Source organism: Mizuhopecten yessoensis, unplaced genomic scaffold (assembly GCF_002113885.1).
Source record: "Mizuhopecten yessoensis strain PY_sf001 unplaced genomic scaffold, ASM211388v2 scaffold9875, whole genome shotgun sequence".
In the NCBI taxonomy this organism is placed as follows: domain Eukaryota; kingdom Metazoa; phylum Mollusca; class Bivalvia; order Pectinida; family Pectinidae; genus Mizuhopecten; species Mizuhopecten yessoensis.
This window is the reverse complement of record NW_018408266.1, coordinates 24,753-155,639: the sequence shown is the minus strand read 5'-3', so window position 1 is coordinate 155,639 and position 130,887 is coordinate 24,753. Positions and strand designations below refer to the sequence as shown.

Here is a 130,887-nt window from a genome sequence, read left to right as displayed (position 1 = left end):
GGGGGGGTATTTTACGTGAACCATTTTCGTGACTTTTCCCACGAAATCTGAAGTAATTTTTTTTTTTATCTTAAAAAACAATTCAATATCATTCGCATTTTAAAATGTCCTAAAAATGGGGGGGAAAGAGGTAGACATTCTACGAAAGGAGGAGTGAAAAAGCAGTGTATATTCCAAAATGAGGATTTTTTCGTCCCGGGATATTACTAGTACTTAACATTTACAAATGATATTGATATTGGGATTACACACTCTTTATGACGAGAACATTTTGTATGTTCTTATGTAAGGAAATAAATGTTACCATATTGATGGTATTAGATAAGTTATGGGTTTACTAATATGTTGTTCTGTTACGTTACAATTTACATATGACGTCATGATTATATGTGATGTAAGAAGTAAATGGACCTAGTGTTATTGTGATGTTAAGTTGTTAGCGGATATGACGTCATTGTTATGTTTTATGTTTGCATGTTAACAGATATGACGCCATTATTATGTTTACGTGTTAACGGATATGACGTCAGTGTTATTTTAATTCGGTCAGCTGTCCACTTAATTTCGTCTCGCATCAACGACATATCTTACACGACTTTCTGTATCGTCCCTAGGTAATTCACACTAACTTTTAAAAAATCCCGGACTATGTTTTCCAAAATGCGATTAATGTGAGATTATTTTTTTGACGAAATACAGAGATCGATTCTGTAATAAATATGATTATACTTCTGTTATCATGGGTACACAGGTATTTTTTTCTATATGTAGTTATGTCCCTTTTGTCTTAACTGAACAATAACATATTGTGTGCACGTGGTGCAACGGTCGGTGCATAATATATAAGTGTTTTATTTCTTCCTTACATATATACCTACTGTTTATTAGAGGTATCTGATCAATGTGTTTTTACAATAGGGTTGACATATATCTATATTTTGTACTAATTATTCCAGATTTGTTTAACAAATTAAAAATCCACATCAAGTGTTATATTTGCTATTTTTTTATTTTTTTTTATCAAAGACATGGGTTGCCGATTCAATAGTTTCTCTAATATAATAATAATCATTTTGACTGTCATATAAACAAGAAACTCCACGGGAATATGCAAGAAATTTAGAATATGAAAAAGACAGGAAATGTAAAAAAGCCGAAAAGAAAAGGAGACATAAAGATTAGAAAAAGGGAAATAATATAGAATATAGCAGGGAAGAAGAGCGAAGTCACAATAGAGTAAAGAATGAAACTAAACATACAAGGGATAGTGAAGTCACATCAGTACTACAGAACAGGGAAGAAATACACGTACAGCTATAAATAGGAAAAACTGGAAACTATAAAACTGAAGAATAGAAGAGGAAAGCTGTAAAGATTAGTAGAAACACGAAAGAAGTTATAAAACATTAGAACGGAAATGGGCAACTGAAATACAAAGTTAAAATAAAGAGTGAAATACTAATTTAGTAAAATAAGAAAGAAGAGAGGATGTAAAATAAATAAAACAGGGAGCTAGCAAAATGTAGAAACCAAGTGATTAGTTGGAAAGTAGCTTAATAAAGGAGGATACTGTCAAATACAGTTGAAAATGTAGGAAGCTGTATTATCATTTGCTGCAATAGTTTTGTTAACATGATATTCAAAGACAACATATCATTATATCTGAATGTGAAATGATGTGTTCGAACAAATATCTGGAATAAGTTCGAGATATATTTAAATACTATAGCATTAATACATACGACAACATATGAAAAGCCACCGACAGGAACTGAGGTTTCACTAAGACAATTAATAAGATATGATTCTTCAAAGAAAACTGGAGGTAAAAGCACCAGTAGTGCTGTGGAAATCGAAACATTTAGAGAACAACATGTGTAGCCTGTCGTCATATCTCCTGTCCCCACATGGAGCACCTGCCATGATATCTCCTGTCCCCACATGGGGCACCTGCCATGATGTCTCCTGTCCCCACATGTGGCACCTTTCATGATATCTACCATCACCACATGTGGCACCCATCATGATGTCTCTCATCACCATGTGTGGCACCTGTTATGATATCTCCTGGCACCAAGTGTGGCACCTGTCATGATATATCCTATCCCCAAATGTGGCACCTGTCATAATTTATTCTGTCCCTACATGTGGAACCTGTTATGATATCTCCTGTCACCACATGTGACACCTGTCATGATGTCTCCTGTCCCCACATGTGGCACTTGTCATGATATCTCCTGTCACTACCTGCGGCACCTGTCATGATGTTTCCTGTCCCCACATGGAGCACCTGTCATGATGTATCCTGTCCTCTCATGTGGCACCGCTCATGATGTCTCATGTCCCCACATGGGGCACCTGTCATGATGTCTCCTGTCCCCTCATATGGCACCTGTCATGATGTCTCCTGTCCCCACATGTGGCACTTGTCATGATATCTCCTGTCACTACCTGCGGCACCTGTCATGATGTTTCCTGTCCCCACATGGAGCACCTGTCATGATGTATCCTGTCCTCTCATGTGGCACCGCTCATGATGTCTCATGTCCCCACATGGGGCACCTGTCATGATGTCTCCTGTCTCCACATGTGGCACTTGTCATGACTGTCCCTACATGTGGAACCTGTTATGATATCTCCTGTCACCACATGTGACACCTGTCATGATGTCTCCTGTCCCCATATGTGGCACTTGTCATGATGTCTCCTGTCCCCAAATGTGGCACCGGTCATGATGTCTCCTGTCCCCACATGTGGCACCCGTCATGCTTTCTCCTGTCCCCACAAAGGGCACCTGTCATGATATCTCCTGTCCCTACATGTAGCATCCTTCATGATATCTTCTGTCCCCATATGTGGAACATGTCATGATATCTCCTGTTTCCAACTGTGGCACCCGTCATGCTATCCCTTGTCCCAAAATGTGGCACCGGCCATTATATCTCCTGTCCCAACATGGGGCACCTGTCATGATGTCCCCTGTCCCCACATGGGTCACTTGTCATGGTGTCTCCTGTACCCACATGTGGCACCTGTCATGATATCTCCTGTCCCTACATGTGGCACCTGGCATTATATCTCCTGTCACCACATGTGGCACCTGACATGATGGCTCACATCACTATGTGTGGCACCTGTCAAGATGTCTCCCGTCACCAAGTGTGGCACCTTTTCATGATATCTCCTCCCCCCAAATGTGGCACCTGTCATAATTTATTCTGTCCCTACATGGGGAACCTGTTATGATATCTCCTGTCACCACATGTGACACCTGTCATGATGTCTCCTGTCCCCATATGTGGCACTTGTCATGATGTCTCCTGTCCCCACATGTGGCACCTGTCATGATGTCTCCTGTCCCCAAATGTGGCACCGGTCATGATGTCTCCTGTCCCCACATGTGGCACCCGTCATGCTTTCTCCTGTCCCCACAAAGGGCACCTGTCATGATATCTCCTGTCCCTACATGTGGCACCTGGCATTATATCTCCTGTCACCACATGTGGCACCTGACATGATGGCTCACATCACTATGTGTGGCACCTGTCAAGATGTCTCCCGTCACCAAGTGTGGCACCTTTTCATGATATCTCCTACCCCCAAATGTGGCACCTGTCATAATTTATTCTGTCCCTACATGTGGAACTTGTCATGATATCTCCTGTTACTACATGCGGCACCTGTCATGATGTTTCCTGTCCCCACATGGAGCACCTGTCATGATGTATCCTGTCCTCTCATGTGGCACCGCTCATGATGTCTCATGTCCCCACATGGTGCACCTGTCATGATGTCTCCTGTCTCCACATGTGGCACTTGTCATGATGTCTCCTGTCGCCACATGGGGCACCTGTCATGATGTCTCCTGTCCCCACATGTGGCACTTGTCATGCTTTCTCCTGTCCCCACATGGGGCACCTGTCATGATGTCTCCTGTCCCCTCATATGGCACCTATCATGATGTCTCCTGTCCCCACATGGGGCACCTGTCACGATGTCTCTTGTCCCCTCATGTGGCACCTGTCATGATGTCTCCTGTCCCCACATGTGGCAATTGTCATGATATCTCCTGTTCCCACATGGGGCACCTGTCATGATGTCTCCTGTCCCCTCATGTGGCACCTGTCATAATGTCTCCTGTCCCCACATGTGGCAATTGTCATGATGTCTCCTGTCCCCACATATGGCACCTGTCATGATGTCTCCCGTCCCCTCATGTGGCACCTGTCATGAAATCTCCTGTCCCTACATGTGGCACCTGTAATGCCTTTTCCTATCCCCAAATGTGGCACCTGTCATTATTTAATCTGTCCTTACATGCGGAGTCTGTAATGATATCTCCTGTCCCCATATGTGGCATTTGTCATGATGTTTCCTGTCCCCACATGGGTCCCCTTTCATGGTGTCTCCTGTCCCCACATGTGGCACCTGTCATGATATCTACTGACCCTACATATGGCACCTGTCATGATGTCTCCTGTCACCACATGTGACACCTGGCATGATATCCCCGTCACCAAATGTGGCAGTCATCCTGATGTCTCTCATCACCATGTGTGGCACCTGTCATTATTACTCCAGGCACCAAGTGTGGCACCTGTCATGATATCTCCTGTCACCACATGTTGCACCTGTCATGATGTCTCCTGTCAACTCATGTGGCACTTGTCATGCTTTCTCCTGTCTTCACGTGGGACACCTGCCATGATATATTCTGTCCCTACATGAAGCACCTGTCATGCTTTCTCCTGCCTTCACATGGGACACCTGCCATGATATATCCTGTCCCTACATGAAGCACCTGTCAGGATATCTTCTGACCCCATATGTGGCACCCGTCATGTTATCCTTTGTCACCACATGTGGCACCTGTCATGATATCTCCTGTCCCCACATGGGGCACCTGTCATGATGTCTCCTGTCCCCACATGTGGCACCTGTCATGCTGTCTCCTGTCCCCTCATGTGGCACCTGACATGATGTCTCCTGTCCCCACATGTGGCACTTGTCATGATATCTCCTGTCCCCACATGTGGCACCTATCATGATGTCTCCTGTCCCCTCATATGGCACCTATCATGATGTCTCCTGTCCCCTCATGCGGCACTTGTCATGATGTCTCCTCTCCCAACATGGGGCACTTGTCATGATGTCTCCTGTCCCCTCATGTGGCAGCTGTCATGATGTCTCCTGTCCCCTCATGTGGCTCCTGTCATGATGTCTCCTGTCCCCTCATGTGGCACCTGTCATGATATCTCCTGTCCCTACATGTGGCACCCGTAATGCTTTCTCCTATCCCCAAATATGGCACCGGTCATAATTTAATCTGTCCCTACATGTGGAGCCTGTAATGATATCTCCTGTCCCCTCATGTGGCACCTGTCATGATGTCTCCTGTCCCCACATGGGGCACTTGTCATGATGTCTCCTGTCCCCACATATGGCACCTGTCATGATGTCTCCGGTCACCTCATGTGGCACCTGTCATGATATCTCCTGTCCCCACATGTGGCACCCGTCATGTTATCCTCTGTCACCACATGTGGCACCTGTCATGATGTCTCCTGTCACCGCATGTGGCACCTGTCATTCTAACTCTTCTCCCCACATGTGGCACCTGTCATGATTCCTCCCATCACCACATGTAGCACCTGTCATGATATATCATTTGTCCCCAAATGTGGCACCTGTCATGATTCCTCCCATCACCACATGGGGCACCTTACATGATATTCCCGTCACCACATGTGGCACCCATCATGATGTCTCCTGGCACCATGTGTGGCACCTGTCATGATGTCTCCCGGTACCAAGTGTTGCATTTGTCATGATATCTCCTATCCTCAAATGTTGCACCTATCATAATTTATTCTGTCCTTACATGTGGAACCTGTCATGATATCTCCTGTCACCACATATGGCACCTGTCATGATGATTCCTGTCACCTCATGTGGCACCTGTCATGATATCTCCTGTCCCCACATGTGGCATCTGTCATGATTCCTCCCATCACGACATGGGGTACCTGGCATGATATCCCCGTCACCCCATGTGGCACCCATCATGATGTCTCCCTGCACCATGTGTGGCACCTGTCATGATGTTTCCCGGCACCAAGTGTGACACCTCTAATGATATATCCTATCCCTAAATGTGGCACCTGTCATAATTCATTCTGTCCCTACATGTGGAACCTGTCATGATATCTCCTGTCCCCACATTGGGCACCTGTCATGATGTCTCCTGTCACCTCATGTGGCACCTGTCATTATATCTCCTGTCCCCACATGTGGCACCCGTTATGCTATCCTCTGTCAATACATGTGGCACCTGTCATGCTATCTTCTGTCCCAGAATGTGGCACCTGTCATTATATCTCCTGTCCCCACATGTGGCACCTGTCATGATTCGTCCCATCACCAAATGTAGCACCTGTCATGATATCTTCTGTCCCCATATGTGGCACTTGTCATGATGTCTCCTGTCCCCACATGTGGCACCTGGCATGATATCCCCGTCACCACATGTGGCACCCGTCATGATGTCTCCCGGCACCATGTGTTGAACCTGCCATGATGTATCTCGGCACCAAGTTTGGCACCTGTCATGATATCTCCTATCCCAAAATGTGGCACCTGTCAAAATTTATTCTGTCCCTACATGTGGAACCTGTCATGATATCTCTTGTCACCACATGTAGCACCTGTCATGATGTCTTCTGGCTTCACATGTTGCACCTGTCATGGTGTCTTCTGTCCCTACATGTAACCCCTGTCATGATGTCTTCTGGCTTCACATGTAACACCTGTCATGATATCTCCTGTCCCTACTGTAGCACCTAACATGATATCTCCTGTCCCCACATGGGACACCTGTCATGATATCTCCTGTCCCTACAGTAGCACCTAACAGGATATCTCCTGTCCCCACATGGGACACCTGTCATGATATCTCCTGTCCCTACAGTAGCACCTAACAGGATATCTCCTGTCCCCACATGGGACACCTGTCATGATATCTCCTGTCCCTACATGTAGCACCTAACATGATATCTCCTGTCCCCATTTGTGGCACCTGTCACGATTCCTCCCATCACCGAATGTTGAACCTGTCATGATATCTACCATCACCCCATGTGGAACCTGTCATGATATCTCCTGTTCCCACATGTGGCACCCGTCATGCTATCCTCTATCCCAAAATGTGGCACCTGTCATTATATCTCCTGTCCCCACATGTGGCACCTGTCATGATTCCTCCCATTAACACGTGTGACACTTGTTATGATATCTCCAACTACCAAATGTGGCATCTGTAATGATTTATTCTGTCCCCACATGTGGCACCTGTCATATTATCTAATTTCTGACAAACTTTGTATATTGGCTACCAAGTCTTATGAGATGAACGTAAAACACACACAAATGTGATTGCACATATACAATTTGGTACTAGATAATCATTCCGAAATGAATAACACTGCAACGTGCAGCTGTTTCGTACTTCTAGGGCTCATTGGTGATGCTAGAGGCCAAAACGATGGAAATATGAAATGGTCTAAATTCAAAAATTAGAAGTGTACGCTGTCTTCAAGATGAAAAAGTAAACTGAACTCGAATTGCAAGTCTAAAGTCCCATAATTGTGACAGCTGAGATAATATGCTGGCGATGTGTCTAGTAAAGAAAAAATAATTACAGCGCAAATATGAGAAATAAGACAATATCGCGTTCCCAAATGTGACAATAGGGCAAGCTGATCTTAAGAAATTGCGACGTGGGCAGCAGGCATCAGGTGTAACATCTTTGATAATTGATCAGAAGTGTTACGATTGACACAGCAGACAGCCATATTTATAATGGGAATAGCAGATCTCCAGTGTACAATGGGAATAGCAGATCTCAAGTGTTACAATGGGAATAGCAGATATCCAATGTTATAATGGGAATAGCAGATATCCAGTGTACAATGGGAATAGCAGATACCCAGTGTTACAATGGGAATAGCAGATCTCCAATGTTATAATGGGAATAGCAGATCTCCAGTGTTACAATGGGAATAGCAGATATCCAGTGTTACAATGGGAATAGCAGATATCCAGTGTTACAATGAGAATAGCAGATCCCCAGTGCTACAATGGGAATAGCAGATATCCAGTGTTACAATGGGAATAGTAGATATCCAGTGTTACAATGGGAATAGCAGATATCCAGTGTTACTATGGGAATAGCAGATATCCAGTGTTACAATGGGAATAGCAGATATCCAGTGTTACAATGGGAATAGTAGATATCCAGTGTTACAATGGGAATAGAAGATATCCATTGTTACAATGGGAATAGCAGATATCCAGTACTACAATGGGAATAGAAGGTCTCCAGTTACAATGGGAATAACATATCACAAGTATTAACAATGAGAATATCCTATCTCCAGTGTTACAATGGGAATAGCATATATCTAGTGTAAGAATTGGAATAGCAGACCACAAGTGAAACAATGGGAATAGCAAAACAAGTGTTTCAATCGCGTCGTCAGATTCATTTTGGTCTCCCTGGTATCATTAAAAATGATATCGCAGACATGTTATTCTTGACAATATCGGATATCATACTAATTTGTTTTTTATCGCTTTATTTCCACTCTTTAGATACAGCAAATGGCTGCTCCTGTGGAGCGATCACTGAAATAACCAGCATATGTCAGGAGCAGAGCCAAGGCATTAAAGCTACGCTAAATATTCACTGCGGGGGTTTAAATAGTATTATAACTGACTCTAGCTCTCCAGATTCTTTTTTCAAAAGCTACAAACATCACAAGCCTTATCTTTGTAGAAATCTGTTCAGAATTTAACCAGACTTAAAACAGATACTCGAACTGACATGCGACTCATCAACACTAAAAGTGAACTCGGCATGGTAGGCATTGATGTAAGATGTCTGAAATTAAATTCTACTGTATAACCATGTATTTACGTTAACAGAGCATAACACGTGCACGGCTCATTTCTAATGAATCTCACAGCGCTGTCCAAAGTCATCGCACCATTGGACGTTCAGTACTAAACACGGATTGACCGTTAGTTTTCCATAAACTATAGATGGTGACCATGGGTGGTCAGCAATGTTTGTGACATATTTGTGATCTGTGTGCTTGTTTATAGGTGGTAAAAGGTAAGACTGAGTTCCGTCTTCTATCTGTCCGATGGTCGTAATTGTCCTAGATTAAATATACAGGCGTGTACAGATCACTGCCTGGGAATCGATACCATTGAGATCTAATCACCAGAGAAGTACCAGGATAAAACATTGCCAGGCAACTACGGCCGTCCAGATTTACTGAAGTGGCGCACACGGGAACGTATTAAGCTCTTGTGTGTGCTTCGATACGACCTGAACTTAAAACACATAAATGGAAGCATCCAGATACGAGTGTGTTGACGGAAGCAAAAACATTGATGAATGATCAATATCATCTTTAATATGAAACTTCGTTCCAAAATCACAACGTGACGTGGAGCTGAGAGGTTTTGATCACTAACTATTCCTGGAGTATACGCTATTATCACATTTGGTATCAGCCCAGTCGAGTTTGCTGATAACTCGTAGGCAGATTGGTGTCGAGGATATGCAGTGTCCGGATCTGTTTCCATTTCCACGTGAGTAACATTTTTCATGTGTATCAAAGTTAGAAAAAAGTAGTTGTAGTAAAACAAGAAATAGAAGTAACGGTGGTGGTGGCGATGGCGGCAGTTTTTGTAGTAGTAGTAGTAGTAGTAAAACGGCGCTAGTAGTAATATTATTGGTGTTGGTGATGATGGAGGTGGTTTTTGTAGTAGTAGTAGTATTATAAGTTATAGTAGTAACGGTACTAGTAGTGTTAGTATTGGTGGTGGTGTGATGGAGGTGGTTTTTGTAGTGTTAGTAGTATTATAAGTTATAGTAGTAACGGCGCTAGTAGTGTTAGTATTCGTGGTGATGGTGGTGTTGGTGGTGATGGTGTTGGTGGTTTTTGTAGTGGTAGTAGTATTATAAGTTATAGTAGTAACGGCGCTAGTAGTGTTAGTATTAGTGGTGATGATGGAGGTGGTTTTTGTAGTAGTAGTAGTAGTAGTAGTAGTAGTAGTAGTAGTAGTAGTAGTAGTAGTAGTAGTAGTAGTAGTAGTAGTAGTAGTAGTAGTATAGTAGTAGTAGTAGTAGTAGTAGTAGTAGTAGTAGTATAAGTTATAGTAGTAACGGCGCTAGTAGTGTTAGTATTCGTGGTGATGGTGGTGTTGGTGGTGATGGTGTTGGTGGTGATGGTGTTGGTGTTTTTTTGTAGTAGTAGTACTAGTAGTTATAGTTATAGCGATATAATTGGTGATTGTGGTGGCTGCGGTGATGGTTGTAGTGGTGGTGGTGGTTTTGTAGTAGTATAACAGTATCAGTAGTAGTAATAGTAACGACGTTGGTTTAGTGATAGAATTGGTGATTGTGGTGGCGGCGGTGATGGTACCTTTAGTAATAGTAACGGTGGTTGTGATTGTGGTTACGGTAATTTTGCAATCAATTTTCACTTTCCTTAAAAGAAAAACTGATCATGTTTTATGAAAACTCTCAAATGAACATGTTTTAATGCGACTAGGAAGGTTTTTGTGTAATGATAGATTCTTTTTTTCATTACAAAAAATAACGTCAAAGTGACGATAAGTTCAAATAAATCCAATTACGAGTTGTGTTGTGCTTAGATAGTTGAATAAGAATTGAATTGCCCCCACTGATATATGTGAGTCAATTAAAAGGAATTTGTTCACAATCTTCAGAGGTCGGTCAAGTGACGTCATTGTAATTTCTCTCCAAATCACGCTTGGTGTATTTGTTACAAAAGCAAAATGGTTTGATATACAACTTTTCTAATTTGTTTGTACATTTTTAAAGCTGTCAGCTCTAATTGATTACATGTTATTGTGAGCTAACGTTCATTCCAAGATTTCTTTTAAATACAATTATAGTTTGCGTCTAATGAAGGAATTGGTAATACTATCTGATGTTACTGAAATCGTGCCAGTAAACAAGGTCAGATAAGTTTGTACGTTACCCCGAAGCACACACAGTTTCCCCCGCATTTTGATGATAGTTATCAAATGTTTCTCCGGATAACGATTTCCGCTTGTTAGTCTGTATCTGACATTTTGAACAGAAGGGCTGTCTAAATTCCTTTGTTAACTATTCAGAGACTAGCGAGTGTAAAGCGAATCAGATAAAGTGGAAACAATTTGGAGTTATAAATAGATATATTTCCTCTGAGGTTAATGTATCTTGATTTCCTTGTCTTCTTTTGTCCCTTTGTCGTGACTTTGAGTTTTGATTTTGTTCCTATGTTAACGGTCTGGTATATTTTGTCCCTATGTTAACGGTCTGGTATATTTTGTCACTATGTTAACGGTCTGATATATTTTGTTCCTATGTTAACGCTCTGGTATATTTTGTCCCTATGTTAACGGTCTGGTATATTTTGTTCCTATGTTAACGGTCTGGTATATTTTGTCCCTATGTTAACGCTTTGATATATTTTGTCCCTATTTTAACGCTCTGATATATTTTGTTCCTATGTTAACTGTCTGGTATATTTTGTCATTATGTTGACGCTCTGATATATTTTGTTCCTATGTTAACGCTCTGATGTATTTTGTTCCTATGTTAACGGTCTGGAATATTTTGTCCCTATGTTAACGCTTTGATATATTTTGTCCCTATGTTAACGCTCTGATATATTTTGTTCCTATGTTAACGCTCTGGTATATTTTGTCCCTATGTTAACGGTCTGGTATATTTTGTTCCTATGTTAACGGTCTGGTATATTTTGTCCCTATGTTAACGCTTTGATATATTTTGTCCCTATGTTAACGCTCTGATATATTTTGTTCCTATGTTAACTGTCTGGTATATTTTGTCCTTATGTTGACGCTCTGATATATTTTGTTCCTATGTTAACGCTCTGATATATTTTGTTCCTATGTTGACTGTCTGGTATATTTTGTCCTTATGTTGACGCTCTGGTATATTTTGTTCCTATGTTAACGCTCTGGTATATTTTGTTCCTATTTTAACGCTCTGGTATATTTTGTTCCTACGTTAACGCTCTGGTATATTTTGTTCCTATGTTAACGGTCTGGTATATTTTGTCCCTATGTTAACGGTCTGGTATATTTTGTTCCTATGTTAACGGTCTGGTATATTTTGTCCCTACATGTATGTTGACGCTCTGGTATATTTTGTCCCTATGTTAACGGTCTGGTATATTTTGTCCCTATGTTAACGGGCTGGTATATTTTGTCCCTACATTTATGTTGACGCTCTGGTATATTTTGTCCCTATGTTAACGGTCTGGTATATTTTGTCCCTATGTTAACGCTTTGATATATTTTGTCCCTATGTTAAAGCTCTGATATATTTTGTTCCTATGTTAATGCTCTGATATATTTTGTTCCTATGTTAACACTCTGATATATTTTGTTCCTATGTTAATGCTCTGATATATTTTGTTCCTATGTTAACACTCTTGTATATTTTGTTCCTATGTTAACGCTCTGGTATATTTTGTTCCTATGTTCACGCTCTGGTATATTTTGTTCCTACGTTAACGCTCTGGTATATTTTGTTCCTATGTTAACGGTCTGGTATATTTTGTCCCTACATGTATGTTGACGCTCTGGTATATTTTGTCCCTATGTTAACGGTCTGGTATATTTTGTCCCTATGTTAACGGTCTGGTATATTTTGTCCCTACATGTATGTTGACGCTCTGGTATATTTTGTCCCTATGTTAACGGTCTGGTATATTTTGTCACTATGTTAACGGTCTGATATATTTTGTTCCTATGTTAACGCTCTGGTATATTTTGTTCCTAGGTTAACGCTCTGATATATTTTGTTCCTATGTTAACTGTCTGGAATATTTTGTCCTTATGTTGACGCTCTGATATATTTTGTTCCTATGTTAACGCTCTAATATATATTTTGTTCCTATGTTAATGCTCTGATATATTTTGTTCCTATGTTAACGCTCTAATATATATTTTGTTCCTATGTTAACGCTCTGATATGTTTTGTTCCTATGTTAACGATCTGATATATTTTGTCCCTATATTAACGCTCTGATATATTTTGTCCCTATGTTAACGCTCTGAGATAATTTCTCCCCATGTTGACGCTCTGGTATATTTTGTTTCTATGTTGACGCTCTGATATTTTTTGTTCCTATGTTAACGCTCTGATATATTTTGTTTCTGTGTTAACACTATATATATTTTGTTCCTATGTTAATGCTCTGATATATTTTGTTCCTATGTTAACGCTCTAATATATATTTTGTTCCTATGTTAATGCTCTGATATATTTTGTTCCTATGTTAACACTCTTGTATATTTTGTTCCTATGTTAACGCTCTGGTATATTTTGTTCCTAGGTTAACGCTCTGATATATTTTGTTCCTATGTTAACGCTCTAATATATATTTTGTTCCTATGTTAATGCTCTGATATATTTTGTTCCTATGTTAACGCTCTTATATATTTTGTTCCTATGTTAACGGTCTGGTATATTTTGTCATTATGTTGACGCTCTGATATATTTTGTTCCTATGTTAACGCTCTAATATATATTTTGTTCCTATGTTAATGCTCTGATATATTTTGTTCCTATGTTAACGCTCTAATATATATTTTGTTCCTATGTTAATGCTCTGATATATTTTGTCCCTATGTTAACGCTCTGATATATTTTGTCCCTATGTTAACGCTTTGATATATTTTGTCCCTATGTTAAAGCTCTGATATATTTTGTTCCTATGTTAACTGTCTGGTATATTTTGTCCTTATGTTGACGCTCTGGTATATTTTGTTCCTATGTTAACGCTCTGATATATTTTGTCCCTATGTTAACGCTCTGGTATATTTTGTCCCTATGTTAACGCTCCGATATATTTTGTTCCTATGTTAACGCTCCGATATATTTTGTTCCTATGTTAACGCTCCGATATATTTTGTTCCTATGTTAACGCTCTGATATATTTTGTTTCTGTGTTAACACTATATATATTTTGTTCCTATGTTAATGCTCTGATATATTTTGTTCCTATGTTAACACTCTGATATATTTTGTTCCTATGTTAATGCTCTGATATATTTTGTTCCTATGTTAACACTCTTGTATATTTTGTTCCTATGTTAACGCTCTGATATATTTTGTTTCTGTGTTAACACTATATATATTTTGTTCCTATGTTAATGCTCTGATATATTTTGTTCCTATGTTAACACTCTTGTATATTTTGTTCCTATGTTAACGCTCTGGTATATTTTGTTCCTAGGTTAACGCTCTGATATATTTTGTTCCTATGTTAATGCTCTGATATATTTTGTCCCTATGTTAACGCTCTGAGATAATTTCTCCCTATGTTGACGCTCTGGTATATTTTGTTTCTATGTTGACGCTCTGATATTTTTTGTTCCTATGTTAACGCTCTGATATATTTTGTTTCTATGTTAACGCTCTGGTATATTTTGTTCCTATGTTCACGCTCTGGTATATTTTGTTCCTACGTTAACGCTCTGATATATTTTGTTCCTATGTTAACTGTCTGGAATATTTTGTCCTTATGTTGACGCTCTGATATATTTTGTTCCTATGTTAACGCTCTAATATATATTTTGTTCCTATGTTAATGCTCTGATATATTTTGTTCCTATGTTAACACTCTTGTATATTTTGTTCCTATGTTAACGCTCTGGTATATTTTGTTCCTATGTTAACGCTCTGATATATTTTGTTTCTGTGTTAACGCTCTTGTATATTTTGTTCCTATGTTAACGCTTGGCTATATTTTGTTCCTATGTTAATGCTCTGATATATTTTGTTCCTATGTTAACACTCTGATATATTTTGTTCCTATGTTAAGGCTCTAATATATATTTTGTTCCTATGTTAACGCTCTGATATATTTTGTCCCTATGTTCCCCCCTCGATATATTTTGTCCCTATGTTAACGCTTGGATATATTTTGTCCCTATGTTAACGCTTGGATATATTTTGTCCCTATGTTAACGCTTCGATATATTTTGTCCCTATGTTAACGCTTGGATATATTTTGTCCCTATGTTAACGCTTGGATATATTTTGTCCCTATGTTAACGCTTCGATATATTTTGTCCCTATGTTAACGCTTGGATATATTTTGTCCCTATGTTAACGCTTGGATATATTTTGTCCCTATGTTAACGCTCTGATATATTTTGTTTCTTTGTTAACTCTCTTGTATATTTTGTTCCTATGTTAATGCTCTGATATTTTTTGTTCCTATGTTAACGCTCTGATATATTTTGTTCCTAAGTTAACTCTCTGAGATATTTTGTCCCTATGTAAACGCTCTGATATATTTTGTCCCTATGTTCCCCCCTCGATATATTTTGTCCCTATGTTAACGCTCTAATATATTTTGTTTCTGTGTTAACACTCCTGTATATTTTGTTCCTATGTTAACGCTTGGGTATATTTTGTTCCTATGTTAATGCTCTGATATATTTTGTTCCTATGTTAACACTCTGATATATTTTGTTCCTATGTTAACACTCTGATATATTTTGTTCCTATGTTAAGGCTCTAATATATATTTTGTTCCTATGTTAACGCTCTAATATATATTTTGTTCCTATGTTAATGCTCTGATATTTTTTGTTCCTATGTTAATGCTCTGATATTTTTTGTTCCTATGTTAATGCTCTGATATTTTTTGTTCCTATGTTAACGCTCTGATATGTTTTGTTCCTATGTTAACGATCTGATATATTTTGTCCCTATGTTAACGCTCTGATATATTTTGTCCCTATGTTAACGCTTTGATATATTTTGTCCCTATGTTAACGCTCTGGTTTATTTTGTTCCTATGTTAACGCGCTGATATAATTTCTCCTTTTGTTGACGCTCTGATATATTTTGTTCCTATGTTAAAGCTCTGATATATTTTGTCCCTATGTTAACGCTCTGGTATATTTTGTCCCTATGTTAACGCTCCGATATATTTTGTTCCTATGTTAACGCTCCGATATATTTTGTTCCTATGTTAACGCTCTGATATATTTTGTTCCTTAGTTAACTCTCTGATATATTTTGTTCCTATGTTAACGCTCTGGTATATTTTGTTTCTATGTTAACGCTCTGATATATTTTGTTCATGGTTAACGCTCTTGTATATTTTGTTCCTATGTTAATGCTCTGATATTTTTTGTTCCTATGTTAACGCTCTGATATATTTTGTTTCTGTGTTAACACTCTTGTATATTTTGTTCCTATGTTAACGCTCTGATATATTTTGTTCCTGTGTTAACGCTCTGGTATATTTTGTTCCTATGAAAACGCTCTGATATATTTTATTCCTGTGTTATCGCTCTTGTATATTTTGTTCCTATGTTAACGCTTGGGTATATTTTGTTCCTATGTTAATGCTCTGATATTTTTTGTTCCTATGTTGACGCTATGGGATATCTTGTCGCTGTTTTGACGCTATGGTATATTTCTTGTCATTGTGTGTTTACCCTGTAGTATATATTCTGCTACAGAAAAGGTGTTTCGTCCTCCTGCATCGACACATTTGTCCTTTTTATACGCCCGTCGAAGACGGGGACGTATTATGTTATCACGTGAGCGGGCGGGCGGTCGGGCGGGCGGGCGATGTCCGCTCGATATCTCGAGTAATTATTAACGGATTAACTTCAAACTTCACAACAAGGTTAATTACCATGAAACCTCGGACAAGTTCGATAACCGCCATTATCCGACCATAATTTCTGGAGTTATGCCCCTTTACTTGCCGAAACAGTGTCCGCTCGATATCTCGAGTAATTATTAACGGATTAACTTCAAACTTCACAACAAGGTTAATTACCATGAAACCTCGGACAAGTTCGATAACCGCCATTATCCGACCATAATTTGTGGAGTTATGCCCCTTTATGGACTTGCCGAAACAGTGTCCGCTCGATATCTCGAGTAATTATTAACGGATTAACTTCAAACTTCACAACAAGGTTAATTACCATGAAACCTCGGACAAGTTCGATAACCGCCATTATCCGACCATAATTTGTGGAGTTATGCCCCTTTATGGACTTGCCGAAACAGTGTCCGCTCGATATCTCGAGTAATTATTAACGGATTAACTTCAAACTTCACAACAAGGTTAATTACCATGAAACCTCGGACAAGTTCGATAACCGCCATTATCCGACCATAATTTGTGGAGTTATGCCCCTTTATGGACTTGCCGAAACAGTGTCCGCTCGATATCTCGAGTAATTATTAACGGATTAACTTCAAACTTCACAACAAGGTTAATTACCATGAAACCTCGGACAAGTTCGATAACCGCCATTATCCGACCATAATTTGTGGAGTTATGCCCCTTTATGGACTTGCCGAAACAGTGTCCGCTCGATATCTCGAGTAATTATTAACGGATTAACTTCAAACTTCACAACAAGGTTAATTACCATGAAACCTCGGACAAGTTCGATAACCGCCATTATCCGACCATAATTTGTGGAGTTATGCCCCTTTATGGACTTGCCGAAACAGTGTCCGCTCGATATCTCGAGTAATTATTAACGGATTAACTTCAAACTTCACAACAAGGTTAATTACCATGAAACCTCGGACAAGTTCGATAACCGCCATTATCCGACCATAATTTGTGGAGTTATGCCCCTTTATGGACTTGCCGAAACAGTGTCCGCTCGATATCTCGAGTAATTATTAACGGATTAACTTCAAACTTCACAACAAGGTTAATTACCATGAAACCTCGGACAAGTTCGATAACCGCCATTATCCGACCATAATTTGTGGAGTTATGCCCCTTTATGGACTTGCCGAAACAGTGTCCGCTCGATATCTCGAGTAATTATTAACGGATTAACTTCAAACTTCACAACAAGGTTAATTACCATGAAACCTCGGACAAGTTCGATAACCGCCATTATCCGACCATAATTTGTGGAGTTATGCCCCTTTATGGACTTGCCGAAACAGTGTCCGCTCGATATCTCGAGTAATTATTAACGGATTAACTTCAAACTTCACAACAAGGTTAATTACCATGAAACCTCGGACAAGTTCGATAACCGCCATTATCCGACCATAATTTGTGGAGTTATGCCCCTTTATGGACTTGCCGAAACAGTGTCCGCTCGATATCTCGAGTAATTATTAACGGATTAACTTCAAACTTCACAACAAGGTTAATTACCATGAAACCACGGACAAGTTTGATAACCGCCATTATCCGACCGTAATTACTGGAGTTATTACCCTTGGTTTCATTAATGCGATGCATGCGTTCCATGATGTTGTATTGCACTCATTGATCTACCAGTTATGTTGAATGATTTCTCTTTTAATATCAATTACTCACCAATACTTCATATATTTCAATCATACAAACAACTGCTCATTCAATGTGTGACGGGCGTATTATATACCGCTCGCGGTAACCTTGTGTGTTATACTATGGCATAGTTTGTTTTCTTATGTTGACGCTTGATTCCGATTTGTTCTTTGGTGTTGAGGCTATTTTTTTCATTAATGTTGGATGCACAAGTTTTTTTTTCATTAAATAATGACGCTAGCATGTGTTTTGGTCTTTTGTGTTATCACCATAATTATCTTTGTCCTTGTGTGGTGAAGCTAGGACGTATTTTGTCAATATGTGTGCTGATAGTATATGGTGTCCTTGTGTGTTTACGATGTAGGATATCCTGTCTGTGTGCTGAAGCTATGGCATACTTCGTTTCGGCTCTATTAGGCTGGCTATAACGTTGTCAATTCAACTCGTTGATCAGATCGCTGTAACATATCAATTTTGTGAAGCACCATCTTTACTAGGCAAGGCGATGTACAGTTTCGCTGTTATTCCAATATCTGAATCAATTTCCTGTTGACAACTGCTTTCATTTATTTTCTTGAAAGGACCATTGCACGTGCGTTTCTGACAGACACATATAGCTGTTGCGTGTTAATTAGCCCTCTTCTGCTATTTGCCATGCATGAGAGCAATTTAGGCGTTAAGACTTGCACTCGTCCATTAGGGATCAGGAACAAATATTGATTTTTGATATTTGAGTTCATGAACTGGAGCTAATTTACTAAAACCATCATTATTCCATCCCAATTTCCAACATGTTTTGTACAAAAAACTTGCGATGTTTGGTGGAAGTAAAGTAGGAATTCAATTTTCATGTGAATGTGAAACTATTAGCTAATGTTTTTAACACGTCTCATCGAAAACGACCGAAGTTATCCATTGCTAATGTGTCAATGGCGTGTTGAAAGCAAAAAAACTTAACATTAACAACATTTGTATGCTGAAACACATTATCACAGTTTTCAGGGTTTTTTTGTTTTTTTTTATTATATGTTTGACATGTGCCGATTTATTAAATTCTACAAGGAAACAACGACATGAAATCCATCGAAACAAAACGAGAATTTAACAAAAATGTTGAAACGATCAATCATCATTTGTATTGTAATGATGCTATCACAACCATACGTCATCATATGGGGTGATCAACTTTTATTTTGCGGATTTTTCTGGTAAAATGTCCGTAATACATATTGCAATGGTACAGATGAATTAGTGAAAATTCCTTAGCCTTTTGCAAGATGTATTTTCCGATGTAAAATCGCGAAAAAATACCTACGAAAAAACCTTCGTGGAATGTCTGGAAATATATTGGCTATTTATATTAATGTTTTCTTTACTACGCTTTCGTTAACACGCATTAAAGTCAACAGACAACTATTTGCTTATATAAATGGATGTTGCAACATTTTCATTCCTTATCGATAATTCAAGTTGTTATGACTGCACATTTGAATACGCATTCTTTCAAAATTACAGTTTTATTCAAAATGAAATCTGGAATCTATTAGTTTCAACCTTGTTATCGATTAAGCGATAAGACCCATGAAATCTTTATTCCAACGCAAAAGGTAAACCATTAGAAATAATCCGTTCTTTTAGCTGATTCGTGTTCACGTGATAGCCTTATCACATCTTTGATTATTCTGTATTGAAAAAATCTTTAATTGTCAATATTATTTGTTTTTTGCTCAGACTTTCGACAGTATTTTTTACAAACATGATGATATATACACATAAACCTCCCATGAAAGAACAAATATATAGACGCCGCTTAGATGTCATTCTATAGCAAAGGATGCAAATGTGAAAACTCATTTATTGCCCGTCAATAAATGGTGTAATTTGAAATTATTTTTCATTTTGGGCGGTCGGGAGGGGCGGTCGGGAGGGACAGTTGATAACGCAATCCTCTTTTAACAAGATGACCGGGACGCATTCCATCATCTGTCGTGAAACGACAAAAGGTTTCCTGGCCGACTACGTAGTATTTTTCCTGGCACTCTAGATACCCCCGGTGAGATTTAATCATGGAAAACATGAGTGATTAACATTAGTTGATAAAACTTGTTTATCAATTGTTGCAAAATAAACAAGTATATCTTTATGATTTTCTGTAAACAATTAAAAAGAGATAAAATACTTTGTGGATTATTTTATTTTTCCCGAATATCTTTCAAGCACTATATATAGAACATATTTTCTAGAATGTTTCTGTTCCAAATTCCAAAATTAATTAACCAAAATAAGATTTTGCTTATTTTTATTTCACGGTAATGTTTGCCCCTTGATTATATACTTACAATGCCAAGCGTAAAACCCATAGCCTCAATATCTTTAAAGATTTCCGCCTCTCGCAAGCAAAAGTTACGTCCGACATGAAAACACTGCCAAAAGTCTTGATTAACTTAATTAAAAAATAAATAGCAATACAAGAACAAGTGATTATGTACGAATTAAAAAACAACAACAACATATTTTGACCATTGTACGTTAAGGTGCAGTGTTCAAAACAAGCATACATTTCACCACATGATAACGACTCAAACGTCATCCAAATCGAACTCATTTTATTTTGAGACATTCATCAATCATTTAAGTTGAAATTGCATTCTTACTGTTTAATTAGGTCTCTGGAGTGTTTATCAAAATATTTGACAATTTGTTATCAAATTTGGGACGCTTATTCAATCTTCCATTTTTATTGATTTACAACAAAGAGTGGCTGTCCAAATATTCGCCAATTTGGGTGTTTCGGGGCTTCATCAAATATTCGTTCATCTTAATTTTATAAACGTGCCATAGCAATCATGAAACTCCTGGAATGTTTGAAGTTTTTACTTTATTGATTTAGAATTTGTGGAAAACGAAGAAACTAGAACATATCTCGGTGCGTGTCACCTAAAGCGAAAGTGAAGTAGAAAGCGTAAATAAATACAGAAAAATCTACAGTGTTATTTACAGTATTTCAACCGACCGATTTTACTAAGTTTACTTTACACCAGGGATAATAAAACGGAACGATGATCCAATTCCTTTCATTTTAAATTAAGATATATATACATTGTATATGTGTGTATAAGTGTTTTGACCTGGATAAACGAGATTGTGAAAACTACTTAATTTCCATTATCTTCCCAAACGAGAAGTACAATTTACCATATACTTCTCCTCTTAAGCCCCATTTCAAGCCATTAGCCTTCAATTTAATGATAAGGGTTACCTCACTTTCAATCTATATGACAATTTCCCAATTTTAAATATTCCTTTAGTGTTAAACTTCATTTCTTTATATTCACACAAAGAGCTTTTTCACGTTGTCACCATAGCAACAACATCCTCAACAATAATATCTTTCTTGCTTACAACCTGTAAACAATAGAGCTTGATAATGCCCATGGACGTAATATTGTCTCGGGATATTTGAAGCAAGTTTTTTTTTCAAGTGTAATCATGTCAGTCGAGATTGTACGAGTTCCAAAGAATGTAGAAAACGACCAAAAAGATACGAAACCTCAACATATGTCGATTCCTGTTTAACAATGTATTGGTTTGACATGAAATTATTATTGACAATTTTGCACTAGAGGATGCTGAACCTGCATTGCCGTAACCTATTGGCCGTTATATAGTTTTTATTTTATTTTTCCCGAACATCTGTAAAGCACTATATAGAGAACATTTTTTCTACAATGGTTCTGTTCCAAATACCAAAATTAATTAACCAAAATAACTCTACATATTTAAGGTTTTGCTTCTTTTTTATTTCACGGTAATGTTTGCCCCTTGATTTTATACTAACTATGCCAAGCGTGAAACCCATAGCCTCAATATTTAAAATATAAGAGACAGCTGGGACAGCTACCAAATACCTCACATGAGCGCCAAAGTATCTTTAAAGATTTCCGCCTCTCGCTAGCAAAAGTTACGTCCGACATGAAGGCACTGCCAAAAGTCTTGATCATCTTAATCAAGAAATAAATAGCAATACAAGAAAAAGTGATTATGTACGAATTGAAAAAAACCCACACATATTTTGACCATTGTACGTTAAGGTGCAGTGTTCAAAACAAGCATACATTTCACCACATGATAACGACTCAAACGTCATCCAAATCGAACTCATTTTATTTTGAGGCATTCATCAATCATTTAAGTTGAAATTGCATAACATTTTCCAAAGAGATGTTCATCTCTCTTTTTTTAATTTTTGCTGTTCAATTAGGTCTCTGGAGTGTTTATCAAAATAGTTGACAATTTGTTATCAAATTAGGGACGCTAATCCAATCTTCCATTTTTATTGATTTACAACAAAGAGTGGCTGTCCAAATATTAACCAATTTGGGTGTTTCGGGGCTTCATCAAATATTTGTTCATTACTCCTTCGTCTTAATTTTATAAACGTGCCATAGCAATCATGAAACCCCTGGAATTTTTGACGTTTTTACTTTATTGATTTAGAATTTGTGGAAAACGAAGAAACTAGAACATATCTCGGTGCGTGTCACCTAAAGCGAAAGTGAAGTAGAAAGCGTAAATAAATACAGAAAAATCTACAGTGTTATTTACAGTATTTCAACCGACCGATTTTTACTAAGTTTACTTTACACCAGGGATAATAAAACGGAACGATGATCCAATTCCTTTCATTTTAAATTAAGATATATATACATTGTATATGTGTGTATAAGTGTTTAGACCTTGATAAACGAGATTGTGAAAACTACTTAATTTCCATTATCTTCCCAAACGAGAAGTACAATTTACCATATACTTCTCCTCTTAAGCCCCATTTCAAGCCATTAACCTTCAATCTAATGACAATTTCCCCATATTTAAAATTCCTTTAGGGTTAAACTTCATTTCTTCATACACACACAAAGAGCTTTTACATGTCATACGATAATAAAAAGGATTCGGGGACCCGTGTCAAACACGTCTGAAACTGTAAACTTATAGTACTCATATAATATTTATGTCCTCATTTTGGTTGTGATCTCGCTATTTTATTAAACCAAACATGCCTGATCGTGGTAATGATACTTTATCTAAGTATGATGTGACGATTTAAAGACCGTTTTCGCGTTGTCACCATAGCAACAGCATCCTCAACAATACTATTATTCTTGCTTCTCAAAACTCCTATTACAACCAGTAAACAATTGAGCTTGATAATACCCATGGACGTAATATTGTCTCGGGATATTTGAAGCAACGTTATTTTTCAAGTGTAATCATGTCAGTCGAGATTGTGCGAGGTCCAAAGAATGTAGAAAACGACCAAAAAGATACGAAACCTCAACAAATGTCGATTCCTGTTTAACAACGTATTGGTTTGACATGGAATTATTATTGACAATTTTGTACTTCAGGATACTGAACCTGCATTGCCGTAACTATTGGCCGTTAAATAGTCCCAGAACAGTAATGAATATACATCTGTTACCCCGAACAATAAAAGCTTGCTGACATTAATGTCAACGTTAAACCGTCAAACCAATCAAAACCAATCATTTTGCTAACATATACGGCGAAAATTGTCTTTGGCCTAATTACCACAATTTGAAAATGTCCCCGAATAGTTGTTAATGCAAATAAACAAGGGCAATATTCAATCACAGGGTAGTAAAACTCGTTTTTGAGCACACAACGCATGTGTATTTATGATAATGTATCTTGTTTATATATAAATCATGATCACCTAATTTCATATGTTCTTGATTGCTGATAGATATACGAGCTCGGTATTGTTTTGATAAATGCTATTTATATGCTTCCAACTGTCAAATACTGTAAAGGTCCATTAACGTTGTAACGAATTTGTTGTGTTGGAATTAAGGATAATGTGTACAAATATATGCACTATGGTGTTTATCTGATAAGTTCTCTGAAATGTAGTTACAGTAAAAACTGCTTGAGAGACCATCTCTAATTAAAGACCACATATGCATGTGTTAAAGAACCACTTTTTAAACACATACAACCACATGCAATAAGATAAATATAGATATGGATCTGGACCACTCTTTGATAGTTGTTCACTTCGTATGGGGTAAATTACAGGGTGCAACCTTTTTTTACTTAAATTTTCTTTGATGAAGACGTCATCTCTTTTGCTCAAAATTACCATTTGGAATGCGAATTTCCATTATCTAACAGGAGCAGTGCGATGGTGGAATGGTATATGTATGATAGGCCATTCTCATATGTGGAATGCCCTTTGTATTACCCAGAAATATTTTCCCATTCGAGACTTATTTTGAGGAAAATGCTTTTTTTTTCAATTAAATTATCAAAACCATGCATGTGAAAGGCAGTTAATATTGCCTACGTGGTATCTCAAGGATGATTAGATAATTTGTAAAGGGCGCTTAAAAGATTAATGTAACACACATGCATAGGCTGTTGCACTGTAAAAGTGTGTTAATAATTGCGGCATGCCAAAAAAAGTATTAGACTGCATCTTACAAATAATTTATTTCATCCTTCTAGGACACTTTGGTAGTGATAGGGGCCAACAATTTAGAAATAAAATTGGTCTAAACTACTGTTGAAACCGAAAGGGATGTGCGTAAAACACCATTAATGTATAAATTTCAAAATTTAGAAAGATACTGGTTAATTTTAAACGTGCATAATATAAACCGAGCGACTACTAAAAAGATATAACGGTGGCTATCAAGGTAACGGCACTCCTCGGGTCTTAAACGAGCAGTAGCATTCCAAAAGCATCATACAAATCCGGATTGTATTTACCCTTATCATACCATATTAAAGAAATGTTTAATACAATCCTTACAGATGTATTTGACATTCAAGTCGCTAGGGAGCTCCACAGCTAGACATCATCCCGATAAATCAATAATGTCCAAACCTGGTATCATGCTTATATTGATAACCTCCCCTTGTAACAAATGTAGAACCTGTTAATGGGACATTTCCATGCTATACGTGATAGACGATTGGTGCGCCCTCTAGAGATAAGGACATTATGAAGGTGTCGTGTAGGGAAGACAAAATAATATGGCAATATCAATTCTTTTCTTGCCTCCAATAACAAGATTATTTGAATGAACAAATACAACTCATTTCGTTTTAATTAAAATGTCGACGTGAAGTCATGCTTTGAAATAGACCGTAAGAGGCTTTGGATAATGATAATATCGCTGTAATAGTCCAGTTGTCCATTTTTTTAGCGGTGAATCATTTTAACATGGGCTTTCGACGGGGATCTTGAAGTTTGCCTTTCGATTGGGTGTCCCCTTGATTCCTTTAGGTTCAAGTTTATTTCAACGAAATATATCATTGTTAATCGAATATTAAAGTATTTCCCATTTAGAATGCTATGTATGTTTAACTCGTATGGCATAATACTTCCATAATTGTACTTGTGCCTCGCGCTCGTAACACATTGACATTACACCACACTCATGAAATATTTACATGGAAAGAAACGGGCAACCACCCATTCTTTATGTTTAATGCTTTGTTTTAATGTATAACAATGATCTGCATAAATGATTTTTCATGATGAGGATCATTGTCGGAATTTGAAGACGTAATCATCATGGTATGCTGTATTTTCGATAATGCTTATAATCGTCTATAAGTGTACATTGTTGTTTTGTTGTCATTACCCCAGTTCTCACTATGAGGACGTTGGATTTGACCTAGATGGTGCCGTTGATGAAGCATAACATATTTACACTTGGAACACTTGGTTTTATTCTCCTTGTACTTTTTGAGAGGTCCCTATGGGAATCTTTTCTTTTACTCATATTTGGTCCTAGTTCAAATTACAGTTTTGCTAACACTTTTGCATTCTCATGTTGTTTATTAGGGATGTGTTCACATTCGATGTAGCCATTATGTTGTCTACGAATAGTTCTATACACTTTTCACTTGTTAATAGCAAAACCATTTTAAGAATTTGCGAACTTGTGACAACAAATCAATAATTTTCTTCTACAAGTCAGTTTAGCTACTGGATGTCATATTTATGACCTTCGAAACTGCAAGTATAGAACAAACCGAATTAGTTGCAGGAACGTTCTTTTGTTCGTCTGAAAAATAAAATGGTCAATGCTTTCTTTCCCGTGAATCAGATGCATGGTCTATTTTCGGTGAACAACAGGGACAGAGAAGCTAATGGTTCTAATCACGTTTGACTCCCGCGAGACTAAGCTCAATATACCGTTATACAGATTGATGAAGTTAAGTAGAGGGGTTGTGCTCTTTAGAGCGGTTTATGTCGAAAAGAAAGCAAAAATAAATCCGGTATAAAGAAAACAAAACGATTGTCTAATACTACCTGAACGTCAATGCGGTTAACGTTAAAGTGTGTCTGCGAATTAAACGAGTGTAAGGATGCTCTTACCAAAGCCAAAAATGTAGCTATGAGTAAGAAACCGGGTTGACAATAGCTTTGATAAATCCATTCTAAAAAGAAAATCATTACCTTGTGTAACTATTTTCTGAAAGACATCACTAACAGTGATTTGGTAGAAGAAATACCATAATCAAGCTTCGGTTATATCCAAAACGAAATTAAGGGGAAATTTCTGTATATTAGAAAAAAACTACAGTTGAATTTTCTAGGTTTTTTTTAGCCTGCAATAGGACAGGGATCTTTAAATGGCTCAATGAACCTATCTACTCAAGTATTGATATCCATACAGTTACTGTGTCAACACTATTGTCCTCCTTTATATACCTTTATATGAAAGTGCCAATAACAACAAGCGTTTTACTAGTTTTAAAGGGTGATATTAACGTACTTTTAAATGTAACTACAGTATGTAATCAACCGTCAAATAATGTCAGTCGTCAACTGTTTATTATATTGCATTAAAATATTTATGTAACATTGTGCATGCTTTTAACCCATTGACTAAAATACATTTTTCTTGCATAACACAGACGACCTCATCACATTGGGTATTAATAAAATGCTGGGCCGCGTTACGTAATACAAGCGTAATTTGTTTACCGTCCGCCGTCCTAGAGCATTGTAAGATAAAATCTGTTGTTTAAAATAAATGTAATAACATAAAACGTGTAATATTCCGCAAATCAAGTTTTGAAAATAAACTATATTTTGTGTTTTTTGCAAGGACGTCAAACGGAAATTTCGATGGATAACCTACTACGAAAATATTGACTAAAAGGGAAAAAGATAATTACAATGAATGACGTAATATACCATTTAGCCCTCAGGAAGTATATATCTAATGATACCGAACTCTGTTTCGTCGTCATTAAGTTTAAAAACCCCATCGCCATGGAAACTGATGATATCATGATTTATAATATTGCCACACGTACAACGCTACCAAGCTGATATCGTATAACCGTTGTCTCTGTTTGCAGGGTAAACGATAGACGGATGACATGGACAACTTTACTACCACGACGGAAGCCCCAATTGCCATTCATACAGACCAGATATGGGGACGCCACCAGTTCCTTCATGAAAGTCCGGGTCTTGCCATTCCGTGTATCGTTGTGCTTGCTTTCGCGTCTTTTGTAGGGACTCTCGGAAACGTACTAGTGATCGTGGCTGTAGCCACACAGAAGTCATTGCAGAACAAGGAGTCTACATTCATTGTCAACCTCGCCATATCGGATCTGTATATCACAACTGTAGCCGACCCTATGGGTATAGTAGGTAAGTGATTCAACAGAGTATACTTCAGTATATGTGTAATAGGTAAGATACCATATGCGTACATTAACATTTTCTTTGAACAACCTTTTAAATAAACCTACTATCAGAATGGTGTTAAGGTTGAATATCTCTTCGTTGTTTTAAACGTTAAATTTACCACGCAAATCTAGCAGCTCCTTCATCCTTAAAAAATGACCCTTCTAATAAAACACGAATAAACTGAATGGTCCTTATAAGTTTAGAAATTATTGGAAATGGATTTAGAAAAGTATAAAACGGAATGGCATTGCTTCACTTTGTGTATTTTTCGTCATTTGTTATACACAACAACAGGAAAACATGATGATATTGCTCAAAACCCTGACAATAAGTGCAAACACCTCTTTCACGCATAGTAAGGTGTTTTGTTTTGTGATGCAAAATCGTTTGGAGGGATTTTTCCCTTGGGCATCCTGTAGGTTCAGCAAATGCCATTTTTAAGAAATGACACCAGAATGAAGTGGCTCGGGATGTCGTAAAAGGGAATAAATACACTTATCAATATTAGAGCAACGTTTTAGTAACCGTCCGCGTAATAACATAGACGTGAAATTAACCTGAATAAAGCACGAAACTGAATACCGGACGGAAAAATCAATTGAACCTTTTAACGCTTCCGTTCCTCATCACGATTTTATGGTAAATATCCGACCAACGTCGTCATGATATTGTCAGTAAAATAACGGATAAAAAATATATTGATCCGTGTATTGCAAATGTATAACAACAAAACGATGGGACTTGTTTGTATGTGTGTGACACAAATGAGCAAGATTCATAAATACCAACTTATTAATTAGGTTGCGATGACGATTTCTATTCAACTATCAAATCAAAGTTTCCAAAATCATTGTTATCATTGTTGTTTGGTCGCTTGGAAGTGGGTACGTTATGGCGAATGCTCACACTTACAGATTGAAATTGCTTGGTTTAGGTGGAATCATCCCCAGTTGATATCTCTGGCTTTTTAGTTTCTTTGTAAACGGAACAAATCGATGTAAAAATCCTGATAAATAGAAAACTGGAAATACAAACGACAATATTACGCAGTGTCAATACACAACGCCACAATAAACCGCAGTTTCATATACAAACACCGACCAAAAATATATACCATAGCGACACCAGAACATTAAATATACCGCAGTGTCATACAAGAACACAAAAAAAGTATTTCATAGCGTAAACCCACAAGTTAAAAATATACTTCAACATCAGCACACAAGTTCAAAATAATAGAATGTCAACACACAGGTAAAACATACCATCGAGTCAATACAAATGGAAAATATCCCAGTGTCAACATGCAAGGATATAAGATACGTACATCACAGAGTCAACACATACAAACAACGTATACCAAAACATACTATTCCACAGTGTCAATGCAAAAAGACAAATGATATTTCGCTGATAAAACAAAACAGAAGAACAACATAAACCAAAGCGTCAACCCACAATGACAACTTATATCACAGCATCAACAATCGAAGACTAATTATACTACAGCGTCAACACACTCGGTCAGAACTCGAGTCGAAACGATTTTTCAATACATTTTTCGATATTTATATATAGGAATCTTATCCAGCCATCTTCCAAAACTTTTACATGAAGAAATTGCAAATTTACACACAACGCAATAAACATAATTATTTTATCTTGAATAAATTACCGACATATATATATCCGTTTATGAGTATTTGCCTATAAATCATTCGTTTAGGTACATCAGTACAGTTGTAATAGATACGATTTAAAAACCTAAAAAATAAATGACTCGTGAATTACTGTGAAACTCTCCATAGATGTAAGGCGTCTTATATTTCTTAATGGATAGTGAATATAATTCAGACAAATTTCCTTAAATGAAATTTTATCAAATACTTCAAGTAATGAACTTATTCTAATGTTTATCTGTGCTTTACTTCCACGCGCATGTATGCAAATGGCCGTTGTTTTCATGAAATTGACAACATCTTGACAATTTTCCCAAAACAAGATATTGGTCAACGAAGTTAAACGCTTTACATGTACAATATCTGAACTTTAAGATTCGGACAGGAATGCATCTAGATAAGCTGAGTTAATTGAAATCTTGGTCATTACCGATTGTAATATTGATCGCTCTATTTTAATCAAATAACACTGAATTCAAATTTCTGTTAGAAATAATTCTATAACTACGTAACATTGATAAGGGGCTGTTTGTTCATATCTTCAACCATACTTAGATCATGTGTTCTGATGTACCTGACTTGGCAGGTATTGATATTACGTACAGTACAGTAAACAGTCCTGCTATCGGCTGTGTATACACATGTAGGGGATGTAGCTCAGTGGTAGAGCGTTCGCTTCGCATGTGAAAGGCCCCGGGTTCAATCCCCGGCATCTCCAAACTTTTTATCTTACATTTTTTTAACTTATGATATAAGCAAGAAGTCAAATACATATTGTTTTGTGTATGCTATTTTGTTTTAACATAACGCAATTTTTATGTTCTATAAATGATACATTCCTATTTTCAAGCTTGCTAATATTCTTATTTTCCTTATATACCTACCGATGGCGTGTTTCACCGTTATAAAGAGAAGTTATAACTGATACGAGTTTTGAGCAGTTCCGACTTCTGCGGAAATTTACAGAACATAAAAACGTCATTCCTAGAATGCTATAACGCTCTTAGTCACGTAATGAAAAATGGAATTGAGGTTTCAATGACACGAAACTTTGTTCCAAAAATAGCAATCATTAATATAACCATGTATTGTTACTGACAGCATTTTAAACCAGCAACTGATGCAAAGTTTCATGTTACCTGTCAATTCAATACGGTTCTTAACAGAAACAAAATTATATACTTAAGAATTTAAAACTTTTTGTTTTTATTGATGAAATAAAAAAAGTAAATAAAAAAAATATCATTGAAATACTACAGTAGTGTATCTTTCTCATGATAAATCGACATCGATATGGCAGGTTGTAATTAGGTGTAATAGATTCATTAACGCAAAACGTTAAAATTTCAGCCAAGCTTGAAGGCGAACAGTTCTTCGACAGTATTCCCGGACTGTGCCAGACCATTGCCTCCATCTGTACTGTATCCTGTATAGTTTCCCTGGGGTCTATCGCGTGCCTAAGCTTCAACAGGTATATTCACATATGCCACAATCGCCACTACAACCGGATATTCACCGGCCGGAACTGCGTCATCATATGTGGCGCCCTTTATGTCGTCGGTATTACAATGGTGCTTCTCAATCTGACTGGAATAGGTGACCACGGCTTCGACCGTAAGAGTTTAGAGTGTATCTGGGATAGAATGGCTACGTTTCCATATACTGTGGTGTTCTCGGTAACTCTCGTCTGGGTACCGGTTCTTGTGACAGGAATTTCATACATCAATTTGTACATTTATGTGTTAAACAGTCAGAAACGAGTTCAACAATATTCAACGATGACACCAACATCTGAAAACAAGGATCATGATAAAAACGAAAGTGAAAAGACAAATCATCCAGACAACCATTCAAACCAACCCTTTATACACAGGATTTCTGTTCGGAAGTCACTTCATCTCGCCCGGACTATATTTGTAGTGTACGCTGTGTTCTCAATTTGTTGGATCCCATTCGCCATTTTAATGGTCGTTGACACGCACAATACATTCGCCCATGCCGTCCATTTGTATATTACAGTTTTTGCGCATCTACATCCCTCACTTAACTGGCTGGTCTATTACGCCACGAACAAGAAGTTTGCAGTTGCCTTCGACAAACTTCTGTTTATGAACAAATGGGTTCCCCGACTACGACCGGCTGTACCATCACTACATATCACAGCATCCCACACGCGAGAATGTCACAGTCAACAGTAAAACAAGTACAACTGCATCTGTACATTGTAATATGCTGTTGGAAACACTATAGTTCTCAGAAACAGCGGATTTAATCAATGAAGGCAGCCATAAATTATATTTTTAGGAGGATAAATACATGACACTCCCCATTCCATTGATATTCTTTGTAAATTCCCATAAGTGACATGTTACATACTGTTTATGTATATAGAATTTATGGGTTGTGAAACGTCAATATCACCTCTAATATTTCAAATAAGCATACCTATTGTATATTAAAAAAAAATCTTTGTGTAAAGTTTATTTATGGTTTTAGATTAAACTTTGTTAAATTGATAATTACAAAATAAGCATCTTTCAATGTATTAATTTCTATATGATCTGGAACTGGTTGCTGTTAAATAATAATAAATGTCTATTAATCATACAAAGACCACATTCTATCTATTACCTATTTGATTTGAGTTACTGAGTATGGGTAAAATATAAGTACTGAAGTTGATGTCTTAAAACTTGAACTGTGTTATTTATCCGCCATTTCTCTTTTGTACAACCCTTATTGGAATGACATTATAATGCTATTTCTGAATCTGTTTATTGATTTTGCTCACCATTTTGTTGTTTAAACACTGTCTAAAAGAAAATTGGTTCGTTTGAGAAAAATGTGCTGATATATCTAATTTGATTATAGGGGCCAGAAGCACTAGCCTGTGTCTCGGGGTAGGTATCGATTTCATGCGAACCAATCTATATCCGATTATGTTTATCTTGCTGATTTATTTCGATATAAATAGTTTGTTTATTGGATATGTTTTCCCCGGAGTAAAACAACAATGTACAGGCTATCGTGTTCAGGACATCATGGAGCACATTGTGCGACGGTGTTACGTTTAAGTAAACAGATTAGTGAAATCTGATTCCGGTGTTTTATTGAATTAATCTGTACTCTTCGTGATTCATATTGAAAACGGATATCAGGCATCATGATAAACATTTGAACTTGGAAGAGTTCGTAATGGTCGGTATCGACGGAGTAAGGTAAAAATGATGAAGATGAAGAGTGCAGAAAAATTACATAAAATAACATCCAAGGGGGAAAATTGGCGGCACGAAATACAAATTTCCCTGAAGAACGAAAATGATTTTTTTTTTATGAAAGATTCCTATACTCCAATCAATCTCACAAGAGTTGACACGTGCTAAAAATATCAAAATAAGGAAAACGCCGTATCATCAACTATAACCGAATACCAATATGCAAACAAAACTTGTGGACAGGGAGAACTAATTGAAATATCTTGTGGTACAAAGGTATAAGAGATCACAAAAAAACTGACGATTTCGAATCTTGGTTAGAACTTTCTCTAATGAGGCACACATGATTTGTTTTCTTCTGCAAACATTTAAAACAGATTGCAAGGTAGTTTGTAGAACCTTTCATTTCTTGACCTGGGTGTTGGGGAGAAGTAGTATTTTATCTAAAATGTTCTTGTATCTTCATTATCGGATATGCATGATTGCATGGTGACGTGACGGTTTCTGCTGCTGAAACCTCGTTTTTTATATTTAACCAGTCATGTATTGTAGAATGAAAATGGGTTCTTACAGCGGTTTATCCTTACCTTTTTTCGCCAGCATAAACCGTCGGTATCGCAGCCGTACACTCCTGGCCGTAGCAACCAACGGTTTAAGCAACCCTACATGATGTTATATGTGCGTTCTCCTATTATAACAGCCATTATAAAATGTGCTATACAGGTCTGATAAAATGTGAAACTTAAATAATAAAAATTACTTGTTACATTTCATAGGATAAGTAGATTTCGCCAGGTTCAAAATATGAGCACAATGTGTTTACACCAAATTTGTTATATGCTGTTAATATATATATATGAGACAGTATAGTTGTGTTAATACCGACATAAGGAAAATCCTCAATATACGGTCAAGAGAGAAGATTTTTCACACTAAAAATGGCGAACTCTAGAACAGATGAACATGTGTAACCGGTCAAATTGGACAGAAAAAATGATATTATGTTTAGGTTAGTTTCGTGTCGTATTGCGATATCAGGAGAGAGAATAATAAGGAGATAACAGGTATTTTTTCGTTGTGTGAATATGTCGTCGTAGCTCTAACATATGTTATCAGGATTATACAACACATACTCATTAACCTTTTTGATACAATTGTTTCATAAATGAAAACGTATATTACGATATCAATGGTCATCTTCAGAACAATAGAAGGGAGATATTCTAAATGTCTTTCGCTGCCCACAGTTCGCCAATCAATGCATGCTTAGAAGACAATTGCCGAACGATTTAAGGTGCCGCATTGGGCTTTATTGCACACTGTTTTAATTAAGGTTTGATTGTCAAACATTTCTCTCTCAGCTAGGCTCGTTAAACCGAGAACCGTCCTTTGTTATCTTCAGGCGATCCCTTTGAAGAGTTTGCATGTAAATAGGTCTTAATGAATCGTGTCTGTAATTTGGCACATGTAATTTTATCACACAGCTCACATCAATGACATTGAGCTATATTAAAACCTCAACGCGTTCATGGAAGTTGAGATCATACGTGGGCATTATCGCCTGTTTTTCAACTCAAAGTGTCTGATTGGAGATAATGACTGATTGACATCATCCTGAACTAAGGCGGAGTAAGCACCGTGTCAAGCATGTGAATGACGCCGTTCGAAACAGTCTCGTCCACGGATATTACATTAGCACCATTTACCTTGACACCATCTGGAGAGAAAATCAAATGAGAAAATATTATTTTAACAGGCACGTGTTAATTGAAAGAACGCTTGTCATAAATTCTTTTTTTAAAACAGTTGCAGCTTGTCGACGTAATCATTTACACTGAAGAAACGAAACCTATGGTGATACGAAAGCTGTTTCCTCCTAGTTAAAGAATTCAAGATATACGTTACAAAAATTAAAGATTTCAAAGTAAAATGCTATTTTCAACCTTTTGTATTTAAGGATTCTACAATAATGAAAACTTTATATCAAAACCATTTAATTGAATAGTACATCTTTTCCCAAGATGTCAAAATTCATCCCTAAACATGCATTATAATTACATCACGGGAGCTGCAAGCCTTGTACTCTGTCACCTTTTGTGAGTTTTTTAAGTACACCGTACAAGAATGCATGAGCTTTGATCATAATGAATGACACTTGCATGTGAAGAAACGCCTTAATCAATGTAACACGAGACGTTCGTTTGCGATTAAATCTCAAAACGATTTCCTCATGCGTTTTAGTTTGCTTGATTGAAAGAGGCGAACAATCTTCCATTTGGTGTCGGCCTGTCTTCATCAATTATTGAACAATGCTTCAAGGTAGGTACTGTATACATTTATTACAACAATGACAGTTTAATTGTAGGCTATTACCCAGAGACACGGTGAGATTGAGGTATTTGCCGCTCAGCGTTTTCAGCGATCCTGTCTCCATGCCAGCCCGGAAGTACGTGTTTAATACCACGTGATAATACATCAACTCTGTAAAGACAAAAAACACGTGATTAGATTTATGTGATGACATAGTATATCTATGTCAGAGACAAACCATGTACGTGACTAGATTTATGTGACAATATAGTATATCTGTGTCAAGATAAAAACATGCACGTGAATAGATTAATAGGAAAACATAATATATTTGTGGCAAGACCAAACAAAATATGCACGTGCTGTATTATAACCACATCAAAACGAAGAAAATGTATACGGTTTCTTCAGTTACATAACAGATCACTGTAAGCAGGCTGTATTTATTTGTAACATTAAAAAACCAATGGCGATACATGTATATTAAAGGACACCCTCTCTGCAACATACTCTGATGATGATCTGTTCTTCTTTTTGGGATTTCATAACCGTGGTATACCTTCTGCTACAGTATCAATACATTTCTATTGTTTTCAAGGGGAAATGATATCAACTTACTTATAAATGAACATGTTGTGTTATGTTCTAACCTTGGAGTGCCGTGGTGTTCTTAAGAAGGCCATCAATAGCTCCTTTTGGCAGCTTGGCGAAGGCCTCGTCGCTTGGTCCGAATAGCGTTAGAGGTCCCAGTGCTGTTAAAACATATTACATTAGTAATACTTCACATCGAGGAACATAGATAAATTAGTAACTAAAACAAAAACGTGAAATTTGAGAAAAAAACAGTATGTACCAAATGGCATCAAAATCGATGTCTATCACAATCTTCGAAATCCATGGTTTCCGTTCTGGATACTTATATCTTCCTTACACACTTTGATTATGTCATGACCAAACCGATGGCTCGACTTATACGTGCCGCGTTGCGGATGATATAAATTAACTTATTTGATCTTTCATGTACATCAAAAGAATCGTTCGACAGCATAATTGTTAAATAGACTAAATAGGCTACAAAGTTTGGTGTCGCTCCTCTTTACATTTCAAAGGACAGGTGCAGTACCAACCCTACAACTGTAGCCATTGATCCGGGTTTTTTAACCTGATACCAATCAAATAGCTATTCGCGTGCCTACCATTTAATTATAACATATTTCAAGGATGTAAAGAGGTTATGGGAACCACGAACGGAAGCCTTGAATTTCGAATATTGTCTTTCACTTACTGCCGACATCCTTGATGACAGCGGACTCTATGAGAAGAGTGGTGAGCGTCTTGAGCTGAGATGATTGGCGACATCCGTCCGCCATTGATCCGATGGGCGGAAGCATGACGCCATCCAGGACGTTCAGCACGCCATTGGTCGCGTTCAAGTCGACCCTTCCCAGGTCGATAGGACGACCAGATGCTGTCGCCACCTGGAATTTACACATTCAAACATAATTGTTTTAACAGTTGAATACTGTGCCGTGTGCCTTCGCATGGTTTTTCCTTGTGATAGCACTCTAAAGTCGGCATCAGATCCGCGCTATCGCAAGGTGGCAAATACACCATCATACCTCCACCACAAATACACACACGCACGCATACATTGCGCACGTTTATGTTGTGGTACGTCCTCAAATGACCCCAGCTGTTAAGAGCACTTTAAACCCTTAAAACCAAACCAAACCATTGACAATGATACGCCATTTTGTGTAATAAAGCCAATGTGTATGTTTGTTAAGTTCTTCTTAAATTAAAATAATTTTATTTTCGTTTAATACATTCACGTAAATCAATTTCAGCGTAATGTGCATACCTTAGCTCTTAAAAACCTAGTCCTTAAAGACATGCAAACGTACGCTAACTGTATGTTTTCAATTAATACGAACCATAACATTTCGTTACAGTCAGTGCTACGAGATCTACATTTAATATGCTTAGCTCAAATAAACACCTTAAACTGGAAGTAAACAATGATATTTCAATATATTACTATGCATGAATAACCTTAAAGCATTTGGCATCTATATGTGCTGTGAATGTAGTAGCAAGATTGCTTAAATTATCCTTTTTATGGCTTCAGGTTCATATCGTTTGCTATGACCAATACACACATCTAATTGTGACTAAATACTAACGTTTAATAAACACATATTAGACAATTAATATCACAGAACGCGTAATCAGAATATAAGAAGAAGAAGCATTGGTTTCAGTTGGTATTCATAGGCAGTTTGATTGAAACTTGAAGTGCCAATGTTATTTACCTGTTCGAAAATAAATTGTCCTAAAGTATCATAAAGGCTACAAGTTCAAGCTGCTAATTAGATATTAGTTACGGCATTTTAATACTAAAGTTTGTAGAATATACCGTATTATTGTGGTAAAAGTTGATTCGGATTGGTTGCCCACTGAGTGTGTTGAAGGTGGCCTCGTTTTTCAGCTGAGACCTGTGAATAGTCTGATTAACTATGTGATACTGAAGGAACGCCAGTCTGGTCAGATTGTCATTCTCCAAGGCATAACGGATCTCCATGGGAAGTTCAAAGAACGCATCGTCAGTTGGTCCGAACAGAGTCACATTACCTAAGAGAAAGGCAGGGGAGATGTTTATGGCGGAAGATCAGCATTAGTTCAAAGAAGAGTAGAGGGACAGCAAAAGAGTACGAATTCCATTTCTCGCGTTTTACTTTAAGGTATTATCATCATCAATGACTTTGTCTATGTACTCAAATGTTGCGAAGACATAACACCCTTAATGCCAAAAAATGAATATGTAATGAAAACATTAAATAAAAAATGAAAGTTAAGTAAATATAATTCAATGTTTGACAAAAATCAAAATATATGATGGAGAAGAAATGAATTAATAATGTTTCTGGTTTGATATAGTAGTCATCAGCATGTGATTTTGATTGAAGATATTGAAACTAATAAAAACAAAACAGGTATACATGTACACAGAATAGATCAAATACACTGGCAGTACTAGATGATACCCAAATGCTGAACATACACTGCATATACATATACATATATATATATATGGGGCAAAGAAGTAATTCCAACAGTGTGGACAAGTTTAAGTTGTCAAATTTTCGGAGCGATCCGCTCCTTTTTCAAGACACAGTGAAACAGAACAGTTACATGTACATATACATCATATTACAAGAAGATAGAATTGATATATTATAATTGAAAATATAGCTATTATATAAAACCAATAGTCCCCTCGGCTAAAGACAGTCGAAGGCAGCAATTACGCTGAGAGCATCGCAGACAAGGAACGCTGATGTAGAGGACCTATTCTTGCGCAAGATGCACCGTCATATAAAGTGAGTCAACGAGAGATATCAAAAACGTGCAACATGTGCATTTGGAAATCTGGCCCGGTAAATGTGAAAAACTCCAATCTGCTACGGAATGTCTCATTAGTCGTATCCTACGTACATACCTCTATTAGGATCCAGTGTTATATGGGATTTTACCGTCTATATTACTTCTTTGACCCATACATATATATATATACATATACATATATATATACATATACATACTTCTTTGCCCCATATACATATAGATATACATACTTCTTTGCCCCATATACATATACATATACATACTTCTTTGCCCCATATACATATACATATATATATGACATTTATATATGTTAACATTACATAGATTACGTTCAGAAACATTACAGGTAAAAGGTTCATATATAGTTATAGATATTTAAGGATTGCGTCTGAGTTTTTACATTTTGTACATCACTATATATATATATACAATGTACATAGCGATAAATAGTTTTAAATGTCCATATGACGGTAAACATATATATAAAACAAAACACGAAGACTATAATTCGCTAGCGCTTTCATCCATATTGGGGCTCTTCAGGCTAAAGAGCCCCAAGATGGGCAAAAGCTTATAGTCTTCGTGTTTTGTCTTATATAAATGTATACTTATATAAATATATATATGGGTCAAAGAAGTAATATAGACGGTAAAATCCCATATAACACTGAATCCTAATGGAGGTATGTCCGTAGGATACGAATTACTTAAAATATTATATGGGGCAAAGAAGTAATTCCAACAGTGTGGACAAGTTTAGGTTGTCAAATTTAATGAGCGTTCCGCTCCATTTTCAAGACACAGTGAAACAGAACAGTTACATGTACATATACATCATTATACAAGAAGATATAATTGATATACTATAATATATACATATATATCAAAGTTGTAAATAGAACAACGTCCCGTGATCATACTACTTATTCTCTATTTGACCTCAGATCATAAAGATACACAATGTATAACCGTATCACTTTGTTATCATAAATCCAGGATTGTCCCTGCTACCTGTACTTGCTCTATATTAAACACTAATATAATGTTATACAATCTACCGGTTTACACAGGTGGACATTTCACTAGGTAGCAAAATGTTCTTGACATTTTATACAACTGTCTCTATAACTGTGTTTTCAGTGTTACATCAATGAGTATTTGAGAAAATACAACTAGTTTATAACTTTGATGTTATACGTATTACGTATGATGTGTCAATTACATAATAAGAAGTGAATTTAACAAAATATATAATCATTGTTTGGGTAACTTAGTTATATTATATAAATCGATGTCATTTATTTAGTAAGGGGAGTGCTAGTGCATTATTTCTGCAGAGAATATGGTGTTTCATTGAAGTTGAAGATGTATTTTGTAATAACAATTAAATCATTGTGAGGTTAGGTATTGCAATTATCCCTTATATATGTTACTTATAAAATGTCCCTTATCTACCGTAAAGAAAAAATCAGAATGTTAACTCATATGATAGACTTGCGCAAGTCTATTATATATACATATTATAATGCGATTATCAAACCAGTCTATTCAGATGAGGGGGTTTATGAATTACCTGGTTTGGCCAGTAGATCGTCCAGTCCAGCCTGACTTGCCAACGTCACGAGTACAGACTCCCCTTCATTTATGGCTGTTTGGACTAGAGACACCTTGTCCCTCAGGTACATTAACTGGTGTCCAGCTACCAGTAGGATGACCAACGTGTGGAAAAGAATGGCGATACTTACACTCCACATTGTCACTTTTTCTATCTCACGTCATGTCAATACTCAGGTACACACATGGCCGACATTTTTAAACACAGGGTAGATAAGCGACCTTACAAGAAGGAAGTCTCACCGTCACACGCACGCTTATCATCACACACATACCGATCAACACACATAAACACACACACTCGACGGTACAAGTAATTGTAAACAGCTGTCTGAGCGTTTAAATAGATTTTATTGTACAGGTAGATTAGTTTCAGCCAGAAATAAGCTTCCTCCTTTTAAGCGCAACACATTCAATCAAATTTCACAAACAGCTGTTCGTTTCCTGATATGTGGTTTATTTAACTATGTTAGCGTTCAGAATGATTGTGATTGGTCATTAGTAAAACACCCGAATCGTTAACCTGTTGAACCTTAATTTAAAGTACACTTTTTATGGTGTTGACATGTTTTATTAAATGTATATGAAAGGGTCCACAGTTCATTTCTTAAAGCCTTTCCGACTTCTTCATTTTGTGTTATACAAGAAGTGTTAAGTCATACATGATATGTGATAATCTTTTGTTTGATTGTTATGTTACTCACCTTTCTTGAGATTACAAATCTATCCACCTTAAATATTTCTCTTAAAGTGAGTTACGCAGCCACTTTTCATTTCTGTATTTTGTTCATATTGTTTAGTATGAAGACGGGACATTATAAGGCAGAAAAATGCCATCAATGTCTTTAAACATCAATAAATTATTTATACTTTTATTATCAAAACTGAACACATACTGCTTTACCATGAAAACTATATGAAGGAGAACTCTACTAAACACACGTCTTAGATGAGCCATAAGTAGGTTCGATTTAAGAAAGCAATACAATAATTCAGACAGGTTGTTACTAGAAATATCACTTCCAATGAAGTCGAGCGTGGGAGCATTGGCAAAACATTAGAACTACATGTTTGGCATAACTGTCTTGCTGCAACCAAACATTCCAAAGGAAACAACTCGTACGCCAAAACTAAATTTCTGAATATACTGAAAAACTAAAATTCAAGTAGAACAATGAATTGTCTTTGGAAATATGTGAAATATGAATACATTTTAACTGTTCTTAAACAAAATATTTCTGGTATTAATAACTTGAAAGGTGAGGTAAAATCTTCAATAAGATTCATCAGTTTGGAAATATGTGATATCAAAGTTTTGCTTTCTACACAGACAATGTTAAATACGTACATTGTTTGTGTAGAAAGTAAAACTTGGATATCAGGTGAAGTAATAATTGACATTTATATGATTTTTTAATCATAAATAACATGACTCAAAATTTAAACGACATCACTTGGGGATTAACTAAGATAACGTATAGTTAAAATTAACGATTAGTTTTTTTACTATTATTTTCACAGATTTTTCATTTTAACGTGTATTCTATTATAAATGGATTAAACTCAGCTGAATCTATATAAAAGTCCTCACAAAGTCAAAGAAGACATGCGATACATTGTATTCAGTAAATCTTCTAGTACAAAACATTCCCTACATAGTCTGCATATCAATATTGACCATTCGAAGATTGACATTTTTCAAACGTATTTTAGATAATACAAAACTCTACTATAACTTACTATTCGATCCTTTTTATGCTGACACCTATTGTGTGATGATGGTTATAAAATAGTATCTGAACTATATTTTTGAAAATCAGCTGACTTTTCCGTTTGTAGATGTCGATATCTTGAAGTCATAGTTAACTGATTTTGCATGAGAGAAAACTATGTAAATAAATGTCTGATAAACATAATAGAGAGGTTTAGCAACTTTACGGGTACGTGTAGGAGGGGAATTCCCTAGTTTTTCAGTGTATGACGTCATCAGTTTCTGCGCTCGGGCACCTTCTACACGTATGCTGAACTTGTAGGGCGGACTCTTATAGGAAAATTCACATATTTCTGTAGGTGGATTCTATAAGCCCTTCTAAGCAGAGTGCATTTAAACTTGGTTTACATATTAGTCTGTATTTGCGAAAGGTCCATCAGCATTTTCCATTCAAATCATCAATAATGCAGCAGGGAAGGCCTTACATGCTATACGTACATTGCCACTCAATATAACGGTTAAAGAAAGAAAGCAACACCACGCTGAAAAACAATATTTCATTATTGAATGTACATGTTGTCTTCACTTTCAGTAATGTTCCCTCATTATCTCCATATTCATAGTCTAAACCAAGTGTTAAATTTGACCATTCACTTTATACGGGAAAGACCAGTTAACGCGGATAACGTCACGTGAAGATTTCGGAACGAGACATTTCCATTTGTAAACATAATTAGTAGATGATCATGGCCGAGAGAATTTCTGGTGACAGTATACGTAGTCACTCAGTGCGTTTACACCTATTTCTGTATTGTAATTTATTATCAATGTGGCATATGGTAGCTTATATCACAAACTCAATTCAAAAGTATATATTTACATTTGCATGGCATTGTCACTATATAGCCTCTTTGAGAGCTGTGTCGTTGATGGGACTTTAATTACCATGCCGCACGAGCCATAATTACCATGCCGCACGAGACACAATTCTTAGCGTATTAATTACAACACTGACCGGAACTACAATATCCAATGTAAATAAACATGACGGCTGCTGAAATATCGCTGGGCATTGTGAGATTTGATAATGTCATTGTAACTTTATGTGCAAAATTAAAATTAGAATAAAAAACACTTTTATTACAACGAAAACAAAACCAAGGTCTGCAATATCGTACAAAATGCAGAAAACACCAATGCCGGCAATGGAAACAATTTTAACGCTCGTGCAATTTATCAGAAATATCGTCTGTTACACTGCACTGATCAACAGGGGTTCGTTATAAATGTCTGAAATACACATATTCTATAGACCTACTGACACATATGTTACAGACCTACTGATGAGTCACAGCACACATAAACATTCGTCATTTCAGACATTTGTAACGAACCTGTGCTCCGTCGCTAGATCACTCACTTCAAACGCTATCAGTTTCACGCGTCTCGGATCCACGGTTCCTCAGTTTCAGACGACATGTCAAATAACGATGCTGTTATAGAATCTACCGATTGTTGTCGGGTTCCCATACAATCAACAAATACATTCACGCCTGGATTCTTCACAAAACGAGCAAAGAGAAAAGTTCGAATTAACTTCCAAAAATAACTCCCTCGTGGAGGTCAAGGTCCCATTCACGGTGTTCACTGTATTTATCCATGCGCGAAATTCGTTCCGGGGGGAAAATCGAAACAATTTCAAATCTTTCAGCTCAGATTTCTATTGAAAAACTGAAATCACCCTATAACCATATCATACGCAATTGTATTGACACTAAATTGTGGAATAAATTTGAAGTGTTTGTTAAAATGTCAAAGTACTACTTTGTTTGCCAATCAGCACGCGACAATACGCTGTTCAAACTATTGAACGAAATTGTGTGGACTGTCGATAAGGCGGGCATTTTTAATTTTAATTATGAATTATAAGTTAAAAAAGAACATAAGAGGCAGAGAAAACGTAAATATAAGTATTGAACTGTTTTTGTATGATATTTTTGATCTATTTGAATGACAAAGCTTTGCAACCCACCAAATCATCATGCGCTAGCGCGCATTATGTTTTTTGCTTGCAAAGCTGTGTCATTCGAATAGATCATAAATATCATACAAAAACAGTTCAATGCTTAATTAAAGCATCATATTGGTTTTTTTTTTTAAATGAGGAAAATAAAGAATATCGATGCCGAGTTGGTAAAAGAATCCCAAGAGAGAGAAATGTATTCGCGCAATTTCTTATCGCCTTCTGTACAGTGCATCATGCTGTATTTTACTGTTGAAACCAAAAAATGTTATTCGTTTTAAAACTGATCTAATTTCCCAGTATTTATTGTTTATCATTTTACGTTATTTGCACACATGCCAGTATTCAAATTAACAAGTCTGCTGGTACCTTAATCCTTTATAAATGACCTCTGGAAGTTGTACTAAAAACAGGTATTTATTTAGTTTGGGTTTATTCCTGTGTTTTGAAACATGAGGCATTTGTCCCTGGCCCCACGTGCAATTTTTAAATAACTGAAACAAATTACTATTTTTTAGTTTGACATACATCTTTCTGATGATTTTTGAATCCGTGAGTTAATCATCTGTCGAAAAAGATGTTGCTTTGCTATGCATTCTAAGTCTACATCATGGTCAACCCTGAATGGTTGATACATTTTAAGATTTAAAACTATTTTGGTGTAGTGATGCGTTTCGGTTACTGATTTGAGTCCTTCCTTCTCATGGATTATCACCCTGGATCTAGACTGGCTACCAGCCCCTAAGTTTTTTTGAAGAATTTCTCAGCTGCATTTTACTACTAGCTTACCTCCCCCTAGGTTAGAATCAGACATCCAAGTGATCAAAATTATTAGAGTTAATTTCTTTTCTTAATTATTTAATATTCTAGAGACAGTGGCCAGTCTACCCTGGACCGTTAATTTGAGATAATGTTGCTTATTAATAATATTTGCTTCTATTTCGATTATATGATCAAAATCATTTTACTTTACTGGGCTCGAAAATAATATTTATAACAGATAGTGTGTTTTAAACGCCGTGGCCGTGAGTCGATTACTTTATTACTCTGTCCTAGAGTGCAAAGAGTCTTACCATATATCATCACACGATTATCCCGCGGAGGGCCCCATTAGAAGAAATAACTAACCAGTAACTTAATGATCTCTTCTTTAGCGCATCAACTCATGGGAATAAATCATGAATTCTATCCGAAAAAAAATGCCCATTGACATAACAAAAAATCACTATTTATGTGCCACAAAACAAACATGCTAGCCACGTTACTGCTTCTAATTACATAAAAAATATTTCGCTCGATTTCATGCTTTGTCCCTCCATGTCTACCGGGTATCCCTGAAGAATACGTGCAGCGTTCTGGCTGCTAGGACAGTTATTTCCCTGTTTGAATTCTTCCCACCTGCCAATCCACTTGTAAACCTTTGAGAATCTTCTGACTGTTTGGCAATACTTCGATTTGAAACTTATGTAAATGGTTTTCGAGCGCTGACGCTTCCGACGGAAAAATGTGTATTACGAAATGGTGTGTTATGCACGTGCCTTGTCAGAAATAGCGCAACACATTCAATATATATCGTCAGTAGACGAGTTATGGTTTCAATTTTATATTTTTATCAATATATCAATATATATATATCAGAGCAAACCGGCCGTTATTTTCTTTGGTGAGATATCAAGATATTTGATATTTCCCCGTTTTTGTATTCTAATAAGTATATAACATGTCATATGCACACAAAAACGACACACCCAAAAAGTGGCATTAACGCTTCATTAGAGTGAGCACTATCAGGGTGTTTTGGGCAATAGCATTGTCTCCATGCCGTGGACAACGCCGGTAGTGACGCTGATGTCTGGATAGTCCATCGTGTAACCATTGACAGTGCCGCAGGCTGTAAAAATAATGAATAGTGTTGAGTAAATAATTCAGCTACCTGCACATCATTATTGATGTAACGACGGATTTTATTGACAATTTCTTTATAAAATGATTTTGAGTATTNCCCCCAAAAAAATGCGGTTTTCCAATAAACCATGGCTAAATGTCGATCAATAAGAAAATACAATTCAAGTTGATATGTCCTATATATATATATATATTGACAATCCCTTTTTATACGAATGTAATTAATACAAGTAGTTAAGATTCAATACGAGTTATCTTTCTTTATCCCTTCAAGAGAATCTCTGGTTACCCGACATCCATTGCACACGTAAGGAATTACTTAATCAGAACTAGATCCATAAACAAATATTTAAACCAGAATGATGTATTGATGGGAATGATATTGCTGAAAGGGCGACATCATTTTTACTAGGGTTAGGTATCTTAAGTTACGTGCAAGATGTGAACACGATATGAAGTGTATGAAGAGATTATAACTGTGTTTGTACAATGAATACACCGTATTTACAATGTAAGTTGATATAACTGCTATAAATACCATGCACACAAAGTATATACAGCACTATTGATTCTTGTTATATAATAGATTAACCATACATAGCCTTTAAAAAACCTAGGCACTGCATCACAATGATTTGACTATCAGATTACTTTTTTTTTACCTATATCAATCTCTTTTTTTTGGTCCGATTTCTTTGGGCTTGTTAATCTACTTTATGTAGGTGATGGAGAGGGGATTTTTTTTCTTTTTATCATTCACGTCATTAGACCAACAGTGTTACAGAAGGTATAACGTATTGATTCTAAAAATACTACTTACAAAAACTTGGATTCATGTATACCAGGTATTTTAATAGGCTGATATGTAGTTTGAATAAATTAATTTCATGAATAATGCTTTTTTTCACCCTTTTCCTTTTAGTTGATATTATCTAAAACAAGCATACACACAATGTTTTTGTAGTGATCTGCGATAAAAAAAAATGTACTCGCATATCCAACAAATAAATACATATATATTACTTGATACCCTTTTATTGAACACCGATACTAAAATAACTCAAATCAAATACGATGACTCTAAAATTGTTTTAAAGCTGAAACAGATAGAGATAATCGCGAAGGTATGAGAAAAGTTTTAGAATGATGGCCTTTATATTACTTTTCTTATCTGTCTTGATATTTTCTGACCAGGGCGCCTCCAATCCTCAATACTCGAGAGATATCTATTCGCTCTGTGCACCCCTGGAATATGTCATAGCAAAATCGAAACCTCAGTGTGTGCCACCTCGTGAATGAGACGAGAAGACTAGATTGATCCTTTGACGTACATCGTAAGAATATGTCGGTCGCGTAACGGTAAATTGAGTGGCTTTGAAGTCGGGTGTCGCTCCTCTGTAATCTTCAAAGGACAGGTATAATCTTAGCGATTGGTTTTACCTGAGACCAATAAAATATCTAGCCGCTTGCCTTCAATTTCGCTATGACATATTACTTACGCTCTGTGTATCGAGGATGGGAGCCTCCTTGGTATCAAGTACACCATTCCTTCACCACAAAACAATCATGGTAAACTGTTTTTATGTGATTATGAATAAACATACGATTAACATCATGAAATAATGTAATTATCAGATGATATTGTGTGTAACCGTACAACCGACATAATTATGTTTTATATGATTAATTACGAGTACCCTTTTATGTCTGTTCCATCCTCTCTGTCCGTTTATGTATGGTAGGTATTTCACATGGTGTAGACTCTGGTAAACACTTTGTCTGTGTAGACAGTGAGCACCCGTTGTCGTAAGAAGAACATTATGGATCCTTCTACAGACAACTCTAGTTTTGCATTAAATTGTTTTGCGTTAAGCTGCCGTTAAGCCCATCAGGAATAAGTTTTACCAGTTCCAATATCAATCAAACAAAATCATATCGGTAGCGCTGTAGGTCTGTTATGAGGGGATTTAAATAGGTTGTAGACGTTAATACGAACAGGTGTTCCGCTGACCGACTTAAGGATAATTTCCTTCATTTGTGAAATTAGTTGCGAGAAGCTTGGTCTTGAGGAGGTGGCACCGGTGGGGTTCCTTCAGGAACGTCATATTCGTTTGCAGCAGTTTCAACATAGCTGAGAAAATAGTCATGAATGCCTTTTTTGTAGGTCCATATAACGTCATAGCCACATCTGTAAAAATGTTAGATTGTGTGCAATGTTACATTATGTGAGATTGTGTGGAAGGTAAAATTATGTAAAATTGTGACTGAAGTTAAATCATGTAAGATTGAAAATATAAAAATTAATTTGACAAAAACATATAAGATTTGTAGTTAGCATGAATGACTATTTTGTTTCGGTATTTTTTCTTTGTTAATTTCTTATAATTATCCTTTACATTTCAAAATTCATGTAATGTATATAATTATTCTAATCAGATGAATAGCAGTTCTGTTTAAATTATATTTATGCATACAATTTTTTTTTTTATTTCTAAACACTTTGGTCATTTGGTCATTTATTATCATATCAGAATCACACATCATCAAAAGAAAAGGTAGTGAAGAATTCTCGGACTAAATTTAGACCCGATTATATTCGATATACAACTTAAATAGATTATGACATTAAAAGTTGACCCTCCTTATCACACGCCCACCATGCCCACCACACGCCCACCGCATCTTCCCCTCTCTTCGAGTCTCCCTGCCCCTCCCCCGTTCGAGTCCTCCCACCCACTTCAAGTCTGAATCTGTACTTCAGAAATATAGTTCCTTGTGTAGAATGCCTTGTTTCGTCAATATCTGTTCGATTTCCGATGAATGTAGAAGTTTTAAAAGCTCTGTTTCCCCCTCATGTTGCGCCAACTGGGCCAGGTTTGTAGATGTTATCCTTTGTTCATCCCTTTTGTCAGATAACATAAATTCTTTTTTCGGGTAATACCAAAGATAGTCACAATATCATGATAAAACAGAACATCGCCATTTTATCCTTTATAGTGTGGTATGTTTATGTTGTACTACAATAATATATAGATAATCTGTAAAGTCATGTATATATACACATTATAAATGTAAATAGGGAGCAATATTGTGTCAACACTTTATTTGATAGCTTATCCTCACTTATCAAATTTGTGTTACACTTATACGTTGTATATCCTATATCACTGTAGTGAGACGTTTCTTGAAAGACAATTATCTATCTACATACAAACACATCGTCCTTTTTGGACAACAGTATATACATCTGGTATAAATCCCAGTTAAATCAATGTAGAAACGAATGATTTCAAAAACTGAGTGGTGTATATTGACCCGACAATACTTATAGCAAATTAATACAGAATTAATTATTCATTGGCCTGGATTAAATTCTATTTTTTCACCATGGTATTTAATCACCGGTATGACATTACTTGATGTATGCATTTTATTTTTAAGTTTGTATTTTTTATTGTATTTTGATTTTCTGACAAGACTGTACTTTTCTGAGCTGATTTAGTGTATTTGCACTAAACAAAGTCTCGTTAAAAAACGATGTATCACATCAACACCGCTATCATTTAAAACGAATGATATAGCACACGGACTACTGTACCATTTAAAAACTTACTCTTCCTGTATTTTTTGTGGAGTGTTTGGTGTTGTCCTTCTGTTTGCGTGTCTCTTCTGTTCGCCTTGTTGTTCTTTTGGTTTTGGTTTGGTGTCTTCAGTTCACCTTGTTATTCCGTCAAATATTGATGACGTTACTCTCACAAACAAATGACGTAACAATCAATACCTGATCACAAGAGAAGATAACTCTGCAGTTCGCAAAGACGGAATACCCCCCTCAACGAAGAGGAGGGGTTACTGGAATATCGCCATGTTTGTCTAGATGTCTAGATGTCTGGATAGCTGTCGATGACGTATATACTACCAGGATCTGCGGGGGGTATTAATTATCCTCCGGATGACAGTTCTATTTCTCCCTTTTGGTTTGATGTCTCTTCTGTTAACCTTGTTGTTCTTAAGTTTTGATGTGTCTTCAGTTAGTGCAGTCACAGCGTCAGATATACAGAGCACATGTTGGTACATGAAAAATATTTAATCGAGATAAAACTTTTGAATAAAAATAATTAAAACTGGACTTTCGATCAAGATTTTTTTTTATTGTAAACAAATGATCTACAAGCAATTGTTATGAGCATCTGATCTTGTGTGACGTTGGGTTTCCGCAATAAATGGTGTAATGTGACCTTATTCTTCGTTTTCGTCCGGCGGTATTTGGGGTAGAAGGACGGTGTCCATGCCATGCACGACCCCATTACTGACATTGATGTCCCGGTAAGCAATCTTTATATTGTTCACCGAGGAATAGGCTGAAATGATTGACGCAAGTGAAAGTTACATACAGGTGTTACAAAATTATGAAGGTTAAAAGGTTACTCTATTACATATTATGCTATGTGTTATGAATATTTTGTATTTGTTTATTTATTTTTTATTAATTTATAAATTGAATTATTGTATTTTCTTTCTGAAACAGGCACAGAAAGTTTTATCCAATCTTCAGCTGTACATAGACAGAACAACACATCTTTTTAGAACTAAGATCATTTAAATTACATTACAAATTTAAATTATGGAAAATAAGGATGACCTTCAAAGATTCTGTCTATACAGTCATGTTTCACTAGGCGTCCATCAACCAGGAAACGGTAATATGTTTACAGTATTTGTATGCACAAGAATCAAAAAGCCATCTAGACTTCAAAGTCGAACCTTGAATAAAGTTCTGACACATATTTTTCCGGCAATTAAAATATTGTCTTAGATTGATATTCACAAGAACATGTTGGGGGCATATTGCACTAAAGCGTGTACTTAATGTTCCAAATGTATTATGTGAGAATCAATTACAATTTGATAAAAACACTAATTGCTATTTTGAGAAATTAATAATTTAAAAAAAAAGAATATTGATAACAAAATACCAGGGGACCGCTGTAGCGTTTACTATGAACCATTGATCATCATTCAAATAAAGAGTGAATTCCGTGTATCCTAATGGCAACAGTGAAATCGGTGTATCTTAATGGCAACAGTGAAATCCGTGTATCTTAATGATATACAGTACATTTCATAGGTTTCTAGTGTATATTTTAACCATGGTCAGAAAGATGGTATTTCTAAAGAGAGACTTATTAAATATACATTTCTGAGTGTTTATAAGATATTTTAGTGTAGGATTTATTGATGATTCCGGGACAAGGTCTTGTTGTGCTTACTTTCCGTAGTGTTAACGGCCACCCAGCCAAGGGACAATGTCTGTAGTAGATTTGAATATTGCTTGGCGAAGAAACCTTGAGTGAAATGTGTCCCTACGCAGATGTGGTATGTCAGCACCTCTGAAGAAAGAAGACGGATAAACATATCGTAAAAGACCTTAATAACTAAAATATTGACAGACAGATAATAAATAACCGAAATATTCATTGACTGACTGTCAAATTATAAAGGATAGAAAAACGTAAATAACTAAGTAATGGACAGAAGAATGGACATATCGTAAAGAACAAATAATTTAACAATATAAACAATATTTAAGGTCTGTACCATCCAAAGTCATTTTTATACCAGCAGTCTTTTTAATATTGCCTTTACATTTATTGTAACGCCATCATATTAGACAGTGATTTCTCCTAAAATGACAGCCAATAACTTCTAACACTATCCAATTAGACAACAGTTTCTCCAATATTGACCACCCATACCTTCTAACACCATCCAATTAGACAACAGCTTCTCCAATATTGACCACCCATACCTTCTCACGCCATCCATTTAGACAACAGTTTCTCCAATATTGACAGCCCATACCTTCTAACACCATCCGATGAGACAACAGTTTCTCCAATATTGACAGCCCATACCTTCTAACACTATTCAATTAGACAGCAGTTTCTCCAATTTTAACAGACCATACCTTCTAACACCATCCAATTACACAACAGTTTCTCCAATTTTGACAGTCCATACCTTCTAACAATATTCAATTAGACAGCAGTTTCTCCAATTTTAACAGCCCATACCTTCTAACACCATCCTATATTTCTCCTAAAATGACAGCCAATAACTTCTAACACTAGCCAATTAGACAACAGTTTCTCCAATATTGACAGCCCATACCTTCTAACACCATTCAATTAGACAACAGTTTCTCCAATATTGACAGCCCATACCTTCTAACACCATCAAATTAGACAGCAGTTTTTCCAATTTTAACAGCACATACCTTCTAACACTATCCAATTAGCCAACAGTTTCTCCAATTTTGACCGCCCATACCTTCTAACACCATCCAATTACACAACAGTTTCTCCAATTTTGACAGTCCATACCTTCTAACAATATTCAATTAGACAGCAGTTTCTCCAATTTTAACAGCCCATACCTTCTAACACCATCCAATTAGACAGCAGTTTTTCCAATTTTAACAGCCCATACCTTCTAACACTATCCAATTAGACAACAGTTTCTCCAATTTTGACCGCCCATACCTTCTAACACCATCCAATTACACAACAGTTTCTCCAATTTTGACAGTCCATACCTTCTAACAATATTCAATTAGACAGCAGTTTCTCCAATTTTAACAGCCCATACCTTCTAACACCATCCAATTACAAAACAGTTTCTCCACTTTTGACAGCCCATATCTTCTAACACCATCCAATTACACAACAGTTTCTCCAATTTTGACAGCCCATACCTTCCGACACCATCCAATTACACAACAGTTTCTCCAATTTTGACAGCCCATACCTTCTAACACCATCCAATTACACAACAGTTTCTCCAATTTTGACAGCCCATACCTTCTAACACCATCCTATTAGCCAAAAGTTTCTCCAATATTGATCGCCCATACCTTTTAACGCCGTTTTATTAGACATCAGTTTCTCAAACAGATCTGCCGGTAGCTTCTTGAAGGCGGCATCGGTCGGCGCAAATATTGTAAGTGGACCATCACCTGTCAAACAAAATCCAATACTTTATCAATAAATTTGTTTCTTTTTTTCATGACATTACGTTAGTGTTTTAATAGATAATCGCGACAGTTAAATTAAGTGTACCCACATTGATAAATTTGAAAGGTCTGCTTCAGTTGTAAATGAAGTTTATTTCTTCGACATAAACACGGAATGATATGCTGAATGAAAGTTACTCTATGCATAAGTAAATAGTTTAGAAGAGGAATTTTTCTCCCTCAAGTTCTGTTTGGAAACTATATTGAGTTTTTGACTTTACCATAAACTGAGCCAAGATGATATTATTCAAATTGGTATGCTGCAACCTCTAAACGAAACGAAAATGTTCTTTAGTCACAAATTATTAACAAAGATTAACAGATTATTTAGTAAAACTTTGAACCTTATATACAAACATCTAAAAAAAATATATTTTGTTTTAGAAAACTGCTTCTCACAAAATGAAAACAGTGTAATAAAAAGGGAAAATTGAAAGCACTTACTCCGTATTGATATCAAATTATAAAAAAAAAAAAATCTGAGAGATATGGTTATATGATTTGAGATACTATTGAAATTATCAATAGGTTTCCACTCCTAACAGATTAACCATTGGTAAAAAAAATCAATATTGTTTTCGGTATTATTAATCATAATTCCAAAATGGTGTAAACATCAACCATACTTGTCTTACTATGCTAATAGAGAAAGTGACTTATATCCACAAGACGTTCTGGATAAATTGCGTTAGGACTTTACTCAACGAGTTCAATGACCCTTTGTGTTAAATCTTTCTAGTCACCTTGTTTTTTTGCAGCGCGTTTTTGTTTTTGCATTTTTATATAGTATTTTGCGATGAACTTTCCACAGTGTTACTTAATTTCCATGGCGTCCTGAATTCAGATTTATAAATCTAAAATAATTCTCAATTTATCAGGAAAAGATTTAAGATTTATTATAATTAAAGCAGAAGAAAAATCGTTTCAGCCTAGACATACCAGATATTGTATATCCTGTAAATTTCGTATCTATTCAGACCGAAGTGTTTCAGTCTTGTTGACATTTACAACAAATTGTTAAAAATGGTTTAACAAACATAATTGGAAAGTAACATGCAAAAAATAAGTGCACTAGTATGTTATCAGATTGTTACGCTAAACATGACCATAACTATACACATATATCTTTTTAATCTTTCAAATTTACATATACAAATACACTCCATTAAACCTGTCACAAACTAACTTAAACTGTATAAGACAATTTTATATATATACATTTTTACCTGAAAAGCCCTGTGAAGAGTGAAAGCTAATAGTGTGAAGTCGGTCGTTTTATCATATTGTTTCTATACGTTTTATATTTACGGTTGTGTTTAATTATAGACAGTTATATATTATAATAATAAATCACTGTATCTAACGAGTGATGATATTTAAAGGCATTTGCATAGTTTATACTTCCCTACTCTCACTGAAAATGTCACCCTTGCAAACTTGTTCATAATAAATGTGTATGCAAATTTAAGAGAGTTATGATGAATCTTAGAGAGGTTAAATCAATTCTCATTATTCCCATGATTATTTATACATGAATAAACATGATTAGTACCAGCCACGTTATATCATGTATTCTCAGTTAAATGTGACAAATACGAACCTATAATTAGTTTATAAACATAGTTGTTTTGGCCATTAGAGGTAAATGTTTCATAATTTCTTTGTTGAAAAAAATGTGTTACAACATAATAACTTTCCAATATTGACACTACATAATATTTTTTTCTGACGCTAATTTTATTTTTAAATAAAATTCATTATAGTTCAATTCATTATCGGCCAGCTCGTGGATTCCTTCCTTTCCGTAAGTGTGTTATTTTCGCATGTAAAGAGTAAATGATATTAAGGTATACCGTCCAGTATGTCTGCGAGTCCTACATCTGTTACGCCTTTAGTTAGTATGGTCAGCTCTGGACATTTGCGTAACGCTGTCATTATTGTGCCGGGTGGGGGGAACAGGACGCCATTGAGCACGTGCAGAACGCCATTGTCGGCCTCGTTGTCCGCACTCAGGACAACCTTCCCACAAACAGTCGTAACCTGGTGAATTAAAGAAAAAAAATGATTTATTCGTTAACTAAAATATATTAAATGACATATTGCAAATACACCGTGCTGGAATAGTTTTGCTGCAAACATATAGTATCTGTCTATATGAACATTGGTTCTTCTCTCACCAGAGTTATGTCAGTATAATATTGTTCCAATAAGGTATTATACCTGACTGACTTCTCTTTACATAACTAAACATGTAATCGACTAGTATTTATCGAAGAACGAAGCGACTGTTTATTTGCACACTGAATTTTTCTCGAGGGAACATTGCTCCGAACATTATTGTACAGTCTACTTCGGGAACTGTTACTGAGAAGCATTTTACAAAGGAATAGCACACCTGTGTATTAACTTACTAGTACCTTCTTCCGAGGAAACTGTTATTTGTAGCATGGAGTATTGCAGTAGATTATTTGCACATTGATACTTTCCCCAGAAGGAAACCTTGCTTTTTGTACTTTTCCTTTTTTTGTCTACAGTTCCGTTCTATTTCTACAGTTTTAAGTTCTCCAGAGGGAAACAGTGCTGATATATGGCATCGCACAAAGGAGAACAATACTTATCCGGTTATGCATCGATATCCTCTCTTTAGTGATTACTAATAGAATGTAATTGTTCCAAGGTTTGGGTTTGGTTTGGTTTAATAATGTTTAATATCCCATCAACAGATAGGGTCATTTAAGGACGTGCATCAATGTTTGTAATGTATGTGTGCGGGAGGCAGGGTATGTTGATGCTTTTTCTTCCTTGCGATAGCGCAGATCTGATGCCGACTTTATAGTGCTATCTCACTGAAATACCATACCCAAAACACCCAGCACGGTATTCCATCCGAACACATTATACTGATAACGTTCAACATCAAAGCCAAATGTTAGGTATTGCCAAACAATAACAGAGATATATAAAATTCTAATTGTTCCAAGGCGTAAATCACATACCTATTTCTATATGATATTATACCTCTTATAAATACAGTACCTGCCTGTTTATAACACATATATCAGGTAACTAAAAATAATACATTGTATTTCTTATGAAAATAAAGTGTATTTGTATGCTCATTAGTGTATGTTAATGTTTCGTTGTCTCTATCCCGTTTCAAAATCTGAGCGCGTGGTATTTACTTTGATTGACATAGATTTACATGGCGGATATTTTCAATAAATCAGAAGACGCTTACCCTTCAGAAACGCCAAGTACCATGGTTCCAGATATATATGACATCCAATTAACACTCGTTAGCGGATCTTCTTAGTGTTACGCACGCATATCGAGCAAATAACGTGCCGATGAGTACAAACCGTGTTGGGTACCTTGCGTATGTGTAAAAAGCGTGATGAATACCTTGCTGGTGAGTAAATAACATGTTGAGTACCTTGCCGACGAGTTTCCATTGTTTGTACACGTCATACACGTTTATCCTGACAGACGGTCCATATATAGTACCAACCAACATGTCGTTCTGTGTCTCATTGTCAATCCTCAACTCCTCATTTAAAACGTGGTACAATAGTACGTTCACCAGCTCGGTCATATTCGTGTTTAGTAACTTCATAAGGTCGGGCGAGAGCTTGTCAAAGGCGCTGTTATTTGGAGCAAACATCGTCATAGGACCTGTGAAAGGAATACATGTTTGTTTGGAGTTTATATTTTTGCATCATCAACGGCCACATTAAGACATGTGTTATTGATCTGATTTCTTTGATGAAGTTAGATATTTAAAAAAAGGTACCACAAAGTCTACACACAAGGACAAAATCAAAACTAAAAATTGATTTAAAAAGCCAAGAATTGGATGAAAAACCTTAACAATGGGATGTAATAATGAACCCTCACAATAAACCAGAAATGAAACCACACGTCTCCTGCACTAAACATGATATCCGTCGTTGTGCCAACATCTCCCCTTACGCCGCAAAAACATTGTTTATACTAGTTTTGGTTCGGGTAGAAGCGAATCTATTTATTTTGATGACCATTTGTATGTTGTAGACGTGATTTATAAATATACACATGTATCTTTGTCGGACACATGCCTGTAAGATAGTGTTAAAGCTTTTTGGGCGTGTTTTTGTTAAAACGATGATGTTCTTTACTCAAAAAGAAGGGAGGTAGGTTAACCTCTAGGCAGCCATTTTTGCTTGAATCATCCTATGTTGTGGTGGCGTTTTAAGATATATATATTAACTATTTGAATTCCGGGTTTTGCTGTAAATGTAAAGGAAGAACAGTTAATAACGTTTTAACTTATGACTTCATAAAATAAGACATTTAGGACATTATACGTGACGTCATAAATTTAAAGATGGTGTCCTTCTAAAGATGATAACCTAACGGATGTTGTATGTATTAGTAGATTGTTTGAATTCGTTTCCATCTGATATAAGATTAATGTACATTAACCCAAAGAAGTTTATAGAGGATATGCCTGCTGTTATATACCTGTCTTATTTTCTTGAATAAAACAAAATAAAATAAAACGGTTACAGGTAAGTGCTTACCTGGTGCAGACAGGGGCTGTCCAAGACTCGCCACATTGATGAAGTTGGCAAAAACTGTAGCCCCGACATTGGCCGCCAGATCTGGCAGTTCTACGTCATACTTTCCATTAGCAAAGGATGCCGTGCAGAGCAGAAAGATCACCACAGTCAGGTAGGCCATGATGCTAAATTAATTCGTACACATATGTCATGTCTATTTATAGATACTTAAGATAACACATAGACGTCACAGATAGGTACATTGTTATCAGTCAGCCGTTTAAGTAGATAAATTGATAAGTTATATCAATAATTTTACAAATAGTTTGTCTTGAGTTTACAAAGCTGGAAAATATTCACGACCAAGCACAAATTAAATAATGCATTGCTCATCATTAGGGAAAATACTGTAATATATTACGCTTTTGTGTAGCCACCCACAAGAAAAAATTGAAGTACACTTTGACAGTTAACCTTTTTAGATCTTTAACTTTTGAAACATTTTTATAGTTGTTGTATACCAAACATTACCTTTAGTAATTGTGAAATTTACTTGTTAGATGTTTATTATTTTTTAACTTTAATAGTCTATATCTATGGCGTGCATCTTTAATCTATATATGCTATAATACAATTAAGAAATAGGTATTCAGAGACATTTGCGAGGATATTGATAAAAAAATAATAACGATTATTGTGTGTGTACTATCTCCCAGACAGACACGAAAAAACCCATTATAGTAATTGCTTTATGCCTGTCATCTACCAGATAGGTAAGGTATTGGTAAAAAATGGAATGTCCAGTGACTAATGTCCGTATTGTATCTAACAGATAATGACCGGATGTTGTAGGACTATCGATCATACCGGCATGAGAAATGACGTTCAATCTACATATATCTACATCTACAATACAGACAAGACATGAACGGAATAGAAATAATATCATACAGCTAACACTTTTGTAAACATGTCCTGTTGCAAACATTATAGTAAGATATATTTGTTGTTTAGCTAATATTTTACATTTAGATGTTTTAATATTTTGAATTTTAATAGTTGTGGTATAGAAAACATTTTTGTAAACTTTAATATATATTGTATAGCTAATATTTTACTAGAATAGCAAAAGTTTGTAAACTTAAATATTTATTTTATACGTTGTAGTTAATATCTTAGTAGTATAGAAAACATTTTTGTAAACTTTTATATTTATTGCAAAGCTAATATTTTAGTACAGTGTAGTATAGAAAACAGTTTTGTAAACGTGAATATCTATTGCATAGCTAATATTTTAATAGAATAGAACACTTTTTTGTAAACTTTAATATTTATAACAAAGCTAATATTTTGATAGACTTTGTAAGTTGTGCAGCTAACATTGTCGAAAAGCTCAAATATTTTACATAAACAGTTGTAACCTATTACTTAATCATTAATACTTTGTCGTTTAGCTAACGTTTTTAATTGAATGTAATAGTTGATATTTGATTATTTTTTAAATAAACTTTAATTGCTAACATAAAGCTAAATGTTTAGAAAAACAAAACCTTTAATCAATGGAAGGGTGTCTATAAGGACCTTTTTTGGGCCCGGTATATTCAGATTTTCACCTCCTTATTTTGTTCAAAGATGTCCTATTGTATGATATGCGGAAAAACTAAGGTAAAACTTTGACCGAAAGTGGGTTTCTGGGTGTACCAAAAGGGGTATGGCAAATCACAAATATAGTTTGCTGTTTTCAAAATGACCTTAAAAACCAAAATAATACCATTTCTGTTTTTGAAAACATGTATAAATTAGACAAGCATATGTAACGGAATGAAAAATGACAGAAATTCAATCGTCCCTTAAAGATTATTTATATAAAACGAAGGATTACGTCGGGGGGGTGGGGGGGGTGGGGGGGTCTTTTCGGTCATTTTCAATTGAAAAGTAATTTGTTTTCTCAATAATTTCCTTTCTAATTAATATTTTGACTTGAAACTTACAACTTTACTCATTTAAGTAGACTTACATAAAATGCGTATTGACAACATACTTTCCTTTTGTTTTATACTGAGTTATGGCTTCTGGACACATCTCAAACTTGGCAGTTTCAAATATCTCTAAATTTTAAGTGAATTAAAAGGAGCATGACACCCTTTATATGCTGTAAGTATAAGATGTCAATTGTTAATATTGTATAGTATATATATCATGTAATATTTGCTCAATACCTGTGTCAGAAGTGAGTTCCAGGTCCTGGTTTGTGTTTTTACTCAAAGTTAACTTACTAATCAAAAATGGCATTTGACATCACAATTATTGTAAAATTATTGATTTAATATATGAAGTTTGATTTGCTGGTAATTTTAAGTCTCCTAGCCTCAAGGAAAGTATCTGCTTTAATCGTTAAAGTTAACCGATTTCCTTGTTTTATCAAATAATCTGCCTATTTCCAATGTTTAACCGCTGATTGTACATAAAAGGCATTTGGAGATAAGCATGTAACTTGACATAGAGTGTATTTATATGAGGATATTATATTTGTGAAAGTTTCATTCTTATCCCACAATGCCTTTTTACTTAAAAACACATTTTCTTGTGATTTAGAGTACACGGACCAAAGTGCATCTCATTGCCTAACACCAAATATTTCCTGACAATACTAGTCTATATGAATGTATGTAGATTAAACAGGCTCAGTAGAGTATTTATAGTAGTAAGAGGGGCAATTGACATGCTACACTGACCAAAAGTCAGATAGTTTATGCTTTGAAAATGCAAAGAGAGACTAAGTTGTTCGTTCGAGTTAATGCTTGCAATTAACAGTTAATCATTTTGTTAATTTCATACGTTTTATTTGTTACATTCAATGCTAGCTGCTACTCATATTTTTTCTTAATTACTTTTCTTCCCTTTTTGTTACATTACGTTAACCATGCAATCAGTGTATGAAACAAATTAAATATCATCATATAACTAAACTCTATGCCAAGTTACATGCTTATTCCCAAATGCCTTTTATGTACAATCAGCGGATAAGCATTGGAAATAGGCAGAACATTTGATAAAACAATGAAATCGGTTAACTTTAACGATTAAAGCAGATACTTTCATTGAGGCTAGGAGACTTGAAATTACCAGCAAATCAAACTTCATATATTAAATCATTCATTTTACAGTAGTTGTGGTGTCAAATGCCATTTTTGATTTGTAAGTTAACTTTGATAAGTAAAAAAACAAACCAGGACCTGGAACTCACTTCAGGTGTTGAGCAAATATTATATGATATAAATAATATACAATACTAACAATTGATATGTTATACTTATGTCATAGAAAGGTTGTCATGCATCTTTTAATTCACTTTAAATTGAGAGATATTTGAAAAAGCCAAGTTTGAGATGTGTCCAGAAGCCATAACTCAGTATAAAACAAAAGGAAAGTATGTTGTCAATATGCATTTTATGTAAGTCTACTTAAATGAGTGAAGTTGTAAATTTCAAGTCAAAATGTTTATTAGAAAGGAAATTATTAAGAAAACAAATTACTTTTCATTGAAAATGACCGAAAAGACCCCCCTGACGTAATCCTTCGTTTTATTTAAATAATCTTTAAGGGACGATTGAATTTCTGTCATTTTTCATTCCGTTACATATGCTTGTCTAATTCATACATGTTTTCAAAAACAGAAATGGTATTATTTTGGTTTTTAAGGTCATTTTGACAACAGCAAACTATATTTGTGATTTACCATACCCCTTTTGGTACACCCAGAAACCCACTTTCGGTCAAAGTTTTACCTTAGTTTTTCCGCATGTCATACAATATAGGATATCTTTGAACAAAATAAGGAGGTGAAAATCTAAATATATACCGGGGCCCAAAAAAGGGCCTTATAGACCCCCTTTCTTTCACAATTTTAGCATTTCATTCGTTTACATTGTGGTTAAAACCCATCTGTAAGAATTAAAATAAAATAAAATGGTTCCGGAATTAATTATTTATCGTTTGTATTCTTTTGTTTAACGAGACCAGAGTATTTAGTACGCTTAATACTGGTGGCCGTTTAACTATAGAGAGTCACGGTCGGTTGATTTATTTGGTAAAACTTCTATTGAATTTGTAAATTCATTGCTGAGACAAAGACTCTATACCCCTACGCATGCTTGTTTAAAATGCCTTTATTTGATCTCTGAAGATAGGTGTGTGTAAGAGTCGTTACCGACCGGTGTCGTTATAAAGACAACATTACAGTAACGTTATAACATGATTAAACACGAGTTAGCCACTGGTGATCATAACCAACACTGTTATTAGAATTTCATCGTGTTCGTAAACAGACCTCAGTTTTGGATGTGACTAAGGCTTTTTGTTTTCTGACTCTTCTTGGAATACCCGCATCAGTGTTGTGTGAGAGAGATTGTCAACTGATTCTGATACAAACAGTGGCACCAGAGTTCAGATTTGTTTGACGGCGGCATGTCAAAACCTCTCCGAAATGTACACATTGTGTTTTGGACGATTTTCATTGTACTACCTATACTGTTTATATTTAGCAGGTCCGTTTTTTTGTTGTATACGCCAACGCGCTACGCAACAAGTAAGTATACAAGCTACCTTTATAACAAGATCAAACAGTCTGAGCACTAGTTTAACTAATCTTTGTCTCATCGATCAATTTGTTATTAAATCGTCATATCGGTAAATATGTTAATTTTGGTATTACAACATGCTACAACAGCCGGTTTAAGATTTGCTGTCCCACTACAAGCAAACATTTAGGAAAACGTACATGCAGTAGCCTCTCCTTATTTTCGTTTGGGATATAACTGTAACGCTTCATGGCCAGGGTACATGTACAACCGTTGGCTAGACAGACATTTTTTTCATCTTTTGTTTATTGTGTAAAGTATGCTCTTCTTTTCAGGACTGGTTTTATCAAAACGATAGATATGCCTGTTGGGTTGTTTTCTAAAATCTAAATGCAACCAATTTATCAACAGTTTTTACAGTAGTTAGTGGACCCTTATAGCATGCTGTTTATTTTATGTCAATCCTTTAAATGATATATTGTCCTTTTCTACAGGATTGCACACGAAGTCACCGGAAACTCCCAATATAATGTTACATATGCCACAGGCTACCACTAGATCGGAGTCTGATATCATGATAGTCGGGTATATCCGCGGAGGGTCGACTTTCCTAGGAGAACTGATGGGGGTTCGTAAGGGGAGTTTTTATCTCTACGAACCCCTGTTTAGCCTCAGTAAACTTGGTTACTTCAAACCGGGGTACCATTGTAATACTATGGACACCTACTGCACGTAAGTATAATGAAATATTTTGTATATTTATAACCCTGTGAATAAAGATAACGGACATCCTTTAGCTTACCCGATAACTGCATGATAACCTCACACAAAACCGTTAATCCGGTTTCGTATCATTAATCCGGTTCCATGGTTTGATACCACGTTAAGAACAACGGGAATACATAAAGCTTTAAAACAATAACAGTAGCAGGTCAAACAACTTAAAAATACCAAAAGGACATTTGCTCTTAGTTGGCCTCGTTTTCGGTCTGTAGTATGGTCATTATGATTGTCAATATATGGACCTCGGGTTGATTTGAGATTTAGAATTAAATTAAAGTTTATCTCGGAAGGTAAAGAAACACAGACTTTTACCTGTTTTCCAACAAATGTACTACTTGAGTCCAAAAGTTGTGTACAGGTCATAAAAACATTTTATTAAATATAATCATGACTTTTTCAAATACATGTACATTGCACGATTGAACCATTGTTTAACCTATGTTGTGTATTAGCTAAAAATTAATCAGAAATATCATTTCATAGTATTTCTCCTATAGTTACCATAAGGAATATGTATTTCATTGATATACTGGTAATAACAAACATCATTATATTCGTAACCATAATTAAAACCGTACACAAGCGTTGTCATTGAAACACTTAAATATAGGTCCAGCATTATCACGAACTGGCTTAAGAAATATTATGCATTTGGCTAAATGTATTATCGGTATCTTGTGATAAATCTGTCCGTTGATACAGAGGAGGAACATGATATTACAAATTTACTATTAAGTTATTATCTTTCCTCTAATTTAACCTTAGGAAAAGACCTGTGATTCATAGATATTAATACCGGCCTATTAATACGGGATCTGTGGGAGTAGACTGTGTCCAGCTTTGTATGGAATTTTAAGTACGTGCATTTTATCTCCGACCCCCAGGACTTTTCTTTCGTTTATCTTGTGTAAAGATTATTAAAATACGAATAAATTAAAAATATATGATTTCTTTTCCTGTGATCGTGGGACTTTATCACAAATATATTGGGAATGAGGCTTTAACGTTTATCTTGGGGAGTTTGAGATTGAATAATCGCGACGGGGGTCTTTTTCACATTAAAGCTTGGATCATTGATCTTAAGTAAATACGTAAATTGCTAGTTTTGTATACCAATTATTAATTTCTTACGAATATTCGCTAGTAATTTTGTTTTTGGGAGGGGGGATCGGTAATTTTAAGTTGTTATTTTAATAGAAAGTGACAAAAACAGAAAAACGGAAAAACCTACTCAAAACGTAGGTTGTATACGTTATCATGATCTAACAATCAGCATTAACCTGGTTTCTAGTCAGTGTCCTAGTCCTGTCATACGGACCAAACTTGTTTATTTAAACCTGGTAAGTGATGCCGAACCGGGTGAGCAGCATTTTACGAATTTCATGAACCGGATAAGCTAGGTCGTAGATTGCTGCATGCTTCATAAAAACGATTCTTTGATCTTTTCTAGTGTAACTCTTCGTCGGTGAACAAGAGTACTTTCACACAAGGAGAGAAATATATAAATGGAAACAAAGGCTGTTTATCCATTTAAATGGTATAGCTTGTATACAGATGTTGGCTGATAGAATAAAATCGTGTTTACAGTAAAATGTAATGAAAATCTTACAATTTCTAAACCCGATATATATGCAACTTTCACACCAATGAACTCCCGCTGACCAGACCGGACAGCTCCCTCGTATGCGTCACTTCCGCTTGCTTGACGATACACCTTAATTACAATATTTTCTTGTATATGTATACCAAGTCTAACATTTCATCGCAGTATAATTGTATATGAGAGATAAATCGGTCACCTACTAGTGGATGTGTATGTGTAATATAATGCATTACTTATATCTACTTGCCGACATATGTACCTCGAAATTTCTATGTACGCTTGAGAGATACACTACTTATTATGTAGATATTGTTCTCCGGTATATTGTGACGTGTTGCCGAATCTACATACACATATGAGAATGTTACCATATCATCATTTTTTATGTTGGGAGGAATGTAGGTAGGAGTTATACCGTATCTTATTGCAGAAGTCGATCTGCCAATGTGTCGTTTTAAATTCACGGTGAGGTGCTCTGCTGAAAGGGACATTGTGTAGGCGATCGTACCTTAGATGTTTATTTGCACAGTTTCGGGGTTTTTTTTTGCCTAGGAATTCGACACATGATGCCTATCTGTTTGTAGTAGCGCTTTGACATTTGAAAGATGTCTCTAAAATGAAACCGGATGTTCTACTTTGTAGCAGTTAGAGCACGCACAGACTATCAAACTACAATGAATGCCAATGAATGTTATACGACTACATTTGTTAGGTAAAACAGCTGAATTATATTTCCCCGAAATGTTTGGGAAGCACAAATAACAGGAAGGTCTAAATATTTCCCTTTTTAACTTTTTTTGTCAAACTGACTCGGTGATTTTGAAATAGGAAACTTTATTTTGAATTATACTTGAATAAAAACTTGTGATACCTGAAATCTTGCATATTTGATCCTTCTGCTGTTTTTTTCTATATTTAAGGGTGGCTTCCGTGTTATTTTATATCTGTTTCATGACTACCGTGATAATGTTTTATTATGATAAGTTTTTATCTCTTGTCTGGTGAGTAACTACTTCAAAACGTCTATTTCAAGCGGATTAGTGTGTGTTTCATACGTTTCACTTTATATGTTGGCAAAGGAAAAAATATTCAATAATAAATTAGATTTGAACATTCCAATCTTTTAGCAACAACAATAACAACAACCCCAACTTTCAGAATAGCACAAAACAATCAGAATTGTTTTATCTGTACTCTTCTCACCAACGCTAGCTGTGTCATAGTATGTAAATTATCAATACTGAATACGAGATATCAGGAAGCGTCAAAACCATCTAAAACTACAAATTTATATGATATTTAAAAAAAAATCTTATTACATGTAATACACTATCGGGTTTCTTTTTTTTAATTCATCATCTTCAAAATTTCTAATCATAGATTGCTAACAATCTGTTCATGTTCATATCCCCATTTTCTTTTTCAGTCAAGCAAAAAGAATCGATATGCATGCTCTCGGTGTTCTTAAATCCATCTACAGCTGTGATTTTCGACTGTTGGAGGACACAATATCACTTTGGAGTTTCGCCAAGGGACGTGGAGACTTCAATTGGACTAAGTCACTGAAAGACTGTAACGGGCGGCTGCAATATTGCTTCGACAAGCAAATACGCCGCTGTGAAAACGCTACATCAAGAGTTACCAAGGTCGTGAGAGTTACGGTAGGATTGGTCGGCAGAATGCTTGAAAAATATCCTAATCTAAAAATTGTGCATCTAATGAGGGATCCACGAGCTGTGTTACATTCCAGGATGGAAATATGGCCATCTAATACCAAGAATACGCTAGAGACAGCCCGCAGTCTGTGTCGGAAAATGAAGGAGGATTACATGGATTCGAAGCAATTGTTGATTCACCACCCTAACAGAGTTCGCACCGTGTTTTATGAGGATTTGGCAATTGAACCGATTAAGGTCACGAAAGAGCTATATAAATTTGCAAATTATGATTTTACTTATGAAGATGAAAGGAGAATAAGAAACATGACCGGGTCTTATTCAATCGAAACAAAGGCAAATCGAAAATGGGGTTTATTCAAGCAAAACTCGAGTGAAACTGCCCGAAAATGGCGATTGACTATTCCTCCTTCCGTTGCCCTTCTGACCGGTTTGGGATGTTCTGAGATTTATGATCTGGCTAGATACCCAGAGCTGAAGGACAAGACAGACCTAAGAAACACAAGTATACCACTCAGACTCCCAATGAACCCAAAATCTCTCCTCAGTGACTATCTGACACATAACGGTCATGTTTGAATATAACAATGTTATATTTCCCTCGATTATTATTGTTATTTGGACATGCATTTCTTGATGTATGCGTAGCACTTAATGGAAAAAAAGTGATTAAGAAAAATGTGGAAACAATTTACTTCGGCACTTCGTTTAAAAAAAAAAAAGAGTAAAAAGGGTTATCAGGAAAGTCACTTTCTCATTTCGAATAATCAAACTGGTGCAAGAAAACAAAATTCATGTTAGATCAAATATGAATAATGTGTTATAAAATGTATATATAACAAAATTGTCAACACAAAAGAACGAAATTTACAACTTCAAAACCCGAGAACAAAATATACCACAGCATTAACACACAAAAAATATATACCACAGCGTCAAAACAAAATATACCACAACGTCAACACACGAGAACAAAATATACAACAGCGACAAAACACGAGAACAAAATATACCACAGCGTCAACACAAAAGAACAAAATATACCACAGCGTCAACACAAAAGAACAAAATATAACACAGTGTCAACACACGATGACAAACACACAGCTTTAAATTATACAGTTGTGGGATCGCACAACGTTACACGATGTGCGGTGTGCGCACGATGTGTGCACGGTGTGTGAACGGTGTGTGCACGATGGGCGAACGATAAAAAGCTGAACGATCATTGCTTGCGCACATATGTGCGCACGATGGACGGACGTTGTGCGATAACAATCGTGGTTGGTGTAAATTGAGGAATGCCTTAACAATTTATACGGTTTCGTGTTTAAACATATAAACTTGATTTTTACGTATGTTTCTATATTCTAGCAACATCTATAAACTTATCTTTCTGTCTATACATTCTTATATTTAGAAATTCTGTTTTCTGTGTTTTTAAACAAATTTAATCGACACATGTAAAATTACAACATAATCCCGTATACAGGTAAACATAACCACTTTGTACATGTACCTGGACCATAGTTTTCTCCCCGCCTGGGGCACTTACGTAACTCGTCGGGTAAGGCCGGGGTGTGAAAATCCAGGTGAAGGGGAGGTATAGGCAAACGAATGCAAATAACAAATACTATTCATTACGGTCAAACGGTATCGCCTATCAGCTCTGTGTGTCAGGCACTGGTCAGGTAAAACTCCGGACACTCATAAAATTGTTATTTGCCTGTTCTGTTACCTTGGAGCCAAACCCATTCTTGACAGCCTAACGGTCGCTGTAATACTGTGTAACAAGCTTTGTGAAATTGTATAATCTTGATTATTGTGATGAGAAATTACAGATATTTGCACAGTGTACATTATCGCATACGAGCCTTCCGTATTTTTGTCATTCCGTAATTTGATCTCCAAATGATACCAAATCGCACAGTTGTGCGGAGAGAAGCGCACAACGGTGCGAACGGTTGCTAAATCGCACAGTTGTGCGCACCATGTGTGGACGATGTGCGGACGGTGTGTGAACGATGTATGCACGGTGTGCGCACGCTATTTTTGGTGCGTTGTGCGGTCCCACAACTGTACTTGTTACAAATGTAAGTAAGATTTTAATTAAGATATGAGTAAATATTGAAAATAAAATGGAAATCCCATTTCTGAGAGAAGTACTTCTTATTAAAAAAGTTATCTGTGAATCAAACCACCAGTATAGAGACTTTCCTTGTGATGGGAGGATACCAAATATCCATAGGTATCCACCTACACGTCGAACAGGTAAGTAAACTGCCTCAACAATTGAAGATGAAGACTGCGCATGTGTGACACATACCTCAATTGTAAGTTATGATGTCATATAATCTTCTCCCACGAATCATCAACAACTATTTTTTCAACAAAAGAATTCTAATAGTTTGTTAACAAACATAAGTCGACCACACAGATGCCTATAACTGCCTTTGCCTTCTTCTTTTTCAATGATGATTTGATGCATAGCATAATTTTTTGTATGGCATTTGTTTTGCACTATTGACACCGTTAACAATTGCGGCTTTAAGACCGCAGATAGAAAAAAAGTTTGCTTTAAAAGGCATTGTGATTTCGTCTTTTTTTTCTTTTTACGTACATACATATTCACTTGACACATATTGTCGCAAATGTAAACTATCTGAATGTAAACAAAGCACAAAGATGTACAAACATTTCAATAAGAGTTTATTAAAATTATATCAACATTATTAACAGAAACAAAATGAGATATATTCTAATATAACTTTGTGAATGGAATAATAATAGTACGTAATATTGATAACAAAGCTTAAACAATGAGGCCTGTTGTATTTTGTATAACGAACTGTTGTGTCGTTTTACGTGGCAATAAAGTTCGGTTTGATAACCAAGAAGTATCGTCTTAATGATTGGAGAGATTCCGTGATATGATTGCTGCTCGTTTTTAACGCTAGAGCACTCTCCTGACAAATATATTTGCTTTTAATACTGGAGCGAGGAATGATCCTATTTCAGATTGGCGTTGAACACTGAGGCGGCCCAGTGAAGTTAGATTCTTGTTGATCTTTTGGGGCGGCCCATGAAAGTGAGATTCTTGTTGAAAATTGGAGCGGCCCATGAAAGTGAGATTCTTGTTGAACATCGGAGCGGCCCAGGAAAGTTATATTCTTGTTGAACACCAGAGTGGCACACAGGAAGGTTGTATTCTGATTGAACAGTGGTGCGGTTTCTTGACAGGTCTGCTCAATTTAACATTCCCTTTTAACAGTGAGGCGACGCCGAGCCAGATAGATTTGCTTTACACTGCAGCAACCCCCTGATTGTTAGGTTCGCTTGTAAACTGAAACGGTCCCCTACACAGGATCGGCCCCTTGAAAGGTTAGCTCGTCTTAAACACGGCTGCAGCCCATGGCATGTCAACGACTTTTAAACAAAGAAGCTACTCAGTGACAAATTTCCTCGCCTCGCACACAGATCGGCATTGTAACAGTTGAGTCGCGTTCAATATTTGAGCAACCTGTGACAGATAAACTCGTATTAAACACTGGAGCGGCCCCTTGATGAGTTGACCGGATACAGTAACTGTACGTGCGACAGTCGCGCTATCTGGCGGCTTCCTCTTAGATTTTGTTGCTGCAGAAAGTCGTTTGAGTGACGAGCCTGGAGTGACTGTGGTTTAAGACCGGCGTGTTTGTAGTAATACAGGAGCATGTGAAGGTCTGTGAACGTCTCGCCTTTGAAAATGAAATATGATAACTGTCCATTCTCCTGAGCTACGTATATGGCATAGTGGATCAACTTTCTCAAGTGACTGAAAATTTAAAAAAAAACATAAATATCTACATAAGTTTACTGAGTATTACATTCTAGAAAGAAAGGTCGTCAGAGAGAGGGAAATTATCAGAGGAGTATTTTTTTTTTATAACATGTTCCTTCATTAAATATTTGATTTAAAATTGATTGCAACACAAGGTGTAAACCAAACTGCCACTCTACCTCAAAATCGATGAAACCATGGCAAAATTTGAACAAAGCAAAGGTTTACAAAGAAACTATTATAAACACAAGAAAAACAATCCAGGTATCCCGAAAAGGTGAGCTATTTCCATAAACTACAGAACTCACATGTGAAGTATGTTTGGTTAAATTGTGTGGATGTAGGCTGACGACAAAATAGAGTAAACAAATCCATTTCCCTATACATTATCAATGCTTAAGTTGTTTGTGCTTTAAAACGAATGTTTAAAATATAATTTCCTGGAAATATCAATTACTGCCTTTTAATAAAACGATTTGTACGCACCCACATGATGAGCCTCCCGGGTTTGATACGATAGATGTAGCAATCCTGTATAATATATACACAACTATGTACCTATTGACAGGAGAACTTATTAACGTAGTTCAAAGAAGTCACGAGGTGTAAAACGTCAAAACCGATAATATTAACCACGATTAAAGTTTCTACGTCAGAGAGAAACAGATACATATACCTGTGTATATTCCCAGAACTCGTATGTATCTTTATCATCCTAGATCCGGTATCAATCACACGCTAACACTTATATTCAATAAATGACATGTGTTCCGATGAGATACATACCTGTCAACGAAGACTAAATATGTCAGCCCGAAATTGACGCCTGGATAAACCGCTGAAATATTTACCTATGACTATATATGTCTATCTTACACTGGGGACTATATATTGTTTCATACCCGACACTTACTTAATACTACAGAATTGTTTAATACATTGTTTCATACGGACTCCTTCATCACATTATAAACAACATACACCTAATGGGACTGAAGAAAACACACTCCGACATGACTCTAAAGAATAATAGAATTTTCCCTACCAGATACTTAAATGTCCAGCCCAAGGATTTGCCAAACAACGGGAGACAACGAACTACGTGTACATTGTACTATAGACAACAGACCCCGACATGACATTAAGGACAACAGATGGTACTCCTTACCTGACACTGAGTACCAAGGTCTTCTTTGAGGTCATGTACCACAACAGATAGTGCCCATCGGAATTTAGGTAGCGGCTCATCTTATTCTCCACCTGTCACAGTTATAAACAGTTACTACCGTGCCTGATTTACACTCTTCATTCTATTTTTATCCTTTATAAAAACAATTAACTGCATGGCTTAGTCGCAATACTTGAGTGCTTTCTGTTCCGGCATATAAATGTTTTAGTGTGTGCTACATACATCGTATGGCTATTGGTTATTTTACGTTACAAGTTGGTTGACTGGTGGACTATCAGTACCCGAGTTTAGCCGTAGTCTTGTAGCAAGACTTCAATGTGGTACGTCTTACATGAAATACTTGTTGAAGAATAAAATATCTGTTTTTAGCGTAAAATGTTGTAAATTTGTTACTTTATAAAGGGTTCAATAGGTTTTTGTTAATTTGTCAAAACACACTAACCATTTCTACATACATTTTACAACACTTAAGCCATTTTTATGTTCATTTCACAACACCTTAGCTATTTCTACGTACATTTTCCAACACTTTAGCCATTTCTTATTACGTTTTACAACATTTTAGCCATTTCTTTGTATATTTCACAACACCTTAGCTATTTCTACGTACATTTTCCAACATTTAAGCCATTTCTTTGTACATTTCACAACACTTAAGCCATTTCCTTGTACATCCATGGATTTTCATTCTTTTGACTTTAAGTACCAATAGTGACAGAAAAAACAGTAATTAAGTTCTTTACTTCGTATTTTCGGTTATCATTTCAACAATACTCACTGTGTTTTCATGTTCCTTCGGATGCCATTCAGGATATCTCTGTAACTCCTTATTAAGATGTACGAACTTAGAATCTACGGCTGAAGACCTGCTGCTTGGGTAGGGTGCCGGTCTGTTCCGTGGAGGGAGGGTTGGGGGTTTGTCCTCACGAGTGGATGAAATCTGTTGACATCTGTCGACCTTTCTGGCCGGTAATGCAGGTACTGCTTGCTTCTGTGTAGATTTAGGAAGAACGTCGTTTCCAAGGTTTACCATTTCGTGCGTTTCGGGAAGATTGTTTCGAGATGGTAAAATATTGTCCCTTACACTTTCCGTCATACAATTTTCCCTACCACATTGCGGTACAATATTTTCCCTGTAATTTTGCGGTACAATATTGCCACTGCCACTTTGTAGTACTACATTGCCACTGCCACTTTGCGGTACAATATTGCCATTACCCCATTGCGGTACAGTATTGTCACTGCCACTTTGCGGTACGATATTGCCACTGCCACTTTGCGTTACAATATTGCCACTACCCCATTGCGTTACAGTATTGTCACTGCCACTTTGCGGTACAATATTGCCACTACCATTTTGCGGTACAATATTTTCCCTGCCATTTCCTTGTATCTGCAGATGTGGACTCATTTCATGATTCGTATTCTTGAAAACCTCTTCGGAGTGTTCTATAGGACTTTTGTGCTGACGACAAAACATGTCTCCGACGGTTCCAAGATTGGGCCCGTGCATTACTTGTACGGCATCGAATCTGAATCGAGACATGTTTGTTTCCTTGTAAGTCATGGTTTCCCTATTTAAACGTTGATATGATGATGTCGTATCGGATATTGAGCGGGTCATGACGTGGGGATGCAGCTCCGTCACATTTTCAGTATCGTTTTCGATTGTTATGTCTTCCGTGACCACTCTCACTACTGCTTGGGTGTGGAAAGGTGATTTCACGAATGTCTCATTCAATATGTCGTCGTCATAGTAACCATCTAAGTGTCCGGAGTTTGATGACACGTTTGGAAAGCTTTTATACCCAGAAGTCTCCGAAGACATTTTGTACGTTTCAGGCCTGTCATCAATCTGTTTAACATCAACGTCCATATCTGTAGTAGAGGACACGACATTTTCATTATTTGAACCGTCACTCAACTTTCGACTGCTGACGTCACAGCCTCGTTCTGTCCTGGTGACATCACATGATATGTCTGTCCTTTGAGTGGTCAAGAGCTGTCGTTCTCTACCGGAGAGGGACACACCTCCAATCACTGATATGTCACATGTACAACTACGACAATGCAAGCCGGACTCTATTTTCCGTCCAATGATGTTATTGTGCTCTTTATCCGCTTGTGAGTGAACTATTTTCTGAAATATATAAAATCAAGTGCGCAATGAAAATACAATAACATTTTTGATGTAACAATCTTCATTTACAAAAATTGAATAAGAAACAACGCCTTATGCTATTCATAAACAAATTAAAGAAATGTTTTATCCATTATTTCAAAAACACGATGTATTTCCCTAAGTTATTATATAACAATACAAAATTATTCATTCATTTATTCATTTTTCATTATATATCACAAAACATTCATAAAGAAATGTTTTACAATTTACCTGTGTGAATGTTCTGAACTTGCCACAATACATGCATTCTTCCGACACGTAATCTTTGTGGCCCGGACAGTTTTCTAGACGACGTTTTTCATCACCCACTGAAATGCTTTGTCCGTTTCGTGAAAAGGTGTGATTTTCTGGGCTAACGTTCAACTGATCTGGTGATACGTTTCTCTCCTTCGAAGTGATGCTCTTTTCTTGACATGTGATTTGGTGGTTCCTATGTCCAGTCAACAGATTATTAGGATCTGACAAGTTGTTCTGTTGCCCCTGACAGCGGAAGTGAGTGCATTCTTGGTATGATGTCAAGGAAGAGCCAATATTGGATCGCCTTTGTCGGCGAACGGACAAATGCATGCCCTGAAATTGAGGAAAATATAAATAAGCTACACCTAAAGTAATGTAGTAAATGTTGAATACAACACACATAAAAACAAAACATTAAAATGATGTTCATTGCCATTATGTTTCTCAAGAAAAATGAATGTTTACAAGCCTAAAATTCCATTTAAATATAATATATTACTTTAAACTGATGTGCTCTATCTGTCCACGAGGCACAGATCTCGTAGTCCTGCAGCTCGCCGCCAAATACGTTCTCAAGGCTATCCTTTAGTGTCGCCTGGCAACGGGTTGGCACGGTGAGGAAGTATGGTTTGACTGCGTCAGGATTGACTGTTTCGTCTGTTATCTTCAAGTGCAGCTTCATGGAGAGTAAATCTGAAAGTGTGGGCAAAGAAGTTAATATTTATTAATGAAACAGAACTAGCTGATTTAAAGCATGTTCTTTTATTTATACCTTTCTAGTGAAAAAAGGCATTAAGCATTTTACTAAACGAAATATGTTGAAATGGAACTCTAGTAATGAAAATTTAAGACTTTTTAATTGATCTGAGAAACAATAACAAAACTGACGTATATCGCAACCCATTTATCTGAAATGCTGATGTAGATATGACAAAAGCGTAATTCGAATTATAAAACAATCAAAATAGGGTTAACTATGAACAAAGGAAAAATTATCACGGAAACCCTTGAAAAGGTACAAGGATAATAGGACCAGGCGTTTCAGAAAGGTAAGCGTTTTGTGCTTCACCAACGACACTCGCCATGTAAATCTAGGTCAAATGAAAGAAATGGCAGGTCCTCATACCGAGAACTTGGGTAGTGACACCAACACATCAAGGCACACAAATGAGTCTGATACAAATTATCGGCCTTCATTTAAACATACTTTTTATTTCTTGTTCCAGAAATGCAACACAGTCAAACCGACCGCATTGTTTCAGGGACTCCAATAAGACGTATAACGACCGCCCTCTTTCTTGTTTTGTCCAATCTCTGAGCACTAGATAACCAGGTGGTTTATACTCGGCAGTTGATTGGTGGTCGAACTCGTCAATCTTGTCTCTAGAGTAGCCCATGATTTCGGCGAGACTTGCCCAGTTACCTCTCGACGTGTTTTGTAGCTTCAGTGAGAGCTGGTACAACACCTGAGGAAGAGAATCCTTTATTTAGTTCTCCTTACAATAACTTCACAAACACGTAGCTATGACAACCGTGTTGATGTCTGACTCTTAAATTACAAGGTATAACCAAACCTAAGCAACCAATAACAAACCTGTTTTCAATTTCGATAAAATCATTCTATCCGTTTTTACAGTCCCATAATGATGTCCAGAATGGTTTATAAATAATCTTAAAATGTTATATTTGTATTCCCGTTTTAGAATTAAAGCCTTTTCTTTAAACCTAATGCACTTATAGAAGACATTCTGTTCAGTAGTTCGGTTACGTAAGGTATATCGCTGCACAGGCAACTTGTCTAGTAAGCCATTCATGGCTTGACACTTTTTGTACAAAGTTCAACCATTGATCTGTTGATTGAAGTTTTTTAATTGTACATAATGTGTTTCATATCTTATTCGTCAATCACGTGATGTAAGCAATAGCAGTTTTTTTCCAAACTATAATTTTGCTTCAATTGTTTTCTCACGACTAGAACAAGGAAGTAAATGTTAACAATCTGATGAATAGAAATCGTGTTCACAAACCGTTAAGTCGTTTACCAGGCCAGGTCATGTAAATGTTGAAAAACTAAATACATGCGGTTTTAAATTTTGTTTGAGATGGAGTAAAAGAATAACCAACAAGTGTACACAATACTTCAGGTCACATCTGAGGCATGTCGAATACAGTTATGAAAGGATAATGAACAGCATATCATTTAAGTGTGTTTAAAATAGGGCGTCTTTTATCTCCTCTTTGTAACCGATTGAAAGAAAAGATTTATATAATCTGGTCTACTGCCAGTTTTTCGGTCAGCACAGTGTCTAGTTTTCAATTAGTGTGGCGCTTTAAGTAAATACAAACCTATAACAAGCCAATCAACGATACAAACTTAAGCAGTAATACACGTGCAATCTGACACGCATGGAGATATTGAGGGGATTATATGTAGTTAGAGTTAGATATGTTTGAGCAAAGCTACCTTTCCATATTTTGTGATAGTAACATCGGTTTCTCATCCATTTGATAGATGTTAAGCGCTTTAGAGTAATACTTCGGGATAAGAATAGGCGCTATACTTATGTACATGTATACCACAATATGTTAATGTTTCACTATGAGCCTTTCACCTCTTTGTTTCATTTGTCAATAATGTTAAAATAATTCTATTTATGGTTACTTTCACCGGGTATTTAATTGTGTAAACTAACTGTAAAAGATGCTTGGCATAGATATTAAGTTTTTTTGGCATAAATATTTCTAAAACTCCAGACCAATGTACTCCTTTAAAAACGTGTGTACGTGTCTTTATATTTTATAACTTTTAAAGAGATATATACGAATGACATTTTTATTGCTATCGCCTCAACCCAGTTTTTTAATAGGTTAATGTATCATCCTCATGTTACCTGAAGTAGCAAAATGTATATGTTTGACTATTTGCGGAGTTCTGAAATTAATCAATTCTGTCATAAGTACAGTATAAAATTACGCAACAATGTTCCCGTTCGCTCCGCGTTCGTTACCACTTTCAAAATTGCGATACATCATCATATTGCGAAATATGTTATCCAATACGTATTTCATATTTATAGAAACTAATACCTGTTTTATTTTTTATCTTACATTCCTCTAAATATTGCTATTTTAACTATGTGTCCATCTTACACTTTGGATACGATTAAGAAGGCAAACGTTTCCAACATTTTGAATTCAATAATTATCTTACATGTATATGTGAGACAATCAAAATCTTAACATACAACTCAAGAAATACAATTTGTAACTCAACAAAGACCAATATGAGTACAAAATAGTCAGCAGGATAAAAAACGGTTTTTTTTTTCTTTTTCTTTTTAAACATTTCTACTGTACGAAATGATGAGCCATATTTATTTTCTTATAACCCTCCAAAATCAAGATTCGAATTAATTGTATAATCAATTTAAGTAATGTATACATTGAAATACATAGCAATACATAAACATGCAATACATATAAGAATTCAAAAAACATCCAAGGGCCGCCTGTTGGTTGAATATAAAAGAAACGGAACAAAGAGTTTCTTATTAATATCTTAGTACTTTCACAACTTATGTTCTCAAGCTTCTTAAGAAACGCATCCCCTGATTATCCTCTACTGAGATGTAAGTACTAGGGAATCATATTATAGCTATGGAACGCTTTATGTTATTGATGGTATAACACATACAGGTATTCATATACATTATGCATTATGTAAATATTCAGAGTGATTACGTCTAAAGGTAAAATAAAAAGTATTTCCACGAATTAATATTACGTCATGTTTGGGTGAATTCAGGCATAATTTAATTGACAAAGGAAGCTAATTGCGTTTATATGAATAGGCGTGTAGATAACACAACTCATGTAGATAAAAACGTTTACAATTTACCACACATACATATCCTTAAAAATATTTAAAACATCACTTAACTGAAAAATGATGAAGTTGCAATTATGCAAATGACACATATAAACAATTTATGACATCCTAAAAAATGAACTATTTGACATTTTTTTTCTTACTTCTAGAGTCAACTCCTTGGCTGGTCTGTCCAATTCCTCGTATGTCACCTGATGTCGTATGCCATGCTGACAGTCGTGGTTCTGGCCTGGGATCTGTCCTATGCCTCGCTGACCGACTTGACCAAAGTTAGGTACCAGTGAATCCATGACGAAGTCTTTAGACGATTTCTAGTCATTCAATAAATTACTGTAGTTGTAATATTTGTCGCTCTGTTATATACAGTATGTGTATCGTATAACCCGACATATACGTTGTGATATCCGATAATATTTGTTTTGTAGACTTTTATACAAGTTTACGTTTCTGGCCAAGCTTAATTGGTATCACAGTATCTTATGTCTTTTACAACTGAACTACGTGTATGATAGCCCAATCTCCAACAGGCGTGGTTATGATATAACTGCAGCTAAACATTCCTCGTATTAGTAATCCACGAGCTAATACGTTGTACGTTCAGACTCTTCGATCACTGAACACTATACTGTACTATCCGGTAGTATGTCAGTGTCCTGAAAGTATGTCACACTTATATGAAGACACACGTGATGTTCCCTAAGTTCCCGCGGGTTTCTGAGGTACTATCAAACATGTACCAGTAAGCATATGTGTTGACGGAAGATGTCTTCTTGTGTTAATATTGCGGTCATCCTTGACCTTGTCGGCGCATGCTCATTGGCTGGCGTGGTCATGACGATGTGTTTTACCTGGCTGGCGGCCCCCTTACCACCAGGTAGTGCGTTCACTGATGCAAGTCTTTAGTGACAGTAATTTGCATACAGAGACGTGGCCTTACTCTGTATTTGATGTATGTAAAATTCTGATTTACTCATTCCATGTTTAAAGGTCATTTGAATTAGTATTCAAGGCGAAGCGGTATACAGATTTATACATATGGTATATATAGATGAATGTATCGAGGTAGACTGTTTCAGTAAGTCACTTCTCTATAAATCATCTTAACGTAACTCTGTTACTGACCTGTCCTGTGGATGTCTGGCTTATTTTATTTTTTAAATTGCTCGTCATTTGGATTTGCTTTCACGTCACAACACTGACCTGCATGGCTCCAGTACTTACAGTGTGTGGGATTGGCTTTCCTTACATTTAAAATGTTGCTAAGTCATGCTTCCCGATTCCGTGTTCAGATAACCTACAGTACTTGTACGTTCTCCCATTAGGCTTGTTTCTCACTATATGGACGATAGTTATTAACCTACGTAACGAGAAGATATGTTTAAACAGCTGTAAATTTATAACAATAATAATAATAAGTTTGGTTATCTGTTCCTGATTCTGCAATTCTAACTTGGGTGTCCACAATATTGGTATTTTGGACTCCCATACAATATCTTGAATAGATTCGAAAACTTAAGCTTTTATGTCTGTTTGCAAGTGTGTTTGTTTTTGTTGGTGTTTTTTTTTATCTGCAGACCAACGCTACAACAACCTTATCAAGACAATCTAAGTATCATCAATAATGTACGGTGAAGATACTGGTGAATAACATGGAAAACTTTATCAGACAATTGACAAATTGAGGGTCTGCTGAATTGGTTCATTTTCAAAGCCGTTTGCGTTGATCAGGTCCGTCTTTCTTAAATGATATAGCAGTTTGAAATTCGATATAACGAAACATATCCAAAAATGCATTTCTTACTTCCGATGTCAAAACCATACTGAACGATCTGCATGATCAGTGCGTGGTTTTGTCGATATACAAATCACCTACTTGCTTAATCCTTATCTAAACATAATCACGTTTTCCATTGTACGAAAGAAAAAATGCTAGCTGATCATGCCTGAATGTTATATTCTTTCTGAAAACCAGTTAAACGTAAGGATGACCTACCTCGTTTGTATTGGTTTCAAACTTTATAGCAATCCCTTTTAACAACAACGTCTCTTGCTGGCTCTGTAAGTTGTTCTACCAAACTACTTGGGCCGTATTATGTAGTTGTTTCTTGGTGCTGATGGCAGGTTTCGGATGGGTTCTTCTCCTTCTGTCCATTTGGCGGAATATGGTCGACACAAAACTAACCATTAGTGTTTCATATTATATTAGGAACGTGTTGCACTCGTTCACTGTTACTATGGACGTGTGAATTGATAATATTCAGTTCCAGTGGAGATTTGTGTGGTCTGCCATGTAGCCCATTGACAGGCGGCGACCACATTTATGAACTGTACACCATTGGCTAGAGTGACATGTGCGTTAAAAGTGGGCATGAATTTCTTCAACAGAAATTCTTCATTTTCGTGGTCACTTATGCCATCATAAATAAAAGTATTAACTGTATCAGACTTGTGTATGTTATATCTGTATGAGCACGCTGTAATAATTTCTGTCTGAAACTGTTATCTCAAGCAGAAAAATAACCAACGAATATTTCTGAATATTTCAAATGTGTTTACTAATGATACGTTAAAAAAAGAAAGTTTAATATTTCTTTATTTTGTTATACCTTTTTTAAAATATTTTTTGAAGCTTGATTAATTTATTTTCCTCTATATCATTCTTCTGTATAAAGACCACGTACATTTTCATAAAAAAATCAAACAAAAAATATACAAAAATAGTCTCAGTTTCCTAAATCTGTTATTAAATTTGGTATTAAATTCGATATTGAAATTGTACGACCTTTTTGTTTCTTGCAGCACTGTTTGTGTCGGCATCATGTTTTAATTCCTCTTCCGGGAGATCACAATATTATCATACAATATTGAGAAAATTGTATAATAGTTCAAATTCACAAGTAACTCTTATTTCGTTATATTACGCAGAAAAAATATGAACAAATGGATCTAGATTTTAGTCAGTAAATTGTCACAGCTTTTAAAATGTCACTTCATATTGAAAATATTTCTGGGAATGTAATGCTTGACCGTAATAAATTATACTTATTGTGATATGAAAATTTAGTTATTGTCTTGATAGAGCAAAAGTATGTGTGTATACTTTTGTTTCTTCTAAAAATATAATGTAGGAAGCATTCTCTACTCCATCCGAACGTTATCTAAAAATAGCAAAGTGTATATGAATTTCGTGCAAAAGTGTAGTATATCGTTTGTTGTGTAGTTATGCTTCTCATACAATGTATGTCTGTGTTAAGGGAGGGCACATAGACTGTTAAATACAATCATACATGTACGTCGTTTGCGTCTCTTTCAACGACATTGGGAGGGCCAACATCACCTACAAACTTATCCTGTTTTCACGTTCAAACTAAATCGGTTTTCACGTGCAAACTTCACCAGTTTTCATGTGCCAAGTGTTACCTGTTTTCACGTGCAACCCTTATCAGTTTGCACGGAGGTATCACAATGTTTCGTTGTGTCACATACCATCTTCATGTTTCTTAGTTGCACGGAAGTATTCCGTTGTCTCGCATTGTCTCATTTATCGCGCGGTTTTGTATTAAATTGCATTTTGCATTTCATTCAATAGCCATTTAAGTGCGTCGTACTCCATTAATTCCGAGCTATGCACATTTTCGCAATACAACTGTCACAAAGTGAGTGTTACAAATATACTACCTCTGTCATTGTCCAAGCGAATAGAGTGTCTTTCTAAGTATTCTCTTCATTATTTCTAAATGACATAATTTCTGTGATAACAAATATATTGAAGAAAATGGTGAAGAATAGCCCGTAATAACGCCCACATGTCTATTTATTCCCTCTTCCCCATTACGGATTAAATATATCTATTCGACGGGGCTATTGTTTGTTGAATGCAGGGAAAACTGAGCCGTCGACATTCCCGGCATTTTTATGTTTACCATGGCTTTTGTAAAAGGCAATTACAATCTACATAAAGACAATATCATGTTACAATATCCTGTATTCCTTGTCGATAAACCCGGATAACAATTGAGAGAGTGCATTGGTACTGGTTGGCTAACGAAGCTGGGGAATTTTTAACAACATTTTCTTTTTAAATTATGGTTGATTCACTAATGTAATAATATACAAACCTTTAAACATAAGGCTCATAAAAAACACTAAAGGCATCATTATTTGTTTTGTGTTTTACGTCCTATTAACAGCTATGGTCATTTAAGGACGTGTCAGGTTTTGGTGCTGGAGGAAAGCCGGAGTTCCCGGAGAAAACCCACCGACCTGAGAAAAGTACCCCACGTAGGCCTCGAACCCGAAACCAAGTGGTGGAGGGCTACATTGATCAAGATGTTCAGACGCCTTAACCGTTCGACTACCGCAGCCCCCTTCACTTTCCATTTCATTGTAAATTACTGTATTTTGCATGACAATGCTAATATACTGACACCATATAGAAAAATGTATTATTCCTAGATAAATCTATAATTTCAAAGAAAAATAACAACACAAGGAGACTAATCCACGGTAAAGCGAAACACCATAATTATGATAAAATGTAATATGACATGTTTATATGTTAATGCTTGTTAATTTTGGTTCATGTTGTACTGTACCATTGTAGGGGATATGGACACACGCATGAAGCTTCGAGACGACTAAACAACGCCACTCGACTAAATTAAACCGTTTTATATTAACAACCCCAACAGAGATGCAGTTTTGAATTATATTGTGCTGGAGAAGTGGGTAGTTCGAGTCTCCAAAATGAGCTCATCAACAGCGGGAAAACGTTACTCGCTAAGGGTCTGAACCAAGATATAGTTCCAGATAAAATCCCATGTGATGATTTTGACACAACCACAGAAAATGGGTTTAAGTAAAAAACTAATTCACGTTGAGGCTGACTAATAATAATAATATTTATTCAGGTAAAATAGGCATATAACAATACATGAATATCACAGAGTAGAGTAACAGTACAACATTAGATTTTGCGACAGTACTTCTACCTTTAAATTACAACATTGAGCACTAGTTAATATATATGAGATCAGAAGTTAAGAATTGTTATCACAGACATTGCAGCCTTTTATCTAGGATAAACCAAAAAGCTGAAAGCTTATTTCCATTGGAGTCCTTTTAAAGAAACTTAAGTTCAATTTTAAAATTGAATATTGGTGTTTTACATTATTTGATACATTTATGAGACTTTATTCATAAAATAAACTACTATTCCGTTTAAATATGATGGTCAGGTTAAAAGTACACATTATACCTTAATTGTTTCTTCTATTTGAATGTGAAACATACATGAAAATATTCATAATAATCTAAAACATAAAATCATATTAAAAGTCCACATATTTCCTTTCTTGTTTTCCTTTCATACGCTCCTGTAAATTAATTTATTATTTTCATTTTTGATGTTTTAAGGAAATCGTATCACATTGTTTTGTGCCACTTGTAGATTTTTTTAAAGTTTTTTTGACAGTCCTTCATACCAACTAGCACTTGCATAGTAAAAGTGGCATAGAATAAGCGCAGAGCACAAGGTCTTCCTGGATTCGAAAGACAAACAACTACTATTCCTAAACAGAAATTATAATCTTTGTTTAACCTTTTTAATCATGGAATCAACAATCTCTTCACCAGAAAACTAGTTGTAAAGTATACCAAGATATTTTAAACATGATGTAACTGAAATATTTTGATTATTACAGCTTACTGTAAAACTCTCTTCTTTATTTTACGCATTGGACCAAAAATAATACTTTAAATTTTTCCAAGATGTAACTATAATTTATTATCGACTAGCCAGTCATGACAAGATTCCAGCACTGATGGTAGTTTACTTGATATACCCTAGGGTCTTTATGCGAAAAAAATAATAGCCAAGTCATCGGCATATAACAAAACTTTGCAATCTGTATCACTGCTTATTTGCATGTCATTGACATAAATAAAAAAATAATAGCGGTCCGAGCAAACTACCTTGAGGTACCCCGCAACTTACATCACAAGATTCTGAGTTCACAACATTTACGTTTACAATGTGTGTCATACCAGAGTGATAGGACCATTCTAATGACTCGTTACCAATAACAGACAATTTATCACATAAAATACTATGGTCTACAGTGTCAAAGGCTTCCTGTAGGTCTAATAAAACCATACCTGTATACAAAACTCTAGAAGATTGATAATTAATACGATCGATAAGATGGATTAAACAAAAGTCAGTGGGGTATATGCTTCTAAAACCTGACTGTAGCTCTTATAGTAAATTATTTTCAACAAGAAAAGATTCTAGCTGATTATACACCGCTCGTTCTAGAATGTTAGATACGATACTATGAATGCCAACTGATCCGTGATTTTAAGCACTAAGCCTACTATTTTTCTTGAAAAGAGGTTTAACTTTGGCCATTTTGGAGTCGTCGGGAATTTATAACCCTGAGAAATAGACAAATTGATTAAAAAAGTCAAAGGTTTTTTAATGATAGAGGCAGCATCCTTTGAAAGTCTACCTGGTATGGCATCAAGGCCCGTACTCTTAGACATATTAAGTTTACATAGTTCCTAATGTACGATCATGGGTTAACATGGGTTAAATGACACTTTTTATTACTTCTAACTTTGTAAAATTGTTTTACACTATTTGATTATGCTAAAATAATTACCTTTTGCATTTGGTAATTTTTGAATAAGTCTGGGCGCAATGCTAGTAAAAAAAATATTAAAATGGTTTGCGATTGGAAGACCATCATGACAATTTTCACCATTTATGTTCAAGACTACATTAGATTCTGATTTGGTGTTTTGTTTATAACCCAAATTTTGGAATTGTTTCCATAGCTCCTTCGAAATTTTACTGCTTTCATCAATCTTATAGTTAAAATATTCAGTTCTAGCAACTTTACACATTCCCTGTACCTGGTTTCGATATTTATTGGACAAAACCCGATCTTCTATATTTTTAGTTTTTCTAAAAGCATTTCTGTGTTTTTCTCTTAGTTTTATACAATCCAATATCTCACTAGAGATCCATGGGTCAGATCGTTGTTTCAAACGCATCTCTTTTACAGGAGCAACTTTGTCTAATAATTCGGTAAAAATAGAGAGAAATATTTTCCAACATTCATTAACATTCTTTCCCTGAAAGAAATCTTCCCATTTTGCATTTAGTAATAAATTTATAAAATTATCTTTGTCGTAAGATTTGGTAGACCTGATCTTAACACGTTTATGTTTGTTCAAAAAAAAACTTAGTTACTTTCCTAGTACAAAATGTTAAAAAGTGATCACTTAAACCTATACCAAAAACTCCAGATTGACATACTTTTTCATTCACATTACACAAAATATGATCTATTCCAGATTTTGATGTTTCAGTTACTTTAGTAGGCTCTTTAACACGCTGAGTAAGATTAAAAAGTTTTTAAAACACTTTCATAAGATTCAGCAGGTCGTCTCCGTCTTTTAACATATGTTAAAGTCTCCTAAAATGAAGATATATTCACAGTCTGATCTAATCTGACATAAAATGTTTTCAAATCGATCAGCAAATTTCATTTGTTTTGGTGGACGATAGATAACATGTCCACCCAACTACATGTAACCCAGATCCCAGATGATGAGGGTTATGAAATCCGCCAAATTATGTACCAGCAAGCAACTGGACGAAAGAAGAGTGGGTCTCACTTTAAAAGTTAGGAGGAGACAAATCTATTACGTTATTACCTGCTGATAAGGGTAAAACAACAGTGGTCATGGATAGCAATGATTATGAGAGCAAGATCGTAACCGTGGTATATGTCCTTATAGCCATCCTGTCTATATTTTAAAAGGAAAGAGCAAGATTACGGGGTCCCAATACAGATATATGCATCCCACCGCAGAGAAAATCCTTAAAATTATCTGTACACAGAAGATCTACAAACTGAGGAAACCACTGAGAACAAAATGAAACGTCAGGTGATCATGCCATATATATAAAAGGATTATTCGAAATAATCCAGAGGATATCTTACGGCCATACATGAAGCCCAACAAGATGCTTCGTAATAGCATTGTACGACCTAAAGTTGAAACACCTAGAGAAACTGTCGGAGAATGCGTGAACAAAATCTGATCAGAGAAACTTGGAAGGCGATTTGAGGCCGACTAACTGAGCACCGGAAATATTCACCAGATCAGAAAGGAAGCAATAAAACAACACTTACGGATCATACCACACAGCAAATTATTGTTATTGACACTAATAACTCTAATAAATTGGACGGAGATAATGATATTTTCAAGTGACAGGTAAAAGAAGTCACTTGGATGCGCCGCAGCCGACCAACTCTGAATCGAGATGAGGGGTTCATAGACTATCACATATCTTTGACTAGGTACTGTATAAGCAAAGCGCAGTACATCGTATTTGTCGATTTGAATGTTAATAAGTACATACGCTTATAGCATAGCTGAATTGAGTGATTTTACCGCCCCTTTTCGTACATATGTTACGCCAGTGTATGCATACGCACTGGTTATTGGTCTGAAGAAGATGACAGAGTAAACATTGTGCTAGTCATCGAAACGTCACACATAAATATGCTACTGGTTGTGCTATATAATCCCTTATACCATCTATAATAACCAACCTGACAAAAATGTTTATGAATAATCATTTTATGGGTGCCATCGTTCCAGATCTAGACAGTCCTTATTGTTCAACACATGTACTGCGTATAATTTTAGGGTATGTTTTAAAAGTATAGATCCTTATAGGTAGACTGTTTATGTTCTCTTTTCATCATAAATTGTTTTTAATATTGCCGTAGTTTTGCTATATCAATTTGATACCAAAATACAACTATAACTACTCTCTATATATATATCAGTGAAACAAATGATTTAAGTGAATATTATAAAGTTTATATATTTTATCGTACTTTTTCTAAAATACTTTTTAATTCCATGCATAGTTATACCATCGGTATACTAACTTACCGTCGGTATCTGATTTATCGTATTAGTCTATACGAGTTATTTCCCTTATCTCGTATTGTGTTCTCGGTTAGCCAGGAAACTTTATGGCTACCTAACTCCGATATCAGAGACGTTGAAATTACAGAAAGTTCATAAAACAAACAGAGACGCCGTACTTTTGCTTCTAATTGGGAAAATTATATATGTTTTAGTGTGATACTTGGCTTTCATTTTTTGTACAAAAGTCAATGGTTTACATTAAAAATACTAGAGATATCCACATCCCAGTTTTACTTGCGTCAGACGAACAAAATTAAACCCCTATTACCTCTTAATATGAGTATACATGTACATGTACATTTCATTCTAACTATGTCGGGACGTTAATATATACCTGTACTGAATTGGGTGTAAACAATCAACTCCTATATTGTGAAGGACTTTTATTTAATAAACCCAAACAGTAAATGACTGATTTAAATAAATCAAAACTGACATCAGTATTCTTTTGATGCCTGTTCAGTTTTGAAGGTTGGCGATTAAGTTATGAGATTTTAAGTTTTGAAACTGACACCCTCATTAAATACAAAAAAAAAATCACGTCTAGTTTTATTTACAGATTAAATGGACGCCTCCAACTTTAGTACAAGGTTACAAGTGTCGAGGGCAAGTCTGAAAAGTTATTTAAATATACTGGTGACTAAGTTCTGTTACCGTTGGTATTTTTCCGTTCAATTAGACAACTTACTGACGATGTATTCCCTATAGAGCGGGGAAACCCCAAGGTCACTCCTATTTCTTCAAGCTTATTGCTCTTACTCTGTCAATAATTAGACTTTTGTCAGTATTATCTGATCTAAGTAAAATACATAAAAAATGTAGTAAAACCTTGTTACACTGCAACAAGAGATATTTTGTCGATATAAACAGGCTTGCCGATACATTGAGTCAAAAAAACAAACTGATGATTAACTGTTCATTCAACAGACACAGTCCTACAGAGTGCTTTGATTAAAGACTTAAAGACAAAAATAAAAATAATAAGACTCTTTCATGCACAGGGGTGTAGGATAGGGAATTTCCACCCGAGGGGTTTTCAAATTTGGCAACACCCTCTGCTTACCCGAGGCTTTGCCAAATTTGAAAACCCCTCGGGCAGGGTTCAATATTAGGACCTCGCTTGTTTGTTGGTTTTTTTCTCCAAAGTATTTTTGACTATCCGAAGTGCTATTATTCATCACTCATCATCCATCATATATGCTGATGATAACTCCCAGGGCGGCTAAAAGTAAAGCTGTTTTAAAAGAGATTAAAATGACACACAAGATCTAGGATGCACTAACAAATAGATGTATAATATAGCTTCACAACAGTTTCGCTTGAATCTAACCAATACTTTTGTATGTATAATGGTTGGGCGTAACCAACAAATTTCAAAATATAGAGATCTTGTATCAGAAAATGATTGTTATACCATTGAAATTGCAACTTGTACCAAACTTTTTTTTGTTTTTGTCAATTTTTGTTTGTTGTTTTTGTTTATTATATAAATAGCTAAATGTTTATCATGAAAATACATGTAACATGTACAAAATCTCAATGTATAAAATTGTTGAAAAAGTTTTGTATTCTTCCAAGACGTAAACATTTTGTTGTCTTATGGTGATATCCTCAAGGTATATTATAGTATCATACCACATTTTATATCATGTCTGTCAGTCAAGAATGCCTAAAGTCTCAGACGCTCGAATGTATGGAACAGTTCGTGTACGCGATTATTATATGGCAAGTCATGTTTTTACTTATAGCATTAAAGGTTAGAAAGTAAACTTTGTTGCAGAACGTATCCCATTAAATTTAAGATCACATTTCATGATTCGAACTGACGCGATCCATGAAGGACCTACGTGAAGAACACAATCCATGAGCAAGTTTTTCACCATCATGCATGGTTCTAATTTCAAAATGGCTTACCGGCTCCGACTGCTCATTGGTTAAGGAAATATCCTCGTGGAAAGTTTGTCAGGACTGTTGTGCTTAGAATATAGTTTTGGATGTACTTTCAAGTTTCAATTCTGACTTTCCATTGACTGCGTCAGTTTCTATATCATCTTTTTTAGACAGTTGAAGTAACGTTGGTTACGATCTACCACAAGGCTTTCTTTTGATATTGTTACTATTTGTCTTATATTTTAAGAAACACTTAAACATCTCATTCTAACGACAGGAACTTTTAAACCTTCAAATTTTATTTTAAAAAAAAGAAGTTTTTGTTAGCAATATTTAACTGGTTTTTGTACACTTTTAAAAAGTTCAAGATGGACGCCTGTATTTGACATACGTTTTTCAGAAAAAGCAGTTTTTTTTTAACTATAACTGTTTATACTCTGATATTCCGGTTCTTTTATATATACATGTTTTACATGTTGTGTATACTATATAGTAATGGATTAAAACAGGAACATTAAAAAATGTCATCTTATTATTATAATCAGGCTGGTCTAAATGTTGACGCACTGGATAAGTATTATCAAAGTTATTATTATAATGATGTGAAATCTGAGGTTCCTGGACAAAGTAATTTATGACGTCCTCGAGGGAAACTTGCTACTGAAACGTTGCCGACTTACCGAGGTTAGACATTAATTTATGAGATGGTGTTACCATGGTGAAACGACCTACCTGTTTCATGTGCATTTAGCGAGTGTTTATATTCAGTTTTAAACGAAACAACAACTTTACTGCTGGTGACGGTCATGTTTGCGAATACAAGTGAGAGTTATTCCCCCTCTAATGCAAAAGAAAAAAGATAAAAGAAAAGACGGACTGAACTATTTCAGGATGAAATTTTGAAATATTCATAGCAATGAAATTTTTGCATTTTTGCGAGTCACATCGCACTCTCAATTTAGTAAAGTCAGATATGCTTTTTGATTTTACATATTTTCCATCTAAGGACCAACTTGTGTTATATGATATCTACTTGAAAAGTTATCCTCATTTAGAGCCAATAGGTATTTACAGGGTTCGAGTCTATATACGTTTTGACGTCTTTACGACATATAAATAAATAATTCCAATATATATACATCGTACATATGTCTCAAAAAAACCTTTATGAAATCCACTAAAACCCTCGAAATGAGCAGTCTTGTTTTGTAATGTTTTAAATAATTCAAATTGTGCTACTTGTGTAAAAAAATTCATATACTCGCCTCATAAACTGTGCACGACGGTTAACGCCCCGGGGGCGTTCGATCAATCAATTACTCTTTTTTTAAATCTGTATAGAGCAACAGGCCATTTCGATTTTACTCCTTGTAGATTGTAAAACATGTCAGTGAAGAAACGACAAACGCAAAATATATAACAAATATACGAGGAACTGTCTTTTTTTCTTTTTATTAGAAAGTTACAGCACTTAGCATTACATCCATTGCATAAATATATCCTGAACAGCGAGGACATGTTGACACTAGCAACGGTACCCCCTGTCCCACGGTTCTCGGATACCTCTAAAGCATTAACCAGTCAGGCCACGGTTAAAAGTAAAGACCTTTATTAAAGAAAAAAGAAAACTTGACTGAAGTATAATCATTTTCCTTGACATGTAAGGATAAAGGTCCAAATTATACCTAGTTCAGTCAACATAAGACTTTTCCGATCAATATTAGACCTTGCCCGGTCAACATCGATAGCATACCGAACCCGGTCAACATCGATATCATATACCGTCAACAATAATAGACCAGCCCCGTCAACATCAGACCTAAACCGGTCAACATTAAAGCAAGCGGAGTCAACATTATACCTAGTCGGCTCATCATTAGACCAACATGTAGCTCGTTACCCTGTTTCCAGAAAGAACATGAACCGAACCTACATCTGTATCAGTGAGGCGTTTGTACAGAGTTGTACATACTGTTTTCCCGTATAAATATCAATGCAGATGTACAGCGGAAATAGCTACTATCAGGCCAACAGGGAGGTAACCGTGGCTAGTGTCATTAACGTGTTTGGTGACAATTGTAATACAAAAGTGAAACTACTTCCAGAAATGTTGAGTTACACTTATATAACACATTGGCACCTCAACTTGTCCTGTCAAAGCACAAAGTGGATACAAGTCCCTTACAAAGAGATCTGTTTGTTAACTTAAATACAGGAAATAATATCATTTAAATTAAGTTCATATTACATATCCGCCATTTGCGGAACGAAAAACCAAAGTTTGCCGTAAACAAAAAACATGTTTCAAAAGAAAATATTTCAAACGTCATAACCGTTAAATTTAGAATTTGTTTCTTCATTGTAAACTTCTGAGGGTTTTTTAAAGATTTTTATTAAAACTCAAACCTTATCTTCCTTCTCTACCGGGGGAATTAAAACGTTCAAACCAATAAAATACAAAGGCGAAACAGCACTAAGCCGAACTGACGCGGAGAGTATTGTATAGAGTATTACATTTCAGATCGTTATTGCTATAGAATACATCCTACATCTATGGGTAAACTACAAAGGTGAGTATTGTTCAGTGTAAATAGTAACTATCCATATATATATTACGTCACATGACCCCAATCCGAAGGTCAAGTACAATTTTCTCGAGCGCATTTTCTCCACGCGAGATACATGATTGCTGCGACGATATTTACACACACAAAAGGAAACAGAGTAAGCTTTACCACGATTTAACTCTAAAAGTACCACACTACCACAGTATTTGGTATACCACACCACCAAGGTACTGGTATACCACACTACCACGGTATTGGTATACAACACTACCATGGTATTTGGTATACCACACCACCAAGGTATTGCACACCAACACGGTACTGGTATAACACACTACCACGGTATTGGTATAACATACTACCACGGTACTGGTATACCATACTACCACGGTACTGGTATACCACACTACCACGGTATAGGTATACAACACTACCATGGTATTTAGTATAACATACTACCACGTTGCTGGTATAACATACTAACACGGTATTGGTACACCACACTACCACGGTATTGGTATAACAAACTACCACGTTGCTGGTATAACATACTACCACGGTATTGGTACACCACACTACCATGGTACTGGTATAACACACTAGCGCGGTACTGGTATAACAAACTACCACGTTGCTGGTATAACATACTACCAAGGTATTGGTACACCACACTACCATGGTACTGGTATAACATACTACCACGGCACTGGTATCACATTTGCGCGAGTAGATTTCCATGTGGTTCTAGTAAAGGCGAACTAAGCACACTTTAAAACTTTAAAGTATTATATGAGATGAATCCAGACGAATTCGAGCTCTGTGACGTAATATTCAAATCACTTTTACACAATACACAAATATGTAAAAAATAAATATAGAACTTATTAATAATAAACATACACATGTACTCCAAACGTATGACAACAGCGCACACCACTTGACCAGAGCTCGTGCTATTTATAAAGCCAATCGAAATCTATTTTTAACTTATATGCAAAAAAAACAGTCAAGTATTCAGTTATACACATGACGAAGAATTAAACAAACATTTAGAACTTGGAATCTTGTACAACATGGAAAGGCGCGTTAAACTGGTAAGAAACTGATCTCTGCTCAAACAAAGCTGATGTAGAAAAGCATTCGTGACATGAAATGTACATATTCACTACAAACGCACTTTTACACTGTCATTTTTACAACACATACAGGACTCAGGAGCGTAGTTGTAACACCGGTAACACTGCAGCTAGTAAACCATGCCGGAAGTTTCTATTCAAGTCTTGGAATATAACTATTTATTGACTAAAACGTGTCATGTGCTGAAAATTTTCTTACACCACGTGTATAGTAGAATTTGGATCGCATACTGTACATTTGTACGTATATAAAAAAAATTAAACAAGCGTTTTGTTGATAGCGACATACAACACAAACACACAGTTGATTGAGATGATGGCGTGGGCAGTGGTGACTAGAAGAAGGCGAGAGATTGAACATAGACCGTAAACAAGGGAAATATGTTAAAAAATCGTAAATGGTATTAAATAAAAATGGAATAAACACAAAAGCATCGATAAAACAAGTGGCTGTACTGTCTATGTACAAGTAATAAACCGAACTCGTAAACAAGTTTACCGTCTATATACAGATAATGAATCGAACTCAGAAACAAGTGCTATTTAGCTTAACAATAATATGTCTACCTAATACCCGTGAATACTGGACTTACCCTGCCCCGATTCAGAGTGTCGCCGAATGACTGTGGATAGGAACTACCAACCCACTGACTGTAGGTAAGAGCTTCCAGCCCACCCTCCCTTGTGGAACATCAAACGTCACCAAGATGAGACCAAATCTCGTTTGTTCTCATGATTTGTCCGTGATTTACGTGAGTTCATCGGAAGTACGGTTAGGTAGGGTACGACAGCTTACATTTAAACTACAAATAGTCTCGTTTTCATACACCCTTTGAAATGAGTTTCTACATTCCTGTGGTCACGTGACATGGCCTATATGGCGCTCATGCCATGCGCTATGCACAATAATATTCCCTGTTACAATAATAAGGCGTAGACATGATATCTTCCATCATGTATTGATGTAACACTTTCCTGTGCGCTGTAAGTGGCGATATTAAACAGATTAGATCGATATTTCTAGGAAAGCATTTCGTCAGTATAGACTGGACGTCTTATGCATTATACGGCGCCTTCAAAATGCCCATCAACTATAAAGATTGGATTTATGCCAAATGTTGAGCGAAGAAAAAATATTTTCACACTTTTCTATTAGTTTCATCCCTGTCAAAATCCTAAGGAAATAGGGTGACGTTGACCTCGGTCAGCCACTAACTGTAACACGATAAGTAATTGCCCTATCGAGAAACATGCCAACAAGGATGAGCATGTATTTGATGTTCTCCAGAATCTTAGCTCTGGTTCCTAATTCACCACTTGTGGCAGTGACCGCCCTAATACGTATTTATCTGTACATATCACCCGTGCATAGAGGAATGATTGAAGAGTTCTGCCTGAATATCTAATTTCTGTTATAATTACAACATAAGCAATGACAATACAAATGATAACAATGACAATGCGCATGACAGGAAGTTAGTTGTGGCTGCGTTTGTTCCTCCATCACCCTCTGGTTCTGGGGTTGCTTCTGGAAAAAAAGTGAATAACAACAATCAACAATCTTGATTATTCAAGACGGAACAATTCATTATTTTACTATCATTATCGATAAGCATATCGGTAAAGATCTGAATCCAAAACTTCTTTCGCGTTTTGAACAATGTCTGACGATTGTTTTCGAGTTCATTCGAATTAACCAATCATAAAATTGTCTCGCTATTTTGCGAAGTTTAAGTAGTGGTTTAGAGAGTATTACATGTATACGCAGAGGTTCAGCAATCAAGGGAAATGAAACTCCTGCAAAACAGGGGAAATACCTCACACTTCCAGCATAAACATAATTTTCTACTGTAGGCAAAAGGTGCAACATTCTGAATTTGAGAAACAAAGCTCTAAGAGGGGTTTTTTAATCAGTGAAAAGAAGAATCGCATTCCTTTATAGAAGAACATATTCAGAACACACCAAGAAGACTTTCATTTGTTCATCTTCCCTCCATACCCGGGAAAGTATCGAAACACTATTCATTGCTTTTACAAATAATGTAAGTCACAACAAAACACATGAACACTGCCTGTCTTCACTTCTTGTCCGTTGCCCCTTCCAACAAAACCTTGTCCATATCCAACTATGCAATACTGTGCAGGGATCTTTCTACAATAATCAAAACATCGTTCTGTCACAGAATGACCTGCACCGTCACACAATAACCTTTCTGGCCTCACGTGCTTACCTTGACCTCCGACTACGACATCCACATCTGGTTTTTGCGTTTCTGGTTCCGGCGAGGGTGTGGCATCCGGATCTGGTTTGCCGGCTGTTGTTGGGGTTGGGTACTGGATACAATACGGGGGATCTTCTGGCCGAGGGCACGCATCCTCTGAGGAAACAATTGACAAACTGTATTACACATGCACAATGACGTAAATAGATTTTGGATGTACATCACTTGGAGTAGAGTATTGTACACGGACCATCTTTCTACAATTGTATAAAATAGCCCACGTTTAGTGAAACACGGAGGGGGCTAGGTAGAGGGGCAGCCCAAACGGCTTCAATATCGAGATATGTGGGGACACTAGTACATGCATTCGTTAGTGTTAAGACAAGGCGGTATGTGAGCGACCGCTTTGGGCCATGCAAAGAATACATTACTTTTTTTAGAAATCTAAAATGCTAATACACAGTAGTGAGTAGATATATAACTTCATGGTAATACTGACGTTGATAAAAGTTTGACAAGTAGAAAAATACCCATACAAAACAGCCCCTTAGAGTACACAATTATAAACATGTGTGTTAATAATTTAAAAAAAAAAAGATTCGATAGTTTATTAGTTTTTCGGTTCGATAATTTCTATAAGGGTATAGTTTAAACAAAATTACATGTCACTTTACATCTGTATGTGATAATATTTGTTCTGAAATCCCAGGTAAGAAAATTATATCAGAAATAAATCATGTAGTTGCTATATTTTCTTTTCTAATTTAACGCCAGGAAAGTCCTATGTTCCCATTGTATGATATAAACAAATAGTTTCGGTCTGAACGCAATTGCTACGAGTCAAATTTTCGCAGTGAGAACGGTTACCGTATGGCAGACCAAAAAAAATAACCGTTCGCGGAACGAAAAATGAGTTTGACAAGTCTCCAGGAAGGAAGAAGATAAAAATTGCAGACATGACGGAGAGATGAAAGAGGATAAAATGTTTTAATGTTTTGGCAAGCTACAGGTAAGAGGTGAGATTTCTTCTAGACAAGTGAGTATGGGGACCCAAAGGGTACATGTATTTTTTTTTAACTATGATATAAGTTTTATCAAATTATATTATCACTCTTGTTGGCAAAGATGGTAGCGCAGTTGGCCCAGATAGAAGCGCAAACGCCCTAGCAACAACCTCCGACCATATAGCTACACATAAACGTTAACGCGTCGCCCTGCAGTTTTCTTCGTTTAAAATTTACCATTTCGTCACGTTCGCTAAGCCATGCATTTTTGTTTGGTTGTCTGTAAATTTAATATAATCAATATTTGGAGGCATTTGTTTCGCGACATTTCCAGTCATGCGCATACCAACTATTAAAATTCGCGAGTGGAAAGGCTATTGCTCAATATATGCACAGAATCTTTTGAACTCTTCCAATTCAAAGGTTGGAACAGTTCAGTATGAAATTCAGGGGTGAATGATTTAATTATAAATAATTCATCAAGGCTACATGTCTAGTCTTGCCGGATAAAACAGTTTTCCACACTTAGTTTTTGGTATTTGGCAGTGGTACGGGGATCCTTAAAATTCATAAATTCATGGTGATTTTGTGATACAATGACATTTATATGTATGAACAAATAATATCACTAAGACATGCATGGAAAATGCCGTCTTAACCTTTGACCTCTATACTAGCGAAATTCTGGGTAGGTGGTATAAAGCACACTGGGGTTGTCATTCGTGAAAATAAGGGAAAAAAGAATGCCATATTAAGAAAACTGTTCTTTCAAAGCAATTTTGCCTTGATCACTGGTAAAATGTGTTGGTGAACATGACACTGGTAAAAATGTGTTGGTGAACATGACGCTTAAGCTTTAAACGGCTTCAGGTTTCATTCTTCCAGTATGAAAGCAAGCGGAAAGGACAAATTCCGTAATAATCGCTAAAATAATGTAGCGCTTAATGCTCAATTGTCATTTTCATTTGGCATTCACATTGGCTATGAATGCCAAATGAGGAAGGGGATTTAGCATTTATGCAGACAGGTGTATATATTTAGGTTGTTTATCTAATAAATAGAACAGTCAAAAGGGGTCAGTGATGTCTAACTTCCCAACGTTTAACTATGGCGTCATAATAGTGATGACATACAACATTTGGTCAATACTAGACTGGCCACCGTCTCTAGAATATTGAATCACAAAGAAAAAAATAAACTCTGAATAGTTTTGATTACTTGGATGTCTGATTCTAGAGTTCTAAACTAGGGGGAGATAAGCTAGTAGTAAAATGCAGCCAGGAAATTCTTTATAAATCTACGTCATGACATTCAAAGTCGTATTTTTAATGCCCAGCCTTACATACGTTTTACTTAACGCCGTTTCGACGTTAAATATAATGCAGGTTTTACTCTATGACGTTTCATCAATATATCATGCATAGCTATTCAAAAGGTACAGAAGTGGATCTGTAGCTTGTTGCTGCAACCTTTATTCAAGTTGTGTTGTACACTGTCTTAAGCTTCACATGTGTTAACATGTTTCAATTTTGCCGGCCATTTTTTTTATACTGTACTTGAAGCCAAATGACGGGAAAAGTTAACAATAACACTTCTTTTTTTTGTACAATTATAATCACTTTCCACAAACACAATTTGGGAAAGATCATTAAATACTTACCATCATTAGTAAAGTGTGTACGCTGGAGTCCACACACAGCAGCAACCTCGGAAATAATGTCCGCTTCAAATGCTGTGTACCTGAGTGCATATGCTTCTGACGTTTTCTCCATGAACATCAGGTACTTCATACCTACCTCCAGGTCGGAAAACGGGCATTCTCCTGAAAGTAGAAAATATTGGGACATCAGTATACTGTATGATGAAAACAGGACATAATACATGTGTACACATGAAGGTAGGTGGTCGGGTGGCGCAGTGACTAGCGAACTTGCCTTTCACCAAGGCGGTCGGGGTTCGATACCCCGATCGGAAGCCAATGGGATCAGCTGCGCGACCACGTGGGTTTTACTCGGGAACTCGATGTCGTCCTATGAAAGTTTTATCATTCATGCATCCTCACTCAGATAAACCCATACAGGCCCGAAACATACCTATACTGAAGTATGGGCCGATCTTACACCCATTCTTGGGCTAAATGAGAGGGAGTCCTCAAATTTGACATCCAAGCTGTGCTATAAAATCCAATAAACTATTGGTATTCAGCTTTCAAATATGTGATTAAAATCAATGTTTGTAAGTATACGGACATAGTACATAGGCCTGGTACAAAGGGGCAAAGACAGTATGTAAAATTTTAAATACGCATATTCACGGGTAATAAAATTTACTTTACGATGACGTGGATGTTCGTGGTCTATAAAATTTTCGATCATTGACAATGTGCATACTATTTAAAAACTTGAGAAAGTAGTCTTGTTTCAGCAGCGCTATACATGACGGATATTTTTTAACAAGCTCGTACGTTTTATAATTGTGATATCCTGTTTATTGAGAGGCGGCTGTGCATTCACCGTGACGCCACCTACTGGCCGAGGATGATAAATTTTACCGTATATGGTATTGGACCCCTGTTTTCTCGAACGTATTATTGTTGTCAACAGTCTACTCCAAAGGGGATCAAGGTTAATACTTAAGTTAATGAAAACTCCTTAGCTCGCGTGTTTTTCACGTATTGTCAAATTGAGAATGACACAAATCACGCGCCTATATACAGGAACGTCGACATTGACCTCGGATACAAAGACGGCTATCTACAGAGCATGCAGCTATATTCTCATATTAAATAAGAACCCCTTGTTGACCCCTATTAATCCCAGTGACCTATGGACGTATTGCCATGGAGATATATCGACAACCGCGTGACTTACTCGTCCAGGTTCCCCGAGGAGAAGGATAAGCATAGTTATGATAGAATAGAGGCCTAATCCCCGGGCTGATGTTTTCATCAGTCTCCCTCATATATACATATATCACTGATACAAAATTATAAAATGTAGGCCGGATTTGACCGACATTGGAGCAAAGAGCAAAACCCGGACACATTGCTCAGCCATAGAATCTGGTGGCCGTAACACAAGATGGCAGATACGCGGACAGTTGATGCATGTAATTTCGGACAAGACAACAAGTACAATGTACTTCAGTCAAATTAGACATCGTTCAAACCACTGACTACTGCTGCAAATGTACAGGAGATCGAGCAGAAAACGATCGTGGTTGTTTTCCCGATGTTTCGCCTTCATCATGGCTATGTCCATCAATAGATAGAAGAATTTCGTGCTGAACAATTTTTTCTGTGCCAATTCCCATCAAGTGTAATCAATCAACGCCGATATCTCCAACTCGCGATGATATTACATGACGCGATCGCTTTTCTTCTGTTTTATACACGCCAGCGATTCCTTTTGCGACAACATCTTGGGATCACCAGACTCGTTTGATGTTAAGCAAGGCTAGGTTTAATACACTTGTCTATTGTGCCTGTCTCGTTCACAGGTCTATTTCGTTATCTGAACCAGATCATAATTTTAAATCATGGTTTCCATTCACTTGAGACCATAGTGATCCTCTCGGATTCCTTATTGGCCCGAAAATATTAAAACAATTACAACACTTCATGTGACAAAATAAAGTGTCATATGATAAAAAAAAAAAAAAAAAACACATTCTATTATAAGGGCAACGGCATGAACAATTGTGCGTCGTTGGTTAAAATGTATCTGTCGAAATAATTAATTCAAAAAGGTCTCAGCTAATCTGAAAACATGGTGGTTATTTAAGTTTCTAAACAACCCAAAAATAACAACAGCTGCTCAAGACTATGAGATCATTGTTCTATTTCTTCATAGGTTTTGTTACAATAAGCCTAATGGATGTTGAAAAGAAGTCTAAAATGTCTCGACCAGGAAAAGGTCAAAGCAGTGAATCTTTGATCTCAAACATGAGATTATCAATTGCATCAATTTTGATAATCGTTTTCATTTTAGACATGAATAAGTCCAGAATAGTTTGCTCTATTTCCCTTTGGCCCCGCCCCACTGCTCTGAACAACAACAACATCTATTCATACTGTATTGAATCTCATTTAATCAGTGATGCTACGAACTTTGGAACTCTTTTTTAAATATCTACTTCAGGTTCCCCTATAGGACCCAATCCTACGCCCCAGAAAGACCAATATCTTCGTTTACAAAGGTTGCATACCAATCATTGAATAACCCGGGGATAATCTATTCCAAATATAATAACAATCCTTTCAGCTGTTCTGGATAAGAGTAGACTTTTAGGGGGTACATGACGATGGACGTTGCGTAACACTATCTTCGGCTCACATTGACCTTCGACACGGATAAGCTAATTACTAATTCATAACGGATATCTGACATCTACTGATGGGGCCGAAAAAACTTCCAAGCAGGCAACAACTACATACGTAATAAATGCACAATGCTTATGAAGGAATTTGGAGTAAGGTTGTACACGTTCAAGTTAATTTTATATCAAAAGCAATATTGTTTAAAGTATGAAATAAGCATACGACAGATAACATTTGAACCCTTTCGGTATCATTTATAACCGGATAATAGTAAATGGATGCTCTGACATAGAATGACCCAATTGAATTGGTATGTGTAATTCCCCACCTCCTCCTCCTCCTCCTCCTCCTCCTCCTCCTCAGCATTGCCTCATGCTATCCACATATTTAACTCCCATTATAATCTGTTTAACATTTTAGAGGTATTTTAGCACTGCCGTCATTGTCCTGTCTCCCCCGTGTGTGTAGTATTTAGTAGATATCGCGTTTGTCATCGGTACATTCCGTAACACCGCCGCTTATCGCCGACTTTACATGAATTTTATATGTAAATTGGAGTGTGTTTATTTACTTTGCAGTGCCCAGACATGCTGTGTTGGACCCCGCAAAGGTGCTCCACTTGTTGTGTGTTTTACGACCCTCCCTTGTGATACAAACCACGAGAAGCTGCGATGTATCCGACTGTCAGCTTAAAGAAATCTTATCAGGACAGGCAAAATTCTATCTCCATGAAACTGACACGATGAAACAAGCATAATTACTCCGAAAACAAAACGACGATTATTACTGCATATAAAAAGGGGTATGTGTAGTATAAACGCACCTCCCGTCGGCCGCGCGAGACAACTTAACGGTTCTTGTTGTACGAGTTATATTGCTCTGGCCGAAAAACGGGTTTTGATCTAGCTTCGCGAGAATTCCCGAGGTAAAAAGAACATCTCGTAAATCTCGGCTGATTAGCCATTTTATTCATTTCCTCGTTCCAAGTCCATATTTTATCTCTTTTGTGATATTGTGTGTCATTTGCAGAGTCGCTTATAATTAATCGGAAAGCGTTGTTAAGAAGAGAGAAAGCGGAGAGGTCCAGAGAAGGGCAGGGGGCATAATTTATTCACATTACTAATTAATAACATGCATTATTTCCTTTTTATTTATGACAGGAAATGAAAAGAACACCAGTTATTAGAGTTCATGGCATTTCGCTGAATCTGACCCTATTTACCAGAGCGGATCACCCGCTGTTATAGTTTCGCAGGAGTCATCACCGACGCCTAATCATTGACCACAATTATTGTCGTTGATTTTGTGTATTCCTAAAGTTTTCTTTGTTCACAGTGACCAATATGCGACCGACAAGCAGCCAAGTCGTTTAATTAATCGCATTAAGCTATTTTAACAAAGGCCCCAAGCCCCGAAAGGGCCGAAGATACCCCATATAACCCCAAATTAATGTTTGCAGCGTGACAGATTTGCAATGACCGATTTTCTTCATAACCGTTTAGTTTGACCTCAACCTCTCAGAAAAGGTCAAAGTTGAAGACCCGGTGCGTATTTTAAGTTTCATATGAACATATGTTTGATCCGCGGGTGATCCGTGGGTAAAAGTACTAGAGTTGGAGCAAAATACGTGAACAGATACAATTACCATTGACATAACTGTGACCAACGGGGTCAAAAGTTCACCCACAAAAACTGGTTCTCGTTATCTCCAAAGACAAAAGAGTTATTATATTACAGTCGGAATGTTCCGCATGTCACCCTATCTCTCAGTAGACCCACAAGACAGTTACATTGTAGCACGCATCCATCACGGTCTACATAAATATAGCGTGTTATCATTAGAATTGTTCGTGCGGTTTGTTTAAATCCGATAAATATCTATTCTAAAATGTGTTTCCTGGTTTGACAAAAAAAAGCTTGTATCGGAAAACAAGGTGATGAGAGAAAATGTGTATAGTACACGCGGATGTACAGTTAAGTTTTGTTTATACATGAAGGCATTATAAACAGAGACAAACATATCGTCTCCGACACCCCAACATAATTATTTATGTAGAGTATAGATGTATGGTGGACGGGGGGGTATGAAGACGCACGTAATATCTCCGTCATTCACAAGGTTGTGATCCTCGTTAAATGGGTGGGTTGGTGGTACGCGAGGGGAGGGGGATTTACTCTGTTATATGGTAGTGATGTACGTGTGTTGGGTAGGGTAGATACCGAGACACATGAACATTTACCGTCTCTGTTACATGGTAGTGATGTACGTGTGTTGGGTATAGAGTAGATACCGAGACACGCGAACATTTACCGTCTCTGTTACATGGTAGTGATGTACGTACATGAACATTTACCGTCTCTGTTACATGGTAGTGAAGTACGTGTGTTGGGTATAGGGTAGATCCCGAGACACATGAACATTTACTGTCTCTGTTACATGGTAGTGATGTACTTGTGTTGGGTATAGGGTAGATACCGAGACACACGCACATTAACAGTCTCTGTTACATGGTAGTGATGTACGTGTGTTGTGTATAGGGTAGATACCGAGACACACGCACATTAACAGTCTCTGTTACATGGTAGTGATGTACGTGTGTCGGGTATAGGGTAGATACCGAGACACACGCACATTAACAGTCTCTGTTACATGGTAGTGATGTACGTATGTTGGGTAGGGTAGATACCGAGACACATGAACACTTACCGTCTCTGTTACATGGTAGTGCTGTACGTGTGTTGGGTATAGGGTAGATCCCGAGACACATGAACATTTACCGTCCCTGTTACATGGTAGTGATGTACGTGTGTGGGGTATAGAGTAGATACCGAGACACGCGAACATTCACCGTCTCTGTTACATGGTAGTGATGTACTTGTGTTGTCATGGGTACAGGGAAGATACAGTGATGTACGTGTGTTGGGTAGGGTATACCGAGACACAAGAACATTTACCGTCTCTGTTACATGGTAGTGATGTACGTGTGTTGTCATGGGTACATGGTAAATACGGAGACACACGAACATTTACTGTCTCTGTTACATGGTAGTGATGTACGTGTGTTGTCATGGGTACAGGGTAAATACGGAGACACACGAACATTTACTGTCTCTGTTAAATGGTAGTGATGTACGTGTGTTGGGTATAGGGTAGATACCGAGACACAATAACATTTACTGTCTCTGTTACATGGTAGTGAAGTACGTGTGTTGGGTATAGGGTAGATACCGAGACACAAGACCATTTACTGTCTCTGTTACATGGTAGTGATGTACGTGTGTTGGGAAGGGTAGATACCGAGACACATGAACATTTACTGTCTCTGTTACGTGGTAGTGATGTACGTGTGTTGGGTATAGGGTAGCTAACGAGACACATGAATATTTACCGTCTCTGTTACATGGTAGTGATGTACGTGTGTTGTCATGGGTACAGGGTAGATACGGAGACACACGAACATTTACCGTCTCTGTTACATGGTAGTGATGTACGTGTGTTGTCATGGGTACAGGGTAGATACGGAGACACACGAACATTTACCGTCTCTGTGACATGGTAGTGATGTACGTGTGTTGGGTATAGGGTAGATACCGAGACACATGAATATTTACTGTCTCTGTTACATGGTAGTGATGTACGTGTGTTTTCATGGGTACAGGGTAGATACGGAGACATGAACATTTACCGTCTCTGTTACATGGTAGTGATGTACGTGTGTTGGGTGTAGGGTAGATACCGAGACACATGAACATTTACCGTCTCTGTTACATGGTAGTGATGTACGTGTGTTGGGTATAGGGTAGATACCGAGACACATGAACATTTACCGTCTCTGTTACATGGTAGTGATGTACGTGTGTTGGGTATAGGGTAGATACCGAGACACATGAATATTTACCGTCTCTGTTACATGGTAGTGATGTACGTGTGTTGGGTAGGGTAGATACCGAGACACATGAACATTTACCGTCTCTGTTACATGGTAGTGATGTATGTGTGTTGTCATCGGTACAGGGTAGATACCGAGACACACGAACATTTACCGTCTCTGTTACATGGTAGTGATGTACTTGTGTTGTCATGGGTACAGGGAAGATACGGCGACACACGAACATTTACCGTCTCTGTTACATGGTAGTGATGTATGTGTGTTGTCATCGGTACAGGGTAGATACCGAGACACACGAATATTTACCGTCTCTGTTACATGGTAGTGATGTACGTGTGTTGGGTATAGGGAAGATACCGAGACACATGAATATTTACCGTCTCTGTTACATGGTAGTGATGTACGTGTGTTGGGTAGGGTAGATACCTAGACACATGAACATTTACCGTCTCTGTTACATGGTAGTGATGTACTTGTGTTGTCATGGGTACAGGGAAGATACGGAGACACACGAACATTTACCGTCTCTGTTACATGGTAGTGATGTACGTGTGTTGGGTAGGGTAGATACCGAGACACACGAACATTTACCGTCTATGTTACATGGTAGTGATGTACGTGTGTTGGGTATAGGGTAGATACCGAGACTCATGAACATTTACCGTCTCTGTTACATGGTAGTGATGTACGTGTGTTGGTTAGGGTAGATACCGAGACAGATAAGCATGTACTGTCTCTGACAACACATGGTAGTGATGCACGTGTGTTGGTTAGGTACTGTCTCTTTTACATCATAGTGAAGCACTTTTGGTTGGGTAGCTAGGGGTGGATACCGGCACACGTACTGTCTCCGACAACACAGAGTAATGATGCACATGTGGCTGGGTAGGCTAGTTATTTATACAAAGCTACGTATTCCAACATATAAGAGTGAAGTTCGTGTGATGCGGAGTTAGGTTCTCATACACACAAACCGTCGGTCACCACATGCGAAAAGATGCACGTGCGACAACAGAGTAATGTAGGGTGTGGTCAGTATAACGCTGTTACTAGTACAACGCGCGGGATAAACATGTCCGAACGACTCACAAATAGTCAGCGCATATGTTGCCTGATGTACAGAGGTCTTACAAGTGACGGCTGATAAGTAACCGGCCTTATCAGAAAAGGTATCGGGCATTGTTATTTCTTTGTGCGAGTATTTTGGACCCGAAAGTATCCATCAAAAGATTACTGCGAGCACGCACTACAAGTGACAGCTGATGGAATCTTTGCTTCGCTACCGGGCCTTCTCGATCTCGCTGATTCACGTGCGACGTCAATTCAACTTGATACCTCTTGTCACTTTCACTCTGGGAAATACTTTACAGGAAATATGTATATATCAGTCAAAGCTACTTTGAAACCCGCCAGGTGTCAGGGGGTTTGGTACCGGTACAGGCAAAGAATGCAGAAACGATAAACAGGGAACAAAAAATGGTAAAAAACTGGAAAGTTTTATTTTTATGACCTAAAGAATAAGTCAAGATGAAATACACCAGTCTGTACTTTACACATATATATTGTACCATTTTGACGGATTAGGAGAAGGTTTTTAACTAAAGTAATAAAAAAAAACGAGCTTGTTCTGCTATTGGTCAATCACAAAAATTGTCTGTGCTCAAAACTAGCCATTAGAATTACCTTAACTAAAACTGAAGACAAGGAAATGCAGAAAGCTTGCCAACAGCATGCCGTTACCCTGGAACAGCAGCGATTTTTTTCAACTGTGAGGCATTCCCCAGAATTATATAATATCTTTACGTTACCAGGAAACGCAATTTGTACTACACTGTAAATGGGATAACTATCGTGCAGTGTAAGCATTGTGGCAGGTCGTTCTGGGAACCTCCAATTCTAGCCAGGTGTCACGCTAAACCCCGATTTTCTCTTGTCAAAACTTGTCAATAAATGCTGACTCATACGTGCCAGCCAATCTGTACCTAATGCTATAACGAGCTACATCCATGTATATATCTTCATAACTTTGTTTCTATTGTGCAAAATACATGGATGCGTGCAACAGCGTTGAAGCCACAGCTTGCGTAAAAAAACCACTCATTCCCCGTTAGACATTTCGTTTAACGCATAGGTAAATTAACATCCCACTCATTCTCCGCTAGACATTTTGTTGGATGCATAGACCTGTAAATAAGCAACCAACTCATTCTCCACTGGACGTTTTCACTGACTTGAAGCCCAACTCTTTCCCCGCTTGACGTTTACAGTGTAATTGAAGTTATAAGGTAATGTAGCGTCCCCAATCATTCTTCACAAGAAATTACATATTCAAAATTTAACGTTTCACCCACTCCCCGCTAGACGTTTCGTGTTGGCTATATTAAGTACAATGTACCGCAATGTCTCCAATCATTCTCCGCTAGTTGTTTCGATGGAGGTATAAGGTACTGCAAAGTCCCAATTACCCCGTTAGACGGGTAATTAAATATTTAAAGTAACTTGTCCCCACTCAATCTCCTCTAGACGTTTTCAATTGAATTTGAAAGTAACAAACGTCCCACTCATTCTCCGCTAGACGTTTTATTGGAGCTGCAAGTTATCGTAACGTTCCACTTTTTCTCGACTAACGTTTATGTTCTTAGCCAACGAGTGTGTCTTATAATATTGCTTGATTTATGGTATCGTCTCTACATGTGTTTTCTAATGTTTTTATATAATCAGCGGAAACTTCCAAAACGTTGACTAGGAACACTGATAACCTGTGCTTCTAAGTCATAAATCTTCTATGACTGACCTCCCGCAGTATCTTTATCATTGTATTGTATACAATTACAGACATGTCAAAATGCAGGGGAGATTGATAACATACATTTGTAAGGCGATTAATGTCGTAAAAGACATTCGGTCTGGCATTTAAGTATGGTTGCATGGTAAACTGTAATACAAGTTACGTAAGTATATGCAATTATGACAGGTAACCATAAGGTAATCAACCCTACTGTATTGTAAGTGACTATATGATTACCACGTCCCAGTGTATAATAACTCGCTGTCAACCATCCCCACGAACATGGATACATCGGACCTATAAATATTCCGTCTTTGCATATTGCAGAGTTATCTTCTCTTGGGAGCAGGTATTGATTGTTACGTCACTTGTTTGTGAGAGTAACGTCATCAATTTTTGAGAAAACGACGTAATTTTCTCACACAAACCCATGACGTAACAATCAATACCTGCTCCCAAGAGAAGATAACTCTGCAATACGCAAAGACAGAATAGCTAGTTCAAGATCCGTTCACCCGTTGTGACCGGGCGGAATATCATGCGTGCCTTCGGCATGATATTTCAGTGGTGTTGCACTCTTAAATTCGGTATCAAATCCGCGCTGTCGCAAGGAGACAAATACACCAGCATACCACATCAAGAGCACACGCATACATTTCACATACGGAGGCACGTCCTTTAACTGATATTTTCTGTTATTACCACGCTAAATTCAAATAAAACCAACCAAGACTAAACTGCTTCCATCATCTGCATGGGTGGGCAACTTTTACCGATACGAAATACCAGTCCCAACATATGTAAAACTCACTTAAGGTGATATGATATGTAGGGGGGGAAACTTGAAAAAATTATATCTAAACCATTATCAGAGTAATTTTTTTTATGAAAACACGGTTACGTCAACAATCGTGACAACAAAAGTGAGGATGTACAAGCAACTTAACGTCAACACGTCCACACAAGATGCCTATGTAGCTTGTAAAGGAATACTTTGAGTATCGAGAATATAACGTTAATTCGCAAGTTGTGAGCTTATGGAACAATATCTAACTGTCCTTCTTAGCTTGAGTGTCGTGCATAATACAGCACGTGGGGCGCGTGCAGTATAGGTGTGCGCGCGTGGAAGCATGGTGTGGATGTGTTTTCCATTAGGTAGTTAATTGGTTTTGTTGGTGTAGGAAAACGTTTCTAATCGACACACCACACGACTGCTGTACATAGCCCACAGGTAATGCATGTGCGCTGCTAACACAGCTACAGTCGGGCATCCTCTGGTAAACAGAGTGCAATTTTCAGCAGAACCATGCACGCGAACCATTCCAACTATTCCCCTGTCAATGGAGGAGGGACCATACCGGTACAAGACTCCACACCTAACTTCATTAACCCAATTCTGGCTCACTGGCTACGCTGAGAGTAGACTGTAATGATGCTAATATACTGTATAATTAGCTGGCCAATTTTAGACCTAGCTGTATATTACGCGTACGTTATAATACGGTGTTATATATGCATTGCATATATGATTCCGTGAGAGACTAAATTTACATGACATGAATGTAGTATTTAATGAACGAGCCATGGACAATAAACAAGGTCAACAAACACAAGACCAAGCTGACAAGTTCAAGTTACACATGCCTTTATTCAATTTTTAAAAGCTCTATATTCATGAGACATTATCAGCGATGTTTACGACTGTCATCTGTCATGGCAGACCCCCAGACAACATGACACAGTTATTTATACAAAAGGCAATGACAATAATTTGTGTAAATGGGGGGAAAAAATACCAGAGTTTATAACTCAAAATTCAAAAATGCATACACACTGAAATATACTCTCTAAACCACGTCCGACACTGATTTATAATCTCTAAACTCTGACCGACACTAATTTATATTCTCTAAGCCCTGTCACGAAGACTCATGCGAGACTATAACTCGAATTGTGCCAGTAATTACCTCACTTCTGCCAATAATGTTTGCCAAAATACGCGGCGCGTATGTCTATAAACAATATGTCATTATACCACAATCTAAAGCTTCTGATATTTTAGTCTACTACGTATCCATAACCCATTGATCGGGTCCGTCTAGGAAGGCTGATTCTGGAGATAGCTGCATCCGTAGGGAGGCCTGGAAATAGTCGGGAACATCTGATAACTGGGTCACGTGATCATATTCGTCCCTTATGGCCACGGCATTCCAGGGGAAATCATTCCATCATTTAATACTTCTATGCGTTCGGCCATTAAACACAGTTATACATGTTGTAAAAAATTATACAATCAACGAAATGTAATAACCTGATAAATATTATCCCAAAGTAAGAAAATGTCTTACTGAAATCCCCTAGCCGGGCCTCCTACTCAAATAGAGTGCGTCCATCATTTTTGAATATGACACACGTCCCGGGACGGATCAATACGAATTGTGTAACCAATTATCTCTACATTGATAGAGTCTGACAATTCAAATGTTATATATATAATATACAACGTCCACTGTATTCCTCCGCACGGTATACTGCCCATTCACAACCTTTTCAGTGTAGATCCGCCATATCAAGTTGCAATTTTAATTCTTTGTTGTCACGAATGTGATTACACAATTATCTGTATTTTAAACACAATGATTTCAGTGGTCCTCTACTCTTGTCACGTGCTTTGTGTGCAATACGGCCCTGCGTGCGGCTTCCTTCTAACTACTAAAGTACATACATGTACTATTGTATTCTATTGTATGTGTTATTATATACTACTACTTATACGCTATTAATGCTCATCAAATGCCAAAAAACACTTTATTTTTAATGAATATTTTCATGACTTTTCCTCGTATCGCTAAACAACACTCTCATCAACGAATGGGAAGTTTTGCACTGTGTACGCGATCTGATACCGCGGCCATGGCCATTGTCCTGTCAATTTCGACAGGCATCCTTCAATCCCCCTTATTTAGATTCAGGATAATTCACAACGATGTCTGTTCCTATACCGGACGTCAAATATAGAAAATACATAATTACCTTTGTCAGTGTAATTGTATAGCTAACTGTAATTGAAACCAAAATAAGGGTTAGGGTAGCGGAATGATAGGAATCCAGTCAAACCCGAGCAATCTCTGACAAACCCTGACTTTTATATAGGTCCTTTACAGTTAAAATGAATATTCGTCCTGAGGTGTAAGTTTTCCATGCCGGGCGAGTTTTCTTTACGGGGTATCGTCTTTCGGCACATTAAAGTCTCGGGTAAGCTAAACTATGTCTGTCGCGCTTGTGTTTTTTCCCCCCGTCTCCTTCAATAAATGTGTTTCTCTAGTCGACCGCTTTATCATAAGGTTCCTTCTCATTTCCTGTACAATATTATAACCAAAACGCAAGATGAATGCGTCTTACATACTTAGAGTACAATGTTTAGAAGTATACCGACTGTGTCAACTCAGTGTTGTGATGATGTGAAACAATTACAAAACAACACCATACCTTCTAAACGCGTACCTGACCTTGATCAGTACCGACACATTAAGCACCGGTCGCGGTTTGGCGCTTTGGCATCAACGCAAAAAGTGTCACAATGACGTAACGTCTGTAAGTCGGACGTGACCCCTGACCCCGCGCGCTACAGTAGTGTATGGCGGACCTTATCGTGATGGTAGGCAGTTCCTCTGGTGTTCGGGAGACAATAGATACGGAAGCTGGATATGTGTAACACAATTACCGCACAATCTATCGACTGTAGTTGGAGAAAGCGCCTTTATCATAAATACATGTATATTGGACTACAAAAAAACACGTGCGATTTTTGGTGACTCGGCATTTTTATCGTCCTGCTGAACGATATCCAGTAGAACATTGGGTATGAATAGCATTGACCGCAGTGCCAGGGAAAAAACATCATCGTAAGCCTACCGTTTAGTCTCCAATCCCTCATTTACATCTGATAATTGCTCAACGTACTAACTATACTGCGAGAAATGGGAATGCACCGATATACAGGACGGCAAAAAATCATGGAGACCGAGGTTCTCCGGTATTCGGATATAATGGAGTATTTACATAGATGACGTATTCGATATGTCACCCCTCAAAGACGCCTTTAATTAGAAGGAATATTGTACCGTTAACTGTAGCGTTAGGCATCATGTAATTTTTGTGGCTGTGAAACTCGAGTCAACTACGCACAAACATTTAGTAAAATCTGAAAATGGAAGCGCAGTTTCCTTATTGTTTGGTATCGAATAAACTACGTACGCTTCCTGAAAGGTTTCCAAGAGTGACTAACATTTCGTCTAATCATCGTTCAAAATCTTGGAATATTTCCCGTCCTTATTTCAACAACACCCCCGCTTGAAGCCCCGTAATAATCTCGTATTCATCACACAAACATCTACTCGTTCAATCCTTGCACCAATACCTCCCCCAAGCACTCACATTGTTACACAAATACATTCCCTCATATATGACTTTCCATTCTGTGGTTCAGCTAGGCTCCCCCACTCCACTCAACCATTCGTCACATGTACATGTAGTACCCCACAGTACACCTCACAATACCGTGATGAATTATACAGATCTCTATTACTTAACGAGCGCGTGCTAACGTTTACCCATTGCCAAGTTTTCTCCGACTCGTTATATTGTCTTAATAGATGTCCAACTACAAGCTACGTACTGCGAGAGACGAGACATTGGTCCTGTATTTTTAGACGTCGTGTGGTTCACGTTTTAAACGCAATTTGTTGTCTCGCTAGTACTATACGTTACACGTGAAAGTGCTACGTATTTGACGGTGGAATTTGTAGATTTGATAATAGTGCATATGAAGCATAGCAGTAAAAGGAGTTTCACAACATGTACCATGGCATCTACACAAAAATATATTTCGCGAAATTGATCTTTTTTTGCAAATACATGAAAATTGGGGACCACGAAAAATTTGCTTTTACATTATTCTTATGAAAGATTACCGTGAAAAACGGCTTTATTTTGCAAACGAACAACGGAAAACCAAAGTGGCTGTCGTAAACCCTTGATCCCATGATCATTGTTCTATTAACGAGTGACATTCTTTGATTAACGCAAAGGTAAAAAGTATGATAATACAAGTACCCAGTGTTTATTTGACTTCATTTAGAAATGCATTTAAGACAATGACAAATCTTCCTATTTCTTTGGTTTGATTGTGTTTTACGTCCTATTAACAGGTATGGTCATTTAAGGACGTGTCAGGTTTTGCTGGTGGAGGAAAGCCGGAGTTCCCGGAGAAAACCACCGACCTACGTTCAGTATCTGCCCTACATGGGTGGGGCTCGAACCCGCGACTCAGCAGTGGAGGGCTAGTCGTTGAATGTCAGACGCATTGACCACTTGGCACCGCGGCCCCTTCTCTTCCTATTTCTAGACGTCACCACAAGTCCCCATAGGAACTGTGACGTGTAAAAACGCAAGAAAAAAGAAAGTTGAACCATAACAATAGTACGTTTCTACGATCATTTTACGGAAAGACAAATTGCCGGTGTATCTTTGAAGATCACAGGCGGTGCCACTTACAGCTGTACTTATAAAGCTACTTTTTAACGCTCAATAGCGGAGTACGTTGTCCGATCACGCACGACTGCTCCGTAATCTCGTGCATCGAACACAACTCGTCAGGGGAAGCAATCAATGAAGTGTTATATTTGGCGCAATATCAAAATCACTGTTACTGCCAGGCCATAGGCACCATTAACAAGGTGAGTTCTCCGTGTTCACTCGCGTAAGGATAAATCCGTCAAATTATTTACTGTGATAGCGACCGACTTGTCGGGTTAGTTATGCCGTTGTATAACGGAGATGTACGAAAGGTAGAAGAAAGACATCGATCATAAGTAGGGAATGCATTATACAGCACAATTATGATGAAGTTACAGACAAAGAAATAACTGTTTGGTGGGGTGGGGTGGGGGGGAGAACTACTCAACGTGTAACGCACCCCCGTAAATCTGGTCTCCGGTAGCACTTTCAGCAGGGGGGAATATGTCTCCGACCCCTCGTAATAATTTTGCCGTGCGTTACTGTAACGTAAATCGGTCAATGGCGGTCCGTATATCCCTCTACCACTAATGAAGTGCCTCTCCGACCTTGAGCAGAGAGTGCACAATTTCACCGTAGAGTGCACCTACTTATACTTCTAGTTTTACCCAAAAAAACATTTCAAGAGCCGATTTGGAACAGATCTAAGCTTCTCGCTGACTTTGATCAATATGAACATCGTTGAAGTTAACACGAACTTGTGCGTTTGGTCTCGACTAATCTCAATCAAACGAACCTTTTTTCCTGGTAAGATGGATCGAGAATGGGGAGGGCGGAGGAATATATTTCAAATGACAGTATTTCTGGACGAGTGCTCTAATTTCAATACCATGCAAACAGATAAAGCTTCTTGGTGTGTTTCTTTGTACTTTTTTAAGTTATTTATTAACAAATAGTTTCATATACATATTCCTAATCATTGGAAACTGTACAAATGCATTTTTGGTTTTTTGTTATTTATTTTCGTTATTCTAGCTGATGTTTAGGAAGTTGTTTTCTTTGAGCAAGGAAGTTATTTCTATAATTGATCCAGACACACTGAATGTTTCAGCCTCAGGCCACTAACAGTAAGCGATAAAGAGAGTTTTAAGAAAGGGGTGCTTGTGCAAACATAGAAAGTCGATTTCGTGTATTCATTCATTCGCAGAATCGGCGCCAATTTAAACATTCTCAGATCGTAATCAAAATCTTTGTCGTATTTCAAAATTTGGCATTTGTTCTTATTACTTAACATTTTTGGGTATTTTGAGAACTGTTGGCATTAGATCTGGCCACAGCTGGGTCACAGTCGACGCGCGCATGCATTGCTCATCAATGCTTTAGATGTAGTGAAATACTCAGGGGGGGTTTTCCCCCCCGAGTACAGTTTTCGGATTATACTACAGTAGCATCCCCAGTAGTGGCGCCATGGCTTTTTTAACCGTACTACTCGACAGCCGGCGATACACTTGAGGCACACCTGGCCCGAATAGTACCTCTCCATGTTACGATGGCATGTTTTACATTTTAGCACCAATAAGCACTATTAGTTTCGGCGTGTTTGCTTGTTTTTTATGTCGATGCTATGAAGAGTTTCCCATCTCACTTACAATAGTCAAGTCTTAGAAGACATAAACAAAGGTTTCTTTCATGCTCGGTTTAACGGCGTTGTACAGTATTTGTTTTCAACTTGACCTTGTAAACCTACTTTTTCCCCGTGTTGCCATCCGATCAATTAACCCAGTTAAAAGGGAATTTTACATTGAAAGAGTTCATTTTACTTGCCATTACCGTTTCCAGTACAACAAACTACACAAAAATATACGGACACCGAGTGTAAACGTTTGCTACAGACACACATTATTGTAAGAACGGGCCATGTAGATCTATATTGAAGAGATAACGATTATCGATTCCTTCAAACTTATTTGAAGGATTAATAGGGCTATGCTTTACATTTACGCTGTAAATGAATCTGAGCTGCTTACATTTTACTTTCGAAATAACGCAGAAAATTGGTCGATTTTATATTTCTAATTGGAATCTTTCGATTCACAATAAATGCTCCTTTTTTTTTCTTTTTCAGAAAAAGTTCCGTGTTTTCTGTTGTTACCTTTTATTGTCGGACAAAGACACGTCATTCGGAAACCATTCGGAAACTGTTGGAATTTGATGTCACGCCATAAAAGATCCCTGATTAACAGTATGACGGAAAGGCACAAATATTTACCGTTTGAAGGCATTCGCGTGTAACAGTTCTTGCTTTTAAAGATGTAACAGTTCTTGCTTTTAAAGAGAGGCAGTATAACGGATGTTGTGTACTAAATACCGTAGCTTTTCTGTGCCAATTAAGCTTAAGCATGTTGTAAGTAGGACACAAGCGTTATAACGTGATTACGTGAAGTAATGGTGACCGTCAAAGATCATGGGACAGAGGTTGCATGTAACATTTGACGTTAAAATAATGCAATTTGTGGACATGAGTGGAAGGAAACAAATCTGGAATGAAGGGACCAGAGCCTGGGAGGGAAGGGAATACGGCTGAAATTCTTCATGATTACAAATAGAGAAACAATGTTTAGCTTTTCTTAAAAATGCCAACAAAGTGTGTTCATAGGGTTTTACATCCTATTTTGACTTTTGAAAGTCCTTGGGATCCCCTGGATTGAAATTCGGGGGTTCTTAATGAATGTGCGGGGTCCTCATAAATGATAATTTTCAGTATTCATTGCTTTTAGCCATAATACATCATTAAAATTTGGAGACTGGATTTTTTTAAGTTGCAATTTCAGGGGGTCATGGAGACACAGGTGTTCAGATATTGACGGGTCCTGTAATGGAAACTGGGGGTATTTGAAGCAGGATTCTGCTTAATGTACCTAAACCATATGTTCATCATAGAGCACAGGTGTTGATTGCAGGAATGTTAACAAGATTCTAAATAAATAGAAAATTCAACGTTATCTTCTTTCTAGCAAAGACTTTTATACGTCTCTGGGCCGACTATGAATACACACAAGTTTATGTGATGATGTCGTCCACAGAGAGAATAGGATATCAGGTTGGTAGCCCTCACCGAGTCACGATGTTTACGTGGGATTCCACTAATTCGGCCCTGTATACATCTCATACCTCATTACTGCGGTCGGACGAAAGTCAGAGGCCAAGCTGATAGGATCCCAGCCAAAGGTCACGTGGTCGGACACCCAACGACACAAACTGCATTCTAGTTTCTACTGGAACACTCTACCGACATTTATTGCAGTTCTCCACTTGACGTTGGCAAATTATAGAGGAAGGGCAAACGAAGCCAGGTAATATTTATAGCCGGCATGGAATCCTAGGTAATTAGTACCACACCGNCCCCCCTTCCTCCTCCTCCTCCTCCCTCGGGATCGGGCGAAGTGGTCGGTAGCACACACAAACGCTTTGTATCAATGTTGAGGAATGGTAACAAAGCACTAAGACATATTCCAATATCATACAAAGACGAGGTTCAAGCTTCATCCCTTTAATTAAGGTAAAATTTGAAACAACGATATTTTCCAAATTATTTCAAATAAAAATGTGAAAATGCAATATCTATGTCCCGAGATGAAAATTATCACCCTTAGCTGGTATACACTTCAGTGAAGCAACACTTAAGTCTCATAATTCTGCACATATTAAAGTAATAATAATAAACTTGAGTATATGATTGAACGTGATAAAGCTATACATTGTTTATTGTAACGAAGCTTTGGTAGATCTGGATCCAGAAGAACAGCCAACGCAACTCGCCGCATTTCAAACAATGAAGGAAAGTGTTTACGCGTGTGTACAATGCTACCTCAACAAGTGCCTATTGGATTATATATATTTGTACCTATTGGTTTCCATCAGTCGTACTCGAAACCCCGGTAATAGATGTTATATTAACATCATACGTTCAGCGAATCGGCATTAGGCTGCGCCAAACATGTAATAACATCCAGCACGCGAGCTTTGTAACAGTTGTGTTTTCTCGAGTATTTAAAGGGTTAAACCACTCTGTTTTTCATGCGACTGTTTTCCTTATGGAATTAGTTGTTTGTAATCTCCTTTGTTCAGATACGGGGCCAGCTCACGGAAACGTTTTTTTCCGTTAGGCGCGCTGGCCTTTCAACATCGAGCGCCCATTAGACCAAGATCGATGACACACTAGGGGACCGGCCAGTTGATAAGATGGGAATTAACATTGGTAACGAAAGTCAGGAGCGGAGACGTAACAATAGCTAAGTGGCCATCCTAGGGAAACGGGTTGCATCATTAATGAATTACACTTGTAAATGAGATTCAGACTCGTCAACGGAATCCTTGTTAACAAGTTGGCCCGGGATCAGATATGTTACACGAAATGTCACAACCTGCGAGGCAAGCATTGCAGGGCGTGACGTAAAGGTAACCCCATACCACGTGTCACAGAAGCACCGATCACAAGCGACAACATCTGGACATTGTTCTGTATAGAATCTCACAAACAAACACATGTCTTCAGAATCTTGTTTTTTGGGTGTATTTTTTTTTTGCTTCATAAGAAATTCAGTGTAACAGTTTGCATACCGTAGTTTACCTAGTCTGCATGTTCGCGTGCAGGTTGTGTCAGAAATATATTCTTCATAATAACACAGGAGAGACAAATACTGGGACAGAATGCATACAAAACATGACTTGTCCAGTCGTTGGATCTCTATAAACCAGACCCATTTCATAAACTTTAAATACCAAGGCAGATCGATAATCTTTAACATCCGCATTGATATAAATCACCAGACTGTCACACTTCTTGAAAATCCTAGGCACGCAAGTCCACGGCCGTGTTGTAAAAGACTGCAGTTGATCAAGTGAAATGGGTTATTTATTCTCACGTTAAACGTCTATTGTCTGACCCAAAATCTAGAACCGTCATTAACAAATAGCATGACACACAGCCAGATTCGCAAAACATCTTCCGTCATGTCAAATAAAAGAGCCCTGTATGTTTTTATTCCCAAACAAGAAAGGAGAAAGCTTAAGCGATACAAGTTAATTACACCTACGGGTGTGTGCTAGCGGAACGACACAGCTAGGGTGACAGTTTTGTGGCGCGATGTGTAGTGTTGCCGAACAAGTTGGGTGTACCCCAGTCTAATACGGGTATAATGACGAGGTAGGCAGCAGTGGGAAATGTCAACAGGTTCTAAAGTTACCCCCATCCTTGTTGTAAGCCAGATATACCCAGATATTGCATGTTAGAGAGGACGAAAAGTCCAGACGTTTGGTTTGCCCACGCAAGACGACAGCAGATCCCAAGCAATATAAAGCACATGCACGTGTGTCTTGATTAAATTTTGATGATGATAATTTCAATTCGACATATTTTTTCCCCATATTTCACGAACTACAATTTTAAATACTGTGCCAAACAAACATTTGTGTGTCATACGGCCACGGAACTGATCAGTGTGTTCAATGTTATGCAGGAACTAGATAATTGCCCCCGTCTTGGCCGTCTCTAAAATATTATACAGATATTTTTAGAATTATTTAGAAGAAGAAAACATAACTCTAATAACTTCGATCACTTGGATGTCGGATCCTAAGTTCTAAACTAGGGGGAGATAAGCAAGTAGTATAATGTAGTTGAAAAATTCTTCAACAAAACTTAGGGGCTAGTAGTAGCTAGTCTATGCAGAAACTTGCAATGCCCATATCACGGGCGCAGGAATGCGAATCCTAAACATCAAGTTAATATATAGTGTCTGGCAAATAAATATTGAGCAATACCACTTCTTATACCAATCCCAAGTGGTCTAATATTAAACTTGTGTATAAAGAAGCGATAAAATGCAATATTTGCATTTAACAAGTATGAAAATAGTGTAATGCTAGTTTGACAAATTGCCACGTGAAGTGTTATCATCGTTTATCGCTGTCGCCCTGCCTGAAGTGATTGGCAAATATATAATAATTACTTTTATATGAAAGTCTCTTGACTGTACTCAACAGAGTATGACCAGCGCCAAATACACGTGCCTATACGCTTGTAAGGAACATATTTTGGCGTGTGGCGCTAATTCCAGGTATAATGGGGAACGCTATTACCAAGCTGCCGGCAGGGCGCCGAGGATCTCGTGGATGTACACACGGTGTGCTGCACAGATGCATGGGCTGCACAATACATATGTATATACTTTCTAGTTCTCAAATTAAGCCGTATGCAATTCAAAGGCAACATCGCTGATGTATGATGCAGCCATTCAAAGAGGGTACGTTCTTGCCATTACTGTTTGCCGACCAATACAGACAGTGTTTTGTGTGGTTTTGTGTTCAGTTTTTTGTATGAAAACGTGATTTGTGATGATTTTTCACAAATTGGGAGGAAGAAGAAAGGCGAAAAAATCATGACATTCCGTCATACAATATAGTTTATAGAATAGGTCCATAATGCACAAGAAGTTAACACATAATGGGTGTGAGAAAAGGAACCTTTACGATGTTCGGCGCGCACTTATCTCCCCTGATGCTCATAATTGTACATCTGCGATATCACATCCAACTTTTGTATAGTGCGGTCTCTTTGAAGATTTTTTTATGAGAAACATCTGATGCATTCGTTGTAAAGTGCGAAATACAAATGACGTTAACAAATCGATTCCATTTCACAATGACATAACCACGCGTGAATCACTCGCGAATCGTATCGATGGTGATCTCTGGACTGTGTGAAGCAAATCGATGCTGAAAAGAGTGTAGTATAGACGTAGTCAGAGAGACGCTTGATTTGGTTGTGACTAGATCTCGCCTTGTTACCGCGGTCACTGGTCACAAAATAAAGACATGTAATTAGCTCGGGATTATTTCAATACGATCGCATTACTCTAAACAACCAGATCAAATATCGATTAATACCTGAGATTAAATAGATCCTGGGATTAAATAGAGCGTCTCGGTATAGACCGATCCGACTCGTCAATACATCACAACCTTATACATATATATATATGTACATAAATGTATATATACGTAGAGCACGGATATAAATACAATGCACATCGATTTGTTGGTATGTTGTTTAACAGACAAGGGTCGTATCCTGACGGGTGTGTAAGGGGACACTTCCGAAAAGATAGCGTGGTAAAATGAGAAAACAAAAGACAATGATGCTGTTTATTGCAATAGGTACGACGGATCATTTTGGTTTTCTTAAACAGAAAATACAGAAGGAAACCTGCGATTCTGCAGGGGCCCACATTAGTCGCCTCTCACGATGATATATGCAGTGTGATAGCGCAGGCCTAGTCATACCCCGAACGCACGTCGAATACATTGATGCCAGGGATAGTGACGGCGATAAAAATAACGAAAACAACATTTTCAAATCACCAAATGATACAATAAAAAGATTAAAAGATTAAAAACAACCAAGCAATTCAAGATGCAACTTATCTTCTTGTTGTTGACTGTCTAACAGGTATACTGACGCGTAAAATTCCTTTCATTTGCCCTCTCTTTTTTTTAAATTCTACGTGCCGAAAACAACCAATCACAATTGCAGACAATACCATTAGTTATGTTGTGATTACATTATCATAGTTTCCATAAAACATAGACACATGTACCTGTCAAATTCCATGTCGTTAACACACTTGTAATTTTCATGTTTACTCTACGTACTCGTACTGTACACTCCACTCCATGCAAGCTATTTAAATGTAATTCGTGTGAACTCCAATCGAAATTTCGATAAGGAAATTCCGCCTGTAAAAAATACCAGATTTTTTTAGACCACTTGCAGGCGCTTGCAACATAAACCGGCGACCACTTGTTGTGAGGTATCGCCATATCTAACGTGCTAACAGAGAACGTGGGGTCGATACAGACGGAATTTAATCTCAGTTATCACACAATTACGTAACGCCACCGGCATCAACTGCCAAGCGCACGAGATGTGCAGCATTGTAAATATCTACACAATTAAGTGGAAAATAGAGATTGTTGAGTTAAATGCTTTGAATTACGGGGAAGTGCAAAGTAAAACTCATCAACAAGTGTCTCGTGTCTGTTTCCAGCCCCCATGGGAGCCAGGATTCAATTATCAGTACCAACCTGTTTCAGGTTCCCTCATCAACTATAGCAACTGGGGACTACATCCGTTCCCAGGTCATTTGCTGGTCATTAGTGTTGGTCATTTCTGATGGTGTGGCCGAATACAGATGGCCCGTAAAATGCTTCCTGTTCATAAGTGGTAATGAATTGGATTTCAATTTGGCAAAATGGACCAAAGGGCTAAATCATGAAGGTCGCCAATTGCGTTTAGCCGACAAGCAGGCAATACAAGGCTAATAAACATGAGATCACCAGACTGTCCTTGAAATGAACAACGCGCGTCACGGAATCATTTTCCGACTTTCTGAAATGTTTGTATGAAATGTGTGATAAACATAACACGTTTGCCATTTTAGCGTCAGTGAAGCCGAGTGGAATTTAAAGGACAAAAGAAATGTCACATTGTAAATTGATAACTTTTAATTATCAACATATCAAAGGTATAACTTAACCTCATAAATAGCGCACACCCGTCAAGAACTCGAGTTTATTTTATTGATACAGCTAGCGGTTGGTGACCTCGGATACCCCTAAAGTCCCGTTACATCAAACAATAAAAGATAGGCATTGTTTATCTGTTCATCTCTTATACGTCATCCGTGGCAATATATCAGCGTTAAACAATTAGCCGGTCCTATACTATCACCTAGCGAGATTATCTGTCAGCCGGTAGCCTTATATGGCCATAAATATGACTCGGCCGTCCACATAAATCTTTATACCACTCAACAATCACCTTTGAGAGGGAAGGTCTCGTTTTTTTTTCGTCGATGTCACGTTGACCGCGTGACATGCTTTGCGCATCAACTAGACCACTCGAATCGACATCCGCATTGAGTTTGGTCCGATCAATTTGGTTGCTATGACAACCAGACCATTTTAGAAAAATTGATACATAGTCAGATTGGCGACAAAAATACGATAAGAACAATAGTTGATGTAATGCAGACCATAACAGGCCCGCCACCATGGTTTTACCCAATAGTCATGTAACAGTGGTGACCCGGTTTATTATTCTGATTCCCGATAACAAATATCGGGACAGTTGACAATCTAGTGCTTTAATCTAGATTGAGTTAGTAAAATTAACCAAGTGTGTGATTGTGTCCAGGCCTTCATAAAGGAATTTGTTGTGTATGCAGACCAGTCACTATGCTAGGTAGAATTTAGAGCAATGAGGAAAAAGGTCCAGATCATTTCTGAGAACGATGATAGTAAATCATAGAATAACCACCACGTGACAATGATGAACGCGGGTCGGAGAAGGCATTACTCTCAAACGTGTGCCTCTGTCTCTATCATAAATCTTCACTCCCCGTACAGGTAGCTAATTCCATCTACACATACGCCACTGTTTACATACATTATAGGTAGGTCTAAGTTTGGGACTCAAGCATGTCCATAATAGGCATGGCTGCTGGGTTTGAAGTTCATTCGCGAGCCTGTGACACTAAACACAGGAATGGTCAATGATATGAGTGACCAACTAATCATCAGCTGACCACTAGAGTAACGTCCATGTCCATTGTACGACCAAACGACGTAATCGTTTTCCTATTGATTCTGTTGAGTTTAATAGGCGTCAAAACATTATCTGGTGTGTAAATGGCCTACGGATGGCCATCAGTGGTCAGTTTGACCAATGTATTAGATGTTAAGTGTCACATACGATGTAGCTCCTGGTCATATTAACTGGCTGACTGGACACATAAACACCTGTCGGTTGACCAGACCTGCGTCAGACAGTAATGCATAAAAGGAGACCTCCAATAATCTATGCATGTAGCTACAACGTTTACGTACTTATACTATTCTCGTCCCTTTTTATCATAAGAATATCGTTACATTTACATTTAGACGTCATGCTCCTAACAAACACTCTCATATCAGCAGAGAGCTACTTTACATTCCGAGAACCGCATACACATACATCATAATGTAGTTGTATTATTTAGTCTAGAGATGAGAAATAATGCTTACCCGACCAGAAAGGCAAATATATATTGTTTACCTGAATAAATATTTCACGGTACATAATTGACATTTTAGAGTGTCGCGATAGTTTTATGACTAAAATGATACACCGTTCTCGCTTTGATAAGCTAGAATATTTTAGAAGGCATCGGGGCGTCCCCGGAATGTACGACGTGGCTAAATATATACGTATATATATATATGCTTTGTCGTTGTGTATGAAATGTACATCTATATATGCCATGCTATAATAATAAAAATGTACCATCATGAAGTCTACACTATATATTTGCTCTGTCTAAGACATCAGTATGTAGGTCTTCGGGATTTTTTTTCTTTTTCGTCCGGGAAACTTAATGTAAATTATATGTACGCAGGGCTCGGCTCTGAATACATTACGTACGTACTGTGTACCTCGGGGTTCACGTCTTCATCAGACACTGTCATCCTCGAGTCAAACAATTAAAACAGCACTGACAACTGTATATACTTTTCTTTTATATGGTAATCGTTCGTCCATAATGATGAGAATGGAATAGACGCCCAACGGGGAAAAAGCTAACCCTGAAGTGGAACTCAGGTAATAGTCTGACCAAGCTATCACCACAAAAACGTCTGTTTTCTAATGTTGGCAGATACACGGCCAAAATTAGACAATGGGGGATATAGACCAGAATATATCATGGACAAGGAACCTATTATCGGGAATATAGGCCAGAATATATCCTTGATAACGAACCATTACATCAGGGATATAGACCAGAATATATCCTAGACAAGGAACCTATTATCGGGGATATAGACCAGAATATATCCTGGACAAGGAACCATTACATCAGGGATAGTATGTATCCTGGACAAGAAACCATTACATCAGGGATATAGACCAGAATATATCCTAGACAAGGAACCTATTATCGGGGATATAGACCAGAATATATCCTGGACAAGGAACCTATTATCGGGAATATAGGCCAGGATATATCCTGGACAAGGAACCTATTATCGGAGATATAGACCAGAATATATCCTTGACAAGGAACCATTACATCAGGGAGGGATATAGACCAGAATATATCCATGACAACGAACCATTACATCGGGGATATAGACCAGAATATATCCTGGACAAAGAACCATTTCATCGGGTAGAGGCAAATTTCTGGCGTTGTAAGGAAACCGGAAGTTGACAGCATTGTATATAATCAAGTCAGTATTACGGTGACAGGAAAGTTTGTACCTAGATTGATTTCCCATAGACGGCCCTGCTAGTAAAACTCGATATCGATCCGACATGTATATCGTGGATAAATCTGCCTTGGAATATTGACATGATACATGATACTAGGATTATCTCAGCATTTCGACAACCAAGTTCACCTAACAAGTACAATAGATTATTGGATCTTTGAATGAGAATGCAAATTTGGCGAATATTTCCAGACCAACTGTAGCTAACAGATCGATAACGTCGTTTTTACACATTTCTTCCTGGTTATACAATAGAAACCGTAAATACTAGGCACTTTTTGTACCTGTAAAAACTTAATACCGCACTTAGGTTTCGGTTTTGTTTTAATCGGTTGGGCCACAGTTGTCTACTGTGACATCTGTTACATAAGCTAGATTGAGACTGAAGTTATCAGTGTCGTCCCCCACTTAACCCCACCCACTTCCCCCTCCTCCAACCCGGCCACCCTACTTTCCCTTCCTCCAACCCGGGCATCCTACTCCCAAACACATACAGTCGCCGTGGCTACGGAGGAGGGACACAATAATGGATACTTCACTTTGTTATTCAAATTCCATAATAGCCGAGCGCGCACGCAAGTGCCCGCGGGAGATATTAATTTCATTGCCTGCACGTGCTGAGGAGCTTAATATAACAACCCCATATTCTACAGGCCAAATAAACACGCAGATGAAAGAATTCGTTTTTTTCTGATTCCACTCGGTGATTATAATACGGTTCGTTTCTGTTTGGAGGATACTATTGAACAATGTCGTTTGGCTCTACCGACGACAGATGTTATCTCGATTCTAATTGGTTAATTTGCTTTCAAAAGTGGATCGACTGAAGTCATGCCCCGTCACGTGTTCTCGCCTTGCTGTAGTTACACGTGTTAAAACTAAAGGACGTCGCGGTACTACGAGCTAAAATCACCCCAAAATCGCGAAAGTGCAATAACCAAAAACAGACAGACAGATGCTATTATATTAAATATTACATCTGACCTGAGTAATTGTAGGCGAGAAAGCTGTTGACACTTCCGACACAGTGAGACAGCCGTTAACATTCTGACGTTATTGCCCTGCCCTTTATCTGTGTTTCCGCTACATTTGCTCTCGATCACATATTTTTTGGTATTTTTTTTTCCTGTACAGAATTATTCTTACCCTTTCGGTTCCCCAGAGAAAGGTTATCTTAATGGTATACAAGCCTGATTAGTTCCGACAACTCACAGTTTGTCATGTGTTGACGCGACATTCCTAACAGGCGAGGATAATTCGGAAGGCGACCATTTAAACGGACAATGCTCCCACCCCAAAAAATAGGCCTTCACAGACCCTATACCTGTACCCGTTCTGTGCTTATTCACACGGAAACTGATACACCAGGCAATGTTCTTAACAATACAACGCCAGAAAAAGGGTCCTTAGTATTGAAAGCAAAATCAAAGATTTGGGCCACAAAACTGCATGTTCCTATTCGAAGTAATGAATGTGCTTTAGTGGTATGCGAATTGTGTTACTAGAAACGATGACAAGCGAACTCGAAGGTCGTCGTGAACTAGCCAGTTACACAGTCAACCGATTGTGATGTTATTAAAATCTTGTTATCATATGTAATTGACCGAACAGGGTTATTTTAACTCTTCTCTGTCGTAATTGTTCACTTCCTCTAGGGGGACTAATTCTGCAGCAATTTCACAATCTGTCAACTCTTCATAAAGAAAAGGACGAGCCTGCGTGTAAACATGAACCAACCGCACTTCGGGCACGAGAGATACAGCTATAATAGGAACAATCTACGTTAATGTAACGAATTCATTCACAGATATATATGCATCGAATTTACAAATATACATAATCTGCCTTTCAAGCAGATTTCAATCAAAACCATATGTCACCACTCTGACCGGCACACGAAACTTCCAATATTTAAGTTGACTTTTATGAACGTTTCTTTTGTACGAAACTGTCAAATCACAGGTGGTGACAGGTTGTTTCGTGTACAGGACGTGGATTGACGTAAACACGTGTTGGAGGGCGTAAGCAAAATGCACATGCAGTTCTGGGCAATGCATGATGCTAGCATGTTGACGTGTCTGGCGGGAATCTGACTACGAACGAGTAGCTCTATGGCACAGGCAACGAAAGCTAGAAAGTCGATGTTCCATTTTTATTTACTGTTGTAGATAATTTGTCTCTTGTATTGTTTTCACAGCTGAACAGTAGTTCGGCAAATGTATACTAGTGCCAATCATACATTGCATTCATCTGTGTATTCGAAGATGTTGCTAATACAAAGTATTTACTGGACAGCCATATACATATACTAGTCAATGCACAACAATAGGCACCTCGCTGGTCTGTAAGGCGGTGCCGCAATGATATATTGGTACCACACTTGGGGCTCCCGGCGGTAACGACTCTAGCAGCCTAACAAACTCACGTGCAATCACCGCCTTGACATGCTTTTTTTATTTTTGGTATGCGTGGGTCCGCCCGTTGTTCTCAACTCATGCTTATTTATTCTGAAGTAAAAGAGCCTGTGCACATGACGACATTCTACAGCCCGGGACCTTAGTGGGTGGGGAAGGGTGACGAGGGTATGGGAGAGGACCTCTAGCTGGTGTTTCGGAATGCCACGGATTTTTTCTTAAAATAGTTCTGTCGCTCGACAAGTTCTAGACATACCAGTTCCTAAGCAGAATACCAGATACACGTGGTATTGATTATAAGAACTTTCTTTAAATTAACCAAGCGCATGCTTTTGCAAACGCCAAAGCTATTCATAACCTGATATAATATATATATACAATATTATATGTGATATTGTTTTTAGCGTAAAGTGGTAAACATAATATTAGACACTTTAGATTTTTCTAATCACTTCCGGTTTGCAGTGTGGGTCGTCTTGGTACATTGGTTCCCAGCAGGCCGATCTGTATCTAATGGTCTCCCTGGTGACCTTCACACTGGAACAGACTTAAATGTAATAAAACTCCTCAAGTTTCACAACTCGTCAGAAGTCACAGATGGAATGAAACGCGCGTGAAGCCATTAGGTGGCCAATGTCGTGTGGCGGAGTGTGTTTCCCCAACTACACCGTCCCCTTCACAACCGACACGCCATTAGTTTTAAAACTCAATGCCAGTTTTACATACACATTTTATTCTTTTCTGATCGCTTTGGTGCTAACGCCACAACCGAGGTAACGAGGCGAGAGCACGGAATATCACTATTGTATAGGGTGAGCATGCAAGATTAAAGATCACTATTGTATAGGGTGAGCATGTTATATGCGGTCTAAAGATTTCAAGTTTTTTTTATATACTCCAGCGCTTATTTCGTCTAAACGACCTTGAGAAATCTGTAGACGAGCACGTGGTTATATAACGTTGACCTTGTTCCAGACATGTACAAATGTTCAATACGGGGATTGACATTGAAATATGTATATCAAATAATGAAGTCACTGACGTATAACCAATGTCCTCCATCTTTCGTGTCAACAGGCAACAGCTAACGTTTGTCCCCAAGGTGAACCATTGTTTCCAGTTATAACGATCAGTATCCGACCTTCAAACTTTTCAATTTATTTCCATCTATAATTCCTGCCTATCAACGTCAACCTCGCTCATATTCGCGCTCACCAAAAGTTATAGGAAAACTCCACGGTCAAGGAGACTACAACACTCGACAATGGCTTTGACATGTGCACATTAGTATTCAGTTTGGGAACACTTAATTGTTACACCACAGACCGTAACTGGGTTTTAACTTGAACTGTATTAATTAAATCATTACACACGTGTGTCCCGTATATATTATTTCGTTATGTCTTCAACTGGTATTCCTCGCGTAAAGAAAGCATGCAAAACGTCGGTCTGGGAGAAAAAAAAGTTGTCACAGAAAAAAGGCCCGCATAGACCAGTGGTCAGTTTGAAAATACTTTTCCGTCCCCTAAAGTCAACATCTGTCAGCATGATGACAATGCTGGACACGGAAGTTAATCGGTTGCTTTGTCACGCCTTCTGCCGACACACCTGATCACACACAGCCAGCGGCCTCGGAGGCGAAAACTTGGTAAACAAGCAAGTTGTTATATTGTAACATACAACGTTTACTTTGTACACATAGTTGTATGGGTAAAAATTAATTGAAATCAATTACCACTAGTTCGATCGATACTAATGTAGACAATATCACGATCTTGTCACGATTCCTGGGAAGTTTCTCAGCATCCTCAGCCGTGTAGCGGTGTGACAGACAACCTCGTGGCGACCACGCCCCTCCCTGGTAAAGATCTAGAGCGTGGCTTCCCCATGTAGGTATATCGTCTCCCAGCGGCCACAGTACAATTGGCAGATGTTTGCCGTTATCAGGGTGGGGTCAGAGAGGGGCTGGTGTGGCACCAGAGATAGGGGATGGGGAGTTCGCTCTTGAAAAAGTCAACCTTCATTAGAAACTTAATAATTGTATATTTATTAAAGTATATATGCCATAACATTTAACACTCAGGTAAGAGGTACTGAAAGGTACTGAAAGGTACCGGTACATGAAATGTTCACAAAATAGTTAGAAACTTACTTTGTAAGACTGTAATATCCCTGTTGGTTCTACTGCCGTCTGTCTTGTATATACAATCAAGTTGAACGGAAGCCTCCCTGCCACTTCCTATGGACAATACCTTTCCGGAGACAACTGCGTCCGAGACATGTGTCATTCTCTCGAAGAGAACATTCCCTTCCATATTTATATCCTTTGCACATCCCTGGGCCCGGGTCAGACCCAGTAATAGACACGACACGACTACACCCAACATAACACGTACTGGGGCCATGCTAGATTTGTAGTGAGGTAGGAGCTCCCGATATCGCTGCTGTTTCACTCGGATATGTAATCCACAAACACCGCTTGGGTCTGCACTATTTCTCCCTCGTAGCGATAAATGGCATGCGAGTATCCGAAACTGTCGTGTGCAATGGTTGTACTGTGCCGTCCGTACCTTACAACACTAGCTCTGCTACCCTCGACGACTGACGAGCGACTGACGGCCCCGGCACAATGCATTCGCCCAACCTTCATTCAGAAAACTACTGACAAGTCAACCAAGCGAATCGATCGCGCTACGGCTGAGTAACTTTCACCACTCAGCCTTAACTTACTCCAAGACATCTTGAAGTTGATCTTGTTGTTGACTTAAAATAACTGCGGGACATATTTTAATGGCGGACAATAAATCAATAACGACTGTCGTTTTATAATCTGGGTATTACTGTATTGTGACAATGTCATATTGGTTACAGCTCAGGCCGTTTTATCGATCCAGTCTGACTCTGTCACATCTGTTGCCATAATGGTCCTAAATGGACAAAGACCTCCGATTTTAGTTATTGATATCGTCAAAAATTAATTAGCATCATAAAAAGACAGAGCGCGTCCGTTACAAAGGTGACAAGAGCGCGCGGGAGGTGGTGTTTGTCGGTGACAATTCTGACTCCTTGATTCACACATTTAGACTATGACTCCGCCAATACAGAATCAAAGCGGATCGATGCCTCATGATATTATCAATTCACTTAGTGTACTTTATGTGAGTGATCCTCAAACAACGAGCTGTTATAACAGGAAAAGATTGACGTTTGCCTGCTTGAAAAGGGAAAACACTTAAAGTGCAGGTGTTACACAAATATAAACAGTACTAACACCATTTGTTTACTCTATAACCCGTACTAACACCACTTGTTTACTCTATAACTCGTACTAACACAATTTGTTTACTATATAACCCGTAAACACCAATTGTTTACTCTATAACCCGTACTAACACCATTTGTTTACTCTATAACTCGTACTAACACTAACACAATTTGTTTACTATATAACCCGTAAACACCAATTGTTTACTCTATAGCCCGTACTAACACCATTTGTTTACTCTATAACCCGTAATAACACCACTTGTTTACTCTATAACTCGTACTAACACAACTTGTTTACTCTATAATCTGTACTAACACCACTTGTTTACTCTATAATCCGTCCTGACACCACTTGTTTACTCTATAATCCGTCCTGACACCACTTGTTTACTCTATAATCCGTCCTGACACCACTTGTTTACTCTATAATCCGTCCTGACACCTCTTGTTTACTCTATAACTCGTACTAACACAACGTGTTTACTCTATAACTCGTACTAACACCATTTGTTTACTCTATAACCCGTCCTAACACCATTTGTTTACTCTATAACCCGTCCTAACACCATTTGTTTACTCTATAACCCGTACTAACACCATGTGTTTACTATATAACCCGTACTAACACCATTTGTTTACTCTATAACTCGTACTAACACCACGTGTTTACTCTATAACTCGTACTAACACCATTTGTTTACTCTATAACTCGTACTAACACTAACACAATTTGTTTACTATATAACCCGTAAACACCAATTGTTTACTCTATACCCCGTACTAACACCACTTGTTTACTCTATAGCCCATACTAACACCATTTGTTTACTATATAACCCGGACTAACACCACTTGTTTACTCTATAACCCATACTAACCCCACTTGTTTACTATATAACCAGTACTAACACCACTTGCTTACTCTATAATCCGTCCTGACACCACTTGTTTACTCTATAATCCGTACTAACACAACTTGTTTACTCTATAATCCGTACTAACACCACTTGTTTACTCTATAATCCGTCCTAACACCACTTGTTTACTCTATAATCCGTCCTGACACCACTTGTTTACTCTATAATCCGTCCTAACACCACTTGTTTACTCTATAACCCATACTAACCCCACTTGTTTACTATATAACCAGTACTAACACCACTTGTTTACTCTATAACCCGTACTATCACCATTTGTTTACTATATAACCCGTACTAACACAACTTGTTTACTCTATAATCCGTACTAACACCAATTGTTTACTCTATAATCCGTACTAACACCCTCTATAACCCATACTAACACCATTTGTTTACTCTATAATCCGTACTGACACCAATTGTTTATTCTATAACCCATACTAACACCACTTGTTTACTATATAACAAGTACTAACACCACTTGTTTACTCTATAATCCGTCCTGACACCACTTGTTTACTCTATAATCCGTCCTGACACCTCTTGTTTACTCTATAACTCGTACTAACACCACTTGTGTACTCTATAACTCGTACTAACACCACTTGTGTACTCTATAACTCGTACTAACACCACTTGTTTATTCTATAACTCGTACTAACACCACTTGTTTATTCTATAACTCGTACTAACACCACTTGTTTACTATATAACCAGTACTAACACCACTTGTTTACTCTATAATCCGTCCTGACACCACTTGTTTACTCTATAACTCGTACTAACACCACTTGTTTACTATATAACCCGTACTAACACCACTTGTTTACTCTATAACCCATACTAACACCATTTGTTTACTATATAATCCGTCCTAACACCACTTGTTTACTCTATAACTCGTACTAACACCATTTGTTTACTCTATAACTCGTACTAACACCATTTGTTTACTCAATAACTCGTACTAACAC

At 37.1% G+C, this 130,887-nt stretch overlaps 5 protein-coding genes and 1 non-coding gene across 6 annotated transcripts; 3 read left to right on the top strand and 3 right to left on the bottom strand.

Annotated features, from left to right (window-relative positions):
* Positions 1-9,204: 9,204 nt before the first annotated feature.
* LOC110458961 (melatonin receptor type 1B-B-like) lies at positions 9,205-34,095 on the top strand. Its single transcript, XM_021510957.1, has 3 exons — positions 9,205-9,657; positions 27,822-28,119; positions 31,188-34,095. The coding sequence occupies exons 2-3, from the start codon at positions 27,843-27,845 to the stop codon at positions 32,033-32,035; spliced, it is 1,125 nt and encodes a 374-aa protein (XP_021366632.1). The 5' UTR covers positions 9,205-9,657; positions 27,822-27,842; the 3' UTR covers positions 32,036-34,095.
* On the top strand, positions 30,484-30,555 carry Trnaa-cgc. The gene has a single exon. It is a non-coding gene; the product is annotated as a tRNA-Ala (tRNA).
* Positions 34,096-34,193: 98 nt separating the features above from the next.
* On the bottom strand, positions 34,194-57,848 carry LOC110458960 (transforming growth factor-beta-induced protein ig-h3-like). The gene is made up of 13 exons (XM_021510956.1): positions 57,652-57,848; positions 56,526-56,764; positions 54,946-55,132; positions 52,934-53,035; positions 51,291-51,410; positions 50,262-50,381; positions 45,938-46,006; positions 40,341-40,532; positions 37,779-37,993; positions 36,648-36,840; positions 36,013-36,114; positions 35,426-35,533; positions 34,194-34,769 (listed from the first exon to the last, which is right to left on the bottom strand). Exons 1-13 carry the CDS (start codon positions 57,809-57,811, stop codon positions 34,672-34,674), a joined length of 1,905 nt encoding a protein of 634 aa, XP_021366631.1. The 5' UTR covers positions 57,812-57,848; the 3' UTR covers positions 34,194-34,671.
* Positions 57,849-62,039: 4,191 nt separating this feature from the next.
* LOC110458963 (carbohydrate sulfotransferase 3-like) lies at positions 62,040-67,233 on the top strand. Its single transcript, XM_021510959.1, has 3 exons — positions 62,040-62,218; positions 62,705-62,942; positions 66,023-67,233. The coding sequence occupies exons 1-3, from the start codon at positions 62,098-62,100 to the stop codon at positions 66,849-66,851; spliced, it is 1,188 nt and encodes a 395-aa protein (XP_021366634.1). The 5' UTR covers positions 62,040-62,097; the 3' UTR covers positions 66,852-67,233.
* A 1,731-nt stretch (positions 67,234-68,964) lies between these two features.
* LOC110458959 lies at positions 68,965-78,389 on the bottom strand. The gene is made up of 7 exons (XM_021510954.1): positions 77,736-78,389; positions 74,911-75,169; positions 74,203-74,396; positions 73,677-74,036; positions 72,060-73,421; positions 71,261-71,352; positions 68,965-70,086 (listed from the first exon to the last, which is right to left on the bottom strand). The coding sequence occupies exons 1-7, from the start codon at positions 77,880-77,882 to the stop codon at positions 69,813-69,815; spliced, it is 2,688 nt and encodes an 895-aa protein (XP_021366629.1). The 5' UTR covers positions 77,883-78,389; the 3' UTR covers positions 68,965-69,812.
* Positions 78,390-89,935: 11,546 nt separating this feature from the next.
* Positions 89,936-128,471, bottom strand: LOC110458958. Its single transcript, XM_021510953.1, has 4 exons — positions 127,879-128,471; positions 97,090-97,251; positions 94,435-94,581; positions 89,936-93,731 (listed from the first exon to the last, which is right to left on the bottom strand). Exons 1-4 carry the CDS (start codon positions 128,129-128,131, stop codon positions 93,622-93,624), a joined length of 672 nt encoding a protein of 223 aa, XP_021366628.1. The 5' UTR covers positions 128,132-128,471; the 3' UTR covers positions 89,936-93,621.
* Between the last annotated feature and the right edge of the window lie 2,416 nt (positions 128,472-130,887).

Excerpts from the sequence above, each read along its gene's own strand:
- LOC110458961 (XM_021510957.1), top strand. The coding sequence starts at position 27,843 with ATGGACAACTTTACTACCACGACGGAAGCCCCAATTGCCATTCATACA. Across the intron at positions 28,120-31,187 it reads CGACCCTATGGGTATAGTAG|CCAAGCTTGAAGGCGAACAG; the intron begins GTAAGTGATTCA and ends TTAAAATTTCAG.
- LOC110458960 (XM_021510956.1), bottom strand. The coding sequence starts at position 57,811 with ATGGCCTACCTGACTGTGGTGATCTTTCTGCTCTGCACGGCATCCTTT. Across the intron at positions 53,036-54,945 it reads ACTCGCAGACATACTGGACG|GTGATGGTCCACTTACAATA; the intron begins GTATACCTTAAT and ends TTTGTTTGACAG. Across the intron at positions 37,994-40,340 it reads CGATCTACTGGCCAAACCAG|GTAATGTGACTCTGTTCGGA; the intron begins GTAATTCATAAA and ends CCTTTCTCTTAG.
- LOC110458963 (XM_021510959.1), top strand. The coding sequence starts at position 62,098 with ATGTCAAAACCTCTCCGAAATGTACACATTGTGTTTTGGACGATTTTC. Across the intron at positions 62,219-62,704 it reads GCCAACGCGCTACGCAACAA|GATTGCACACGAAGTCACCG; the intron begins GTAAGTATACAA and ends CCTTTTCTACAG. Across the intron at positions 62,943-66,022 it reads ACTATGGACACCTACTGCAC|TCAAGCAAAAAGAATCGATA; the intron begins GTAAGTATAATG and ends TTTCTTTTTCAG.
- LOC110458959 (XM_021510954.1), bottom strand. The coding sequence starts at position 77,882 with ATGGATTCACTGGTACCTAACTTTGGTCAAGTCGGTCAGCGAGGCATA. Across the intron at positions 74,397-74,910 it reads TCTGGAACAAGAAATAAAAA|ATTTACTCTCCATGAAGCTG; the intron begins GTATGTTTAAAT and ends CCACACTTTCAG. Across the intron at positions 71,353-72,059 it reads CGAAGGAACATGAAAACACA|GTGGAGAATAAGATGAGCCG; the intron begins GTGAGTATTGTT and ends TAACTGTGACAG.
- LOC110458958 (XM_021510953.1), bottom strand. The coding sequence starts at position 128,131 with ATGGCCCCAGTACGTGTTATGTTGGGTGTAGTCGTGTCGTGTCTATTA. Across the intron at positions 94,582-97,089 it reads TACACACTTTACTAATGATG|AGGATGCGTGCCCTCGGCCA; the intron begins GTAAGTATTTAA and ends TTGTTTCCTCAG. Across the intron at positions 93,732-94,434 it reads TGTCGTAGTCGGAGGTCAAG|AAGCAACCCCAGAACCAGAG; the intron begins GTAAGCACGTGA and ends CTTTTTTTCCAG.